Source organism: Eucyclogobius newberryi, unplaced genomic scaffold (assembly GCF_026437365.1).
Source record: "Eucyclogobius newberryi isolate DKJ021-1_F unplaced genomic scaffold, fEucNew1.0.hap1 SCAF_12, whole genome shotgun sequence".
Lineage (NCBI taxonomy): Eukaryota > Metazoa > Chordata > Actinopteri > Gobiiformes > Gobiidae > Eucyclogobius > Eucyclogobius newberryi.
In genome coordinates, this window is record NW_027315746.1 from 27,389,343 (window position 1) to 27,533,521 (window position 144,179).

The 144,179-nt window shown below is 42.3% G+C and overlaps 3 protein-coding genes and 1 pseudogene across 14 annotated transcripts in view; 3 read left to right on the top strand and 1 right to left on the bottom strand.

Moving 5' to 3' along the window:
- Nucleotides 1-20,182, bottom strand: part of rock1 (Rho-associated, coiled-coil containing protein kinase 1) — a 53,960-nt gene extending 33,778 nt beyond the window's left edge. For all 3 annotated transcript variants that reach the window (XM_072441752.1, XM_072441753.1, XM_072441751.1), the window contains exon 1: nt 19,326-20,182. In XM_072441752.1, the coding sequence (XP_072297853.1) occupies nt 19,326-19,418 (93 nt within the window). In that variant the 5' untranslated portion in view covers nt 19,419-20,182. The remainder of the gene's footprint in view (nt 1-19,325) is intronic.
- A 25,691-nt stretch (nt 20,183-45,873) lies between these two features.
- On the top strand, nt 45,874-77,956 carry LOC140356629 (la-related protein 4B-like). Of its 7 annotated transcripts, none has more exons than XM_072441755.1 (17): nt 45,874-46,250; nt 53,806-53,939; nt 62,770-62,911; nt 64,697-64,876; nt 65,233-65,311; nt 66,075-66,211; nt 66,712-66,815; nt 66,903-67,013; nt 67,084-67,137; nt 67,883-68,089; nt 69,005-69,102; nt 69,771-70,028; nt 70,211-70,256; nt 70,370-70,534; nt 71,363-71,541; nt 71,642-71,744; nt 72,854-77,956. In XM_072441755.1, the coding sequence occupies exons 2-17, from the start codon at nt 53,859-53,861 to the stop codon at nt 73,154-73,156; spliced, it is 2,247 nt and encodes a 748-aa protein (XP_072297856.1). In that variant the 5' UTR covers nt 45,874-46,250; nt 53,806-53,858; the 3' UTR covers nt 73,157-77,956. The 7 variants fall into 7 exon arrangements, with proteins under 7 accessions (XP_072297856.1, XP_072297857.1, XP_072297862.1 ...); XM_072441756.1 differs by having other exon boundaries at nt 45,874-46,234; XM_072441761.1 differs by having other exon boundaries at nt 45,875-46,403; nt 64,684-64,876.
- An 11,248-nt stretch (nt 77,957-89,204) lies between these two features.
- LOC140356634 (importin-7 pseudogene) lies at nt 89,205-92,428 on the top strand (annotated as a pseudogene).
- Nucleotides 92,429-119,710: 27,282 nt separating this feature from the next.
- Nucleotides 119,711-144,179, top strand: part of LOC140356635 (disco-interacting protein 2 homolog C) — a 179,185-nt gene continuing 154,716 nt past the window's right edge. For all 4 annotated transcript variants that reach the window (XM_072441766.1, XM_072441769.1, XM_072441768.1 and 1 more), the window contains exon 1: nt 119,711-119,929. In XM_072441766.1, coding sequence (XP_072297867.1) covers nt 119,851-119,929 — 79 coding nt within the window. In that variant the 5' untranslated portion in view covers nt 119,711-119,850. The remainder of the gene's footprint in view (nt 119,930-144,179) is intronic.

A 144,179-nucleotide genomic window follows, 5' to 3' on the forward strand; every position in this document is an offset into this window, starting at 1 on the left:
GCGTGAAATGTATTGGTCAGATCGCTTCCACAGGTCTCATCTAATCACATACAATTACAAACATACAATTAAAATACAGATATGCAAGTGTATAAAGGCAAGGCAAGGCAAGTTTATTTGTAGAGCACATTTCATACACAAGGCAATTCAAAGTGCTTCACACAGCAGGAAAAATGCATTCAAATCACAAAGAAATTACAGAAATACAACAAATTAACTAAATTAAAAATTATCAATCCAACTGATTTTCTAAACTAATAAAATCACAAACAAAAGAGAAGAGTGCAAAGAAAAAATCCTTTCAGTCATATGCGCAGCTAAACAAAACAGTTTTTAGCTTAGATTTGAACATTGTCAGAGTAGAAGCCTGTCTCACATCTTCAGGAAGACTGTTCCAGATTTTTGCTGCATAAAACTGAAACGCAGATTCCCCATGTTTTGTCCTGACTCTGGGCACCAGCAGGAGGCCGGTCCCTGAGGTCCTCAGAGTCCGAGATGGTTCATATGGCACTAACATATCCAAGATGTACTTTGGTGCTAGGCCATGGAGAGACTTGTACACAAGCAGAGCTGCTTTAAAGTCTATTCTCTGAGCCACAGGAGCCAGAGCAGAGACCTGAGAACAGGACTAATGTGATGGTACTTCCTGGTTCTGGTCAGGACCCGAGCAGCAGCGTTCTGGATGTACTGCAGCTGTTTTACAGCTCGTTTGGAGAGACCAGTGAGCAGGCCGTTACAGTAGTCTAATCTACTGGAGACAAACGCGTGGATAAGTCTCTCTAAATCTGGTTTTGACAGTATATTTTTGATTTTGGCAATGTTTTTTAGATGGTAAAAAGCTGCTGATGTTATTGATTTGACGTGGCTATTAAAGTTCAAGTCTGAGTCCATTATTACCCCCAGATTTCTAATTTGGTTTGTAGGTTTTAGAGCGAGACTCTGGAGGTGACCGCTAACACTTTCTCTTTGTTTCTGTGAGCCAAAAACGATTATTTCAGTCTTGTCTGAGTTCAGCTGGAGAAAGTTGTTTTGCATCCACAAACTGATCTGTTGAATGCAGTGACAGAGTGAATCTACTGGTCCATAGTCACCTGCCGATAGTGAAACATAGATCTGAGTGTCGTCTGCATAATTGTGATAGGACACATTTTCACTGCGTATCAACTGACCCAACAGCAACATGTAGAGGTTGAACAGAAGATAAAACAGCTGAAGAAGCAATATTTGTCTTCAAGCCACTGCGGTTATTAGCTTTTTTTAATGTAATTGTATTGTTAAATGTAGGTTCTTTGGATGAATTCCATTTTAAATATTCATGTTTTTCAGTGTCCTGTTCATGGGTGCCATTTTGAGCACGTTTTACAATTCAAAAGATATATTTTCTGTGAAATGTTAATTAGTAGGGCAACAGTGCCATTTTTGTTATCACTTTGAAAAGGCATGGAAAGATGGTCATACAAACAAACATTTAAAGTTCTTTTTTGTCAATAATATCTTAAAGAGCTTGCATTTTATCATTTCCTTCCCATTCATTAGGCAAAAATCTACTTCAAACTATCAAAATTGTCAATACATTGTTCTTTTGACAGTTATAGGTCCGTCTTTTTTTTTGTTTGAATATTTATGTATAGATAATGCATTTTTATGACTTAACTATTTGATGAAAAATAGCCCTAATATTGTGCATGCGGGGCTTTTGCTGCAGTTTACAAATATGCATTTCAAATTAAAATGTATGACGCAATTACAGAGTTAATTTTTGTTTTCTTTCCATCCTTAAATAAGTGATTCAAACGGTAAAATTATCCCACAACCGGATATTGTGTGACGCGCGGCGGGATCCCGGGTGACACTGGCAGGATTGAGTGTAATCTCCCATAATCCAGCGTGGCTAAACAAGCCTGGCACAGAGACACGCCATCACAACAAACTCCTGATCCTGTGATGAGCTGCTGTCAGACACATGTTGAGGGCAAGTATCTCCTGACTGTGACACAAGTCGCTTCGCTGACATTTCAATTACCTAAGGCCAAACTGTCAGAATAAACACGCCATTATTATGCAAATGGTCATTTAAAATCACATGCACTCTTAGAAACAAAGTAGGGAGCCGGTCTTTCTGGTTATCGTGGATGATCTTGTGCCGAGGCCTGACCAAACTCTTTCTGCGTTTCAAAGCAAAACAATGATGACACGCGGTGAATCAGCAGCTCAGCCGAGGTAGAAATCCTCTTAAGTCATGTGTGCTGCGCAGTGTAGGTCAACAGCACCGCCCCCTTCACTCAGCGACGCCCAGCCACAGGGACATGATCACGCTCAAATGTGTCAGGGCGCTGGAATCAGGGTTTCCAGAAGATTTCTATTAAAACTGCAGTGGCACAAGGGATCTCATGACATGTGTGAAGTTTAAAAAAAAAAAAAATCCACACATTTATAATAATTAAGAGGAGTATTGGAGTGGTCAAAAAACAAATGCAGCGATACCCAGATACTAATCAATACTAAAACTAGCAAAGTAAGTAGATACTAATTTTAATAAAAGAAAATAATCTCTGATTTCGTAAATTATTTTGTTTTTCTAATTATGTTCAGAAAATCATTGTGGTTTTGTGGTATATTAAGCATTTTCCTTACTATCAAAATTAAGTTTGATTTCTCAGTATTGTAACAACACTGGGGACAGCCATGTTTCGACTGGTTCACTTTGGAGCGGTTCAGGACGATCCACTGTCTTAAATACAAAGTGGGGCATGAGTGGGGTCTGGATCGCTTTCGGGTCCCGGAACGCTTCTGAGCGAGGTGATTGGACAAGAGAGATGACAACTTTATATGTTGAATGGACAGGTAGCAAAACAAAGCTAGTGCATCAGAGGTTTCCTTTTAATCAGAGCATGGCACTTGCTTCAAACCGAAAAATTCGAGCGTACCAATTTATTAAGAAAACATTTGTTATGTTTGGGGTTCAGACCTATGCCAGCCAGGACATGTGCATGGAAACGCATTATTCCAGAGGAAAAACAGAAATCTGCAGTGTAATCTCACCATTTGTGTTGCCAATGTTTGTATCTGTTGTTCAGTTGTGTCAGCAGACACACGCTCATTAACCTGTCTGCCATTGAATCAATGTAAACAAGCTTGGAAGTGTTGCAACGTTTGACAAGAGCTCACATTTGTACTGGTGATAAGAGACAACCCACAAGCAACCATCAAATACTAAAAGTAATTTGTACATCCCAGACAGTACCCCCAAGGGTATTCAAGGAGTGTTTTGGGGGTCTTGAGTTGGTTAAATTTGTATTTTTTGTATCTAGATGAATAATGCACATAACGCACAGCTTGCCTCTTTCTCAGCTGGATGTCAGCACAAAATAAAACTCATCTAATTAAAGCTGGGCAATTAAAGTAATTACCGTAAAAGAGGTCATCAGCCAATTATATGAGTAAAAGCATGTGGTTTGGAGCAGAGTTCAGACTTTGGAGGAAGCATTTGCATTATTTCTATGAAGAAAAAGATAATTGAATCAAAAGATTGTGTTCTTTTCAAGATTACCAATTTTATGCTAATTCCTCAACAAAAACACAAATACTGAGCTGTGTTTTGTTTCACTCAAATTTCACTAATTGTCAAAACTAAAATGTGCTTTGACACTCAAAGTTATGTTCGCTCCATTAAAAAAGCTGCACAGTGTAACTTTTCTGGCGGGTGGTTTCCATGGAGACAAACTACAATTCAGATGGGTCAAATGAATGCCATACTGTGAAACATTCCAGGCCAAACAACTACATGACTACTTGAGACGAGCAGGAAAAGTTACATTCACGACTTCCCAGCTAAAAGAAAACGGTAAAAAATGGTTGAGTCAATTATGAGTGGACAAAGTATGCAGGAAAAGACCCCCACGGGCCACACACTCTCCCGACTGCTCCAGGACCCTAATCACAAGGATCGAGTTCAGAAATGCACGTTTGCATAACTTCCTGCCGCAGAGAACTCTGGACGGCCGCAGTAACATTCCTCAACACGACTGTACACGTCAGAGGGCTATTTTAGGTATGCGGCCAAACAAGTTCTCAACAAAAAGTGAAGGGGAGGGAGAAGAATACCGTCCCGGCTTCAAGTGCAAAGTTCTCATATCGCGAGTGAGTAAGGAGACGCTGAAGAGGAGGGTGTGAAAGCTGCAGCGCTGGGCCAAGAGGGTCCACGCGAGAACAAATGAAGGAAAAAACAGAAACGTAGGAAGTCGGACATGTTCTGAGTGCTCTACATGGGCCACTAAAGGCTAAAGAAAATAAACTTGGCACAATAAGCAGCAAAATATGTCTTGCATGGAAATTTACACATTTCCTTTTAGGCATTTCACACCCAAAATTATACTTTTTAGAAAAGGGGGTGCAAAAACGTTATCCTCAGCAGCCAAAATGAATATGTTTTGCATGTAAAACGTTTGTCTGCACTAGATTATATTGTCTATTGACTATTTCGGGTTCCCTAGCGTCTCTTTTGTGCGAGATGAATGTGATTTTGATTTGTATTCCGTTTTTAATTCACAATCTTTTTTTTGTTGTAATCAAAGAATATCCTCTTGGAAATGAATTCACAATAGATGCGGCACCACTTTGCAAGATAGATTAGACCCCACAGAACCCACTTTGGGTCTAATTAGACTAATTCATCTGAGAATATGAGTCTAATTGTAATAAAACACAGCATTTTGAAGCTTAAAATAGAGAGAACACAACATGACTTGTCTACTGACATCTTCTTGCAACTTGTGTCAAATGCTTGCACTTCCTGCTAGATTGCCCCCTGGTGGCAATTTGTCAATAAAAAACTATAAATTAGACGCACCCTTATAATGACCGCAGGGTTGAAATTGTGGGGGAAAAGTAGCGGCTGAAAATCCAAAATGTACAGTAGATATTTGACAGATAAAGTATAAAAAAAATTACTTTGTATTTAAAATATTACAAGACAAACAATCATAAGCATTGCTCTTGGAGTAAGCTTTGATTGAATGTGATAGGAGCTTGTCAGTCTAATCAGAAGATGCAACGGACACCGACACTGCTGATAATCAAACAGAAAAAAGCTAATTATAATATGATCTGTATTGCATAGTAAATCACCACATTTATATTTAGACAAAGTATGTGAAGAGTCTTGGACAAAAAGCAGGATTCAAACCAACCTGTTTGTTGTGAGACGCCATGTCTTTGTGATAAAACACTTTGATGTAGCAGGACAGGAGCTTATGTTTTAAAATATGATGCATCTTGGGAAAAAGCTGAGTATTGTTCGAATTTGTGCTGACGCTGCTTCTGCCGCAGGCTTCCCATCTCAGGAATTAATGTAAAAAAACACCAGTCTTCTGCGACTCAAATGTGGCAATTATGCATATTAAAAGTGCGCGCAGGGTTGGTGGCTGATATTAAATACACCAATTACTTCTTCGTGCTTTAAGGCAGGGAAATGTGTCGACGGCAAATGCACAAAAGCTCTTTTCCAGACACTTAAATGTGAGTTAGAGTTTCCAGCCACATCACCCCGGTGCATGCCAGTGCCAGGCGTGTGGACGGCCCTACTCCACTTCCTCTTGTGCCACCTCTTCAAAGACAATATGCTTTCCACATGGGAGAGTTCAGCACAATCCACTGTGTGCAGTGCAAACAAAGGCAGTGTCCAAGAAACCTGCAGGGATCGGCCAAATGGGAATAACCACAATAAAGCAAAGAAGTCAATATAAAGCACACTAGTAAAAACGCTTGTCATCTGGATCATTAAAATATTCCTTAAATGTTTCATTAGACACAAGGTCATTCTTATTTTCTGACTATATATAGATTGCAGCATTAAAATCTATTTGAAAGTAGGTGGATAATATTGACAACTGAATATTTTGATATTTTTGGAGTATCCCGAAAACAAAATTCCAACTATATTATGTCAATCCAAAAGAAAAGTGTTGAAACATGTCTTTAAAATAGGGGTGCACCGATATATCGGCTCAGTATCAATGTCGGCTGATATTTATATCATTGGGTAATATCGGTTTGAGTCCAAAACCACCGATAGTCATGATGTTATTCCTTTGTAAAGAAAGAGTTCACTCTGCCGTCCCCTCAGAAACAGGAAGACAACAGCAGCTTAAGCGGCTGCTATATTCATAACAGAACAGACTGAAAACTTTAATCCAATCTTGATTCTGAGTCAAAAGACCCAGAAATGACAAAGTCAGACTTTGAAAATCTCTAGAAAAGTTTTAGACGAAACTCATCATTAAATATAAGCAACAAATTCACTTGTGACATGCGATAAACACTTTTTTCACAGAAATTATTTGACTAGTTTTCCTCCTAAACGATCAGTTTAGAAATGTTTCCTCCAAATAACTTTAGTGTGAGTTTTAAGAAGGAGAACAGCCCGAGTGTCTGATATAGACTATTTGAGCCACTCCCCTCAGGCAGGAGGCCACTCCCCTCAGGCAGGAGGCCACTCCCCAAAGGCAGGAGGCCACTCCCCTCAGGCAGGAGGCCACTCCCCTCAGGCAGGAGGCCACTCCCCTCAGGCAGGAGGCTACGGTCCATCCGGACCAGAACTTCCCGCCACAAGAACAGTTTCTTTCCCTCATGAACACTTGGACACATTGGACTCATGAACACCTGTCATTTTACCTATAATTTAATCACCCACTGCACTGTTCACTTTCTGCACTACATCTGTAAATTGTGTGTACATAGTAAGCCTATTCACATTTGCCCTATCAAACATGTTTTTTTTTCTCCAAAGAAGGTATTATGTGTTCTAACTGGTTATACACATTTTAAAATGGATCTGATCCATATTTTAGAATACAAATTTGTTTATAGCTAATATTTCTTTCATTCAAAAAAATAAATACAAGATTTTAAACCATACCGTCATTTAGAAACTATCGGCGTTATATCGGTTATTGTCCAAAGCTTTCCTAATAACATCTGTATCGGCCCAAAATTTCCATATCGATGCATCACTTCTTTAAACAAATTAGCAGAAATGTAATTATTGGACAAATCTGAAATGTAATAAAAATTAATATTAAAATTGCACAATGTTCTTGGAAGATCAGGATTTTGATTTGATCACAGTTCAAGCTGACCTCGTAGCTTTATATTGCCTTTGAGTGATAAAGCCATCGGAAAAATGAAAGAACGAACACACTTGAATGTGACTGGTTTAATCCACCTGTCACTCAGTCAAGAATAACTGTGGCTGACCAATAGGAGGAGGAGAAGGGACCATTTGTGTTTGAGCATAGAGGCAACATAAAATCACAACATAAAGATATTGTCAAAATAGCAGATTGTCGCAAGGAACAGATCATGGTTCCATTATTACTGTTATCATTATTACAGCCGTAATGCAACATATGAACCACCAAAGATCCACAGCAAGTCAAGAAGGAACTATAAAGACTATTTTTATTTTTGGGTAAATCACAGAAGAGAGAAACTAAAATAAAATCCTCAAAAACACCCAAATTATTGCATCTTAAGAATCATTTTTGTGCTTTCTCCCCAACTTCTCAGGCGCAAATCTCTTTCCCGGGAAATGCCACTTACCTAGAAGCCTAGCGCATCAGTGGAGTGGATAAAACGCAGTGACAGTGAGGCCAGAGGTGGCAGAGACGGGGCATTCCTTCTCCGCAAGAGGCCTCGTCCGGCCAGAATCAGTGTCACAAGCGATTCCACGCCAGCATTTCACAGTTAGTTATCCTCGCGGCGCGCTCACATGTTTGGTCCCACCGAGCATCCACCGTGACTTAAACGGCCTGGGATTTCTAGTGAATTAACTTCATATTCATTATCAACTGGGTTCATTTTCAGCCGATAATGACCGAGATCGCCAATTTGCACCGATGTTTTGGATTAGTTGAGACATTTTAGCCACTTCAGCTTCAGTAATGGAGGCAGACTGGGTCAAGTTCAGGGGTCAAAGTGCACAGCAGAATCACACTCCGAGATCATTTATGCTTGAGAACAGGTGAGTCGATGTTACTACGTGCATTTACATCATTAAGAACCCTTTTAAGTTAACTGTCAAATGGTTTGCCGTTAATAAATAAATATGTAAAAAATATGTATAATAATAACTGTCAGGCCCCAATTAAAATTTGTATGTTACATTTTTTTCAGTGTAAAATGGGCAAATCGACAGTTAAACCAAGAGTTTTCTGGGACAATGTCTGGACATTTCAGACAGAAACAATGACTAATAGTTTGTCAGAAATACTTTTCAACATAATCAACAATTGAACCAAAACTACCAACTAAAGTACTTTCCCAATGGAGAATACTGGTTCAAAGTACTGTCAAATTGTGATTGTGTTCACATTTTAGAACGTTGAACTTTATATTTGTTTGGGATTGGCTCCACAAACTTGTCGTATAAATCTTACGGCTTAAAGTCATTTCATCTGATCACAATCACGCTTTTGGGGCTGAATAATGGCACCACTTTCCCAGGCGGTTGTGAAAAAACACTTTCAGTTATGTGTATTTGTATCAAGTAGAAATTAGTGCGTGTTTCTGGTAAATGTGGATAGGCGCAGTCATTACAGAGATATGAACCATAAAACTGCAATCTGACAGTTTAACAGCAAATTCTACAATAGAATTCTGACCCGTCTCAGCTCATTGTAAAACTAGTGGAGTTTGAGAATGTCTGAATGTCACGTGAAGCCAGCCCATAAACTACATCGAGTACCTTCAGACATTTTCTAAAACTGCAGTGAGCTCTTAATCTAGTCTGTTGAAAAAGTTATTTTTTAACACCACTTATTGTATCAGAACACCAACTCCAGTTTCCATTCTAAACTGCTTTACTTTAACCATTTGTACAACCAGAACGCCACAATGTCTCTCAAAGTAAACACTGCTATGTGTAGGTTTTTAAGAATACAATGTTATTCCAAAGCGAGACAATCCATGTACCAACCTGGGATGTCAATCAATAATTGTGGTTATTTAGGTCACAATATAAATGTTTTAGTTCAATTAAAAGAAGAAGAAGCAGAATATAAGTCCTTTCTGCTCACCCTTTCCTCAGAGTAAATTTAAATTGTAAATCTAAATAGGTCACATGTTGAGGAGCGGTACCATGTTAAGAAAACGAGGAGGAAAGAAAATGTACGATTTTATTGTCGTTTTGGTCAAACTATCGAGAATAATGGGCATCCTTGTTCTAACGTAACAATCCTTTTAACCTGTTACCATCCACCTATTTTCGCCCTGTGCACAATGGTTGGACATACCCAAATGGCATTGCTTATTAAAAGAGGATCTTATGTTCCACATGCAAGTGTGATGCATCATTAGAAAGCTTAGGCCTTCTAGTTTCTGCAGATGTGCACATGAACACTGTCAGGGCTTCAGAACTTACACTACAGAGGCCCAAACATAAACAAAACATCCTTTTTTAGTCTCGCCTGAATATTGTTAATTTGTAATGGTCCTGAGCATGACATGCTTCATTGTGTGCATATGCTGTTCACTGTACATGATGTTTATCTTGTTGACAACAACTGTGTAAAGTTTCAGATCTCTAGGAACAGGCATTTTGGTGCTGTTGACCTTTTTGTATCAAAAAGTATATTCGGAACAAGTGATCCAAATATGTGCCAACTGTGCCAAACTGTTTTATTACAATTTTAGCTCCTCTATGATCATAAAACATACATTTTGATGTTTTGTAGGCCACTAATAGCAATTATAACTGCTAAAAAAAAATGTGAAAATGTGTAAATATGAGTTTACCCATGAATTTCCCATATAGAGGTTAAAAAAAATTGTTTTTTATAATATTTAGGCCCGAGCGCCACAAGCTGGCGAGAGGCCTATTAATCTCGTAAGGCCGTGCGAGGCACGGCTGCGAAAGTGCGCACATAGTGCGCACGAAATCGAGCGCGAAGCGCTCGCCCACTTCCAAACACTCACTAACGCACTCCTTCACTCATGCACGCCCCGTGCATACTAATTAGTAGTAGGAAAATGGAACATTACCGTTGTAAACGGGCGAAGCCCGTGCAAAAGTGCGCACTAAACGAGCACTTTACATTGAGATGACGACCGCGAAGCGGTCGTCATCTCCATATAAAGCACTCATTTGCGCTAAGTACCTCACGAATACGTTCCCCATCTCTTGCATGTTCCGTGCATATAAGCATGTAATGCAAAAAATGAACATTATTACTGTATAGAGGGCCAAAAACACAAAGTGGGCGGAGCAAGAATTTCAGAAATCTCCCAAATTTAACATTTCTGCCGTTTGCGCAGATAAAGTCCGAATTGCGTCAAATTAGAATCAGTTGTTAAACTCTTTGCCCTAAACCTACTTGAAGTGAAATAAATTAATTTGGAGCCACAGCGCCCCCTACAGATTTTATATGGAGGTTAAATATTTAGTTTTGCGAAATTATATGAAATTTGACACACAACTCAATTTTGGCATCCCCATCAAAAAAGTCAATGAGACCCATGTCATAATTGTTATGGCTTTGCCGTAACGATGACCGAAACCGTCCATGTTATTCCAATGGGGAAATCGCCAGAACATGTTTACACTTTAGACTTTCACAAACTCCTCTTAGGGCGTTAGACATATTAACCTGAAATTTGGTGAGACTCATCTTCAGGGGTGGACCATCAAAAGTTATCCACATTTTTATTCAAAGAGTCACGGTGTCTGTGCGGCAAAGCCGCACATTTTGCCAAGAATTCAAAATAAAATTGCTTTTTGATGGTAAAACAAAGGGGAGAAGATGTGACAGCGTCACAGATTCAGCAGTAGGCGTAATAAAAGGACAATTGGGGCGCGTTAGCGCCCCCTCCTCTTGCGGCGTGGCGGCGGCGTAGCGAGGGCCGATCATTGCCGCTTGCGGCTATATTTTAATTTTATTTTTGTGTTGGTATAATAATACATATATCTAACAAAATGCACGTCCAAAAGGCTAATAAAATCAGAAAACGTTATGCGCAAAATCCTACCGAGAAATCTGGCTCTTTACAGCCTTCCCGGACCCTTACGCACGAGAATACAGAAGATTCTGTGTCAATAAGCCCTTTGTCCCGCCCCTCTTTCTAAAGCTATTCTCATTGGCTAGAATAATATGTCAATCAAACTCAGCTACGTCATTCGCACGCGGCGCTATTTAGATGTAAACAGACTAATCCATGTGCGTCGCAAGCGGCGCATTGTTTTTTTGCGGAGGCTGTAGCAAACAAACCCGTGGACAGAAAAATTCGTGGATGGTCTCATTCTGTAGGTAACAGTCTGAAGAAAAGAAGGATATCCAACATTATTTTATAGGTCAAACAGGCCATTTGTTATGGACGGAGAAATGCGCCGGACAAGCGCATTCTCGTCCGGCGAGAAACGAAGAAAAGTTTGTTTACTTGACAATATCTCGAAATCGGATAACTTCAGGAAAAATACAAGTGGATATTGTTTTTCAATGATTCCTTACGGACAGACTGAGTACAAGGAGAACACGCTACAGATTCGAAATGCCTCAAATGATCCAATTTAAATACTTGCAATAGTATCTAGGGATGTCTATTGGTTCATTAGGTAAATCGATAATCGTGATTAATCAGGTTACAATATAATCATAAGAACCAATCGTGACAATTTTAGAACCAAAAATATGTATTTTAGTTCCATCTATCGTCCAAAAAAAAAGACAAAAAATGTGAATATCTGGCTGTTTTTGTCACATTTACTTTACTTTTCATGCATATTTCATACAGACAGCCACAAACTTGAGAAACAGTGACATGTTAGACCCTGGAAATGAAAGAAAATTTAAGATTTTGCTGTTGTTTGGTCAATAATTGAAACACTAATACGATAGTGACATTCCTGACTTAGTACGAGCTCGGTGTGGATGATTTTGACACTGCCCCACACTACACCGAGCAGCTTTAAGAGAGTCTGCCGGGCCGTTATCTGTGCACATGGCCCAGGTCTGCTGTGCTCTCGGCCTGTGCGGCTTTATCGGAGCGGGCCCACACCTGCAGGGGTGGCAAAGGTCACTCGCACAAGGCCGGCCTGTCACAGCTCTGACTCACGTCGCTCGCTGTAGACACACTTCACCAACCGCTTTTCATAAGCAACCAGTGATGTCATCCCAAACACTTGATGACAGATAGGTTGTTCCCATTCACTCTGATTAAAGAGTAGGCTGCATGTGAAGATTTACAGACGGTGCTTAAAAGCAAAAGTCATTTCTTAACTTGGGTTGTCACATCGATAGCCAGTTTATTTGACTCAATTTGATCTTGTATTGTGAGGGGAAACAGACAAGCTTTTGGATTTGGAAAGAACTGCACCAAACATTTGTGTTTTTTTGTTCTTTTTTTTTTACATATTGCCCACGCCATTTTTTTCAAAATAAGTCATGACAAAAGGCCAAGACAAAGTACTATCGCTTACGTTAGAGCTGGGTATGGGTGTGCGAAATAGACAAAAATGAATATCTTAATAATATTTGTGCATCAGGAATGTGCTACAATGTGCCTGTAAATGTCTTTGTTGAAGTTCAAGCTTAGCGCAAAACGTGACTGGGCCATAAAACTAATCGGACAAGTGCAGTAATATCAGTTCATACCATTGTTTGGAAGATAACACGTCTTGTTTCAAGTTCAGTTTTAATAGTTTTAACTGTAGACGATGTACTCAATATTCTTTGTATCTTCAAAACAACAATTACAGTAGTATCTTTAATTAAAATCTAACTTTAGATCTGGGCAACATGGGGTACAGTCATTGTGATTCACTATTTAATGCTCAAACACACACTTTTTTTCCAACATGCTTCTTTCTTTGCCCTGCGTGAGTGACACCTGGATTTAACCAATCACAGTGAATTTCAACATTTAGAAGAACCAGATGACTTTCTAAACTCTTAAAGACAATCGTTAATATCACAACCGTATACTTCTAAACAGTGATTCAAATGTTTTGCCCTATCGCACAACTCTTGCTTATGTCTTTTTGTTACTTCTGATTTAAAGCGAGCGTCCTGACTATAAACGGCAGCGTAGTCAGGCACCATCACCGAGCCCTTATATTACACTCTGTGGCATTCTGTTTGTCTAAATGAGTGTTTAGAAGGCAACAGCAGCACAATATGAGGAGGGGGCGGCCCATTCAGATAAGGCACCCTTCTTTCCAGGCAGGATCTATTTAGAGCTGGAGATAAGGAGCACAGAGCGAAACGCCAGGGAGACAGATAAATGTTATAGCACCCCACCAAACATGACGGACAGAAGCAGAGTACACGCTGCCCTGGTTAAGCATCCTTGTTCAGTAACAGATTTCAAAATGTGGCTGTTAATTACAGAAAAGATGCAACAAGTTAATCATTGCAACTAACCCATTGTTGAAAAAATCATCAAGTAATTTAGTAATTGGATAGCCGTTTAACTTGACATGAGCTGAGAAAATACGTTTTATGGCAGAAACTGAGCCGTAATTCCATTAAAATGACGTGGAATGTGTGTAAATTCAGTGTATTTGATGAAAACACTCTTTAGTCCATAAAATGTTCTCCGCCAGGATCCTCAAATGGACTCACTTCAGCTTCCTCTGGGTCAATCTTAGTAAAAAATCTTTTCATCACGTGACTTTTGCATTCTAAACAAATCATTAATCAAAAGAATAATTGCAAGACTAATTGATTAGCAAAATGATGGTTAGTAAATCAAATGAGATATTCTGCCACCCACTTAAATAGATTCTTTGTTCCATAAATCATACATGTGTTATTTTATCATGTTTTTGGGTTAACAGTCAACGAATACAATATTTTAAAAGTTGATTATTCTGATACATTTCACTTTATGGAGCTTTTATTCAACTGAGTCATTGGCAAGCTAGCTTGTTTATCTCCTCTTCGTAAATCCCGCCGCAGCCTGTAGATGGAGCTTTAACTCAATTCCTGATGTGGGAAATGTCTGACTGATATAAAGTCATGTATGTTTTTATTAGACACTAAGAAAAAGCTAAAGTGGTAGTTTCTTACCCAAAGATACAATTTTAATGTGCACGTTTGGAACTGCAGGCCCTTTGGATGTCGGGCGAATGCTTAACTCGCTGTGGAACCTATTCTAGCAAATTTGCAACAACTAAATAAAAATTTAAAATTAAAAATCAACGCTGGTGAAAGGAACTGCCTGTGTACTAACAAAGTACACTATCCATCATCTAAAAATGGTTGAATGTAGCCGTTTTAGATCTTTGATAACAACAGTCACAACAACAGTCACTTCAACTATTTAGGCACCCGTGGGAACCCCTTTAGGCCGCTTTGGGAAAACACAACAGCTCCACACAGCAGTGAAAAAAAGCACGGCGGGTTCAGGAGTCAGGTAGGGGTACGCCGGGGCAGTAAAAGGCGCGCATTGTGCATTCTGATGGAGCCGATTACTCATAGGCAAACATGTCGGGCCGCTTTCCCCAGTTAAACGTCCCGATTCAGAGCCCTGGAGAAACACGAGTCCTCAGTCCACATAATTTTGGTTTATGGGGAGAGAGAGTGTCCACACCCAGCTACCTCAGCGGCACTGCCTTGCCTGGTCCTGTTCCTCGCTCCCTCGCTCTGCTGCTTTTCTCTGTGTGGCCAGAGCGGCAGAGAGCAACAGAAGGAGACTTTTGACAGCTCATACTTTCTGCCTGGATAAATACTGTCAAGAATAAAAATAAAGGAATAATAAACAAACAAGGCTTGATTATGAAGTCACAAATTAATCGTGATTTTTTTTTTTTTTTACTATTGCTTATGTACTGTCATAATAAATATTGTATGTAATGTATAAAGATGGGAGATATATTGTAAAATGCATAATATCGCATTGTTTGGGAGATATGCAGGATTGAAATATCTAGTGTCATCTTTCAAACGAAGGCATAAAGTGATATTTCTGCCCTTTTTCAAGTTCATTATATGTTTATTTATGTTCCGTGCGATACAGTTGAGCGGATTCCTGATGCACAGTTAAAATATCTTTTGAATATTGCTAACAAGACAATGAGCCGTGGTTTAATAGCCTTTTAGATTATTAGACAAATGGGTTAGCTTCAGGTTTTAAGGTCCAGAATGAGTGTCCATATTAAAAGCTAGAAAAAAAACAATTCAATTAGATTACCTGCCCGCAAATCTCCAAATTCTCAGATGTATTATTTTCTATTCTATACAGCATATTTTGTATATTTTATAGTTGTACAAATTTAGAAATCTCCATTTGTCTTCTTTTTTTAATCAATTTGAATTTTCCTTCGATCAAGACATATATGTAAAAAGATATACTATAACAAGTTTCAGCAGTTGTACTTCCACCTTTGCAAAACGTTAGAAAAGATTTGACATTAAACCTATGATAGGGATGTCAAATCTGTTCAGTTAATCCATCATTTAGATTTTTCAGGTAAAATATAATCGTAAGACTTAGAAAATAATAACCGTTAGTCATACGAGGCAAAAATAAGTAATTTCAGTTCAATCGTTGCTCAAGCATAACAAGCTTAAAAGTAATGCGTTTTTTGTTGTTTTATGACAACATATATTAACTGTACTTTATCATTCAGAATGTTTGATTTCATAAAGCTGCTCAAAGACTTGAGAATGCTATTGGACAGTGTGAATACGAACGTACCGGTTCTCTTTAATCTTTTTTCATCACACAATAATCGTTTAAAAAAATGTATATCATGACAACCCTAGCCAAAAGTAGAACTCATTTATTCAACCAAATGACTATTCAAACCTGTTCATACTTATACAAGGCTATCAATTTCAGAAAAAAAAAACATTTAGCTGTATGTCAAGATCTTGAATAAAAAAGGAAAATGGGGCAAAGTCTCGGCCGGTCAAACGACACAAGAGGTTATTTGATTAGCGTGGAATTTTATTAAGATGTGGGTGGGGTTCGGGGTGGCAGTGCGTGCAGCGGGCAGCAGAAGGCCTCCATTCAGTGATCGGGAGAGCTGGCAGAGGCGGGGGGGCCGGAGGGGAACAACGCCCCACTGTGTCCCTGCTGGTAAAAAATGCAGCGTGTGAGCACTTTAAGGTGAGCTTAATTGGCCCCTTCTGCAACAGGACTGGAGAATAAGTTTCCATGTTATTTTTTGTATTTTTTCTTCTAAAGAGCCCACTACAGAAGGCTATAAACAAATGTGGCGAAGTCGAGAGGGTGGGTGGGGTTTAGGGACACGACCCTCTTTGCAGAAAACACACAGCATCACTGAAGCAAGAAGACAGGATTTATTTAAGACACGACAACATTCATTTCTCACAAAACGGATCGAAAAGGGAACTCTGTACTTGGTTAAATGTTGCGCAAAATCATTTTCGGCAGTAAAATATGAAGAAAATCTAGCAATATTTCAAAGTCTGCCTCAATTATTGAAAACAAAAAAGCAATGGTCACTTAAATGTTATAACTTGCAACAAACAAACAACAAAACTAAGGGTGGGTAATAGTGACAAAAATGAATAAAACATTAAGTATCCCGATAACAATAGTCACACAGTTTTATGTCAATCTAACTGTTAAAACGAATCAGTTGAAATGCAATTATCAGAAAAAAAGTGTGGAAATAAACATATACTTCAATTTCAGCTCTTTATGTTGCATTTTTACAATAAATAATGTACTTGATATTCAAATTTTGCATATCTACAAAACGACATTCACTGTATTACCTAAATTCGGATATATTGCCCACATCTACTGGACAAGTTCAGCAAACAAGGCATGAAATAACATTGAAGACATTAACGTCAAAGTAGATCAAGCCATATTTATGATGTATTTCAGCATTATCCAACCATTTTAATTGCATCTCATTTTGATCAGTTTCTTCGCATAAGCGCCATAAGTGCTCCCTGACATTAATAACGGGTGTAAGTTGTGAATATGCATCTAAAAGCCTCCACAGAGTGCCATTAGTCCAGCCACTTAGGCCAAGGGGATGACAATGACACAGCGAATGCACAGGAAGTGAGAGCCATTGTTATTATGTTTTATGAATGAGAACTTATTCCCTATGTGGACTACAATAACCCAAGACAGCAGGATGGGCTAATGTTCTTGCGAGAATACTTGAGTTAATTTAATTCAGTAAAAAAAAACTTAAGGCATCTGTATGAGAAACAAAACACACATTTATTTAAGTAACAAACAAAGCCAATGTTTTATCTTTAAGCTTACCACCAGCCTCACTTCTCAACACAAAATGCACCCAATTTTTAAGTAATTTCGAGTCTAGAAAAGCGCTAATATCTATAAATTATCAGTCACATCTAGGGGTAGGTCAAGTTATTAGCTCTTTTTACGCATGTTTAAACAATCTATACAGTTGCTATTAACATTTGTCTGTGTGTTTTAAAAATAGGGGGGAAAATGTCCGAACGATACGCCTAGAAAGTGAAGCTGCTCTGTGTGGATCACTTGTTGGGCTGATTCACTCCGATGACAAACCAAGTGCAAAGACACTGTGGATAAAGCTGGACTAGTGTCACCGAAGCCGATATAAACAAACAGCCACCCCACACACACACCACACGACCATCTCTGGCATCCTGCAGCCGCGAGTGAGTCAGTTCCTGGGATTGCCTGCTCTTAATTCTAACCCGAGTAGCACGTGGAAGGAAGGAAGTGCTCACCTGCATTTTCCCACGCATAAAAAGTCATTACAGAGTAGTCAGCCACCAACAGGAAGCGGCCATGGGGCAACTACAGCCGACAGGTGAACTCAGGGCGGGTTGCGACAGGCTCCCCGGCACGCACCTACACTTAAGACGGCGCAGACAAAACAACACAGAACGCCAAGCAAACAGGAAGTAGGGACGACAACGTGTACCGAGTCGGACTGACAGGTTAGAGTCAAAAAACGAACGCAGAGATGTCACTTTCTTTTGTCGTGGCATGTTACAAAGTCTCAATTCAACAACTTCAGCGACAAACAAAGACGATAAAATCAAAATGGAACAAGACAGTAACTACAATTTCATAAGAGTCATTCAATGCATTACGTTACGTGTGATGAAATTGCAAAGCGTTTGAACCTCATGACTGGTCACCAAAGGATGTATTGTTTATTATAATCATGACTAACCTTTATGTACATATCTTCTGACCAGCCAACACTAATTTCCTCACGTTTTATATGATCTAATCCACAAAAAACTGCAATGTTTCCTATAAAGTTATACTGAGACAGTTAGCGATCCATATATGAATCATTTTTAATACAATTTTTACAAAATAGCCGTCACTTATTCATTCTGCTGATCGAAAAAGCACCAATTACGGATTCAATATAATTATCTTATGATTGTGACGATACTACAAGCATCATTTGTTTTTGTTCAGTTTTGAATGGGGGCAAAAATTGAACAGAAGAAGTGATGTACTATTCACATAAAATAATGAGTCACCTATTGTTCATTTAGCTGCAGTAAGCAAAAAAAAGAAAAGCTTTAAAATTCCATAATGCTTCCTTTCAAAGCAAAAATGCAAGGCCAAAGGGTTATAATGGGGAGAGTCAAGTTTGACAGTCGAGTTGGACGGACTTGTTTAGCATTTTCAAGTTGAACCAGTGGACTGGCACAAATGTGTGCTCCAAATATAGCTACAAAAAACAATGACTCTGTAAATATTGTTTTTCAGGCTTCCTTTAACCAACCTGAACTTCAGGCTGATTCATATTGTAGCTCAATTATGCTAAGTTTTATCTTATGAAGCTCTAAATTGAAGCTCAGATTTTTTTAGATTTTAATCGCATGGGTTGAAAGATTATAATAAGGACTGAGAATAGCGGTTATTTTAGAAGCTGATTAATTAGTGATCATTAGCTTGAATTGTTTTCTATTGTAAATTCACATTCAGTAATACGTTTTCCAATTAGCAATCAGATTTTAATTTATTTTAGCACGCATTTCAGACTCTGTATAGCCAGGAAAATACGATTACGATTGTTTTAATAGTCAACTAATAACAGTATTTCAAATTCACAGTTGCTGTCCTGATTATACGGGTTAGGGAACTTTTCCACACATTTTGAGGGACACCCGTTTGAAAGCTAAAGCACAGCACATCTACACTTTCGATACACGCGTTGTTTGCATGTGATCCGAGCTATGTTTGTTATACATTTAAATTGAAATTAAACTCCGAAAACATCACAGAAAATATGGCATTTCACAGTCACGTCTTCAAGCGGTGGTCTGACCCCGAATGGCTGCGACGCTAGCAACTTTAGCCAGTTAGCAACCTGCAAAACTTACCAGAAGGCAATCCGTGTTGATTTCCGACTTCGGGTCCTGCAACATGGCATCGATTTTCTCAAACCGAGCCTCCAGCGGGTCCGCGGTGGTCATTTTTACAGCTCAAGTCAGTCCCCGATGCTCGATTGTACACAAAAACAGCAGCTCTGGCGAGGCTAGCTTAATTTAGCAGCCTGCGGAAGCTAACCAAAGGTGCCGTCTGCCTCCCAACTTTGCGCTTCAAAGAGAATACATTGTTCTCCTCGTGCGTTCGCCAACAATAAAACGTTTAAGATCGCGCTGGATGTGCAGAAGCCACATGATCGGGCGACAAAAAGATGTTTTGCCAATTGCGGTTGAGAACTTTCAGAGGCAAAAGATAAACGCGGCGACAGATTAGTCCGCAGGATGCCAAAGGATAAGGGCTTAAAATGTAGCCGCATCCAACAAAAGACAATTAAAATCTACAAAGAATGTCCACATGGTCAAGCGCGACAGCAGGAATATACAATCCAGGCCCGTTTCCAGATATGTCCCGAGAGTTTTGTTTTTTGTGTGTGAAGTAACGCGAGCGACTGTGACAGCTCAAAAGTAGAAGTGGCAGGAAAAAAACTTCTGCTTCTGACAAAATTGTGCTCAGTCTGAACGCGGCGTCGTTACAGCGTCAAAGTGCGGTCCGTGCGCGGCGTGCCGAGCCTTGTCATCGCCTCGCGAGCGTTTCCCCCGGCGAGATACTCTTCCACTTTGGGCCGAAAAGTGATTAATAAGACCCCGAGGGAGACTGGTGGTCTAAAGAGAGACGAGCAGCAGACGATGCCCGATTTTCTTTCCCCGCAGCCTGACCAACATGTCCGCCTTCCTGTTCAAACCCCACTTGAAAATGTCAAGCAGTGCGCATGCGCGGCTCCACGGGCGCGTTCGAAACTGTTTCTGGCGGAGCCTCTCAAACTTTGACTGGCGCGCGCCCCCCTTGGGACATTAAAAAGACATTCACAGACTCATTTATGCCGGTGAAGTTGTTACTTTTAATGGCGGTTTGGCAGCCAAAGGTGCATTTACCGCCACCTGCTGTAGTTGTACGTCTTCTGTGGTTGTACGTCTTCCGTAGTTGTTCGTCTTCTGGAGATTTACGTCTTGTGTAGTTGTACGTCTTCTGTGGTTGTAACAACTTGATTCTATTCTGCCTTATTACTCTGTCTGTTTAAAGTATTTTTCCACAACACACTAGATTGTAAATACAGGGAGAGAGAGAAAGAAAGAGTAAGAAAGAAGAAAATTATAAAAATGAATATTCACAGACTGATTTCTGCCGGTGCTGATTGTTGTGTTACTTTTAATGGTGGTTGGCAGCCAACTGAAAAGATGCATTTACCGCCACCTACTGTAGTTGTATGTCTTCAAAGTATGTGTTTCACGCTATACCGTAACAAAAAAGAGAGAGAAATGAAAACTTAACCAAAGAGAGAGAGATATTGTTGTTGTTGTTTTTGTTGTTGTGTTACTTTTAATGGCGGTTGGCAGCCAACAGAAAAGGTGCATTCACCGCCACCTACTGTAGTTGTACGTCTTCAAAGTATGTGTTTCACGCTATACCGTAACAAAAAAAGAGAGAGAAATGAAAACTTAACCAAAGAGAGAGAGATATTGTTGTTGTTGTTTTTGTTGTTGTTGTTGTGTTACTTTTAATGGCGGTTGGCAGCCAACAGAAAAGGTGCATTCACCGCCACCTACTGTAGTTGTACGTCTTCAAAGTATGTGTTTCACGCTATACCGTAACAAAAGGAGAGCGAGAAAGAGAGACAGAGCCAACTTAAAAAGAGCAAAGACTCGTACCTCGTACGTATCACTGTCTTCAAAGCCCATGTGTTCCAAGCAGAAAGGAAAGTTCTAAGGTTAGAATAAAAAGCGGAGAGAATATTGTCCACACATGGTCTGGAGAGACGGGAGATGGCGGAGGAGAGTGGATCGGTGGTCGAAGACGTTCTGGACGGCGTGGAGGAGCAGCCTTTTCTGCCTGCACGTGCCCGGAAACGTAAAAAGTCCCTTAGCTCGTCCGAGGGTTCTGGGAATGAGCAGCAGGATGAGGCTGAAGCTATTGATGTCCGGGGTGAGAGCAGAGACTGTAAGGTGATCATAAAGCTTGCACAGGATAGTGCATCCTTTAAGGAGTGGAATTCAGTGGCATTGTCAAAGAGCCTAACTGTAGCTGTGGGAGTGATCAAGAGTGCGAGTGTCCTTAGAGATGGCTCGCTGCTGGTCGTGTGCAAGGACGCGGCTCAGCAACGGAAGGCGATTGGAACTAAACGTCTGGGTGGAAAGGACATTCTTGTGTCTAATGCTGAAAGAAACACGGTCAGAGGAGTTATCGTAGGTGTCCCTACGGCGACGTCTGTGGATGAAGTTAAGGAGAATTTGTCGGGAGTTACGGTGGTGGACGCTAGGCGGTTGAAGGTGACCCGGTCTGGGGTGAGATGTGACAGCTTGTCAGTAATGGTAACACTTGAAGGGAGGTGCCTGCCTAGTAAGGTGTTCATTGGGTACATGTGCTATAGCGTCAGGCCATATGTTCCGCCGCCCCTGCGTTGCTTTAAGTGCCAGCGCTTTGGGCATATTGCAGCGGTCTGTAGAGGGAGGCAAAGGTGTGGTAAATGTGCAGGAGATCATGAGTATGGGAAGTGTGACGTGGGTGCAAAACTGAAGTGCTGTAACTGTGGGGAAGAACATAGCTCTGCCTACGGGGGATGCAGGTTTAGCAAAAGAGCTGCTGAGGTGCAGAAAATAAAGGTCTCTCAAGGTATATCCTATGCAGATGCAGTCAAGAAAGTTTCAAGTAACGAGTTTAGAGTAAATACAGAGGGGGGAGCCGGCGCTGCTCCCGGCCGGGGCGAGGTGGGAGGGGCCAGCGTGGCTCCCAAGAAGTGTGAAGGTTTCAAGAGTGGAGGTCCCAAGTGTGCAGGTTCCAGAATTAATGAGAATACCCTGGTTGTGGATAGAGAGGATTTTGTACTCTTTATGGTGGATGTTGTAAACTGTGCTGCTCAGACTCAAAGCAGAACTGAAAGGATCAGGATCATTGCTAAAGCTGCAGGGAGATTCCTTGGAACAAAGGAGCTTGATTGGGCAGATATAGAAAACAGGCTAAAGGCGCTAAATGGGAGTCGGAGTGATGGAGGTCTGCTTTTGGGGAGTCAGAGTGATCAGAGTGACGAGATGGGGGTGGGGGTGGTCTCCTGCCCTCGCCCAGTCTCGTAGATGCACGGCTACCAAGCAGCGACATCAGTGGAAATATTAAAGCCTATAGAATGAAGCCTAAAGAATAAAGCTGTACGGTGGAAGCACCGAACGTCAAAGAAGGAGAGGAAGATGAAGAAGAGTCTCCCTGGAATAAAGCCGGTTGTTGTTGTTGTTGTTGTTGTTGTTGTTTTATGGCGGTTGGCATCCAATTGTTGCATTACCGCCAGACTTTATTCCTCAGACTTTTCGTAGTCCTCAGACTGTCGTAGTCCGTAAAAGTACTCCTTCCATTGCTTTGGTGTTACAAAGCCCATGAAGTCATGACATGTCTTTGTGACTAGAATAGTTGTTGTTGTTGTTGGTGGTGGTGTTTTATGGCGGTTGGCATCAGAGTGTTGCATTACCGCCAGACTTTATTCCTCAGACGTTTCGTAGTCCTCAGACTCTGTCGTAGTCCGTAAAAGTACTCCTTCCATTGCTTTGGTGTTACAAAGCCCATTGGTCTCTGAAACAACAACAACTATTCTAGTCACAAAGACATATCATGACCTCATGGGTTTTGTAACACCAAAGCAATGGAAGGAGTACTTTTACGGACTACGACAGAGTCTGAGGACTGCGAAAAGTCTGAGGAATAAAGTCTGGCGGTAATGCAACAATTGGATGCCAGCCGCCATAAAACAACAACAACAACAACAAGGCTCTCTTTCTTTCTATATCTCTCTTTTTTATGCTATTGCGTACAACTACAACCGCGAACAACTACAGTCGGTGATGGTAAATGCACCTTTTCAGTTGGCTTCAACTGTCATTAAAAGTAACAGAAGAAGAAGACCGGGAGTGTAGCGTCCAGATGAATTGAGAAGGCCAAAACTGATGGTTCAATGAGTTTTTATTACTTCCATTCCGTGTCATTCAAACAATGTCAGAGCTAGGCAAGACCAAATAAAGAATAATAAGCATTTAGTCTTTATAATCATATTAGCATAACTGTTTTCCATACATTTGTAAAATAAACATTTAAAATTGTTCAATAATACAATCATTCATATTATAAACATTGTTCCCCTGACGACTGTCGCTTGATCTTTGGGTTTTTAAAACGTTCACCATGTTGTTGTTGTTGTTGTTGTTGTTGTTTTATGGCGGTTGGCATTACCGCCAGACTTTATTCCTCAGACTTTGTCGTAGTCCTCAGACTCTGTCGTAGTCCGTAAAAGTACTCCTTCCATTGCTTTGGTGTTACAAAGCCCATGAGGTCATGATATGTCTTTGTGACTAGAATAGTTGTTGTGTCAGAGACCAACCGGCTTTATTCCAGGGAGACTCTTCTTCATCTTCCTCTCCTTCTTTGACGTTCGGTGCTTCCACCGTACAGCTTTATTCTTCAGGCTTTGTTCACCATGTTTTTCGATGTTTTCACCGTTAGCCGTAGCTCACTTTACTTGTCTTTGATTCTTTTTTTCTTTGATTCTTTTCTTTGATCTTTCTTTGATTATTTGATTCTTTGAGTCTTTTCTTTGATTCTTTAGTACAGTGGTCCCCAAACTACTGCCCGCGGGCCACTTCCGGCCCGTTGGGCCTTTAAATCCGGCCCGCCAAGCTTGTCCAAGTTATATTATATATATATTTTTTGCCGCAGGCTTTATTAGACAGTAGATGGAATGAGAAAGAAAGGAAGGGGAATGATGAGAGAGAAAGGAGGACATGCAGCAAATGTCGGAGTCGGGATTCAAACTCACGATACTGTGACTGGCCGTTCATTTTACCTTTTGCCTGTAATGCCCACATTTCCCCAAGAGATGGCACTGTTCCCTCTAAGCTGCGCCTGCGCAGCTGCGCACTGCTTGCACATAGTGTACTGCTCGCACTTAGTGCACTTAGTGCACTACTCGCACTGCTCGCACTTAGTGCGCGCAGAAGAAAATCTATGGCGCGCAGAAAATAAAATTCACCACAAACGGCCACCGGGGCCAATCAAGCAGGAAGCGTAAATGTTTGACACACTGAAGAAGACTCTAGTGGACAGTAGAAGACTCTTGTGGACAGTAGAAGACTCTAGTGGACAGTAGAAGACTCTAGTGGACAGTAGAAGACTCTTGTGGATAGTAGAAGACTCTTGTGGACAGTAGAAGACTCTTGTGGACAGTAGAAGACTCTAGTGGACAGTAGAAGACTCTAGTGGACAGTATTAGACTCTAGTGGACAGTAGAAGACTCTAGTGGACAGTAGAAGACTCTAGTGGACAGTAGAAGACTCTTGTGGATAGTAGAAGACTCTTGTGGACAGTAGAAGACTCTTGTGGACAGTAGAAGACTCTAGTGGACAGTAGAAGACTCTTGTGGACAGTTGAAGACTCTAGTGGACAGTAGAAGACTCTAGTGGACAGTAGAAGACTCTTGTGGACAGTTGAAGACTCTAGTGGACAGTAGAAGACTTGTGGACAGTAGAAGACTCTAGTGGACAGTAGAAGACTCTAGTGGACAGTAGAAGACTCTTGTGGACAGTTGAAGACTCTAGTGGACAGTAGAAGACTCTAGTGGACAGTAGAAGACTCTAGTGGACAGTAGAAGACTCTTGTGGATAGTAGAAGACTCTTGTGGACAGTAGAAGACTCTTGTGGACAGTAGAAGACTCTAGTGGACAGTAGAAGACTCTAGTGGACAGTAGAAGACTCTAGTGGACAGTAGAAGACTCTTGTGTATAGTAGAAGACTCTTGTGGACAGTAGAAGACTCTTGTGAACAGTAGAAGACTCTAGTAGACAGTAGAAGACTCTAGTGGACAGTAGAAGACTCTTGTGGACAGTAGAAGACTCTAGTGGACAGTAGAAGACTCTAGTGGACAGTAGAAGACTCTTGTGGACAGTTGAAGACTCTAGTGGACAGTAGAAGACTTGTGGACAGTAGAAGACTCTAGTGGACAGTAGAAGACTCTAGTGGGCAGTAGAAGACTCTAGTGGACAGTAGAAGACTCTTGTGGACAGTAGAAGACTCTAGTGGACAGTAGAAGACTCTAGTGGACAGTAGAAGACTCTTGTGGACAGTTGAAGACTCTAGTGGACAGTAGAAGACTTGTGGACAGTAGAAGACTCTAGTGGACAGTAGAAGACTCTAGTGGACAGTAGAAGACTCTAGTGGACAGTAGAAGACTCTTGTGGACAGTAGAAGACTAGTGGACAGTAGAAGACTCTAGTGGACAGTAGAAGACTCTTGTGGACAGTTGAAGACTCTAGTGGACAGTAGAAGACTTGTGGACAGTAGAAGACTCTTGTGGACAGTAGAAGACTCTAGTGGACAGTAGAAGACTCTAGTGGACAGTAGAAGACTCTTGTGGACAGTTGAAGACTCTAGTGGACAGTAGAAGACTTGTGGACAGTAGAAGACTCTTGTGGACAGTAGAAGACTCTAGTGGACAGTAGAAGACTCTAGTGGACAGTAGAAGACTCTTGTGGACAGTAGAAGACTCTAGTGGACAGTAGAAGACTCTTGTGGACAGTTGAAGACTCTAGTGGACAGTAGAAGACTTGTGGACAGTAGAAGACTCTTGTGGACAGTAGAAGACTCTTGTGGACAGTAGAAGACTCTAGTGGACAGTAGAAGACTCTAGTGGACAGTAGAAGACTCTTGTGGACAGTAGAAGACAGTAGATAATTAATCATTATTTAATGCATTTGGAAAACAATTTGTACATTGAGCCTTGCATTTGTTGCTTTGTTACAAGTTACAGGTCAAATCTTGCGTGTAATTTATAGTAATTAATTAGTTCACACAAACACCATATTTTCCTGGCCCGGCCCCTCGGCCAAATTTTAGAACCCAATGTGGCCCTCAGGTCAAAAAGTTTGGGGACCACTGTTTTAGTAGATTTTTGTTTCACTGTAACGCTTGGTGACACAGGAAGTTACCAAATTAAAAGCGAAACCTTATTTATTTAACTTTACAGGGAGGGAGATGAGGGAACGAAGGGAACCAGGACAGAAGCATGTGCGGCGGGACCCAATAGATCCATGCGCGGGACAGAGGAGGGACAGGGGAGGGACAGAGGAAGGACAGAGAAGAGATAGAGGACGGACAGAGAAGAGACAGAGGAGGGACAGAGGAGGGTCAGAGGAGGGTCAGAGGAGGGTCAGAGGAGAGTCAGAGGAGGGACAGAGGACGCACAGAGGAGAGACAGAGGAGGGACAGAGGACGCACAGAGGAGAGACAGAGGAGGGACAGAGAAGAGACAGAGGAGAGTCAGAGGAGAGTCAGAGGAGAGACAGAGGAGAGTCAGAGGAGAGTCAGAGGAGAGTCAGAGGAGAGACAGAGGAGAGTCAGAGGAGAGTCAGAGGAGAGACAGAGGAGAGTCAGAGGAGAGTCAGAGGCAAATGTGTGTGATGGGCACAGATGCAGGCTCCTTTGCTGCTCTCATGTATTTGGAGATTAACCACATGTTGGTTCTCAGCGTTTTTCTGGTCAAAACACGTCTGTCACTCCTAATGTGCGCACATTTCTCTAAATGTTTCGCACGCCCCTTGGCACGGCTCTGCGCCCCCCAAAACGGGTGCGCCCCACACTTTGAGAAGCTCTGGTTTATGGGCAACATGTTTGAGGCGGCTGTTCTGAGGCGGCTGTTCTGAGGCGACTGCTCTGAGGCAGGCGGCTGCTGCTGGCCAAGCAGAGCGCCACCGCTGAGCTCAGCACTGCACTGATGAAATGGCAATTACAGGATTACACTGGGCTGGGCTCTTCATTTCCCCAGGGGCCACATGAGACAAGGCGGGGGCTGCAGAGGACACGCTGACCATCTGACGGTTAAAGCTGCAGCAGACACACACTCACAGAAAAAGGCTCATCTAAACAGACAGACTGACTTTGAAGCAACACAACATTATTTACATTGCTAGTAGAGCTATGCAAGTTAGACAACTGCAAATTATTGAATTTACATTGCAAATGTTAGGCTACATGTTCTATTCTTCATAGCAGCCAATTATTATCTTACATAAAGGTATCATTGTATGCTATTTGTTCAGGGAAAATGTACCTATGATACTGACACCCAAAAAGTATTGTTCGTTAATAAGAATCAGAATCAGAAAAGGTTTATTGTCATAGTCAGTGAACAGAATTCACAGGGGAGGAACTTGTGTTGGTGATTCGGTGCAACATACAACAATGAACAATAATGAATGATAATTATCATAACATATAATCTTTTCTAAAGGTGCACTGTTATGTTTTTGGTTGAGGGTCCACCACCCGCTTGTCTCCATGGAGATGTTATTGCTTTAGCTTGAATGTTTTCACAGTATTGCATTCAAAATATCTTTCTTGCATTAAATCGCTTGTGTTTCTATGCGTGGTCACCTCTCCACAGACACCTACATATTTTGGTCTGACCCTGTCCCATGTTTGGGGCTTAATGTATTTTAGGTCATTGAGAACACAATTAAAAAGTAATGATACAACATACCCTGCTGGGGTAACATAATCAAGGAAGCTATACAAACTTTAAGGCCTGCCACTGTGTTGAAAATGTTTATGCCTACTTCCATATTTTAATGTCATGAGGTCTTACATGCTATATATACCTGGTTGCCAAAGTTTAAATGTTATGTCAAACCTTCTCTTTTCTGGTTTAGCATTTATTTCAACGTTAACATTAATGGCCTACAAAATAATATACTATTGCAATTATAACAACATCAACCCATGGATTAACCCTGACATTAAGAAGTCTTAAAAAAGCATGTCAAAGTGCTTATTCACAGGGACGTGAACTGGAGGAACTGTGGCTGTCAATTGGTTCATGGTCACCATGTGTTTGGGACGGCCCTGTTATTCACAAGTATTGGATGGACGACGTGGACTGATTTGATCTTTTCACACGCTGGACTTGTTTTATTTGTTATTTCGGTGTTGTTCTTATAATAATATTCTAAATAAAGAAATACATGAAATAAAAACCTGCCATTAAAACTGCTGCTGAAGCCTGAAGGAGAAGAAAAGACCTTTCTGGTCAGGTAACAAGGAGGAGCAGAAGAATCTGTGGAGAAAGATCAGACAGGCAAAGGTTAGCTACAGGAGGAAGATGGAGTTCGGACCCAGTGAGCAAAAAACAGGTCCAAAGCTCTCCTTAACCATGAAAAAAGAGATATTGTAAAGAAATAACCCCAGGAGCTGTGTTGGATGTAAGTATATTTGATTTGAAGTAATTAGTTAGCTAAGTTGATATCACTTTTAGCAATTACAATGATTATAACAGACTGCAGTGTTTGAGTGGTCTCTGGCGCCATCGTCTGGATAACATGTGTCGCTGCATCAACATCAGACTCAAATTGGGGATCACACTCCCAAATGCAGCACTTCTCAAGGTAATGATGTGGTGACCCTAATGTGGTTTAAGGAAATTACAGTAGAAACGCCGTAGTAACCTATTCATTGGGTTAAGCTTTCTTTAGACTATAAGCAACAGTTTGGGAATTTTGTCTATGGGATTGTTAAGAGTTTCACGTCAAAGACGTTCCTCGATTCTGGGTCCAGGTCAGATTTTAGAGTCTAACGTTAAACAAAAGCTTTAGACCACAGACATGAGGGAAATCTTCTCATCCTCCAAGCGCAAAGACTGCAGAGAAGAGACCACACACTTTACAATAATACAAGCTTAAATTGAACTAAACTGGGTTCTAGAATCAGCAGCTTCCTGTCTAAAAGCAACTGTTATTATGTCATAGAACGTGGATCATTCTTTTTTACTGTAGCTAATCTGCAGTGGTTTCACCATCTAGGGATCCTGAGAGTGGGCGTACTGGCGCCGCTTATTTTGTGCCTGACCTGGGGCTGGCGGTCAAGAAGAGTTTGACAGATCGCCTTTCTGTTTTCACGTCGGAACTTATAGCGATACGGTTGGCATTGGAATGGGCGGAATCTGCTTTGCAGTGTTGCGGCATTGTGGTGGCCTCTGACAGCCTTTCTGCATTGCAAAGCATTAAATCTGGGAAATCGGATTGCAGACAGGATGTGTTGAATGGCATATTCTGTCTGCTGCTCTCCCTGTCCAGGAAGGATGTGAGGGTTTCCTTCATTTGGGTCCCTGCGCATGTGGGGGTGGATGGTAACGAAATGGCTGATGCACTGGCTAAGCGTTCCCTTAGGCGGCCATCAATTGATGTGGCGGTTGAGTTAAGCAAATCTGAAGTCAAGCCCGTTATCAAGAGTCATGTGGTCGGCCTTTGGCAGGAATTTTGGAGCCACTGTGTTACTGGACGGCATCTCTATCACATACAGGGTAGTGTGGGTCCTTGCGGGTCTATGGGCAGGAACGCGTGGGAGGAAAGGGCCTTCGCCCGCATGAGGATTGGCCATGCTGGACTCAATTGGTCACTGAGTAGGATAGGCAAACATCCGACCGGTCTGTGTGGTCGCTGTCGGGTGCCGGAGACTGTCGAGCATGTGCTGATTTGCTGTGAGGCTTATGATAGAGAAAGGGCCGGGTTGGCCTTGTGGTTTCGGAATAATGGGCGGGAGTTCAATCTGCGGAACGTTCTGGCGATCCAGTCACAGGGTTTGTGTCAGGCTGTGGTTGCTTACTTATGTAGCACAGGGCTGGGTGGACGTTTATAGAGGTGGGGGGTGTTGGAGACTGAGCCGAGGATGAGGAGCAAGAGGATGTTCTAACGCGCTTGGACTTCATGGGCCTAGTTGTTGTTGTTGTTGTTGTTGTTGTTGTTTTATGGCAGTTGGCATCCGAGTGTTGCATTACCGCCAGACTTTATTCCTCAGACGTTTCGTAGTCCTCAGACTCTGTCGTAGTCCGTAAAAGTACTCCTCCCATTGCTTTGGTGTTACAAAGCCCATGAGGTCATGATATGTCTTTGTGACTAGAATAGTCTCTGTTGTTGTTGTTGTTGTTGTTGTTTTATGGCGGTTGGCATCCGAGTGTTGCATTACCGCCAGACTTTATTCCTCAGACGTTTCGTAGTCCTCAGACTCTGTCGTAGTCCGTAAAAGTACTCCTCCCATCGCCCCGGCGCCACAAAGCCCATGAGGTCATGATGTGTCTTTGTGACCAGAATAGTTGTTGTGTCAGAGACCAACCGGCTTCACTCCAGGGAGACTCCTCCTCACCTTCCTCGCCCCCTTCGACGTTCGGTGCTTTGGAAGTACAAAGCCCATGAGATCATGGGACGTCTTTGTTGTTTTACAAAGCCCATGAGGTCATGGGACGTCTTTGTCGTTTTATCCTTTAGAAGTCCTTCTTCCATCACTTTGGCGTTTCTAGGCCCATGAAGTCCAAGCGCGTTAGAACATCCTCTTGCTCCTCATCCTCGGCTCAGTCTCCAACACCCCCCACCTCTATAAACGTTTACCCAGCCCTGTGCTACATAAGTAAGCAACCACAGCCTGACACAAACCCTGTGACTGGATTGCCAGAACGTTCCGCAGATTGAACTCCCGCCCATTATTCCGAAACCACAAGGCCAACCCGGCCCTTTCCCTATCATAAGCCTCACAGCAAATCAGCACATGCTCGACAGTCTCTGGCACCCGACAGTGACCACACAGACCGGTCGGATGTTTGCCTATCCTACTCAGTGACCAATTGAGTCCAGTATGGCCAATCCTCATGCGGGCGAAGGCCCTTTCCTCCCACGCGTTCCTGCCCATAGACCCGCAAGGACCCACACTACCCTGTATGTGATAGAGATGCCGTCCAGTAACACAGTGGCTCCAAAATTCCTGCCAAAGGCCGACCACATGACTCTTGATAACAGGCTTGATTTCAGATTTGCTTAACTCAACCGCCACATCAATTGATGGCCGCCGAAGGGAACGTTTAGCCAGTGCATCAGCCATTTCGTTACCATCCACCCCCACATGCGCAGGGACCCAAATGAAGGAAACCCTCACATCCTTCCTGGACAGGGAGAGCATCAGACAGAAGATGCCATTCAACACATCCTGTCTGCAATCCGATTTCCCAGATTTAATGCTTTGCAATGCAGAAAGGCTGTCAGAGGCCACCACAATGCCGCAACACTGCAAAGCAGATTCCGCCCATTCCAACGCCAACCGTATCGCTATAAGTTCCGACGTGAAAACAGAAAGGCGATCTGTCAACCTCTTCTTGACCGCTAGCCCCAGGTCAGGCACAAAATAAGCGGCGCCAGTACGCCCACTCTCAGGATCCCTAGACCCGTCGGTATAAATAAACACATCACCTGAGTGCTTATCGATGAGCGCTTGAACGGCAAACTGCGGTGCCCTCCCAGCGACTCCTCTAAGCTTGCCATGCAAGCTAAAATCAACAGGAGCCGGGACAAACTTCCACGGAGCTATAGCAGACAAAGCCACCGACGGGCTCACACGCAGATCACCAACCCCCGCAAGCCGCGCCTTCGCATTTCCTACCTGGCTGAAAATCATACCACCAGCCTCACTCTGCCCCCCATCAACCCTGAGAAAGTCCCTCACCGGGTGAGAGCTCGTATGACCTTGCACATTCACCCAGTAAGCCAACAGAAGTTCTAGCCTCCGGAGCCGTAACGGCAATTCCCCCAACTCAACCTGCAGCGCCGAGACAGGGGAGGTCCTAAAAGCCCTACAGCAGATGCGCAAGGCCTGGGCTTGCTCCACATCAAGCTTCTTTAAGTTAGTCTCAGCCGCAGACATGTAGGCTATACAGCCATAATCAATAGCCGCCCTCATGACGGCCCGATAAATACCCAGGAGCGACCTTCTGCTGGCCCCCCAGTCCTGGCCGGATAGACAACGAAGCAAGTTATTCACCCTTTTGCATTTACCACTGACCTCATCAATGTGCCGACGCCAACTAAGCCTCTCGTCAAAGGTGACCCCCAAGAACCTCACCTCCCTGACCTGTTCGAGCACCTGCCCATGCAGTCGAAGGGAGACGTCCCTATGTCCATTGAAGAAACAGATCACTTGAGACTTCCGTACGGACAGTTTAAACCCCCACTTCAGGGTCCACTGCTCCACCTGCTGTATTGCCCTTTGCAGTTTCGCCTCGTAAAACCGGAGATTCCTCCCTCTCACCCATAGAGCGCCATCGTCAGCATAAAGGCTCCTCCCAACAGACCCATCCACGTCGTCAAAGATGTCCTTAATCATAACATTGAACAAGATAGGGCTACACACACTCCCCTGCGGGATCCCATTCTCCACCCCATAGACCCCAGAGTAAGCAGCGCCCACTCTGGTTTGGATACGCCGGCCAGACAGAAAGCTCCGGACCCAGTTAAACAGTTTACCCTTCACACCACACTTCCGCAGCTTAATGAGGAGCCCATCCTTCCAAACCATATCGTACGCCTTCTCCACATCAAAGAGCACCGCAATAACCTTTTCTTTCTGAGCCCTGGCCAGCTGGATATCAGATTCCAAACACAACACGGAATCCATGGTGTTCCTGCCCCTACGGAAACCACTCTGGTGCGCGGGAAGCAAACCCTGACTCTCCAAGAAGTAATCCAACCGCTCGGTAACCATGCGCTCCATCGTTTTCCCGAGCTGCGACGTCAAGGCAATCGGCCTATAACTTGAAGGGTCAGACGCTGGCCTACCCGGCTTCAGAACCGGCACCACCGTAGACTGTTTCCACGCAGATGGAACACAACCTGAATCCCAAACACGGTTGAAAAGACCCAGGACTAGCCCAAGCGTGTCATCAGTCAAATGAGAGAGCATGTCATAGCACACCTCATCTTTACCCGGGGCTGTCTGTTTCGCCTTAGAAAGTGCTCTCCTTAGCTCAAACAAACTAAACGGAAGGTCAAGGTCATCTTGAGTCGAAGGCTGGTGCCCAATCAGCTCAGAATTCTGGGCCAAAGTACTCTCCCTGTAGTGCCTTTCCGCAGGTGAGAGATTGTCAGAGCTGTGCACCGACACAAAGGTGCTGGCCAACAGTTCAGCTTTGTCAACGTCGCTGACTGCTTCAACACCATTCAGTATTAGGACCGGGGTCCCACGACGGCGCTCAACCCCATGCATCCGCTTAATCATCCCCCAAACATCCCCGAGACGCGTTTCTCTCCCAATTTTGGAACAATACCGCCTCCAATAGGCACTCTTGGCCGTTCTCACAGTTTTCCGCACAACAGCGCGGGCCCTCTTGTAGTCAATGAGGGCACCCTCAGTGTGGGCAACCCTTAGCCGGCGAAACGCCAAAGTTGTTGTTGTTGTTGTTGTTGTTTTATGGCGGTTGGCATCCGAGTGTTGCATTACCGCCAGACTTTATTCCTCAGACGTTTCGTAGTCCTCAGACTCTGTCGTAGTCCGTAAAAGTACTCCTCCCATCGCTTTGGCGTTACAAAGCCCATGAGGTCATGATGTGTTTTTGTGACTAGAATAGTTGTTGTGTCAGAGACCAACCGGCTTTATTCCAGGGAGACTCTTCTTCACCTTCCTCGCCCTCTTTGACGTTCGGTGCTTTGGAAGTACAAAGCCCATGAGATCATGGGACGTCTTTGTTGTTTTACAAAGCCCATGAGGTCATGGGACGTCTTTGTCGTTTTATCCTTTAGAAGTCCTTCTTCCATCACTTTGGCGTTTCTAGGCCCATGAAGTCCAAGCGCGTTAGAACATCCTCTTGCTCCTCATCCTCGGCTCAGTCTCCAACACCCCCCACCTCTATAAACGTTTACCCAGCCCTGTGCTACATAAGTAAGCAACCACAGCCTGACACAAACCCTGTGACTGGATCGCCAGAACGTTCCGCAGATTGAACTCCCGCCCATTATTCCGAAACCACAAGGCCAACCCGGCCCTTTCCCTATCATAAGCCTCACAGCAAATCAGCACATGCTCGACAGTCTCTGGCACCCGACAGTGACCACACAGACCGGTCGGATGTTTGCCTATCCTACTTAGTGACCAATTGAGTCCAGTATGGCCAATCCTCATGCGGGCGAAGGCCCTTTCCTCCCACGCGTTCCTGCCCATAGACCCGCAAGGACCCACACTACCCTGTATGTGATAGAGATGCCGTCCAGTAACACAGTGGCTCCAAAATTCCTGCCAAAGGCCGACCACATGACTCTTGATAACAGGCTTGATTTCAGATTTGCTTAACTCAACCGCCACATCAATTGATGGCCGCCGAAGGGAACGTTTAGCCAGTGCATCAGCCATTTCGTTACCATCCACCCCCACATGCGCAGGGACCCAAATGAAGGAAACCCTCACATCCTTCCTGGACAGGGAGAGCATCAGACAGAAGATGCCATTCAACACATCCTGTCTGCAATCCGATTTCCCAGATTTAATGCTTTGCAATGCAGAAAGGCTGTCAGAGGCCACCACAATGCCGCAACACTGCAAAGCAGATTCCGCCCATTCCAACGCCAACCGTATCGCTATAAGTTCCGACGTGAAAACAGAAAGGCGATCTGTCAACCTCTTCAAAGTGATGGAAGAAGGACGTCTAAAGGATAAAATGACAAAGACGTCCCATGACCTCATGGGCTTTGTAAAACAACAAAGACGTCCCATGACCTCATGGGCTTTGTACTTCCAAAGCACCGAACGTCAAAGAGGGAGAGGAAGATGAAGAAGAGTCTCCCTGGAATAAAGCCGGTCACAAAGACATATCATGACCTCATGGGCTTTGTAACACCAAAGCAATGGAAGGAGTACTTTTACGGACTATGACAGTCTGAGGACTACGAAAAGTCTGAGGAATAAAGTCTGGCGGTAATGCAACAATTGGATGCCAACCGCCATAAAACAACAACAATAACAACAACTCGGATGCCAGCCGCCATAAAACAACAACAACAACAACAACAACAACAACAATCCTCACATCATATAAACAAACACTACACATGAGGAACTACTCCAGGCTTTTTTCACTTATTTTTATACAATGCTTCAAACTGGATTAATAGTGATGTTTTATCGACTGGGTGTCATTGAAAAAAGGCCAACTGCTGGATATAAGATGAGGATGGATGAGAACACTACAGTTTAACTGGCTTTAGGTCTGTAGGTCTACTTAAAATGTGGACAGTTTATCACACATACAGTAGCCTATACATCCTTTTATTCTCACCTGGGATCATCTGTATTTATGATTTAAAATCATAATACATTTTTGAAACAATGTGAACTGTAACTTGGTTATTACCCAAAGCTCAGAGCATAGGTGAGGGTAGAAAGACGAATCGAGTGTTTTGCCTTTCTGACTCAGCTCCTTCTTCACCACAGTCTGATACAGCGACCCCATCACTGCAGATGCTGCACTGATCCGCCTGCCAATCTCCCGCTCCATCCTTCCCACACTCTTCTGCAAAGAGCCCCACCACCTGGAGAGGGCAAGCCACTTCTCGTCTTGGATTTGGAAGTGCTGATTTAATCCCAGCTGCTTCATATTTGGTTGCAATCCATTCCAGTGTATATTGCATGTCCTGGATTCGTTGAAGCAATCAGGACAACATAATCTGCAAACAGCAGAGATGGGATCCTGTGGTTCCCAAACTGGACACCCTCCGACCAAATTCACAAATAATCAAACTTCTTTGCTTAAATGCGTAGCGTTTTTATTTTTTGCAGTAACAGCTAATAAAATGACCACACAGACCATTATCCTTTGCTCAGTGCAGAGAACATGAAGAAATGACTAAAGAAATAACTGTTATTAAGTACTTTTATACATCAATTCTGTGTAATATTTATTCACACCAAAGGCTAGTCAGGCCTTTTAAAGGAAAAAGTAGCACATCTACAATTATGTTAGACTCACTAAAATATTGCAGAAATATCATACATAAAATACGCAATTCCATCCATCCATCCAGTTTCTACCGCTTATTCCCTTTTGGGGTCGCCGGTGACTGGAGCCTATCCCAGTGACTTCGGGCCTTAGGCTGGGTACATCCTGGACAGTGGTCTCAAAATGATGAAATGTTTTACGTTAACCTTACACACTAACCTCGCTTCTAAAGTGATATTCAAAATTGGCCCTAACACTACCTAATCACTTTGCTCTAAACAAGTCAACAAATACTTTTTGAGTCTCATCCAGGAGTCATTCTCAATCTGCAGCTCTAGTCTGAGAACTCGGATATTTATGCTGCTTTGCCCTGACCACCGGGCAAAACCTTCTGATAATAACATGTTTTGTTTATCTATTATCTTTATGAATGATTATTAAAGATAAGTGATAGAGCTCCCTCTTTAGCTCACTTGTGAAAATACACTGTCAGAACAGGCACAACAACATTTTCTCTCATTTTTCGTGAGCCAAGGCCAAAGAACAATACATTTCCGTGGAGTGACGGGTTCATGCCTCATATAGACCTATCTATCGTTTGTACACCACAATGTCCAAAATAATTGAACAAATACTCCCAAATTTATCTCACAATGATCAGACAAGATTTATTAACAAATGACAAACACAAGACAACAACAACAAGAAAGCCAAACATAAAAAATTAGCCGAGGTTTCGAGGTTACATTACCTGGGAAGAATTACGTTCCCAGGTAACGTAATTCTTCAGCGTTCTTGTATACACAATAAGAATATTCTAATCACAGGTAGTCTAATTTGGCAAGCGTATCTTCCCATCAAATAATCAATATTTATATCCCATATCCCACCCACAACCACCCGGCCCACTACCACCCGACCCACAACCACCCGACCCACAACCACCCGGCCCACAACCACCCGACCCACAACCACCCGGCCCACAACCACCCGACCCACAACCACCCGACCCACAACCACCCGACCCACAACCACCTGGCCCACAACCACCCGACCCACAACCACCCGGCCCACAACCACCCGACCCACAACCACCCGACCCACACAACCAAATGAATGGGTTTCAGTCACGTGGCTTATTTGTTGTCACCACCATTTTGAAGCTGCTTGTCTTCGCTGTTAGGTAGAAGTAGAAAACTGCACATAAAATTGAAAATGAAAAGGGTCGATACTTCAAGAAGACTTATGAATTTTGACCCTTATCTACAGCGGCGAGTCGCTGACACTTAAAAGCAGTGACCACTTGCCACAATAAACTTTTGACGACGTTTAGATCCAAGCTTCCTCACGCCCTCTGCACCGGACAAGCTTTCAGAGCTTTCAAGAGAACTTTGTGTCTGATCCTAAAATATATTATCCAGACAGTTGGAAATTAGCCTTGTTAAAACTGTCTGCAAGTAGGCTAACATTTATTAGCATAGCCATTCCAGCTCTAGCCAGCTGCTAACGACTTAATGAACAAACAGCTCAGCCTCAGTCTGGAGTGATTTCTAAGTTTGCTGGTCCCTCCTGACCACAAAATACATTTCTGGACAAACTTTTGTCCTCAAGATGGCAGCAGCGAGTCTGTGATGTCACTTTGGACCCATGAATGGATATAAACAGATGAACCAGCTGAGGAAGCTCCATCAGAGGAGTCTGCACCAGGAGCAGAGTCACCTGCAGCCAAAGGGCCCAAAGGAGAGATGAGGCAGAGACACCAAACCTCCACCAGGGGCCCACAATTCAGGCCCCAGCAGCCAAAGCTTACCACTACTCCTGGTGCAGACGGCTCCTCTGAGGAAACACTGGAGATCCTAAAAGTGAGAAAAGGATCAAAATAAATAAGAACTAAATATATGAGCTTAGAACCAGACTAAAAAAAAAAAAATGAAAATAAAAGTAGGACATAAATACAAGCCTAAATGAAAATGAACATCATGCTCAAATGTCCACGTCAAGACACGGTCAAACGCCTTCTCCATATCCACAAAGCACATGTGGAAAACTCCCATGGGCCCTTGAGAACCCAATTTAGTGTATAGAACTGGTCTCGCTCATGACCTATGGTCAAGACCTATGATCAAGACCTATGGTCATGAGCTTTGGGTAATGACCGAAAGAACAAGATCGCGGATACAAGCGGTCGAAATGAGTTTCCTCCGCCGTGTGGCTGGGCGCTCCCTTAGAGATAGGGTGAGGAGCTCAGTCACACGGGGGTAGCTCGGAGTAGAGCCGCTGCTCCTCCACGTCGAGAGGATCCAGCTGAGGTGGCTCAGGCATCTGTTCCAGATGCCTCCTGGGCGCCACCTTGAGGAGGTGTTTTGGGCATGTCCCACCGGGAAGAGGCCCTGTGGAAGACCCAGGACACGCTGGAGAGACTATGTCTCTCGGCTGGCCTGGGAACACCTCGGGATCCCCCCGGAGGAGTTAGAGGAAGTGTCTGGGGAGAGGGAGGGACTGCTGCCCCTGCGACCAGGCCCCAGATAAGCGGAAGAAAATGGATGGGTGGATAGAACTGGTCCCGCACTGCTCCCCCTAAAGGTGGTTGACTATCAGTCATATTCTGTTCTTCAGTGCCCTGGAATTGACCCCTAGGGAGGCCGAGAAGTGTGGTCCTCTGTAGTCGGAATTCAGACACTCGCCGTCGAGGACCAACCCCAGGGCTGGCTCCAGGTTAGGGCCCTGGTAACGGCCTTGTCATAGAACTTGTCGTAAAGAACTTCTAATATTTAACATTGACATTTGAATATCTGAGTCCTTTTAAATTGGTTGGCACGGTGGGCAGCGTATAGCGCCGTTGCCCCCCCCCCTCCCCAGATTTGAATACTTTATTGAACGTGTGCATATGTTAAGATTGTGAGCCTGTTTTGAATAGTAACACAAATGGCAGAGCTATATTCAAATATGAATATAATATAATATACTGGTAAGTGTTGTGTGCTACCAAACTACAGCAACTATAGTTCACTCACATTGAGCTTGTTAGGATGATGTTATCTGGATAGCTCTGGAAGCCTATTGGAATCTTAAGGATGCATCTACACGGTTGGGACTGTGGCCTGCGGAGAAAATCAGCTGTTGAACTCTTCACTTTTGGCCTTATCAACGAGATCACACCTTGTATAAAACACTGTTTATCTGCATTGCTGTCATCTCCTCTGGAATGTGCAGATATTTCACTCTGTTTGCTGTAATTATTTTTTTTGTGCAATGAAAAATTGAGTCTTGTCTGTGGCAGCATATTTGCATATGCACTCACAATGGGACGCCAACATTAAACGAGTTTAAACGAGTTTATGGCCTATTTGTGCTAATATAGATATTAGTATGTTTTTGTAGGGACCAAGTGCATCCAAGGACATCCAAAAGAGCTTCAGAATCCACAGATTGTAAATCATCCAAGTTCTTTAAAAGGACATTTTCTCCTTGTGTGATACAAACAGCAACAGAAAATCCTTGAAGCTGCTGCATGTGGCTCCATAAAGAACATCCAAAAATGGAGTTGCAAGTGTCACTGGATACTGGCCAGCGTGTCTCAACCCTACTTCTAAAACACAATGAAAGACTTGATAAAGGGAACTTTCAGCTCAGTTTATTCACATCACAGTTCATCACATAACACACACATACAGGTTTTGAGTGACCAAAACAGGCAGAAGCAAAAAGCTTGTGTGCCTAATGTGCATCTATTTACATTATACATGTTACATCTTTAACCTTAACGTAGACATACTGTATTTATTTATTCATTTAGGAAACCTTCTTTAATGGCCTGAGACAATAGTTGTGTCATCTGCAAACATAATCAAGTTTAAACATTTTGAGCTATTACAAATATAATTTATAATTAAAGGTTTTGGACACAGAACCTTGTGTGTTATTGTCTTAAATTCTCACCTTGTATGGTTCAGTTGAGCACAGCTGCACCTGCAGATGTGCTGTGCCCTAACTCCAGCCCCGGGCAGCACAACCTTTGCCATGTTCATGTCATTTGAAACTACTCCATGAAGGGACTGATTACATTATGACCTAATGGGTTTAAAATCTGATCTATAATTTCTATAATAATTCTCATATCTATCTGATTTCATTGTTTTCTGTTTGCTAAAACCTTTCAGTTCAACACCTTGTTTAGCTCTGATAGAAATCATTCCAGAATTCTTTTAGGAAGTCTCGCAAAACACCAACTCTTCCATCTCCATTTGGCAAACGCATGTTGGTTACCAAAGATGACAGAATATATAGGATTGTGAAAGTGCTTATTTCCAAAAAATAAGGATTAGAAAAAGTAATCAGGACATCAGCAATGTTTCAGTTTCAGTGCAGAGAAGCAGACTCTCCACCTGAGGATAAGTTATATCATCTTGTCTCTCATGAGGGAGTGTCTCAGTGTCTGGTGCAGAATGTCCTCTGATGTGTCCGGCTCGTAGCTTCCACTTAATGATCTGTGACATTACCTCCTGCTGGTCCGTCCCATGTAACTGTGTCACGCAGTTCAAAGTCATCAACGGCAGAAGCTCCAGCATCAATTTCACTACAGCTTGAAGAATCTTGAGTGTCTGTGAGATCCACCACACTGGCCTATCAGCTTCTGCTTCTTCGTTTGGGTCCTGTCCACTCGTGTGCTGCATGAGTAAAGTCAAAGAAGTTTAACTTTGCTATTTATACTAGTTACACTCAATGCAAGTTGAGTAAAGAAAGGTCTTCAGTCATAACATTTACATGTTCCATTGTTTTGTCTGCAGTAATAAATAAAGACCTTGACCTGCTTGTACCTTTTTTCATCATCAGTAAGGATCATCCAGCCTGATCATCTGATTTTGTCCCATTTTACCTTTTTATTGCTCTTTGTCCACTTAGTTGTGGTTTGTTTTGAAGAGTAGAGCCCTGCATCATCATCTTTAGACAGTTGACATCTTCCTGACACACACATATATATGTATATGTATATATATATATATATATATATATATATATATATATATATATATATATATATATATATATATATATATCTGTATAAGTAAGTGTCGTAATTAACACTTAAAAGGAAAATTATAAGAATATGTTCTAGTACATTTTAGTTTCTATTCATTTTAACGAGGCATATATAATGAAATTTACTTAATATACTGAATAATAAAAACATACATTTTGATGTTTTAAGCACTATTTGGACAGGATTAGTTTTACAGAGAAACCTCAGGTAAATAGTAAATCATCCTTGTCTGTCAAAATGTAAATATATTTTTAAAATTCCCTGAATTTTACAATTAAAAACAAACCTAAAATAGAAGCAACGTTAGCAACATGATGAACTACCGGTAAAGGGTCATTGTCATATTTTAGGGGGTTTAACAGTCTGCCATTTGCGCAATAAAGTCTGTAAAAACAAATAAATAAAAATGCTTATCCTGGCCGATTGCACACAAATATTACATTGTTTGTTGGGTATTTTCAATTTTACAGACATCCCTGGGTACAACTAATCCTGCCTGGAAAAATTTGGACCACACCACAGGAACTAACGGTTATTTCATTATTGTGTATTTGCCAACGAGTGATACAAGCCAATCCATTAACACCAACTTCTTAACAATAAGCAAGTCATAGTTGTAGAAGCTTGTTGTTTAGTAAGCTAGTGTTAATGACACCATGTTGTCACACAGACGAACACCTTAGGTCAGGGGTGATTCAACTTTTTTCACCGAAAGCTGCATTTTGAAGTGAATTGTTCAAAATGTTGATGGATGTACAGTAGTTTGGATGAGCCACCACACCTTTAATAAGGTTTGGAACTTTAATTGTAGGTCTTTATTACATCAAATATTGTAATTTGACTCATAATAGCATTTTTTCCCCCGATTTTACTTTTTTCCAGGCCAATTTTGCAGCAAGCCTGAGGGCCAACAAAAATTGGTCCGAGGGCCGCATTCAGCCCCCCCACCATAGTTTGGACACCTCTACCTACATTTATATTATAGCCATTTGAGTATGGAATAAGCAATCTTTATTTGTGATTGTGAGGTTCATATCAGTTGAAGGCTGGCGAATCAAATACAAAGTCCTATTTTGTCCATTTCGGGGGAATTAATCAATTAAATCGTGGAAACAAACTGGCAAATTTGTGGTAACAAACCCACAAATCGTGAGGACAAAATGAGCTAATTCATGGATAAGAAATAGTAATATGAAGCCACAAATAAGACTGATTTCTGAGCACGACTTCAGGCTCCGTGGTGTGTGCATTGTGCCCATGATGCGCCTTATCTGTTGTGGTCCGCTGATGTAGAAGCAGCCAATCCCAGGACCACGCCCACCCCCACAGGTCACGAGTGGATCCGCGTGCGCACCCTGTTCTTTTGAGCCAATCGGGAGCCCCGCTGTGAGCTCGAGGGCGGGGGAGGAGGCAGCGCGAGCGCTCTGTGACAGCTCTCGATTCAGTACTGCACCGAAGACAGAGAAAAGACACGAGGTCTCACTCCATGTGAAATTTGCTAAATATTAACGAACCTAACTTGAGTAAAGACCCCACACTGACTCTCATTCAATAAATGTTGTCCAAAAAAATGTACAGAAAATTATAAACATATGAATTGTTTTCGACCAATTTAGCTTTTATCATGTACGGTAACCTGGAATGTAATGACACTAACTGGCCCTAAATGTTCAAACCACTTTTAATTTCAACAAAGCACTTTTGCATATAAAATCATATTAATAAAAATATGTATATATATTAATATTACATTTAAAGGTGAGCTATGTAACTTTTCTAGTGGAGGGACTGTCCGCCAACTGTAAATATTTGGGTTTCAGCTTTGTGTTTATCTGTGAGGACTTTTGCTCATTAGAATTATATAATATTTTGCTTTCAATTGTTAATTTCTATAGCAACTGTACCAGCTTTTCATGTGTCTGAAACTCAAGGATATCTGACAATCGCCCAAAATATAGATATGTCTTCTCGTTACACAGCAACATCACCCGTCTCACAAGAAAATAATGAGTGATCAGACCAGAATTAGTCTGTTTCTAATCTGTCATTTGGACAGAAGAAATCATCAACTCATATATTCTCTAACCAAATATCACCATGTATGAATCAGAAAATAATTAAATTATTAAATTAAAAACAGTGATAGAGTAGAAATATAGAAAATAAAACATGCAAAGATTATATTATATTATGTTTTGACTATCATGCTAAAAGTCAGTCCTGAGCAGAGGCTTGTAGTCCACAAAGGGACCTCAGATGAACCTCATAAAGACCTCACATGAACCTCAGAGGGGCCCCAGAGGGAACTCAGAGGGACCTCAGAGGGACCTCATTCTACTCAGAAGATGGAGGAGACTTGAACGTTCTCCTCATAATCTGGATGTTGTATTTGAGAGACTTATAGACCTTTTCAAAGTTTAAAAACAAATACACATTAAATTCTGGAATGGACAGCAAATTTGATGAAGAAATTAGGATAAATTAACCACATTGTACACAGAATATAAAAAATAAACGGCTTTAGCTCCCTTATTTTCCACTTTTACTCCTTTAATTTAATCCACCTTCATTTCGCTCTGGTCCAGCTCGTTGTGGACCAACGAGCTGGACCAGAGCGTGTCCAGTTTTTTGTGTTTTTTTATTTTTTTCCTCCTCTGTTGTTGTTGTTGTTGTTTGTGTCGTCATTGCTTTGTTGTTTTTGTTCTATGCTCTAATAAAAAAATTAAATAGCAAAAAATTAAATCAAGGGGTTTAGCAAATGAAAACCAGTCCGATACACGTGATAATTACAGTGAAATTTATAGTTGTGATTATTTTATAGGAGATTCTAATAAACACGTAGCATAAAGGCCAAATCTGTATTTCTAGGCTTACTGAGCTCCATAGCATTAGCATTGAGACACATTTAACTACCTTAATAAACATAGCCCTGTAACATGTTTGTCTCCATGGAGATGGTGTGGTTTAATGCTTTACAGAGGAACATTATTGGCAAAGCAATATATCTTCATTGAGACTTGAAAGTGGCGTAACTAGAAAAGTTATAAAGTGCACATTTAAGCCTGCAGAATATTCATTTATTTATTCTAACAGACACAAGTAATAATAATCTTTATTTACAAATCATCTGAAAAAAATAAAAAATAATATACAGCAAAACAGAGAACAAAATATGACGAAAAAGGGAGAAAGAAAGTATTGGAAAAGTATTTAACTGAAAAGGGGCCAGGGTATATGTGTAAAATAGAAACAAATAAATTATCCTGACAATAACACAGCAATATACAGACAATATTAATAAACAACAATAATAAATAAATACATATACATGTAGTGGTGGGGTGTAGTATTCAGCAGATTATTCAAATAATGTATAATGTATTACAAGCTTTTTTAACTTATAAAATATAACTTCTTCATATAATTGAAATTCCAAGAAGCATCATAACTGTACTTCAAAATCAGAAAGGCACAATCAAAATCCCAACTTATTACAAGCCTACAGAGTATTTCATGAGTATATGTGCTTTTATTACAAGCCTACAGAGTATTTCATGAGTACAATATGTGTTTTTATTACAAGCCAACAGAGTATTTAATGAGTACAATGTGTTTTTATTACAAGCCTACAGAGTATTTCATGAGTATAATATGTGTTTTTATTACAAACCTTACAGAGTATTTCATGAGTATAATATGTGTTTTTATTACAAGCCAACAGAGTATTTAATGAGTACAATGTGTTTTTATTACAAGCCTACAGAGTATTTCATGAGTATAATATGTGTTTTTATTACAAACCTTACAGAGTATTTCATGAGTATAATATGTGTTTTTATTACAAACCTTACAGAGTATTTCATGAGTACAATATGTGTTTTTATTACAAGCCAACAGAGTATTTAATGAGTACAATGTGTTTTTATTACAAGCCTACAGAGTATTTAATGAGTACAATGTGTTTTTATTACAAGCCTACAGAGTATTTCATGAGTATAATATGTGTTTTTATTACAAACCTTACAGAGTATTTCATGAGTATAATATGTGTTTTTATTACAAACCTTACAGAGTATTTCATGAGTACAATATGTGTTTTTATTACAAGCCAACAGAGTATTTAATGAGTACAATGTGTTTTTATTACAAGCCTACAGAGTATTTCATGAGTACAATATGTGTTTTTATTACAAGCCTACAGAGTATTTCATGAGTATAATATGCGTTTTTATTACAAACCTTACAGAGTATTTCATGAGTATAATATGTGTTTTTATTACAAGCCTACAGAGTATTTCATGAGTATATGTGCTTTTATTACAAGCCTACAGAGTATTTAATGAGTATATGTGCTTTTATTACAAGCCTACAGAGTATTTAATGAGTACAATGTGTTTTTATTACAAGCCTACAGAGTATTTCATGAGTATAATATGTGTTTTTATTACAAACCTTACAGAGTATTTCATGAGTATAATATGTGTTTTTATTACAAGCCTACAGAGTATTTCATGAGTATAACATGTGTTGTTTTTTGTGTGTGAGTGAGCCCTCCTCTCTAGAGCCGATCTGTGTCCTGCACTCGAAAGGGAAAGGAAACACTTCTCCATTTCCTAAATCCCCTCCCGCTCTGCCTTTAGCTCTAACCTACCGTCTGTTTGCTCGACCTAAAGGCTTCGAGACGCTCTTCTCCTCTCAATTCAACCTTTCCTGGTTGATTGTTGGACTCCCCCTTCCCTTCAGACCCCACTTCGCCGCCGCTACCTTCATCATCTCCTCGCCAAATACCAACCGCCAGATTTAGCGAGCCCAAAGTTGACAGGCGGCGAAGCTAACACAAAACTAGCCCCGGATTTCACACACTTCGCTGGGGCGTCATCTCGTCTACTCGCCCCCGGCTTCCTGTGGATACCTCCCCGCGAAGCTGACGAGCGTCTGCGGTGGGCTTTATCGCTGGTAAGCCGGTCGTTCCCTGGCAGGCGTGCTCGATTTAGCATGCTAGCTAATACCCTGCGCATTTAGCCTGGAAGCCAACACAAGGCCGCAGTCCAGCCCCAAAAGCATCTGCCGCTGAGACTATTTGCATCGCCGCGCAGTGATAGTTGACAGGTGAGTGGCAAATACGTCTAATTCCCCTCGGCTAACGTCGCAGGGGCGCCGTAGCTTCTCGCCAGCGGGTCGCGTTGTCAGTGTTGTGTTTGTTAGCTTCGGTGCTAATCACATTTTAGCCCGTTTCTAGACGATGGGGGTTGGGGGAATCCGCGAAATCACGCCGGAGGTCGCCATCTTTCATTGGATGCGGCTGCGAAAGGGAAGCTCGCCGCTAAGCTAAGCACGGCTGCGGCTCCCGGTGCCCGCAGAGCTCGCGCGGCGGTGGTTGTTGTGAGTGTTTTACGCCGCCGGTGGCCGGTTTTGCCTGAGGGTTTAGCGATATGCGAGGCTCGCGGTACGATATTATCACGATGTTCATTTCGCGATTCGATGTTTATTGCGATATCGAGACGGGGCTAACGTAGTTGTTGGAATGACGCTTTTTTCTTTTTAAAATGCCTTGACAAGCCTTCGATGTGAACCACCATAGTTGTATTACAAGGAATTAAGATGTTAAACTGCTTTTTTCTGATTTTAATATTGATAATATGGGTAGTTGATGCGTGTTTCCTTTTTAGTTTACATTTATTTACATGAACAACTAGACAATATAGCAGCAGGTGGTGATTCAACTATTTTGACAGCCCACTATATTATTATTAGTGATTTATTTGTGATGATACAATTTCACAATGTTTCGGTTATTGTTGCATCCCTAGTGGTTTTGTGTGTAAGGATAATAAGGTGTTACTGCTAAAAAAGACTGGGTTGTTGTGTAGAGATGTCAAGATTAACCTGTTAATCGATAATCGTGATTATTCAGCTCACAATGTAATCGTAAGAAATATAAACTAACAATTGAGACAATTTTAGAAGCAACGTTATGTCATTTCTATTCAATCTGGACCCCAAAATAGACAGGCAAATGTTAAGTGACTTATGTGGCAGTTTATATCACAATAACTTTATAAAGCTGTTCATAAAGCTGGTTAAGTATTAATGGAACAGCGATGTGTTCGAATGAAAGAAAATTAAGGAGTTTGCCTTTATATTTTGTCAAGTTCCATTAATCGTGAATAATCGTAAAATTGTAATTTTCTTCTCACATGAATTTTGACAGTAAATTTTGATATCATGACTATTGTTTTCAAAGAACGCCTACGCTCTATTTACTACTATTATTGTTTTACTATTATTATTGTTCATTGATAGGCCCTTGTCACATTAACGGGAGAAAATTATTTTTTTGGGATTTCACAATTTGTAACTTTGGTGGCATTTATTTAAATTTTTAGTTGTAGGCTACAATTATTTCTGAAAGGGTGGTGTTGACATAATAATAGTCTGCTTTGTAATTACTTCATGTATCAAATTCACAATTTTATTATGTGACTGCATTTATTTAGGTAATAGAATGCCCACTGTAAACAAAAAATACTATGGTGTTATTGAAATATTGCAATAGGATTTTTTGAAAAATGATGCAGCCCTAGTATTAAATTATGTTTGATACAGTTTTGTCAATTTTACCGGCACTTTATTATACACATTTACAGAAAAATTCTAAAGTTATCTTGTTGTCTTACTATACGGAACTCCTATTGACTGTACATCACGTGAAAAGCAACATGCTAGCTGCACACATCTGCAATGTTTTTTGAGTTGAACGCTGTACTTTTGGCATTGTCTTGTGGTGAAATTTTGTGAACAACTTTACACCTCACACCTTTCGCTTTGATCAATTTTTCGCAACTTATTGATTCTGCAAGACTGTGCTGTTTCCTCTGACCTCAGTTATCTTTTGTGAACAGCTGCATGTAAATTAAGAAGTTATCATATGCTCTGAGTTATATGGAGCCATAAAGTATATTTTTGTTCAAAGTCCATATATTGAAGTCAGTTTAAGCTTATACAACATAAAATAACTTTACACGTAGCAACACACCCAGTCCTCCAAACTGGACCGGTGGCGGATCAGGCACTGGGCACAAGTGGAAGCCTTTTGTGTTCTGGTCAGAATGGAGAATGGGAGTTTCGGTGTGGGGAGGAGGAGTGCCACTGTGCGCTCGAGCCCGAGTCTTGGCACGGGCCTGGCATGTGAGCTGCTGCTGCCACCGTTGTCGCCGCGGCGCTCAGAGCATGTGTCACAGGCTAATTTCACCTGCACTGCGTCTGCGTGAGGGCTCCAGTCATGGGATGTTTGTGAAGCGAGCTGTGGCAGTGCTTCTCAACTGGTGTGTCACAGGCTTTTGCCAAAAATACTGATGAAACGTGAAGTTTACAAGTTAGCCGGGCTTTCACCAGCGAGTCCAGATGGTGGGCTGCCGGTGCTAGAATGTGAAGATGTGACTCTCCCAAATGGCAGAAACCGCTTTTTATTTTATTTTTTACAATTTGATGTGTTTTGGTTCTGTTTTATTTTTTAGAAATAGCCAAAAGGAAAAAAAAGACAAATGTTAGACTAGGGCTGGGCTTTTCACACCCCACCCACGCCTCCTATTGGTCAGGCTTTGAGTGAGTGACAGCTGGATTTAACCAATTACAGGGAAGTGTGAACTTTCAGAATAAGTAAGTACAGTTATTGACCTCTGACTAGTCAAACAATTATTTCTATTGAACCATAAATGAAATGCGCCGGTTAATCAGGGGGAAGTTGTCGGTGTTTATATATATATAATGAAAATGAAAATTCTCCAAGCGGAATGAGCCTCACATGAGTGTTATTTGTGTTGCCAGCATCAAAAATAATAATGTGTTTAAACCTGTGCTGTGTCCTCTCTGATCTGAATGGTCACTACCTAAAGCCCAGCTCCTGCACCAATCATGAATCAGAACTAGTCTGGCCTCTGCAGCTCAGTGAGACTGGGATTCTGGAGAAGAAGCTGAACATGAGTCGTAGCCTGTCCACAAACTGAGGAGGACAAACACTCGGATGTGTCCTCTTTAAGAAAGTTAAGGCTCTGGCAACACACTTTTATTTGTGATCGTTTTTGTCTGTTTTTTAACCTGTATGAGCACGGACTAAATACAGTTCCCGAAGGAAATCCGCAACAAATTCTCTCGTGAGTCATGACCCACGTTGAACACAATTTATTGTAAGACATTTTTGTTGTTGTACTAAATGATTAGTATGGACATGTTTATTCCCCATAACTTTGCTGTGTGTCTGGTCAGCACACGTGGGGCTGAAGAGGAGCGACTGAACTGTCGCTGCTGCCTCTGGCGACAAGGGAGAGCAGTGCACAGTCCGATGAGAGACGGGACAGGATTCTGATGTTCAAATGAAAATAATGTGTTCAAACTGTTTGTATGCTTATTGCACAACACTCTGCTCCTGCTGCTTTTCTGGTACCTAGACTTTGATCGCGGTTTATTGATCCACAATGGAAATTACTTATAAAAAAGACAAAAGTTTTTATAAAATTCTAAATTGGATCTATTTGCCTGCGGCACGGTTAGGGTCAGAGCAGTACAGGTCACTTTTGACAATGGAAACACTTTCAGGTCTTAACGATCCACTTCATGTGAACTCATGGAAAAGGGGTGTAAGAAATGTTAATTACATGATCGGTTTGTCTCCGTTTGCTACGTCAACTAAACAGTTCTTTACGCTGTGAAGTTTTCTAACGAGGCCTAACGAAGTCTTTTATCACAATGTAAATAAGAACATTTACGATGATGATATAATTGCCGCTAGACAACTTCAAAATCTGCAGTTTATTGGTGCACATTCAAAAAAGGAACACTTTCTTTTCAATTTAACAACAAGCTCTTTCTGTCGTACATTAAAGCTGTCATTTTATAACAATAGTGCATACGTTTATCAGCCACAATTTATAAGTCTATACTGCAACCTCCACCTGTTTTAAGTTCTCTAATGTAACTGTGGCCTGTCTGGTAGATTCATCTTTCATAAAGGCTGGACCTGCATTTCCTTATGTTCTGGAATTTCTATTGTCTTTATCGTTTGGAATTTTTGAAAAAAGTTTTTCATAAAAGGATTGAAATACTGATTGAAGTTGGTCTTGTTTAGTTAAGATGACATAATTCTGCCTATCCCGTATTTTTAAAAAATGTTTTTTTCAGCTTGTTGTTTTGATGGTAATTTAGAATATTTTGATCCACTCTCGTTATATCTTTGTTTGGTAAAGAGCATTTTCCTAACTATTTCATGTAAAGTCAGATCCTTAATTTCTCCACTCATCTTCTATATTTCTTGTTACATTTAAAGGACACCACTTTTTGGCATGGTTTTCTTCCAGCAATTTTAATATTTCAGACTACTTGGCTTTTTCACCCTTTGTTTCTTTTTTTGGAGGCTATAGCTATAAGTTGTCCTCTCAAGACTGCTTTGGAAGCATCCCAAAGGATGGGCGGAGAAATTTCCCAAGCATCAGTTTCCTCCAGACAAGTCTTAATATTGTTGGACAGTTTTTCCTTTAAAAAGGGCCTTTAATCAGGCTCACATTGAACTTCCACAGTGTGCTTTTCATCTTTCCTCCAAATCTACAGAAATGTAGACCGGAGCATGATCACTTCTGTCTACTGTGCCTACATCTGCCTCAGTGATTTTACATCCGTCTTTATTGAGAACAAAAAGGTTATCTATTCTTAAATAGATTGTATGTGGGTTAGAAAAATGGGTATACTGACGTGCTCTTGGGTTCAATTTCCTCCAGGTTTCAATCAATCCTATATTCTTCTATATTTCTTATTAGAAATTATTATAGATATTAGAGTTGTGTTAAAAAAAAAAAAATCAGTATTGAATTTTTGATAACTCTTGAATGTTTTTAATCTCTGGAGACAACAAACAAAATTTGGGCTGCAACAATTACTCAAGTAAATAGAGTAATTTGATTACAAAAAACATTTTATTGCCTCGATTTGTTTAATGTTCTTAAAAACATGAGAATCTTCAACGCTTTTGGCGCTTTTGTTTCACACAGACCTAGGGTCAAACGATGATTTTTAAAGCAGAGTTTTGCAGCGGCGGTGAACGGTGCGTTAGCTCAAAGCACCACCATAACCCGGAAGTCTCAGTCCTTATTAACGTGGGGAAAGACTGTGGTGCTCCTTTAACTGACTGAATAAAAGGATCTCCACGCGGTGACTGTAAACGGGGAAAGTGGTGAATTAAAGTTATCAGAGGAGTCCGCTCGCTCTGGATTGGGCTGAAAACGGCTTGAGTCGCGATGTAGAGATGACAAGCTGCACAGAACAGTCATCACAGCAGCGACAGACAAACTCCTCACTGCACAAAGCGGAGCCATCGTTCTTTGGTTTGATCAAGAACTACAATAAAAGACAATCCTCGCAAAGTCCGGGCTGGTTGGCGTCCATATCTAGCATGTTCAGAGCAGATGGGGGCTGCCTCGTGTTTGCACTTAGCGTCGCAGTGAAAACTTTCAGATTACTTGTTAAATTGTGAAAAGCCTGTTGTCCGTCTCCCATGTCGTGAGGCTGGTACAAAGTGATTTGGCTGAAATATCGTCCCTCTAAAGTGTAAGGGAAGCCTAAAACCAACACATTTTGGTTTGTTTTGTGAGTCAACCTGCTTTTCTCCTCTCCTAAACTTATTGCAGCTTCTTCAATGTGATATTTTAATGTCATACCGCTACCAAAAAAAAATTGCGGTATCACCAGTATGATCTGGTCCAACCCTAGTCGAGTGGTTGTCAGTCACTAAATAAGCCCTGTTTTTGCTTTTGGCCTGTGGGCCTTATTTGATGGGACAGTACAGCGTGAAATGGGGATAAACCTACAGTAAAATTGTCGGGTGCTGGATTCGAACTCGCAATGCTGTGGCACACAAGTCCTGGTTTTTCAGTTTCCTAACTCTCCTGTTAAAAATGCATTATAGCCAATGCATGGAAAGGTACCAGCCTTTAGAATGCTGGCTTTCTGTTTATAAGCACTGAAAGACTGTACTGAGATGCATGCCATAAATAAGTAGATGGATTCTCCTGCATTTGAGAGCAAAGTTAGTGTAGACTAAATAAGGCCAAATAGCATGCCGGACAAATTGACTAAATGTGATTGACCACCTTTAATCCATCTAAATTCACACGTGCACATTGTCTCATTAATAAATTGTCTGAAGAACAAGCGGCCTCGCTACATCAGACTATAACACATTTAATCTTATGGAATGTTGTTGGTTTGGCCGTGTTAAGTTACTGTCCAAAACACGAGGAAGCGTTTTCTTTTGGCAGAGCTTGTTTTGCCCGTGTAGAAGCTGCAGCTTGTCCTATTTTTACACCCTTCCCTAAACTCTCTATAGAAATACAGCGCGCCTTAACAAACCCTATGTGTATATGTACGTACTATCAGGTCATGTATCATCTGGAGGCCGCTCTCGTGCCTCGGCCCTGCCTTATGTAACACAGGCTGCTTTGTGTTCAGCTGTTAATGATGGGATTGTGAAAGCTGTGGTCTGTATTTATAATGTTGTTAACCTCAATGTGGCTCAAGGCTCAGATGGGCAATAAATCACACACATATTCAAGGCGTGCGTTCTTCTTGCTGTCATTTTGATTACTGGTTGTAAAACTAACAAACGAGGTGATTGAAGCGAAAATTGAAATTTCAAAAGCGGAAATAAAAACTGACTAAACGGCAACTATTTGGACAACATTTAACTGCCATTATAGCATTATATCAATATTGTAATAAGTCTAGATGAGTGAAGCTCTGTGCATGGATCACAACTGGTGTCAAAGGTCACCAGCTTTGGGCCTTTCTCTCTGTGTGAAAACACAGAAGCTCTGGCCACAGACGAGCACACAATTGTTTGTTGTTTGCAGATTATCAAAGCTAGGCTAACGCGGATGGTTGTTGGGGCTAGGCTAACGCGGATGGTTGTTGGGGCTAGGCTAACGCGGATGGTTGTTGGGGCTAGGCTAACGCGGATGGTTGTTGGGGCTAGGCTAACGCGGATGGTTGTTGGGGCTAGGCTAACGCGGATGGTTGTTGGGGCTAGGCTAACGCGGATGGTTGTTGGGGCTAGGCTAACGCGTAACTTAGAATTCTTTGCCAGTACCATTGGCATGTGGGACCTAAAGAGTCTAATGGTTACAACACTTTGTTCTCTTGAGGTGCTATTTTAGTTTAGTTTTAATGCCTTGGATTGTAAACGCATGATTTTAAGAATTAAGCAACATGTCATGGCCTTCACAAATATCTTTTCTATCCATCAATTAGATGACATTAGAAATTAATCATATTAAATACCTAATATCATTAGATATTTTTCTAGTGTTCAGCTATATTTGGTGCGCTAAAGCAGTGCATTACGATACCAACGCTAACCTTAGACTGTTAGACTGAAATTACATTGTCTCAGGTGTCAGCCTTGAATCTAAATGCTATCCCTGATGTTGAAAGTCACGTGTCTTTTGTTTGTTCCTTCTCTCCATAGCTTACCTGGTGACACTGCGACTTCTCCCTGAGGAGCCAAGAAGTAGACGGCTCATGACTTCTGACCAGGACACGAAAGTTGTCGCTGAACCCCAGGTGCAGCACGTGCAAGAGGCAAAAGAGAACGCTCATTTGGTAAGTTTTAGCTTTGTCTTTTTTTTTGGTCATAGTTTACAGAGTAGCTGCTTGTTGTTTCTAATTTAGCCACAACACAACAGTGGCATTGATATGTTGGAGTGACCTTTGCTTCAGTATGTCTCTATATTAAAGTTTGTAGTTAAATAGAAGTAATGTGTAATTAATTAATATAGCTTATAAGTATAGTTTTTACTTGTAATGCATTGGGATTTTTCCCATCTCCAACTGGAAAAAAATCTGGTAATTCCCACTTGAACTCTGCGATGGTTGAGATCCCACTTTAAACTGTGACATTTTACTTTAAGCACTAGTAATCTCCATAAAAAATTGGACCTGGGTTGATAACCACAGTAGTAACATTTGATTAAGATATTCATTTTTGTCAATATTGCACACCCCTAGTTGTTCACCTAAGTGAGCATCAGATGACTGTATCCTACTGTAGTAAAAATGTCACACTTAATAAATTCTATTTAAATATATATTTGAAAAAACAACCATAACGCAAGCACGTACATTAACGCAAGCACGTACATTAACGCAAGCACGTACATTAACGCAAGCACGTACATTAACGCAAGCACGTACATTAACGCAAGCACGTACATTAACGCAAGCACGTACATTAACGCAAGCACGTACATTAATTTGCAGGTTGACAAATAATTATTCTTAGGGGCCTAAAATTTGGGAAGTTGTGTAGAACTACCAATATATATATATATATTTTTTACCTAACTTTGAAAACATTTGTTTGCCTTTCTCCTAACTTGTGTAATCCAGCACACGTACAACAACAACATTTGTGAGTCCGTTTACTCTTACGTTCTATGGCAACAGTGGCCTGAGCAAGCATCTCCACAGCTGTGCTCCTTTTGACACCTCTTGATTTCCCACACTGATTGTGTTTAACCAGAGAAACAAGAGGCTGAGGCTGCTTGTAACTGAAGAGTTCTGACCTGTTTTTATTACCCTCTTTTCATCTCAAAGTCACGGCACTATTGAGTTTAGGCTCATTCTTTATGTCGCAAATATTCAACCTGCCCATGTTCCCGGCTAAGAGTTCTCATAAATCCTGGATGCTACAGTAAAAAGTGATGGTATTTAATAAAACACAAGCCAATACAACAGATTTAATTTATAAAATACAAATACTAGGTCTCAAAGTGTGTATGACAGGTTTTTACGATTTTCTACATTTGACTGATACCTGTTGTACATATCAATTATAGTTTTACTCATCGAGTAGGTATTTGTGTAGAAAACATTGAAAGATCTGTACAAAGGAAGTGATATCACACTAGGAATACTCGTTCCTGTCAAATTTTATGCATCATTTACACAAAGAGACAACTTTTTTGACTCTCTAAACACGAATTCAGGTCATGAAGTCAAGGTGCTCTCATATATTTTTATTTGTCAAATTAAAACAATTTTGACATTAGGTGAGTGTTTACTGGGTTATTTCCTAGTGTGATGTCATCAATTACAAACTGGAAGTTAAAATTATAGATATTAAAAATGGGATACCATTTTCATAATTTTTAGCAAAATTCTAAATGCATATATTTTAAAAATAGTTCAATGAGTAGTCCAACCTGTATAGGCATTAAGCTATGGCTATTTCCTTAGTGCCAGATTTGACATAGGGTCATAGCCTCTGGGCAACATTGGTGCACAATGCACTACACCTTTTAACACAGTTGCCCCAAATAGCCACAACAGGATCTGTTACAATAATGACTATAACAAAAACTTCTAGAGCCCTAGAGAGACCTTCTAGAGATTTGTGTGAAAAGTACTTAACCAGCACTAAACCAAATATGACTAATCCAAGACCAAACAAATGCCAGGATTAAACTGGTAGAATTAAACCAAGTCTAAATAAGTAGACAAGAGAAAATATATTTTGTAATATTTGGAAAATTTAGATCTGTAGAGCCGGGTTTGGCCCACAGGCCGTAAGTTGAAAAGGCCTGTTTTAAGCCATCAGTACTCACACATTGCAATGACTTTAAAGGTGCACAGTGTAACATGTATCTATGACGGATGACCTGCTTGTCTCCTTTGAGCATTGTAACTGAAGGAATGCAGGACAGATAAGTTAAATGCCATACTGTTGAACATTCCAGGAGAAGCATTGAAATCTTTATAGAAATAAAGTGGTTTAGCTGTGTTTAAAACTAAATAAAGAGAAAGAAAATAGACTTATCATTTACAGGCTTTGACATACTTCTGATTTGAAGTCTCTTTGCATCTCGAGTTCATCGCTCCCTATTTTGACAACGTTTGTCCAAACTCGATTAACCACATTTTATTAGCATATCTTTAGTGGTGAATCATGCACAGCTTAAGTGCAGTGTGTGTGATGACCTCGGATGACGCTGTTTGATGGATGACGACAGGCACAAACTGGCAGACGCAGTGTCCTGGCACAGCCTCTATAAATATCTCCTAAAGTGGCAACAACGGGGATCAGACGGCCCTCTTGCTCTAAATAATTGTCGCCATTAGTAAGGCCGGTTAGCAAACACTGTTTTACATGCCACGCCCCACATATACGCAACACAGTATAAGAGAACATTGGACGATACCAGATGATAATCTAGTTTAGTTGTATTAACATCACAATGGGACAGGCAATGATGATGATGTAGAAGACGCAACATGCAAAGTGAGTTCTTGGCACACTAGACACTGCTCACTTTAGGCAGTCAGATTTGAGCTGAGAAACCAGATGTTTGTCCTGGTGCAATATCTGAACGAGAGAAGGGACTAAGTGGACAGGGCTGACAGTTCAATCATCTCTAAACTCATGGTTCAAAATTGGTCACAGCACCATGAGCGTATCCTCTGTGGGAGGAGGCCTGGTGTGGCAGAGCTGATATTTGAATGTCATGCGACCTGAAATTTTATTGTGTGCACATTTAATCATTTATAATTGAATTAAAATCAAAGGCTTCCCGCGATTTTCGCGCTATAGAGTGCTCTTTTTATTAAATTTACAAAGACAAAAGAAATTGTACATATTTACCCTGCACCTTTCAATAAGCCGCAGGTGCTCATGTTGTAACATGAGATATTTACACAGAAAGATGGGACACGGTAGTGATGTAACAGTTGTCTTTTGAACTCACTCAACTTTGGTCTCAAGGGTCTGCAGCGCAGTGAATGAGTGATTATAATAAAACGCATATCATTTTGAAGCTTAACATACAGAAAACACATCTGATCTGTCCCATATGTCCTTGATTACTCTGTGTGAGCTGATTTACCTGTGTCTGTGTTTTCACATCTGGTTCACCTGCTCCTGAGCTTGTGCTTAACGAGTGATTGTTACGTTGTAACATGAGATATTTACACAGAAATATGGTCTAGAGTAGAGATGCACGGATTGTCCGTGGGTCAGGTCCAGCCAAGAAAGTCACATTTCAATATGGCAGGTTTTAAACTGCAGATATCGCATGTCTGCGCTCCACATGTGTCTTTGCTTTTAGCTGCGTGTAGATTCACTTCCCCATTTGACTCGTATCTGTTAATGTCAGTCTGAGTGTAATAAAACAGTGTTTTGACGCTTAACATACAGAGAACCAGTCTGAATGTCCCCTGAACAGTGCTTCTACCAACATCTTCTTCTACAGTGTGTCAAACACTTCCTGCTAGAGTGCCCCCCAGTGGCTGTTAGCCAGTAAAAATCTAGAAATATAGTTGCACCAGTGTGTGTTCCATATGTTTTTCTTTGCTCAGTTAATGTTTTATTACAGTGATAAACCATTAAACTTGTATATAAGGCATAGTTAGAAATGCTAAAGATTCACTTGATTAAGTTGCCTATTTGAGATGAATGGGACTCTGGCCTACACGTTGTGGCTGTGGTTAGTGTATTCACTTTCCAGCAACAACAACAAGGCAAAGCAAACCGCAAAAGTGAAAGTAGAACTAATACTGTATTCTATCCAACTCTCTTGTCTCGCTGTAATCTCGCACAAGTCTCCTCTGTTCATTTGCATGTGTGTGTGTGTGCATGCACTCGATGACTGCCCCTTGCTCCTGCAGAGATCCAGTGTGCGAACAGTGAACAGCTAGAGTCCATAACTATTCAATGAAGTTGCGGCATAACATGTGTTATAAAACAATAGACACAAGCGCAGGCTCAGTTTACGGACCATTTGAAGCGCATCTAAACTCTCTAGAGGCATGGGACAGTGCCCCAAAATGGCCATTTTACCATAGATGCCACTATCTGGGACCGAAGCTGATCATTGACACTATGAATGCAACTGAAACATTGGCACCTTTAAATAAACCCCTTAGACAACCTCTGTGCTTTTTTTTGTTGTCAGTTGGTAACTTTACATTTGATACGAATTTAGAGGTATCATCATATGCAAACCTTCAATAAATGAATTTTAACATTACCTTTAACCCTACTACACATGTCCGAATCTCTGCTTGCCACGCTTTCTGGGACTCTGATCTCCCAATTGAAAAACCTCTTCAAAAAGTCTCAGTTTAGCCCCTGTTTCCTTTTTCAACAAGCCCTGAAGGGAAAAAGGAAGTGAAGTCTATCTAAAATTAGCGCCTTGTGTTAATTTTCCAATGTTAAGTCCACCTGCTTTGAGATTGGAAAGGTAGATTGTGGTATCGACGAGGAGAGTTGAAGCACTGCAGTGGGAAATGCTCCAGGCTATTTAACTGTCGGCACAACCAAAGGCTTGAGTTAAGATTTACTCTTTGCCAGAGCTTCTCAACATGTGGTGCGTGCTCACTGGGGGTGGGGGGTGGCGAGAAATGCATTACATAATTATATATTACAGGCGATGGATGTGTTTTCAGCAACAAAGCACCAGCACGGGGTTAATCTCTACAGAAAGCAGTGGAGGACAAGTTTGTCTCTCGCACACGTTTACCTCAGGTTTAGGATGAGCCACAACTTTGACTCTTGTCTCTCTATGCGCCGCTCTGTGTTTTTCTTTTGGGCTCGTCTCCTCCCTTTCTGAGTCTAACTCCCCAAACTGACTCATTTGGCGTTATAAAGCCTGTCATATATTGCGTGTGCCCCCCATTCCACTTTGATCCCACAAGCTTTCCATGGTAAATGTGAAACATGAGCAGGTAAGTTAATGTACCGCTGATGATCTTACTACAGTTGGCCATGTCTCACTTCGAGTCCAACATGTTCCCTCTTAAGGTGCTCGTGCAGTGATTGATAATCGATTAGTTGCTGCAGCCCAAGTGATATGGCAATATTGCCAATATCATTTTTCTGACATACATTATAAGTATTTTGTCATTTATATAGACTTTAGCCATTTTTTACAGGAGGGTTGCTTGGTAACTGTTGTGGAATTAACTCTGTCATATCTCTTGTCCATGTCCAACCAGAAAGTACAATTATTAACTTCAGCAACATTGTAAAAATAAGGGAACTTGACTATGCTTTAGTGAGATGATTTTTAAACTTTTCCAAGTGAATGCGCGTTTTGATGCTGCTTCTCTGCAGTTCCGGGAAGGACTCCTGCTGCCAAAGTCCAGTTCCTCCACATATACCTAAAACACCTACTCATTCTCAAAAGATTAAAAAAGTGGGGAAAGTGTCACCTTAGTGCACCTAAGAAGCATTTTCAAAGCTAACAGTGTTTCTTTTTCAAATTGTGTCCTTATTCACAGCAATCACATCTGAAATACTTTTTACTTGTTTTCAATGCATATAATTATTCTGAATTGTGAAAACGTGAAACACAAAGGTTAAGGTGTTCAAATGTAGTTAAAATGACTCAATAGTGCATAATGTAAGAGTTAACTAAATCAATTCCTTGTTAGCTGTAGAGGAGGGATGTCCAAACTACGGCCCAGGGGCCAAATGCGGCCCTCAGAAGGCAGCTGGAGGGCCAATAAAAATTGGTCCAAGTTGGTCCAAACAACTAAAAGTAGTACTTTTTACTGTAAAATTTGACAAATTCAAGCATTTTGATGTCATAACAACCTGTTATTAATGTTACAAGTATTATTAAAGGTGTGGAGGCTCATAAAAAATATGTGAAATGCAAAATTTTGAAGGATTCACTTTCAAATTCAACATTGTCGGGTTGTTTGTTGCCCTCTGCTCCATACAAGTTGCAAAATGCTGCCCTCGGTGAAAAACGTTTGGACACCCCTGCTGTAGAGCAAATATGCCATTATTCAAATTCCTTCCTTCTTTCCTTCCTCCTTTCTTTCCTTCCTTGCTTTCCGTCCGTCCGTCCTTCCTTCCTTCCTCCCTCAATAAGTTACTTCCTGTTTCTCTCTAACCTTTGTGTCTTTGGTCGAGCGAGAGCAACATTTTAAACATTTATTCAAAGGTCAGGCTTGTTCCAGAAGGGGCTCTTCCGTGCGGTGATGTTAGAAGCTACGGTTGCCATGGCAACAGGGCAGACAGCGATAAGCATTTTATGACAAAAGCCGGTCGGTGGCAGTGACCGTCAGTGTGACCAGACACATGTTTTACGGCTGTTAGTGATGGTGGAGAAGGATCACATCGCTCTGTGACTGCGTAGTAAAGCTATCAGGTCTAAGCTCGCCATAAACTGCAATGAAGCTTACCAAAACAGGATTCAGAGGAAATCATTCATAAAACAATTCCGAGGTTTAGCAACTGGCAAAGATGCATGTCCGTACAGCAGTGTGAATTCAGTTGTTTTTAAAGGTAACACGATTTCTGGAGTGTTGACTTCAATAAATTACCCGAGGGTGGTAGGAGAAAGGTCTGAACAGTGAATTATTCATAGTGTGCACTCCTATCTGAAAATAATGTATTTAATGTGCATTGAAATGGGTTTGCCGGCATTGTGTTGGGTTAGGTGTTCAAGTTTGTTTGTGCTTGTGATTGTTGCCTTTTTTGGGGACTTGTTCATAAGAAAACGGATAAAAGAGTAGATTTTCTGATATGCTATATTGCAAAGCTACTCAACAACATGTTCTAACACTGGCTTTGTATCAACAATCATAGTATAACAACTGTTATTTTAGATTTTCAGACCAAATACTGTTCTACAAAATTGACAATCCAGTACTGAACGAGAATTAAACTAGAACTAGACTTGGTCTGAACCGGGGCCAAACCGGGGCCAAACCGGGGCCAAACCGGGGCCAAAGAGGGGCCAAAGAGGGGCCAAAGAGGGGCCAAAGAGGGGCCAAAGAGGGGCCAAAGAGGGGCCAAAGAGGGGCCAAAGAGGGGCCAAACTAGGAAATATATTGTTTAGTATATTTCCTTGTGAATAAGTCTCTTCATTTTATGGTTGTTGCCCAAAGATGGAGATTACTTTTTTTGTGGTGGTACATGGTTTGCATTTAAATCTTTGGTAAAATATTAATTTTGTTCCGGATCAGTTGTATTTGAAAGGCATTACTTAAAAAAAAAAAACGTTTTCATTTCTTGATATACAGGATGCATATAGAGGGACAGCCATTTAATATCCAGTCTGTATTGGTCCAGTGACTCAAACTGAAGCTTTGACGAGCAGAGAGGAGGCTGCAGCCTATCCGCCTCTGCCACGTCTGAAGAGTGCTGTTCATTCATGACTGAATCAGACTCTGGGCGCTGAGGCAGACGCTCCCATTTGATGGAGCAGATGTTGATGGGCACGTCAGTCTGTGGACTGGAAACACTGTAGATGAAGCCAGTTTGAATGTGTCTTCGATGGATTGGACAGTTGTACCTGCAGTGTCTGAGAGCTTTTGGTCGGCTGTGAATGGGGATACGAATGAAACGGTTGCTCTGACGACGGGTTACAGTCTGTTTACATGTGAGGCGTGTGTGTATCACTACTGCATCCAACCTGTGAGTATCTTAGCTGTGTAAATCTCTGGAGGGGTTTGGTGGTTAATTTTAACGTGTTGAATTTGAAAAAACAGACATCTGTCTTGAATGTTGTGTCTATGGCCTCTTCTTTCAGTTTTCACTTATATTTTTGTAATACATCAACAATATACAGAAACATCTGCTTTATACTATTGTATAGAACCACAACACATAGTACGTTTTTAATGACTTTTCATTTATTTATGTATTTTATACATTTATTATGAAATGTTTTCACATTGTAATTAATAATAAAAACAAACCTAGTACTTTAAAATTGATGCAGACAAACAAAACCTGCCCCACTCTTCTGTTACTGCTCCCTCACCCTCCCTCACCCTCCCTCACCCTCCCTCACCCTCCCTCACCCTCCCTCACCCTCCCTCACCCTCCCTCACCCTCCCTCACCCTCCCTCACCCTCCCTCACCCTCCCTCACCCTCCCTCACCCTCCCTCACCCTCCCTCACCCTCCCTCATCCTCCCTCACCCTCCCTCATCCTCCCTCACCCTCCCTCACCCTCCCTCATCCTCCCTCACCCTCCCTCACCCTCCCTCACCCTCCCTCATCCTCCCTCACCCTCCCTCATCCTCCCTCACCCTCCCTCACCCTCCCTCACCCACCCGTTGAGATCCTCTGCCAAAGACGTCTTTTTTATGTCAATAATGTCAGAAATGTCTCAGAATGGGACCTTTCTCGCCAAACTGAAATTAGTCACATTATGACACTGGACAGCTCCAAGGACAAGGCTGCAGTGTGACAGTTATCATTCGTTTCTTTTCACAACTTCTTTTCCTGCAAGTACCACTTCCTTTAACACCGTTTCCCCACAGGAATATCATGTCTCCTATTGAAACACTATTCAAACAGTATTCTCCAGTGTGCATTCAAGGACATACTTGTGTGAAACAAAATGTATGTATAAATGTGCTTATGTCCTCCCCCTCATTCTTTCCTCAGTTTTAATCTTGTACTTGTCTCTGTGCAGGAATCCGCCAAGGTTTCAGACCTCAACCCCAATGCCAAAGCATGGGCCAACCACATGTTTAGCCTGGAGCCCAGTGGCAGCGCAGACAGCACACAGCCATGGACGGACGGCTGCGAGAGCCCAGCCGACACCGGACCAGAGGGTAAATACTTCCATAATCGTCCTGATAACTGTCAAACTACTTTTATTGACATCAGATTTATAACATTTACATTAGACAATTCCTGACCTAATATAAACTAGAGTATTTTTGATATTCCTTTTAAAACCTTATTGCATTGTTATTTATTTATTTATTTTTTAATGGAGCGCTGCCTTGTGGGAAGTGGCGGTATTACAATGTTGCCACAAACGCCCTAAAAATGTATCTCATCCCTGTATCAATCTGCTATAGTTTTGTAATTTTATTGTTTGGTTACACCCTTTGTACATTTTTGCAACTATTCAAATAATTCAGACTCCGGGTCAAAAAGGTCACACAGCCTTTTTTCTGCCTCTTCCTACTGCGACATGTCACTGTAAATGGGCAGAATCTATTTGTTCAGCTGTTTTGAACCAGTAGTCAATGGACCTGTTTCTGTTATTAAGCAAGTAAAAAAAAGGTTAAAAAAGGTCAAATAAGAATCTGCGCATGTTGTAGTTTATTATTAAATACCTGGGGGAAAAAACATCTTCTGCAACTCACTGTCCACTGCGCGATCTTTACACATTTAGAGATTTTCACGCAACTTGGCAAACACCTTTTATAATAGGAGCAAAAGTAGTGACTAATACTGTTGCTAGAGCCAATTGTGATCAAATAATTGCCGAAGTAATTTGGCGTAAAGAAAATTGTGATTTAAAAATGTTTGCAACTCACTCCACCCTACAATCAGATTCTGAATTTAGACAGCTATAAAACCGGTTCAAGATGCACTGTCTTTGTCATTTTCAGACACCTCTTCAATCATTCATTGTTAATTTTCTGTAATCAGCTATGAACATCCTCTCTACAATCACCCTTCCTTTTATGATCACGTCGTTATCACTCGATTTTTAATGTGTGGAGCTCGGAGGGACGTGGTGCAACTGAAATAACTTATTGATTGGCCTGACTCAGAGTGACTGTCAGGACATTTATTGTAGCAATCTGCTGCTCTATTTAAAACCTGAGGAACTTGACTTCAGCTGATTCACCTCTTACGTTTACTCTGACTGCTTGTTTAGTGTTTAGTTTCTTTTGGAATAAAGGAGACGTTTTATGCTTTTTTTTTACGGGTGCTTCGTATTGAACTGCAACATAAGTAGAGAGTCCTTTTACATTTTGTTTGTCGTAATCCACTTTATTGATCCAAAATGGCTAAGTAATAGAAACGGGTCCATTGACTTCCTGTTCAAAATGGCAGAACGGATGAGCCCCGCCTCTTCAGTGTCATTTCGCCGTAACAAGAAGCAGATTGTCATTTTCAGATTTGTGTTTTTGAAAAGTGGCTACATGACATTTTAGAGTCTTTTTCTAATGATCGCGACAGAGTACAAGAAGGGGAAACAGGAATTATTTATGATTTGCAGGATTTAATCAAAATACAACTTTGGGTAAACTTATGACGAGCAAACACCAACTTTAATGATCTTTTAACACTGTTACAATGATTATACATATTATGTCCCCTTTAATTCACCAAAAAAAAAGAGACTTTATTTAATGATGTAAGTTCAATTTTGACCCTAATGAAAAGAACAACCAGCTGCAATCTACTTTAGTTTTGTAAATATGTTGGACTTTATCGCCATTACGAAATAAATCTTGAATTAATAGATCAATACAATGGGGGAGAGAGTTGACACTATGTTTGTGATGCAGAAGAGCAACAGAAATGCATACAATTTCATAATTTTCTAATAACCATATTCAAAAATGTGTTGATGATTGAGTTTTCCCTCGCAGATTCTCATGTCCCGACTGTTCCAGGGTATGAAGCCATTGAGGAGAAGGCCTATAAGGAGCCCCTGGTGACAGAGCCAGATGAGCCCCCTCCAGTGGCAGTGATGCTGGCCGACCCGGCTCCTGTCGACTCCTCCGAACCCTACACCGAATTCAGTGACCCCGGGCAAACTGTGCCCCCAGGTAACACGACTGCGCTCGCACGTCCACTCACTCTCAGCACGTTACGTTTAGTCGTTTACAATTGCAGACCTCCTATAAAGATCACAATCGTCTTAATTTGGCATTTTATTATTATTTTACTATAACTAAGGCTGGAAGATTTAACATAAAATGAGTCATTCAATGACATTACATTTTTATTTCCAAAAACAATCTAATGTCTGATCTTCAGTTCCAAACCACATGCTTTTAAAGTCAAGTCGAAAGTCTGGGAAAGCAGTTTTAGTATGTTCTTGAACTCTGTAGGTCCAGTAAACAAATTGTTATGTGTGTGTGTGTCGTAACGTAGCTTGTCGTTGCAAACCCTTTGTGCACAGTCACCGACACGCAGCCCGAGTCTCCTCAGGATGGACTGAGGGAGCACCTGAAGAAGACACTGGAGTTCTGTCTCTCCCGGTGAGTTTGCTCTGTGAAACCAGCTTTCTTTTCTCAACTACACATTTGTTCATCCAGCATTAACAACGTCACTGAAAAAAATTAAATCAGTACATTACATTCATTACAGTCGAACTAATTGATCCAAGTGTGTACCAACTTTCTACATACAAGAAAAAATATAGTGCTTTTTTGTTATTTAGTAATCGGTTATCACACTGTAGTTTTAGATTTAGTTCATTGTAAGCCGCAATATTGGTCTAAAATGACACAATGGGAACTGTTTCATTGTCTCCCTGTTTAAAGCACCAGAACAGGACTGGTCTCCTCATAGTGACACGACATTTCTGACTATTTGCGTATGATCTGCAGTCTGAATTTGTTAAATAATCGCAGAGCTGTGGGCCGAAGATAAGGACGTATGCAAAATGAATGGTCTGAGCACTCAAACCTCAAAAGTAGGAGAATACAAGATGAATCAATCAAAATACAACTCTGATTAAACCAATGAGGAAAATCATTATAACTACCAACTAATAACATCATAATACCGTGTTTTCTGCACAATAAAAGCCTTTCATTTTCTCATAAATCAACAGTATGCCTTATAATCCAGTGCCCCTATATATGGATGGGGGGAAAAAAGATCAAAAATAGACCATTCATTAACAGTGTGCCTTATAGTGCGGGAAGTACGGTACTAATATGTCAAATAGCATTGTAGGTTGTGTACAAATGCACTTTTCCAACTTTTCTCCTAACCTAACTGCGCTTCTGTTTCCAGGGAGAATCTGGCCAGTGATATGTACCTCATCTCGCAGATGGACAGTGACCAGTACGTGCCAATCATGACCGTGGCCAACCTGGACCACGTCAAGAAGCTCAGCACCGACGTGGAGCTCATCGTCGACATTTTACGCTGTAATTCACCGTTTTATTATTTCTGCCCTTCTCTCTCAAACTAAAAGCAAAGTGGAACAGCTTGTACTCGGAGGTAAAGTTATGGCAGAAGTGAAAAATTACCTCCAAAAGATTTATTATAACAGAAATGGGAGAGCGTTCTTCATTGTAAATACGTTTGTTTCCATTTGCTGAATTTATTCAAGCTCTGCACAATTTAACCAAAGTGACAAAAGTGAAGCTTAATTGGAGTGACAGATTCTCCTCTGCATGTATTTTAATGTCTACTACCAGGAAATGTGACTTGTAATGGTCGCATTTCGTAAAGATCTGGGTCTGTGTAAGTGATGGATGAGTGTTGTTTATGTGTTGTGTATGTTTATTAAGTTTATGTGCTTTACATATGTAAGTGTTTTACATCTGAGAAAGCATGTACATATAATTAGACCATAGGTGAACTTAATAAAGAGTTTAATTTGTTTACCCTTGATATTGAACATGTGTGTTTTATGGTTCCACAGCTTTGCCATTGGTCCAGGTGGATGAGAAGGGGGAAAAGGTGCGGCCCAATCAGAACCGCTGCATCGTGATCCTCAGAGAAGTCCCACAGAGCACACCTATAGAGGTACGGGCTTCCAAACAGTTGACTTTCTCCAAAATAAATGAAGGAAATTACCTTTTCATTGTTTTAAAATGTTTTGTTTTTCTGTAGGAGGTTGAGGCTCTGTTCAAAGGGGATAACCTACCGAAGTTCATAAACTGTGAATTTGCCTACAATGACAACTGGTTCATCACGTTTGAATCAGAAGCAGATGCACAGCAGGTAATACATGTTCTGATCAGACCTCATGAACCTAACTAACCACAACTGATGGGCTGTTTCTCTGCTTTAGGCATATCAGTATCTCCGTGAGGAGGTGAAGACCTTCCAGGGAAAGCCTATTAAGGTACTTCTCGTACAAAGCGCAGTAGTGGGCTGGGACTTGTGGCACCTGTTCATTTTACCCATTAAATCAAAAAAAAAAAAAAAGCCATGTGGCACAGCACGACTTTATAAGTACCAAAGTAACCATCATTTTGTGCAATGGTTGCCACAGAGCTGGTTAGCCTGGGTCCATTGGGAAAATGAAAGAGATTTTGACTTTCGGACAGAATCAAAGTTCACCTTCTTTTGAGCTTCAATTACCACATTTAGTGAAGCATTAACCTCATCAAGTGTTCTTTTCTTAGCAAGTTGAATTTTATAAAACCGGTTATGGTTTACATCTGGTTTTTTCATAACATTGTTTCCTCATCAAAAACATACCCGGAGTTGTATTTGACTTCTTTCACACTAGTTTGATGAATCCTGTTTAGTGGATCCGAATTGATGAATGTGACGTCACAGGCAGAGCTCCGTGATCTCCTGTGCTGTTTTTATATTTGAAAGTCCATACATCATCGCCTGACTCGTTCAGAGCATTTCAGCCATTCATTACCTCTGCCTACATCAGCATGTCGGGGCGAGAAAGCTAGGTTTCTTTTAGCTTCTCTTTCTGATTCCCGGTGTGCTTTGTGTGGACTTATGTAAATTGTTAAAGTAAAGGTACTCGACAGCATGTTAAGACAGTAACAGTAGAAATGATTTTGTGTTGTGTTGGAAATGGCCTTGTAACCCCAAAGCATGTTTCATTTTCTTGTTTTTCCTTTCAGGCTAGGATAAAGGCGAAGGCAATCGCTATAAACACTTTCATGCCAAAGAACGGTTATCGGCCGGTGGAGGTGAACCCGTACGCCCAGCGCCAGTACACGTCCTACTACATCCCCCCAGTGTACAGCCCGCAGCAGCAGTACCCCCTGTACAGCCTCATCACTCCACCAGCCTGGTCCACCACGCACAGCTTCATCGACCCAGCGCTGGTAAGACATGTCTGCCCTCTAGATATCTAGTTATGAAGTGTTTTTATCCTTCGCACACTAGGGAAGTTGTTCGCAGTAGCGTGACGGCAACAGCCTCTGAAAGTTATGGAAAGCTAAATGCGGAGAATAATTAAGACGCTAGGAATGTGTTAGGACAGTGATGAATATGTTTGGAACGCTGCAAAGAGCGATGTCGCGATACACGATATTAGTGTTACGATTTATTGTGAGATAAAACAACACAATTTGACAATTATTTACAAATATTGAGACTGTGTCCAAACAGCATTGTCACGTCTTAATTTTTTAACATGTTATTGTTCCTCAAGTTTGTGAACTGCTGTACGAAACGGAACTTTCTGAAAAATGGTTAAATATGACAAAAGGAGCCAGATAAAAAAAAAAAAAATTAAATGACATTTAAGTCTATTTTTTGGACTATAGATTGAATTAAAAATACTTGTATTACTAATATTTTGCTGTTAAAATATACCTGAATAATCACGATTATCGATTAACCTAATAATCTTGACATCCCTAGCTGCAAACGGTTTTACATTGTTTTGTTGTTTACATTTTAATAGCACAATATGGGTTGTAAAAGAAGTTCGAGTTTTTTTTAAGTCAAATTGACACCTGTTGTAGGCTGTCATTTATTTGAATTTGGAAAAGTCATCAAGCACAGTCAAGTTTAAACTGTAAATTGACACATGCACGATCTTAGTCACCTCGATTCACTCGGAGCTCTTAAATCACTTTGTTTACGTCATCTCGTGATAATCGATGAATCTCCTCTGCTTTCAAAGCCCACACACCTTCAGACTCATTCACTGCACAGCGACTCAGCTTTAGTGCTCACAGCATTAATGTGATGTATCGATTTGAATGAAATGTCTCGTTCTGCTCTAATTGCAGGTTGCACCTTTTCAACACAACCAGTTCCTTAACAGTTTCAACGGCTTCAAACCAGCCACGACTCAGCTCACTGTCAGACACTACTCTCCCAGAAACAGGTCTGAGCTCCACTTCACCTTTTATTTGTTTGTGCAGCATTCCAATGCAAACGAGATTTATTTAATTTGTAAGCGTAACATATAAAACACATCTAGTTGCTTTTTTTTACTTGCCTTGCACTGTTCAACCAATGTATTGTCAGTAATGAAACTGTAGACCGAGCGACCATTTCAAAAGTAAGTATTACAAAATTATTAAATGTAAGTACCAAATGTAAGGCCTGAAAAGCATTATACGTATTACATTTCAAGTATAATGTTCTTACATTTTCTTGGTCCTTGTTTTACTTGTAATGGTAAAATATGTAAGTTGGATGTTAGATTTTGCAATTGTAACTAAGCCTAAACGTCCCATAAATTGTAAATTGGTATTAACATACAGTAGTTACTGACTTCATCAGTGTATATGTTTTGTATCCAACACATCTTTATCTGTAGTAGTGTTGGTTTTTTGATAGCGATTGTCTAAAAAAAAAAAATCTAAAAAAGGCCTTACATTTCACCAAACCTGGAACTACCCTGTATAAATTTGTTAGCTTTAGTTAACAATATGGGATGCTCAGAATGTCTGTCGAGTGGATCACCGGACCTCTTGACATCCATTCTTACCAAAATAATCTTTTCACCTTCTTTATAGATTTAATCTGACAGACACTGCTTTTGTCCAGGAATCCCAGTAAGTCTCACTTGCGGCCGGCAGTGCCCACAGTGGACCGTAGCCCTGGACTTCTGGACAGCCCGGGCCTGTTCCCCACTTTCTCCACCGAGAGGCTGAACGGGGTCCGCAGCAGCCCGCCCACAAGGCTCCCCAACACCCAGAGCAGGAGCCGGCCGCCCTCCACCACCCCCTTCCCCCGCAGAGACACCGTGGGCACAGGGCGGGTGTCCGAGCCCTCCACCAACGACTTCGGAATGGGAAGAGGAAGGTACGTACGAAGAATCACAGGGGCAACACAATTTAAAAACACAAAAAAGGCACAATAAAAAAAAAAGTCTTGGTCAGAAAGGAAGTAACTGCCAATAAAGTTCTTGGAGATTGGACACTAACTAAATCCCCTTGTCCAAACGCCAAGACTGATTGTAAATTGAAGTGTTCTCTTTCTTAAAGGAAAAATGTTTCTGCTTCTAGGAAAAAGAGGGACGAGAAGTTTACTGTGAGTATATATTTTTGTTTAGTTACAACTTGATTTTCGTTTGGTCAAATTTAAATTGAGGGAACTTGCATCAGATGTTTTAAACTGCATGTTTTTTGTTTTGTTTCTTGCAGAGAGTGACGCCCCAGTCACCACCCCCCAAACCCCCATCTCCAAGGCTCGAGTTGGGCTTGTCCAGTTTCCCTCCTCTTCCTGGAGCAGCTGGTCAGCTCAAAACAGAAGATGTGTTCGAAAACCGACTGGCCAGCAGCGTTGTCATCGGCAACACTAAGGAACGGGTACGGAATCGCAGCAACTTTCACATTAAAGGGGTCATATTAGGGGTGTTTGTGGTTAACTAACCAAAAATGTTCCGTTACCTGGCGTGTTTACATCATTGCTCCACCAGAGGGCGCTCACTTGCTCTTATTCCACTATGACGTCTAGTGAAAAAAAGTTTGCTCTAACTCCAAAATAGAAGATTTATCTCAAATGCTGAGCAAACCTGAGTGACACTGCAATATTTATGGACTATGTTAATCATAACTCTAACCCTTTATATGTTTATATCATTTGGATCTCACATTAGTGACTGGATTATTCATGTTTTGCTTCAAATGGAAAATTGTCAATCTTTTACCTGTTCAAGATAAGGTTAAGAGTGCATTATGTATCAGAACTGACCACTACGCTAAACCGTGTTCAGCTTTTATTCAGTCGTGCAGTTCAAAGGCCTGTCTCTGCCTTTTCTCTCACAATGCTCTGTGGGCTAATTATAACTCTCCATCTTGCAATTTTGAACAGAAAGTCAATGGACCCAAGTCTATTTATAAGGCATTTTAGATCTACTGCAACAGAATGTAAAATTGTGATCTGATTTTTCTTTAATACTAAATTAGAGGGATATTATACGCCTTCTTTAAAGATTTAATTCCCCTTTTTGTATGTTGTAATCAGTAAATTGGTGTTGGTCTTGTATAGATCCCTATAGTATGTCTGCAAGTCCTAAATTAAAGAAAGTCCGGAAACAGGGCTCAAATTAAATGAAGAGAGCGCAGGTACAATTACTAGAAATCTGGCACAACATATTATTGACCAACCTAACTTTCTGTTCTGTTTTGTTTCAGAATGTAAACGCAGACTTGAGCTCTGGAGCCATTTCTCCTTCAGGCCCCAAAGAGTCACAGCCATCGTCCACTTCCCCCAAACCCAACAGCCTCCAGCCATCAGCTGTCACCACGACAACCACACAGACTGCCATCGCCTCTGGAACGCCGCTCACCCCCACCGCGGTCACCTCCACATCGTAAGGCCCCCTCACCACACCTGGACTAAATGTGTCTGGCACTCTTTGTCTAATGTGTGTGTGTGTGTGTGTGTGTGTGTGTGTGTGTGTTTTCTTTCAGCGAGGTGAAGGCGGCAGAGGTGAAGGAGACGCCTTCAGTGGAGCGAGTTCCTGGGACACTATCTACTGCCAGTAAATCTGTGCAGGTCAATGGAGCTGCCACAGTTAGTACTCACTTTCACTGTTTATTACCTGAAGTATTTTTTGGAGGGTGAAGAACAGAAATATATTTCAATTGGATTTCAGAGATGTGAGTTTGTTTGTTGAAGTTACTAGTTGGTGAAGTAATGCCTCAGAATAGAGAGCCTGGGACAGGACAATGCAAAATATATTATTAATATGTGGCTACAAGATAATGGCACGGTCCCTCAAGTTATTATCATTGTAAATGATCACATATGCGCGGCTCACAAACTGTCTGTTGCTGGCCGGTCTGGGATTTAAAGAGGGGGTATTACACTTCTCTGGGGTATTGATTTAAAGTTAATTAACTTCAGAGCGCAGCACAAGTGGTAATGATAACAGTAAGAAACACAAGAGAGCATTCTAAAAGTACAGCTATTATAATTAAGGTTGTCCTGATCAAGCCTAGCACAGGATCTGGAGATGGGCCCCAGAGCGCCCGGTGGCTAATGCAGAGGATACATTCCCCTATGAACTATAACGTATGCCTTAACCGTAGCAGCTCACCACAGCCAAAGAAATTCTGTCCAACATAACTCTCTGGACTTCTCTTATTGGAAGGTCATTCTTTTAGAGTCTCTGATTTAATGAGTCCACAACCGAACAAACTTTAGTTGAAGACCCAGTCCTCTGTTAAGTGGTCTAAACAAACAAAGCACACTTTCTCCCATGTTGGCCTGTAATAACTCTGTAGCTGTGAACTGCTGCCTGCGGCACTACCTGCAGGGAGGGGCCATGTAGCGCCGCAGAGACTTCCTGGTTGCGTGAACTTGTGGGCTGAGCCTTGTAATATAAACCTTGAAGCAGATTTGAATAGTTTTCTAACAATGCCCCGGAGAGATTACTCAAAGAAGCATGAATTACAAGTAAAGCACTTCAGACGTGTGTTTGATGCAGGGGTAACATTAGAACATCATTATTTTATCCTTTGGCCACATGTAAATGTGTTGTGTACCCATATCCAAAACCAGATATCATTTAAGTATTGGCACCAAATTTGTTTTGGGTACACAGCCCTAGTATTTGTACATACTTTTGTATATAAAACTTTAGTATGTGATGGCACTTATGAAGTATTTGTCTTTTCCAGGAGTTGCGAAAGCCATCATACGCCGAGATCTGTCAGAGAATCAAAGACTCGGCGTCCTCTTCACAGGCCCCCTCTAAGGAGCCCAAAGCCAGTGGTGATGACCGCATGTATCCTGAGGCCCCCCACCCCGCAGCAGGCGACGCCCCTCACAGCACCTCCACAGGCGCTAACAAGCCCCCCAGAGAAACACCGGGAAGAACGCAGCGGGACGCTCCTCGCCGACGCTGGGCCTCACCACCTCCTCTTCCAGGGAAAAGCAACATCAAAGACCCCCACCACACGCCGCCCAAGTCCCCCCAATAAAGCCCCGCCCCCTTGCACCCACCCGAAACACGTCAGGGCTGTCTATCACAGAATCAGCATTAAAAATCATCAGAGGAGGCGCCTTCTTCTGATCAGGGCTCGCAGACAAAAGCACTTTACCGTGCACGTACAGCACCAGTTCATTTGTTTTAGTCTAATTTATTTACAATTTTATTTCCTTTTTTGTTCATTTAATTTGGTGTTGAGTTTCGACAAACAATTGGTTGATACTGGCCTTGCGGGAGTTGCAGCATTGTCGTGCAGCTTTATGTAGCTAATATTATCAGCAAATATTAACATCTCATCCTTCCCGTTTACAATATGATTTTTGAATCTTTTTATTTTTCTATTAGCAACTGTTTACTTCAGTTTTGAGCTTGCCTAATCCTGCTGTGGTTTTTATTGGTTGCGAACTACTGCTTTCTACATCGCACAACCGTAAAATCAAATCTAAAAGTTTTAAAACGCCACATTTGTTTCAATCTACTGGCTTTGGATTTTTGAGATATTTACAACTCCTTAAAAAACTGTGGATCAAATATGTTGACGCACAATTGTCAAACTGTGGGTGACACTAGGTTGGATTTGGTAAAGTTGACCGCCGTCCTTTGACTGTGTACATAAGGACGACGGGATATTTAGACACGGGCAGGTGCTTCAAAAATGATTCCTTAGTTTTCTCCAAAGCTCCTAATCTATATTTCAAAAAGGGAAGTACATTTGTCGAAATAACCGTGAAGCAAACGAGCAGTTGGGAAGTCAAATCTGCTGTAAGGACCTTTGAGAGGAGAATTCTGCGAGGGTTTAGGTTTGAGTACTAATGTGTGGGTTCTTTGGAAGTTGAATGGACTGGTTTAGTTGAAGGCTTGTTGTGTAAGGGCTTGAGTGACGTGGAACAAGTTGACGGCGGGTTTAAAAAAAAAAGAAAAAGAAAAATGCAAACAAAAAATCTTGAGTGAAATGCAAGACTTCTTCGTTGTCTCTTCCCGAGTGTTCGCCACCACGACCACATGCTTCCCACTCGCGTCGGCACAGTTTGTCCTCCGTTTTAACGAGCAAACCGGGATGAGATTAACCAAAGCACATCAAGGCCCCGCCCCAAAAGCAACTCTCATATCTGTCCATAGCAACCACTCGGGCAGAAAGCGAGTTTTGAGAAAGAATAATCCTCTTCAAAAGAAAAAAAAAAACACCCGAAATATTTATAAATGCTATAAGTAACCTTTTAATTAATATAGTGAAATAAATAAGATGTAAATAATGGTCTTCTCCACCTATTTATATACCTAGTTATTTTGGATATATCTATACCTAAAATTCTTTAGCACTATCTTTTTTGTTACTAACACATTTTGCATTTATAAATTGATTTTGAGTAAAAAAGTGAGAGCTTGGAGTAGATCTGTTGCTCCTCCACAAGATCAAGAGCTAGTTCAATCATAATGTTGTGTTTGTTCATTTGGGAGTGAACCAGAGATGTCTAGTCATGTCTAGATTTCTGAAACCTTTCCGATTCCAGCATCCGTTTAAGGAATGCTTTAGGACGCTTCCTGAGACGAGCTAGGCCTACATGCATTGTGGGTAATGTGACATGGCCGGAGCTAATATGTGCTTCTAGTCCTTCGTGTGCTGGGGTTAATCCACCGGAGATGCAAACCTCCTTTTTGTCTCAAACCACTGCTGTATTCATTTTCAAAAGCCTTGTGGGACCTTCTTCGTCCTGCCAAAGTCTTCCTGAATCTACAAACAGAAAAGCATTCTGGGTAATCCCATTTAAGAAACACAGGAGCCAATGTGCTGAAGGGAAATGATCGGAGAAACTCCTGCTCATAGCTTTTGATTTGGAAGCATCATCTTTTCGTTTGAAGGACTGAAATGCACTTGGATGGCTCGATTAGCGATTTCCTTTTTTTCTCATTGGTGGAAATGGTGAAAGAGGCAAACCATATCTGCTTATATTTATAAACTAATGCTGTTTATTCCATGAGAAATATCATTTTGTTTGGAGAAAATACATAGAGATGCCTCTATATTTACGCTAAATGTAAAGAAATGTCCATCCAGTGTTTGAGAAACTTGAATTTTATTTAAACTTGAAAAATGACTTTGCCTTAACTTTTTATACAAGACGAGTATAGAGTTTATTTCTTTTGAGAAAATCCCTTGAGTGTGGAGAATACCCACAGAGTTCAAATCTAGAAGCATTTTCATTTCTTTCCCTTAATTTTGTACAAAAAAAATTTAATTATTTTGTTTTCTTTTGCGGGAAAGAATATTGTAAATGCAAAACTAGTCAATACTGTATTAAATCTGTGCACTTTGAAGTGTGTGCTTTGCCTGTACAGTTGTAAATAATCAGAAAATATAAGAGGTACCTTAAAATGATTATAAAAATATATTGATCTTGTTGAATTATTAATGTCGAGCTAGATGTGGGATATAAAAAACTTATTGTTGTGCTTTTCGGAGACATTTTCTTCAAGGGTTTTTGTTCTTTTCGTTTGCGAATGTTTCAATTTCTGATTGTATGTCGTTTTCTGTCTCATTCCATGATTTGTACCTGTCCAGGTGCAGGTGTGACTTAAGCCCCGCTCCCTTACTGCCTTTAGTTCACAGCTTGTGGTACTGACAAAGTGTCCACGGATGTCCAAGCATTTCAGGCGAACCAGGGATGGGCTGACGGCAATGGTTGAATTGTGAGAAACGGAAAGACATGGGTAAATGTACAGATATTTTAGATGAACCATAAAATGACTGAGGTTTTGTGGCTATAATGTGGGTTTTTAATTACGTATCGAAGTACTATATAGAAAGGGCACGATCGAATTGCTGAGTAAATATTTGTACATGTAGCTGTGTTTTAAACTGGGACTGGAGTAAACAAAGTGGACAAAGAAGTTAAGATAAGTTGCATTATAATGGCAGATCAGTTTTTAAAATGACCCTTTACACAATCAACAATGCTTAAGAGAAGTAAGCATTTTATTCGGTTAAAAAGAGGCTGAATTTGGAGTCTATAATATTCTATGGTTTTCCTTTGTCCTACTAAGCCACATTCATTAGCTACATAATGTCTCCTTTTTCTAAACTGAACCAAATTGCTTCCAACATTTTCCCTAATCTTTACCAAATCGAAACATAACCACTTTGAAGTCATATTTAACCTCCCTGCCATATTTGCGTGACACTTGTGTTTATTCCAGTTGCAGTTCAAGCCATAAGTCTGGGAACATGACCTGAGGTGGTCTGTAACGCGCTGACGTCTGATGGGACACTTGTTCTCTGGTGCTTGGCAACGATCTGATGCGTTTTCCGTCTCCAGCTCATCACGTGACCAAAAAAACAACACCTAAATGTTTAAATGAGCTAATGCAATACCAACACAGCTCATGCCTTCCAGAGCCTTTACAATTTGACAAACAATGCCTTCTATCTTTCAGTAAACCAGGCAGACTTCCTGTTTTAGTTTGGGTGTGCTGGTCTTGTTGCTTAAATACTGAATGACATTGTTTTCGGTGAAAAAGAAGCTGTTTAAATTTGGTACTCAGAATTTTGAAAATAATTTTAGTGCGATTTGCCCAGTACAAAAATCTATGCATGAAACAACTTTTTGGGTGAAGCTGGCATGAAGACTGAATCATACTGGTCACGTGATGGAAACAAAACTATAAAAAGCACATAAAAAACACAGAAAACGCATTAGATCTACTGCTCTTTTGTCTAACGATGGGAATTGGATTTTTGTGCGTTGTCGACACACTATGATTTAGAAGAAGTGAAACCCGCACAAACCCGTTCAAATCGGCCGAAAATCTTTAGAGCTGCACATCTTTCATTTTGAGTCGTTCATAGTTTCCCTTTTGATGTCTGTCAGCTTTCACGAGAAATCAATGTACAAATGTTTATTTGGGGGGCTGTTATTTTGTGTGTTTTTTTGTTTATGTTACGTGATAATGGAAGGGAGAACGGAGCCTGGGAAAGTAGAGGCTCTTGGAGATTCGTGGCACATAGCGCTAACCTAGCTAACATCACACGGACAAAACTTCAAAATCTACCAAAAACTGTGCCATTTTCCATCTTGTCATCTTTTACATTCATTACGGAGGAACTTGAAACGAAACTTAGCGGGAAGAGACATTTGAGCGTCGTTTCGCGCCGCTTGAGACCCGATTCGACGAACCACGCGGACAAACAAAACTGTGCATGGGTGGGGATTTCCCGCCATTTTCTGACTCTTCCGCCGTGGATCTTGAACAATCACAGGTCATTGCATTTTCCCGCCAAAACGAACGCTAACTTTCCGATTGGACTTCTCGGGAAGCCATTGTTTCTGCTTCCGGTTTTGACAGTGCCATTTTGAAGTTCCTTGTATAAAAATGGACCGCGGCTGCTTCTGTCTTTTTTTTTTTTTTTTTTCTTTTTTTTTTTCTTTCGAAACAATGATACTACCGAATGCAACTGACTGGACTCTTAATCAACTCACTGTGGTTCTAACACTCGTTAACGGCTGTGGACAATCGAGAACTCCGCCCGCATGGAGTTCGCTAACTTTGGACGATTTGGCCGACACGTCAGGCGGAGGTTTGCGTTCAAAGAGGGCTTCTCGGACTACTATTTGTGTTTGGTTACCTTTTCGTTGGTTTACTTTCGGGGCTATTCTTCCACGGAGACTGGAATCAAGCATTCATGTCGGCTCTAGATCATTTAAGTTACTCTTGTGTCATGATGTAAAACTGTCTAATTTGGAGAAAAAAATGTAGCTTACTGAAAAATAAAGATTTAGGCACTGATGAGGAACAATGTGTCTGTTCTTTTTGTGAAATGTTGGGAAGAAGTCAACACTGCCACAGGAAACTGGGAAAGTGGGTATTGCAATGTTTGTTTTTTAGAATTTTAAATACAAATCTTATCAAGTCATAATGATTTGATAGCTAATTACTTATTCACTAACTTAACTACCAAAACATTAGACGTTAATTTATTAACTTCTGGCGCCGCTGCCTTTGTCAATCTGCCAACTACGTCAATTGTTGTGTGTGTCTTAAAAAAAATATAATTTATTCAAAAATATCTTATATTCTTATTGGTGTGAATGTGTAAAATAATAATATACGTCCATATATATATCTATAAATAGATATAGATGTATACTTGGCGCTGCGTGGTCTGCTGCCTGGCGCAGCCTGCGTCACTTCTACCCGTGAGGCGGTTTGAAAGAAAAGCAATGGGGTTTTTTAGCCAATCAAATCGATCAAAAGTGACTACGTCACTATTGCTTTCTAGGAAATAGCGACTGATGGGCGCAATCTCGAGCGCCCTTTTGAACGTAGAAGTTACGCCATGGAGCTACGCTTTTTACGCTAGAGACAGAGGCATGAGCGCGCGCATACGCGGAAGTGCCACACACAACGTCTTTTCCATGTTTACGTCTTAAAACTGCATCTACAGACGTCTGTGTACAAAAGATACGTCCAAAATGACTCAGAATGAGCTGCTCAACTGTTTGCTGGATTTATTCGTGTTGAAAGTGGCTGATTTCGTATCAATCCGAGCCGAGACATGTGATCTGCCATACTCCGTGCTCCTTTACCATGACGACACATACGCAGTTTTTTTTTAGTTTATTACTTGCATAAGGTTAACGCTAAGCATTAGGTATCGCTTAACTTCTATTGATAAAAATATGCTTTGCTTATCAGAAAATCTATGAAAGAAAGCCATAAACGACAACTTTACATACAGCAATAATGTCTGTGATGATTAAATATAAAAATGTAAATGTTACACATGTAGTTCAGGTAAACTAATGCCACTTAGAAACTGTTTTATGCCAACAATTGTTTGTGTTTTTATTTCCTCTTAAAGCAGGGCCGGCCCAGCCTATAAGCGAACTAAGCAGCCGCGTAGGGCCCCGAGGCGTTAATAGGGCCCCCAATCTGGCAACCCGTTTTATGCGAAGTGCAAGCGCAGCATGCACCACTAGTGTAGTAGCGCTGCTGGCGCGGCAGCGGTAACATAACGCACAAACCGCATTTATTTGTAATGACAATCTGGCAACCAAGACACCAAACCTGCGCTGATTGGTCAACTTCATTGTGCGCGAGCAGAACGAGAGCAAAACATAAACACAACACAACGTGGTCCTCATGTCCAGAGGAATATATCCCCCCGATGCCGAAAAACGAAAGAAGAAACTTCATGACGATGTAAAGAAACTGCAAACTCAACAACACTCTCCAGGTATTGAACTTCTCTTACAAAGAGACGGTTAATGCTGCTGTTTGAAACAACACGAGTCTGTCACGTTAGTTCGCTCAGGCTGGAGGCGACGAGAGCTCTGCACCGTGCATAATATGTCTGAATGAAAGATAATAAGCTTAACATTTACACCAGCCCGGTAGTGTTAGCTGCAGGTGAGGCCGGTGAGGGGCGTCTATGGCCCGGGTCACAAAGAGGCGGAGATCCGGTCCGGACGAGCGCCGTCTCGTCCAGAACCTCTGACGTGAGACTTTGGAGTGAACAGTGTGCGGCCCCTGTCCCGGGCCCCTGTCCCGGGCCCCTGTCCCGGGCCCCTGTCCCTGTCCCTGTCCCAGGCCCCTGTCCCGGGCCCCTGTGCAGCCTCAGTCAGAGATGAGCGGTTTGAGTTTGCGTCCCTCTCTCTCACATCACCATGTGTGAGATCAATCGTGACTCGTGATGTCTGTTTTACTTTGACTTCTTAAAGTGGAATGAGAGGAACGTAAAGGTTTATGCACGTAAGGTCCATCAGCCAATCACATCGCAGCATTGTTTCATGTCCAGTGTGTGATGTTCAGATCAGAACAAACATTTATATTGTAATTCACTTTTAATAGAGCAATAAAACATTTCAATTTATTTAAAAAGCATCATTAAACTATTTGTTATAAATTATAATTAATTGTCAGTGAAAAATAACCAGACATATTATGATTACGTCTGTTATAGAATAATACTATATATTTTCATACAAAAGTGGCAAAGCTGCAGAAACGCAGTCTCTTCACTAAAGCGAGGTTTGGACCTTCACTTCTCGTTCTGTTCATTCTCTGGGAATAACATGTTTGCACTGTGTAGTTTTATCAGTGTTAATTGTTAATCAAGCAATGCTTATGCCATTTGTTTAATTTAATATAACTTGTTTTGTCACTTTAGCAAGAAGGAACAGTTGGGGGCTGTAAAAGATAAATTAGTAAGGATAACTATTAATTTTACATTTTCAGTTAAAATGAATCAATTTGATCATAATTATTTTTCATAGCCAATATTGTATTGAGTAATTAAGTACACTAATGTATTAATAACTGGCTTTAATCATTTTCTCCTGGCACAGTTTCATCACATCATCATTTTATAGCATTACAACCTCAACATTTTACTCTTACTTTAGCCGGCTGGACCACATTAAAATGCAGCAGAAGACCCAAAAAAGGTCTGAAAATCTCTGGGGGAGGGCCCCCAGACCCCCCCCCTGTTCATTCATTTAAACTGCTAATGTGGCTGTCGACCCTTAACGCCCACAAATACGCCCAAAAACATATCTGGGACGTGTGTTATTTGTACAGGGAGTAGAGGTGATGTCAGCGGAATACCAAGTTGCATTGTGGGATTTAAGTTATCAATATTTGAGTTTGTGAGGTGTTGAGAATAAACTAACTGGCAAACGGATGCCCTGGAGTTTTGGTGCGCTTTGTTAGCGTTGATGAAAGTTCCCATATGTGAATTGTTTACTGACAATGGCAATAAAACTGATTCTGATGACGTGGTGAGGGGCCCCCAAAATTTTTTTCACTTAGGGCCCCCTGAAGGCTTGGGCCGGCCCTGTCTTAAAGGCGGTATGGACGATTTTTCGTCGATTTGAGAACGCAGGCGGAAGTGCGCATGCACACTCCCCCGTGCGGACTGATACAACACACACGTGCGTTTGTTTATTAGCGCAACGGAGCGCATCGCATTGCTCGTCTCCCGTAGATTTCTGTCCACTTCTGCGTCAGCTCGAACTGTCTTTCTCCGTCTTCATTTTGCCCTGTACACTGAGGGAACTATATTATGATAGATCCATGCGCTTAGGCACGCGGAAACGTGGGGACGAGCCTGACGCGGCTGCAGGTGAGCGATAGGTGCGTTTTATGATTGATACGTGGCAGGACAAATGATTTATCCACACCACGAGGAAATATGATAAAAAATTTGCTGAAAAAAATCTTCCATACCACCTTTAAGTAGTAATTGTTACTCTGCACTATGAGTGACGGTATCACTGAGAGTTTTGATTTGCTCTTTTCAATCTGATATTTTATAAAGTGTAAAATGTAATTTTATGTCAAATGTATTTTCTCACAAATGGAATCTGCCTCTAAGTCATTGCATTATCATTAACAAAAGTGGAAATAACGTGTGTTTACTTAATTAATTCAATTGTAAATGTGTATTTAAAATATGCATCCATGCAGTCAATGTTAAAGATTTCAATTTTGGACATTTAAGAAAAACAAAAAAAATATTTATTTAGTTATTGATTAGAATAAATTTCCTTTTTTTTCTAGTGAATTTTATGCATCTGTTTTGTTTGCTCAAAGCTGAAAAAAAAAACTTTCTACTTTTTTCCAGTTTAAAAATGCATGGAGTTGAAAGTACAGACTTGAATTAAAAAAAACGTTACATAAATTTGCAAAAGAGGGGACAAGGGTAATTAAACACTTTTAATTGATTTGCTTTTCAACCAAATGCATTTCTAAATCCAGGCAATACGTCTGGAGTTTTCAACTAAAAATACTTTTAAAAAATAATAATGATTTAAGCACAAAAGCAACTCTGAGATAAAACTAGTAAAGAAACAAATCAAAATCTACCAATAAAATAACTGAAATTAATTGTGCTTTAAAATAAATTAAGTTGAAATATGTTGAACAAAAACCTGAAATAAAAAGGGAATTGAATGCATCAGGAAACAACAACAAATATATATATTTTTAAATGTATTTATTATACTATAAATATAAATTCGAACTGGTTTAAAAAAATCTGGTAAAATGATACAATCTGGAGAATAATCACATTTCAACTTTGTTTAGTCCTTGAAAGTTCAATTTGGTGTTTACTTCGGATCACGACCTGGAGAAGTCTGACGTGAGTTGCCCTGGTCGATCCTTCTGTTCTGGAGCGAAGTCTCCAGAAAGTCTTGAAGTCTGAAGAGCCGGTGCGTCTTCTGTCACGGCTTTAATCCTGGCTAAATATTCCTCTTTTAACGGCAGCAGGAGCTTCCAGAACTGGCCTTGAATCAGTTCCGCCAGAGCGACCTCCAGGAATACAAAGGGCAGCGTGGCCGTGGCGTCTCTCTGCGGCTCCATGTTCAGCATCTGCGTCAGCCACGTCCAGCCGCTGCTCAGACCGTGAGCCGTGGGGCCACCGGAGCGGAATAACGGCCGCGTAGAGCCGGATCATCCCCGACATGCGCTTCAGAATACAGTCGTCTGCGGGTTGAGCGTGAAGTAGGGGCACAGCCGGTGGAGGTGAGCCAGGAAAAGCTCTCCGAAGGCCGGGTGCTTCTCCCAGATCCCCGAAGCCACCGCTGCGATCGCTTCGGAGTGATCTGCCACCTCCTCCTCGCCTTGGCTCCTTCTGCCACAGTCGTGTTCACGACGCTCGGGAAATCGCCCTCTGTGTTTTCCATGACCTAGGACACGTGTGAGCAGAGCTCAATTCCACTCAGACCGAGCACGGCCAGGCTCTGGACCAGGCTGTCCAAGTTCTTCTCCTGGAGGGAGTTGAGGGTCTTGAGGTGGCTCTGTAGCGGCTCTCGGTTCATCAGGTCCCGGACGCTCTGCAGCTCCATCGGCTCCTGGAAGCGCTGCAGTTGGAAGCGGATTATAAAGTGAGCTTGCATCTTGGCACATCAACACAATCAGAGGCCAGAATGACGACTCGTGAAGCGCAGGCTTTATACTCAAGATGACGTCACGACGCAACAATTCAAATGTAAACAACGCGAATCATGTCCTGGAGCGACGTCGCCCCACGAGGCCGCGGGAAACGTGACCATGACGTCAATTGTGCACGACTGAACTTATTTATCGTTGAGTCATGTCCTTTTACAAAACATTAGCCTCCTAGCATAATGGCCAAGTTAATTTTCATAACGTTCAGGTTGAAAATGTTTGCGTTTTTACTGTCATGGTGAGTTAGTGTTAGAATTGTGAGTATGTATAGTTTAAAACATCATTATAACTGAAATAAATGACTTGGGCCGTTTTACACTTGAGTTCTGTTGATTTATTATGTATATATAATGTAATGTCCTTTGTTGACACTGTCTAATAGATTACCAAACATTGAGTTGGAGTAACTCATTTTATAAAATCAAACATTTAGTTTTGAAATTTACAGTTTTTTGTATTCATGCTTTACAAGTGATTCATATATGGATATTCTTTTTGGAGTGTAGATTAAGTTCATATTGATTATCAAATACTTTGAAAGTCATAACATCCCTTGCATGCATGCATGCCTTTGCATGGTTCCTTTACTTGATATTGGACGAAAAGGGTTGAATCAAAATCATAATTCAATAATCTGAATCAACTTTCACAGACAAATTGAAGATACAAACCTATTATTTCAAAAAGACGGGAAAGATTATTTTTTTACCGGGACTACAATGTGTTTAAATGGAGCAGCCCAAATCAAGCAGCAAACACAGCATCCACAGGCTCTCTTCCTCATCTCTGGTGACTTTAACCACGCTTCTCCCTCTTCTGTTCTACCAACATACACCCAGTATGTTACCTGCCCCACCAGAAACAATAGAACATTGGACTTGTTTTTTGCCAACACCAAAGAGGCTTATTCTTCTTCCCCCCTCCCTCCCCTGGGCAGCTCGGACCACAACCTTGTACATCTGAGGCCTGTGTATGAACCCATCGTGCGCAGGCAGCCTGTGGTGTCCCGTGTGGTGAGGATGTGGTCTGCTGAGAGCGAGGAGGCTCTGAGGGACTGCTTCAGCACCACTGTCTGGACTGAGCTTTATGACCCACATGGGGAGGACATCAACACCATCAGTGTGCATCACGGACTACATCAACTTCTGTTTTGAGAACATTGTTCCCTCCTGGACGGTGCGGTGTTTCCCAAACAACAAGCCATGGATTAACCGTGAACTGAAGGCTCTGCTGAAGGAGAAGAAGAGAGCCTTCAGGTCAGGGAACAAGGAGGAGCTAAGGACTGTGCAGAAGGAGCTGAGGAGGAAGATCAGGCAGGCTGAGGCCGGCTACAAGAGGAGGATGGAGGAGCAGCTGCAGCAGAAGAACATTCAGGGAGTGTGGAGGAGCCTGAAAACCATCTTGGGCTTCAAAATCCCCCCTGCCCAGACAGAGGGGGATCTACAGTGTGTGAATGATTTAAATGCTCACTTCTTGAGATTTGATCGGTCACCCGCCCCTCCCCCTGCACAGCTGCATGCGCCCTCTTCCACAGCTGGACAATGCCCTGCATCTGTTCCTCTTCACTTCTCTGCCCCGGACCATCAGCTCCCCACTTCGCCTGGACTCACCCATCCCCCCAGCACACGGTCCCCCTGCCAACCACTGACTGTCACAGCAGCACAGGTGAGGAGTGAGCTGAAGAGGATTAAAGTGAGGAAGGCAGCAGGACCTGACGGCATCAGCCCCAGGCTCCTTAAATCCTGTGCAGATGAACTGTGTGGAGTTGTGGAGCATGTCTTCAACATGAGCCTGAAGCTGAGGGTGGTACCACAGGTCTGGAAGACCTCCTGTCTGGTACCTGTGCCCAAGACACCGAGCGCCAAAGACTTCAACTGTTTCAGGCCGGTGGCTCTCACGTCCCTGGAAAAGCCTGGCAGCTCTGTGAGAATCCTGTTCTTCGATCTTTCCAGCGCCTTCAACACCATCCAGCCGCTGCTCCTGAGGGACAAGCTGGAGACGGCTGGTGTGGAGTATGACCTGCAGAGTGGATCCTGGACTACCTCACGGACCGACCCCAGTTTGTGAGAGCACGGGACTGTGTGTCTGACACTCGGACCTGCAGTGTGGGGGCGCCCCAGGGCACTGTCCTCGCGCCCTTTCTCTTCACCCTTTACACTGCAGACTTCAGACACGACACGGACAGCTGTGTCCTGCAGAAGTTCTCTGACGACTCTGCCATCATCGGACTCATCACGGACGACGATGACGCGGAGTACAGAGGACTGGAGCAGGACTTTGTGGACTGGTGTCAGCGGAACCACCTCCTCGTCAACGCAGGGAAGACCAAGGAGATGGTGCTGGATTTCCGCAGACGCCACCCCACTGCCCCCTCACCAGTGAACATCCAGGGACGGGACATTGAGAGAGTGGACTCATACAAGTACCTGGGTGTTCATCTGAACCACAAACTGGACTGGACTCATAACACAGACGCACTGTACAGGAAGAGCCAGAGTCGGCTCTACCTCCTGAGGAGACTCAGGTCTTTTGGAGTGACAGGGCCACTCCTGAAGACCTTCTACGACTCTGTGGTGGCATCAGCCCTCCTGTACGGTGTGGCCTGCTGGAGCAGCAGCATCACAGAGAGAGAGAGGAGGAGACTGGACAAAGTCATCAAGAAGTCCAGCTCCGTCCTGGGCTGTGCTCTGGACTTGGTGCAGGAGGTGGGGGACAGGAGGGTCCTGGCTAGATTCACATCTATGCTGGACCATGAGTGTCACCCTCTGCAGGACACTCTGTCCACTCTGGAGAGCAGCTTCAGTGAGAGACTGATCCACCCTCGCTGTGTGAAGGAGACGTTTCACAGGTCTTTCCTTCCTGCTGCTGTCAGACTTTATAACAAACACTGTTAGTTCTGAACACTCGCAATACTGACCTAACCTAATACTGATGTGCAATTCTGTCATATGTGCAATTACTGTGAAATTCATGTGCAATCCATGTGCCGCCGTGACACATATTCATGTGCAATTACTGTCGTGATCACATGCAATGGTATTTATGTATTTATGTATTTATTTATTTATTTATTTTTATCTTTATTATATTTCCCCTCCATCCCTTGTTGGGTAATGGGAGGTTTTGTCTATGGGAGTTTTTGTTTATAGGAGATCTTCTACTGAAAGTGTTTTTCAAACTTCCTATAAGTGATCTGTTCTTCTGTATCTACCTGCGTTGCATCAATGAAAATCCCCATGTGGGACAATAAAGGCATATCTTATCTTATCTTATCAAGGGATTTGTGGGTTCTTTTTTTGCTTTAAAATCTTTCTGATTGGCCAAGGATGAGACCAAAGACCCCGACAGACACAACAGGATCTGGAAAATAAAATTGGACAAACAACTAAATTTGGCCAAGAAAAAAACATACGCCGTTAATGCTAGAATACTGGTGAAACACTAAAGGAAAGTCAAGGATGGTTGTGTTCGAGGTCGTATCCAAATGAATGTGGATCTGCCAAATTTTGGAAAGAAATCACTTTTCAAACAGCAAACATTATTATCCCTCTGTAGAGTCTTCGGGATCATATTGTTCTGTCTGCGCCTAAGGTTGAACTGAAGGTGGTTCCTGCTGTCTGCTCATTTTCTGGTTGTGTTTTCAAGTTACCTAACCAGGTCCAAGATTTTTTGCCTCAACAACAAATCAAAAGACGACACACATTCAAAAGTATTCTGTAAGTCTACTTTAATCATATTTATTAAAGAGGCAGATTGATTTGCTGCATTCTTGACGTCTACACACACACACCCATTATACCACTTTGCCTTTCTTTCCTGTGGCAACTGCCAATCTGTGGCCTATGATGACGTGGCCACATGCAACTGCTCCCATGAGTGTCCCGAACCAGGCCCTGAACCACCGGGCTCATTCTTACCATGCGTATCACAGCCAGAACAACCCTTCCAGGAACTTCCCGTGGAGACCAACGGCATCCCCGTCCAGGCCGCCCCCCTCGAGGCCTTTCTGAACTAGGCTTGTGAGAACCAGGTGCCTATTGAGGCCTTTTTTTTTTTAAATAATTTTTTTTCAAAGATTAAACATCATCACAAACTTTACAGAACTAGACCAGAGAGGAGAAAATAAAGGGAGGGATGGCAATGTCAAAAATAGTCTGCAGTTCATTGTTCATTTCAGTCCAACAACAGGCTAAAAACAAGGCTCAGTTTTATTAAATACAATATCTTTGTGACTATCTTTACAAATTTGTAAGTTAATTTATTCCTTCTGCAACAATGTGATGTGTCTAACACCAGGGGGCACACATGAGCCTGGCCCAGACATTATTCACCTCAAATCCCACATTAAAACCATCACTTTTGAAAACATCTGTCAGGATAGTAAGGATGAGTAACTTTGGTTTTTCAACTTTCTCCTACCTGTATTTTTGTTCTGAGCAAGTCTAACAACAAATGAATGTTGTTTGGATCGACCTCTGTAGGTTAAATACAAAATAACAACAAAGATTATGAGAAGTAATATCACAGAGAGATCACCCAAACACTTCTATTGCATCTTTCTACCAAACTTGCATATATAAAATAATTACTCTGTGAAAATGAAAGATAACCGTGCAAACCGTGGCTAGAATCCCATTGATGATACGTGGAGAATTTGTTAATTAATCATTTGCAGTCGGCTGCACAAAGATCAAAAATGCAAAAAGATGTTTATTATCGACCGAGTTATTTTTCTTAAAAATAATTTGGGCAGACGAGTGTTTTAATATTGTTTTGATTAGATTTAAAAAAAAAAAACAACGCCACTAAAAAATAATTTAACTTAAAGGACTCAGTGGGATAAGTTACATCATTTATTTTTGGTTCACAGAGGTTTAACTGGTGTGGCGCCCTGCATCGCATCGGCACTAAAATACATTTTAAAGTACTTTTAAAGTACTAATAATGCATAGATATGCGGGACATTGAAGAATACATTTACCTGGCCCTTACGAGACAACCCTCGCGACAAACAGGAAGGCGAAAATGGCAGACAAGGAATGCAAGAGCTACAAGGGAGATTTTATAGTACAGATGTGCGCCATCTGCCGGCATGATGGGCCCACTGCTACATAATTTAGAAAGATACTTTGCTGTTTACAGAATATAGCCATACTTTACGCATTTGACAATGGAATCAGCTGCATTTAAATCCCCATAGTAACTTAGCATAACAAGGTCATAAAGATGGTGATGTCATCATGAGTAGAGTTGCATCTGAAGGGGTCATTCTTACATTCCAGGCGTGGAAGAAGAAGGTAATACTTTGGATGCGGTAATGCAACAATTGGATGCCAACCGCCATAAAACAACAAAAACAACAACAACAACAAAACAACTACGACAAAGTCTGAGGAATAAAGTCTGGCGGTAATGCAACACTTGGATGCCAACCGCCATAAAACAACAACAACAACAACAACAACAACAACAACAACCAACCGCCATAAAACAACAACAACATTCTTACATTCCAGTCACAGGGTTTGGGAAGCACCAAAGAAGAAGAAGAAGAGTAAAGTCTAAATAATAAAGTCTTTATTCTGTGGAATAGTCTGAGGAAGTCGTGGCGGTAATGTAACAGTTGGATACCAGCCACCATAAAACACCAAAAAAGAAGAAGTCACGGTTTGTATAAGGCTGTAGTTGCTTACTTATACAACACAGGGTTGGGTAAAAGTTTATAGAGTTGGGGTTTGTTCCACTGCTGTGGTGGGTGTCTGGAGTGCCGAAGAGAAGGAAGAAGAAGAAGAAGAAGAAGAAGAAGAAGAAGAAGAAGAAGAAGAAGAAGAAGAAGAAGAAGAAGAGGATCTCATGTGCTTGAAATTCGTGGGTTTGGAACTCATGTGCTTTGAACTTATGGGCTTTGAACTGAAGAATGAAGTCTAAAGGATAAAGTCTAAAACGTACAACTACAGTAGGTGGCGGTAATGTAACACTTGGATATCAACCGCCATAAAACTCCAAAGAAGAAGTAGTCTGGCGCTAATGTAACACTTGGATACCAGTCACCATAAAACACCATAGGAGAAGAAGAAGGGGTCTTTGGAGAGCTGTGCGTCCATGTGCGCAGTGACTGGGAATTGACCCCTGAAAAACTAAATCCGAGTCATAAACAGAGTTTTCGTGATGGATTCTGACGCTTTGGTTGAGGCCCTTCGAGGCACCATGGACCCTAATCTGCGGGAGGCCGCGGAGAGGCAGCTGAACGAGGGTCACGCCCAGATAAACTTTGTGTCTGCTCTGCTGCAAGTCACCATGGCTGAACAGCTGGATTTGCCTGTCAGACAAGCAGGTGTTATTTACCTTAAGAACATGATCACTCAACACTGGGGCGATGGTGATGACTCGGTCACAGAGGCACCGGCCAAGAACATCCCTGAAGTGGACAGGGAGTTTATCCGGGCAAACATAGTGGAAGCCATCATCCAGTCTCCTGAGCGTATCAGAGTTCAGTTGACAACATGCGTTCACCATATGATCAAGAGCGATTATCCTGTCAAGTGGAAGGCCTTCGTGGACAAAATTGCTTACTATCTACAATCAGACAAAAGTGAAGCCTGGCTTGGCATCTTGCTTTGTCTCTACCAGCTTGTCAAAAATTATGAATACAAAAAACCAAAGGAGCGTCAGCCTTTGATTGGCCCCATGGATGTCTTCATGCCCATGCTCAAAGACCGTTTCATCCAGCTTCTCCCAGATCCAGGCAGCGAGTCAGTCCTGATCCAGAAACAAATCCTCAAAATCCTCTACGCCCTCATCCAGCACAACCTTCCCCTTGAGCTCATCAACCGATGCAATCTTAAAGAATGGATGGGAATCTTCAGGGCAATAGTGGACAGAGACGTACCTCCAGAGACCATGCAGATCGAGGAGAATGAACGCCCTGAGCTGCCGTGGTGGAAGTGTAAGAAGTGGACCCTTCACATCTTGGCTCGACTGTTTGAAAGATATGGCAGTCCAGGCAACACAACCAAACAGTACACAGAATTTGCAGAATTTTTCCTCAAAGAGTATGCAGTAACAGCACAACAGGTACTCATGAAAGTGTTATACCAGTACAAGACACAATATGTGACTCCTCGCGTACTTCAGCAGACACTCAACTTTATCAACCAGGGCATTGCACACGCACTGACGTGGAAGAATCTCAAGCCACACATTCAGATTATCATTCAGGATGTAGTTTTCCCTCTCATGTGTTACACAGACAGTGATGAGGAGCTTTGGCAGGACAATCCGTATGAGTATATCCGAAAGAAATTTAATGTTTTTGAGGACTTCATTTGCCCCACAACAGCAGCACAAATACTGCTGTTCACTGCGTGTATGAAGAGGAAAGAGGTGCTACCAAAGACCATGGGCTTCTGCAATCAGATTCTTACAGACCCCGCATCAGACCCCAGGAAAAAAGATGGAGCCCTCCACATGATCGGATCACTAGCTGAGATCCTACTCAAGAAAAAGATTTACAAGGACCGGATGGAGTTTATGCTACAGAATCATGTCTTCCCCCTTTTCCGCAGTGAATTGGGGTACATGAGGGCCAGAGCATGCTGGTTACTGCATTACTTCTGTGAGGTGAAGTTCAAAAGTGACAAGAACCTGCAGACGGCTCTTGAGCTCACTAGACTTTGCCTCATCAATGACAATGAGATGCCAGTGAATGTGGAGGCCGCTATTGCTTTGCAGGTTCTCATCAGCAACCAAGAAAAAGCCAAAGAATATATTACTCCGTTCATCCGGCCTGTGATGCAGGCGCTTCTGCACATTGTCCGAGAAACTGAGAACGACGATCTCACCGACGTCATACAGAAGATGATCCGTGAATACAGTGAGGAAGTTACACCCATAGCAGTAGAAATGATGCAACATCTGGCAATGACATTCCACCAGGTGATTCAGACAGGGCCTGAAGAAGAGGACGATGACAAGGCAGTGTCTGCCATGGGCATCCTCAACACCATTGACACATTGTTAAGTGTTGTGAAGGACCACAAAGAGATCACACAACAGTTGGAAGGCATTTGTCTGCAGGTTATTAGAACTGTGCTGCAACAGCATGTACTGGATTTTTATGAGGAGATCTTGTCCCTCGCTCACAGCCTGACGCACCAGCAGGTGTCGCCACAGATGTGGCAGCTGCTTCCACTGGTCTACGAAGTCTTCCAGCAGGATGGGTTTGATTATTTCACAGACATGATGCCACTCCTTCACAACTATGTCACAGTAGATACTGACACACTTCTCTCTGATACCAAATACCTGGAGATTATCTTTAGCATGTGTAAGAAGATCTTAGCAGGGGACCCCGGAGAGGACCCAGAATGTCATGCTGCTAAACTATTGGAAGTTATTATTCTTCAGTGCAAGGGTCGTGGGATTGACCAGGTGGTGTCCCTCTTTGTGGCTCTTGCAATGGAGCGTTTGACGAGGGAGGAGAAGACCAGTGAGCTGAGGACCATGTGTCTGCAGGTCGTCATCGCTGCATTGTACTACAGTCCTCCTCTTCTCTTCAACACTCTGGAGAATCTCGGCTTCCCCAACAACACTGAACCCATCACTAACTTCATATCACAGTGGCTCAAAGACATTGACTGCTTCCTTGGACTACATGACAGAAAAATGGCAATTCTGGGTCTCTGCGCTTTGATGGACCTCGAGCACAGGCCTCAGGCGATCAACCAAGTGGCCAGTCAGCTCCTGCCAGCTGCCATCAGGCTCTTCAGCGGCCTCAAGAGGGCGTATGCGTGTCGGGCTGAGAATGAGAACGACGATGACGATGACGAAGATGGGGATGAAGATGATGAAACTGAACTGAGCAGTGATGAGGACGATATTGATGAAGAGGGGCAGGAGTATCTTGAGATGTTGGCGAAGCAGGCGGGAGAGGATGGAGACAATGAAGACTGGGAGGGGGATGATGCGGAGGAGACGGCACTCGAGGAATACACTACATTGGTTGACGACGAAGACAATTTCGTAGATGAGTATCAAATCTTCAAAGCCATATTACAAAACATTGAGCTCCGTCACCAGGCGTGGTACCAGGTGCTGATGCAAGCTCTGGATAAAGAGCAGGGCAAACAGCTTCAGGACATTGGCTCACTCGCAGATCAGAGACGTGCAGCACACGAATCCAAAATGATTGAGAAACACGGAGGATACAAGTTCACAGCACCAGTGGTACCACCAACATTCAACTTTGGCAGCGCTGCTCCGGGAAATAATTGAGTCTCCGTTCTACTTTTAATTACTCTGTGACTGATTGTAGTGAAGTGAACGGTCACTCCTGTCTTGTTGTCAATCCAACAAGACAGGAGTGACCGTTCACTTCACTACAATCAGTAAGTAAGGACTCTGCCCAGGACTCTTCTTCTGCAAAGAGGTTTGCGCAGGTCTCCATGGAAACACACTGTAGTCCAGGTAAAAAAAAAATATCTTTCCGGTCTTTTTGAAAATACAGGTTTGTATCTTCAATTTGTCTGTGAAAGTTAATTCAGATTATTGAAATATGATTTGTTTCACCCTTTTACCCATGTTTTGGGTAAAAGGGTGTGTCTCAATAAAGTTGTTCTGACCCTTAAATCCCTTTCATCTGAGCCCTTATAAGTTGTTGTTTTTTTAAGACGACTGAACCAGACCAAATTGACCAAAACATTAAATGTGAATAAGTCATTCGCAATAAAATCAATATGACTTAGCAAGATTTTTATTTAAAATTGTGAAAAAAAAATCTTTTCCCAGTTTCTAGTGACAGTATTGACTTTCATCCCAACGTTTCACAAAAAGAACCGAGACACATTGTTCCTCATCGGTGCCTAAATCTTTATTTTGCAGTAAGCTAAAATATTTTCTCTAAATTTGACGGTTTTACATCATGTCACAAGAGTAACTTAAATGATCTAGAGCCGACATAAACGCTTGATTCCAATCTCAAAGGTAACAAAACACACGCCTGACATGTTGGCCAAATCATCCAAAGTTAGCGAACTGCATGCGGAGTCTGCGCCACTAGGAACTCTATCCCAGGACCTTCTTGCTGTGACGCAAGCGCAGTAACGTTGCACAGTCAATATCAGTATCTCATACTTCTCATCGATAAATAAAATACTCTGCAATATAAACTAAAAAGCAAACAAACAAGAGATATCACTCCCCCCACCCCCACTTGAAAAAAATATGATAAAAATAATAAGTCCATCCTACAAACCCCACAATGCAACAGCGGTGTCGTGTGACTGAGTTGTAGCTCAAGTGATCATTTCCACCTGTAGTTCCAGTCACAGGAGGAACATGCAAAAGCTACAAAGAAAGGCCCTGCCTCACCCGGGAATCGATCCCAGGACCTTCTTGCTGTGAAACAAGAGCACTAATTGCTGCACATTCAGGATCTCAAACCGTTCATTGCCTCTCATCTATGAATTAGATACACTGCAAAAGAAACTCAAAGAAATATTAAATATCACCCCCCACCCACTTCGTGTGACTGAATTGTAGCTCAAGTGTTAATTTCCACCTGTAGTTCCTGACACAGGAAGAAGATGCAAACACTACAATGAAAGGCCCTGCACCACATGAGATTTGATTTGCAGGTCCGTGTGTGCGGGTGTGTGTGTGTGTGTGTGTGTGCGGGTGTGTGTGTGTGTGTGCGTGTGTGTGTGCGTGCGTGTGTGTTCGTGCGTGTGTGCGTGCGCGTGTGTGTGTGTGCGTGCGTGTGTGTGTGTGCATGTGTGTGTGTGCGTGTGTGTGTGTGTGTGTGTGTGCGTGCGTGCGTGTGTGCGTATGTGTGTGTGTGTCGTGCGTGTGTTCGTGCGTGCGTGTGTGCGTGCGCGTGTGCGTGTGTGCGTGCGTGTGTGTGCGTGCGTGTGTGTGTGTGCGTGTGTGTGAGAGCATGTCCTCTCTCTGGAGGTGAGTGGAGAGTGAGAAAGAGAGTTCTGAGCGGCGTCAGGTGGATGTAGTCTCTTATCACAGACCTACGCGAAGACCTGGCCAGAACCCATATACGGGGTGCACCCAGGAGAAGTGCAGCTGGATTTACGTGTGCCCACCACTACTACTTACACCTGCACAATCTTCACTCTCTTTCCCCCATGGTCACTGAGTCACGTCTCGTCTTTCTGTTTTCACTCTCACGTGGAGCAGGCAGTGGGCAGTGGGCTGAGCAGACTTGGAAATAACAAGCGCAGCTCAGACTGACAACACAGCCTTGTCCTGTTGATGTAAAGCTAAAAGATTATGTTTAGAAGATTATTAGAAGACAGTTAGCCTCATATTCATGGAGACAGACACAAAAGAGTGAATGAATGAAAGTGCAAGCAGACATCAGTGCAGCCGATACATGCACAGCAGTGCGAGCGCGAAGTCAAGGTCATTCATCTGAAACTTAACACAAACGTTATAGATTTTCCTACAACAATACAACATAAAACATACGTTTAAAGCTGTCCAGAAATAAAATGCAGTATAAGACTTATTTGAAATCCACAGCAGAGCAGAAGGAAGGAGAGAGAAGATGTGACACATTCTGGGGGGAATAAAAATTATAAAATACATAAAATAAAAACAACACCATGCAACCAAGAGAATGGGCAATGGCCTGGCAAAATAGTACAAGTAAAATACACCAGAATACAGATGTCATCTCTACCTAAAGGCAATTACAATAGGAGGAATCAAATGATAAAAATGATAAGATTTCAATGATCTAAAGTAATGAAAATAATATTAATATTGAATACAAAAAAAGTAGTACTATTGATTTTATTATCTTCCAGTAGGTTCTATTTATGCATGATTTGCATATGTCGCTTATAATGATAAAATTAGTGAACATATACATTGGGTTATAATTCACATTAACTCTCAAACTACAGAACCTTTCACCAGTAGCACTTGGACAATACAATTTTGGACATCGATTAGTTAGAATATAGAAAAATATCAGGCCTTTGTGTGCCACAGTTTATTAAAAATACTCACACTTGAGTTCCCCGAGAGCTCTTAGAATTCACCAGAATGATGATCACCCGAATTGTGTCTGCTCTTTGAAGATTCTCCCTGAATCGGAAGCCCACAAATTAAATACGTTTATCGGCCTGTATCAGTATCAGTATCTCGTGCCACTTGTTGTCTCTCATCTATAAATAAAATACTCTGCAACAGAAACTCGGAGAAACATTAGATATTCCGCTCTCCCCCACTTTCCTGTCCGGTTTTCACCAGAAAGTAAAAAAAAATCATCCAGTTTCAAACGTAATTGTGAAAACATAAAACAGAATATTTATCACAAAATGTAAAATATTCCAAACCCATTTTAAAATCTAAAATATTTGCATGGTTTATAAGAATTGCCCCCAAACTGTGGATATATTTATGTGTGAAAATGTTAAACTTTGCTCCAATCTTGTTAGGTTCAAGTCTGTAAATTAAAATAAAAAAAACATTTCACTAAACTGCTCAAACAAGGACATTTGATTTGTCTGTGATTGAAAAGGATGAACTGACAACGAGTGCCTAAAAGGATTACTCACATTGACTCACGTTGAGGAGGTGGTCTGGCAGCCAACTGCAAAGGTATTCATTACACTTTATTCTTTAGACTTTATTCTTTAGATTTTATTCTCACCGCTGGTATCCAAGTGTTACATTACTGCCAGACTTTATTCTTTAGATTTTATTCTTTAGACTTTATTCTTTTGACTTTATTCTTTAGACTTTATTCTTTAGACTTCATTTAGACCGCCTATACTTCAGACTTTATTCTTCAGACTTTATTCTTCAAAGAAGCACAGGAGGCCATATGTGTCAGGCCATATGTTCCACCGCCCCGGCGTTGCTTTAAGTGCCAGCGCTTTGGGAGAGACTGGAGATGGCGGAGGAGAGTGGATCGGTGGTCGAAGACGTTCTGGACGGCGTGGAGGAGCAGCCTTTTCTGGCTGCACGTGCCCGGAAACTTAAAAAGTCCCTTAGCTCGTCCGAGGGTTCTGGGAATGAGCAGCAGGATGAGGCTGAAGCTACTGATATCCGGGGTGAGAGCAGAGACTGTAAGGTGATCATAAAGCTTGCACAGGATAGTGCATCCTTTAAGGAGTGGAATTCAGTGGCATTGTCAAAGAGCCTAACTGTAGCTGTGGGAGTGATCAAGAGTGCGAGTGTCCTTAGAGATGGCTCGCTGCTGGTCGTGTGCAAGGACGCGGCTCAGCAACGGAAGGCGATTGGAACTAAACGTCTGGGTGGAAAGGACATTCTTGTGTCTAATGCTGAAAGAAACACGGTCAGAGGAGTTATCGTAGGTGTCCCTACGGCGACGTCTGTGGATGAAGTTAAGGAGAATTTGACTGGAGCTACGGTGGTGGACGCTAGGCGGTTGAAGGTGACCCGGTCTGGGGTAAGATGTGACAGCTTGTCGGTAATGGTAACACTTGAAGGGAGGTGCCTGCCTAGTAAGGTGTTCATTGGGTTCATGTGCCATGACGTTAGGCCATATGTTCCACCGCCCCTGCGTTGCTTTAAGTGCCAGCGCTTTGGGCATATTGCAGCGGTCTGTAGAGGGAGGCAAAGATGTGGTAAATGTGCAGGAGATCACGAGTATGGGAAGTGTGACGTGGGAGCAAAACTGAAGTGCTGTAACTGTGGGGAAGAACATAGCTCTGCCTATGGGGGATGCAGGTTTAGCAAAAGAGCTGCTGAGGTGCATAAAATAAAGGTCTCTCAAGGTATATCCTATGCAGATGCAGTCAAGAAAGTTTCAAGTAACGAGTTTAGAGTAAATACAGAGAGAGGAGCCAGCGCTGCTCCCAGCCAGGGCGAAATGAGAAAGGCCAGCGTGGCTCCCAAGAAGTGTGAAGGTTTCAAGAGTGGAGGTCCCAAGTGTGCAGGTTCCAGAATTAATGAGAATACCCTGGTTGTGGATAGAGAGGATTTTGTACTCTTTATGGTGGATGTTGTAAACTGTGCTGCTCAGACTCAAAGCAGAACTGAAAGGATCAGGATCATTGCTAAAGCTGCAGGGAGATTCCTTGGAACAAAGGAGCTTGATTGGGCAGGTATAGAAAACAGGCTAAAGGCGCTAAATGGGAGTTGGAGTGATGGGGGTCTGCTTTTGGGGAGTCAGAGTGATCAGAGTGACGAGATGGGGGTGGGGGTGGTCTCCTGTCCTCGTCCAGTCTCGTAGACGCACGGCTACCAAGCAGCGACATCAGTGGAAATATTGAAGCCTATAGAATGAAGCCTAAAGAATAAAGCTGTACGGTGGAAGCACCGAACGTCAAAGAAGGAGAGGAAGATGAAGAAGAGTCTCCCTGGAATAAAGCCGGTCGGTCTCTGAAACAACAACAACTATTCTAGTCACAAAGACATATCATGACCTCATGGGCTTTGTAACACCAAAGCAATGGAAGGAGTTCTTTTACGGACTACGACAGTCTGAGGACTACGAAAAGTCTGAGGAATAAAGTCTGGCGGTAATGCAACAATTGGATGCCAACCGCCATAAAACAACAACAACAACATTGGGGAGTCAGAGTGATCAGAGTGACGAGATGGGGGTGGGGGTGGTCTCCTGTCCTCGCCCAGTCTTGTAGATGTACGGCTACCAAGCAGCGACATCAGTGGAAGTATCAAAGCCTAAAGAATGAAGCCTAAAGAATAAAGCTGTACGGAGGAAGCACCAGACGTCAAAGAAGGAGAGGAAGATGAAGAAGAGTCCCTGGAATAAAGCCGGTCGGACTCTGAAATTGTATAAATGCAGGTCCGTTAACGCGCGCTGGGATGTTTGGGGTATACGCTCCAGAGTCCCTGGCCAGCCTGGTGAAGACGAAGAAAAAGAAGAGTCGGGTCTGCGCTGTGGGCGGTCTGGAGAGACAGGAGATGGCGGAGGAGAGTGGATCGATGGTCGAAGGCCTTCTGGACGGCGTGGAGGAGCAGCCTTTTCTGGCTGCTGGTGCCCGGAAACGTAAAAAGTCCCATAGCTCGTCCGAGGGTTCTGGGAATGAGCGGCAGGATGAGGCTGAAGCTATTGATATCCGGGGTGAGAGCAGAGACTGTAAGGTGATCATAAAGCTTGCACAGGATAGTGCATCCTTTAAGGAGTGGAATTCAGTGGCATTGACAAAGAGCCTAACTGTAGCTGTGGGAGTGATCAAGAGTGCGAGTGTCCTTAGAGATGGCTCGCTGCTGGTTGTGTGCAAGGACGCAGCTCAGCAAAGGAAGGCGATTGGAACTAAACGTCTGGGTGGAAAGGACATTCTTGTGTCTGATGCTGAAAGAAACATGGTCAGAGGAGTTATCGAAGGTGTCCCTACGGCGACGTCTGTGGATGAAGTTAAGGAGAATTTGACTGGAGCTACGGTGGTGGACGCTAAGCGGTTGAAGGTGACCCGGTCTGGGGTAAGATGTGACAGCTTGTCGGTAATGGTAACACTTGAAGGGAGGTGCCTGCCTAGTAAGGTGTTCATTGGGTTCATGTGCCATGACGTTAGGCCATATGTTCCACCGCCCCTGCGTTGCTTTAAGTGCCAGCGCTTTGGGCATATTGCAGCGGTCTGTAGAGGGAAGCAAAGATGTGGTAATTGTGCAGGAGATCTCGAGTATGGGAAGTGTGACGCGGGAGCAAAACTGAAGTGCTGTAACTGTGGGGAAGAACATAGCTCTGCCTACGGGGGATGCAGGTTTAGCAAAAGAGCTGCTCAGGTGCAGAATGTTAAGGTCTCTCAAGGTATTTTCTATGCGGATGCAGTCAAGAAAGTTTCTGGTAACGAGTTTAGAGTAAATACAGAGAGAGGAGCCAGTGCTGCTCCCAGCCAGAGCGAAGTGAGGGAAGCCAGCGTTGCTCCCAAGAAGTGTGAAGGTTTCAAGTGTGGAGGTCCCAAGTGTGCAGGTTCCAGAATTAATGAGAATACCCTGGTTGTGGATAGAGAGGATTTTGTACTCTTTATGGTGGATGTTATAAACTGTGCTGCTCAGACTCAAAGCAGGACTGAAAGGATCAGGATCATTGCTAAAGCTGCAGGGAGATTCCTTGGAACAAAAGAGCTCGATTGGGCAGATATAGAAAACAGGCTAAAGGTGCTGAGTGTGAGTCGGAGTGATGGGGGTCTGCTTTTGGGGAGTCAGAGTGATCAGAGTGACGAGATGGGGGTGGGGGTGGTCTCCTGTCCTCGCCCAGTCTCGTAGATGCACGGCTACCAAGCAGCGACATCAGTGGAAGTATCAAAGCCGAAAGAATGAAGCCTAAAGAATAAAGCTGTACGGTGGAAGCACCGGACGTCAAAGAAGGAGAGGAAGATGAAGAAGAGTCTCCCTGGAATAAAGCCGGTCGGACTCTGAAACAACAACAACTATTGTTGTTGTTGTTGTTGTTGTTTTATGGCGGTTGACATCCGAGTGTTGCATTACCGCCAGACTTTATTCCTTAGACTTTGTCGTAGTCCTAAAAGTTCTTCTTCCAGTGCCTTGACTTCCAGTGCTTTGTCCTCAGACTATTCTACGACAAGTCACAAAGACATATCACGACCTCAAGGGGCTTTGTAACACCAAAGCAATGGAAGGAGTACTTTTACGGACTACGACAGAGTTGTTGTTGTTGATGTTGTTGTTGTTGTTGTTTTATGGCGGTTGGCATCCAAGTGTTGCATTACCGCCAGACTTTATTCCTCAGACTTTTCGTAGTCCTCAGACTCTGTTGTTGTTGTTGTTGTTGTTGTTTTATGGCAGTTGGCATCCAATTGTTGCATTACCGCCAGACTTTATTCCTCAGACTTTTCGCAGTCCTCAGACTCTGTCGTAGTCCGTAAAAGTACTCCTTCCATTGCTTTGGTGTTACAAAGCCCATGAGGTCATGATATGTCTTTGTGACTAGAATAGTTGTTGTTGTTTCAGAGACCAACCGGCTTTATTCCAGGGAGACTCTTGTTCATCTTCTTCTCCTTCTTTGACGTTCGGTGCTTCCATCGTACAGCTTTATTCTTTAGGCTTCATTCTATAGGCTTTAATATTTCCACTGATGTCGCTGCTTGGTAGCCGTGCGTCTACGAGACTGGACGAGGACACGAGACCACCCCCATCTCGTCACTCTGATCACTCTGACTCCCCACAAGCAGACCCCCATCACTCCGACTCCCATTTAGCGCCTTTAGCCTGTTTTCTATATCTGCCCAATCAAGCTCCTTTGTTCCAAGGAATCTCCCTGCAGCTTTAGCAATGATCCTGATCCTTTCAGTTCTGCTTTGAGTCTGAGCAGCACAGTTTACAACATCCACCATAAAGAGTACAAAATCCTCTCTATCCACAACCAGGGTATTCTCATTAATTCTGGAACCAGCACACTTGAGACCTCCACTCTTGAAACCTTCACACTTCTTGGGAGCCACGCTGGCCTTTCTCATTTCGCCCTGGCTGGGAGCAGCGCTGGCTCCTCTCTCTGTATTTACTCTAAACTCGTTACTTGAAACTTTCTTGACTGCATCTGCATAGGAAATACCTTGAGAGACCTTTATTTTCTGCACCTCAGCAGCTCTTTTGCTAAACTTGCATCCCCCGTAGGCAGAGCTATGTTCTTCCCCACAGTTACAGCACTTCAGTTTTGCACCCACGTCACACTTCCCATACTCATGATCTCCTGCACATTTACCACACCTTTGCCTCCCTCTACAGACCGCTGCAATATGCCCAAAGCGCTGGCACTTAAAGCAACGCAGGGGCGGCGGAACATATGGCCTGACGCTATAGCACATGTACCCAATGAACACCTTACTAGGCAGGCACCTCCCTTCAAGTGTTACCATTACTGACAAGCTGTCACATCTCACCCCAGACCGGGTCACCTTCAACCGCCTAGCGTCCACCACCGTAGCTCCAGTCAAATTCTCCTTAACTTCATCCACAGACGTCGCCGTGGGGACACCTACGATAACTCCTCTGACCGTGTTTCTTTCAGCATCAGACACAAGAATGTCCTTTCCACCAAGACTTTTAGTTCCAATCGCCTTCCGTTGCTGAGCCGCGTCCTTGCACACGACCAGCAGCGAGCCATCTCTAAGGACACTCGCACTCTTGATCACTCCCACAGCTACAGTTAGGCTCTTTGACAATGCCACTGAATTCCACTCCTTAAAGGATGCACTATCCTGTGCAAGCTTTATGATCACCTTACAGTCTCTGCTCTCACCCCGGATATCAATAGCTTCAGCCCCATCCTGCTGCTCATTCCCAGAACCCTGAGACATCTCATGACCTCTTGGGCTTTGTCAAAGCACTGGAAGAAGAACTTTTAGGACTGCGACAAAGTCTAAGGATTACAGTCTGGCGGTAATGCAACACTCGGATACCAACTGCCATAAAACAACAACAACAACAACAACAACAACAACAACTTATTGCAGCGGTCTGCAGAGGGAAGCAAAGATGTGGTAAATGTGCAGGAGATCACGAGTATGGGAAGTGTGACGAAGGAGCAAAACTGAAGTGTTGTTGTTGTTGTTGTTGTTTTATGGCGGTTGGCATCCGAGTGTTGCATTACCGCCAGACTTTATTCCTCAGACTTTTCGTGCTTTAACTGTGGGGAAGAACATAGCTCTGCCTACGGGTGATGCAAGTTTAGCAAAAGAGCTGCTGAGGTGCAGAAAATTAAGGTCTCAAGGTATTTCCTATGCGGATGCAGTCAAGAAAGTTTCAAGTAACGAGAGGTTAAAGTCAATACAGAGAGAGGAGCCAGCGCTGCTCACAGCCAGAGCGAAGAGAGGGAAGGTTAAAATGTGGAGGTTCCAGAATGAATGAGAATACCCTGGTTGTGGATAGAGGATTTTGTGCTCTTTATGGTGGATGTTATATACTGTGCTGCTCAAACTCAAAAGAGAACTGAAAGGATCAGGATCATTGCTAAAGCTGCAGGGAGATTCCTTGGAACAAAAGACCTTGAATGGGCAGAAAAAGAAAACCGGCTAAAAGAGCTAAATGGGAGTCAGAGTGATGGGGGTCTACTTTTGGGGAATCAGAGTGATCAGAGTGAAGAACTGGAGGTGGGGGCGGTCTCCTGTCCTCGCCCAGTCTCGTAGATGTTGTTGTTGTTGTTGTTGTTGTTGTTGTTTTATGGCGGTTGGCATCCAATTGTTGCATTACCGCCAGACTTTATTCCTCAGACTTTTATCCAAGTGTTGCATTACCACTAGACTTTATTCCTTAGTCTCGTAGATGCACGGCTACCACGCAAAGGAGCTAAATGGGAGTCAGAGTGATGGGGGTCTGCTTGTGGGGAGTCAGAGTGATCAGAGTGACGAGATGGGGGTGGGGGTGGTCTCCTGTCCTCGCCCAGTCTCGTAGACGCACGGCTACCAAGCGGCGACATCAGTGGACATATTAAAGCCTATAGAATGAAGCCTGAAGAATAAAGCTGTACGGTGGAAGCACCGAACGTCAAAGAAGGAGAGGAAGATGAAGAAGAGTCTTCCTGGAATAAAGCCGGTTGGTCTCTGAAATGCAACATTTGGATGTCAACCGCCATAAAACAACAACAACAACAACAACAACAACAACAACAACTATTCTAGTCACAAAGACATATCATGACCTCATGGGCTTTGTAACACCAAAGCAATGGAAGGAGTACTTTTACGGACTACGACAGAGTCTGAGGACTACGACAAAGTCTGAGGAATAAAGTCTGGCGGTAATGCAACACTTGGATGCCAACCGCCATAAAACAACAACAACAACAACAACAACAACAACAAAATGAAGTCTGAAGAATAAAGTCTGCCCCACCAGAGACAATAGAACATTGGACTTGTTTGCACATTCACACATGAATATGTGTCACAACGGCACATGGATTGCACATGAATTTCACAGTAATTGCACAAATGACGGAATTGCACATGGTTAGGTCAGTATTGCGAGTGTTCAGGACTAACAGTGTTTGTTATAAAGTCTGACAGCAGCAGGAAGGAAAGACCTGCGAAATCTTTCCTTCACACAGCGAGGATGGATCAGTCTCGATATCCTGCAGGGTGGTGGCACTCATGGTCAAGCATAGATGTGAATCTAGCCAGGACCCTTCTGTCCCCCACCTCCTGCACCGAGTCCAGAGCGCACTTCTTGATGACTTTGTCCAGCCTTCTCCTCTCCCTCTCTGTGATGCTGCTGCTCCAGCAGGCCACACCGTACAGGAGGGCTGATGCCACCACAGAGTCATAGAAGGTCTTCAGGAGTGGCCCTGTCACTCCAAAAGACCTGAGTCTCCTCAGGAGGTAGAGCCGACTCTGGCTCTTCCTGTACAGTGCGTCTGTGTTATGAGTCCAGTCCAGTTTGTGGTTCAGATGAACACCCAGGTACTTGTATGAGTCCACTCTCTCAATGTCCCGTCCCTGGATGTTCTTGGGCACAGGTACCAGACAGGAGGTCTTCCAGACCTGTGGTACCACCCTCAGCTTCAGGCTCATGTTGAAGACTCCATAACTCCACACAGTTCATCTGCGCAGGACTTAAGGAGCCTGGGGCTGATGCCGTCAGGTCCTGCTGCCTTCCTCACTTTAATCCTCTTCAGCTCACTCCTCGCCTGTGCTGCTGTGACAGTCAGTGGTTGGCAGGGGGACTGTGTGCTGGGGGGATGGGTGAGTCCAGGCGAAGTGGGGAGCCGATGGTCCGGGGCGGAGAGGTGAAGAGGAACGGATGCAGGGCATTGTTCGGCTGTGGAAGAGGGAGCATGCAGCTGTGCAGGGGGAGGGGCGGGTGACCGATCAAATCTCAAGAAAGTGAGCATTTAAATCATTCACCCACTGTAGATCCCCCTCTGTCTGGGCAGGGGGGATTTTGAAGCCCGAGATGGTTTTCAGGCTTCTGCACGCTCCCTGAATGTTCTTCTGCTGCAGCTGCTCCTCCATCCTCCTCTTGTAGCCGGCCTCAGCCTGCCTGATCTTCCTCCTCAGCCCCTTCTGCACAGTCCTCAGCTCTTCCTTGTTCCCTGACCTGAAGGCTCTCTTCTTCTCCTTCAGCAGAGCCTTCAGTTCACGGTTAATCCATGGCTTGTTGTTTGGGAAACACCGCACCGTCCAGGAGGGAACAATGTTCTCAAAACAGAAGTTGATGTAGTCCGTGATGCACTCTGTGATGGTGTTGATGTCCTCCCCATGGCCGTAAAGCTCAGTTGGATACCACAATTCCTCCGGCCCCGCCCCCCGGCTCCGGCCCCGCCCCCCGGCCGGCGCCGTACCGCGTTTACACAAAGGAGGAACTCATGAAACTGCGGAGAACAGTCGTCTTACCCGGAGATCGTCACGTTATCCCGTCGCAATACTGACCTAACCTAATACTGATGTGCAATTCTGTCATATGTGCAATTGCTGTTGGAATTCATGTGCAATTCATGTGCAATTACTGTGAAATTCATGTGCAATCTATGTGCTGTCGTGACACATATTCATGTGCAATTACTGTCGGGATCACATGCAATGGTATTTATTTATTTGTCTATGGGAGTTTTTATTTATAGGAGATCTTCTACTGAAAGTGTTTTTCAGACTTCCTATAAGTGATCTGTTCTTCTGTATCTACCTCTGTATCTACCTGCGTTGCACCAATGAAATTTCCCCATGTGGGACAATAAAGGAATATCTTATCTTATCTTATGACCTCATGGGCTTTGTAACACCAAAGCAATGGAAGGAGTACTTTTACGGACTACGACAGAGTCTGAGGACAAAGCACTGGAAGTCAAGGCACTGGAAGAAGAACTTTTAGGACTACGACAAAGTCTAAGGAATAAAGTCTGGCGGTAATGCAACACTCGGATGTCAACCGCCATAAAACAACAACAACAACAACAACAACAACAACAACAACAACAACAACAACAACAACAACAACTTAAGACTTTATTCCTCAGACCTCCCCCCTTCCAAACACAGAATTCTTTCATTCTTCTTCTTTGGTGTTTTTTGGCTGGTATCCAAGTGTTACATTATCGCCAGACTTTATTCTTTAGACTTTATTCTTTAGATTTCATTCTCAGTTCAAAGCCCACGAGTTCAAAGCACATGAGTTCCAAGCCCTTGTGGTACGAGTCAGAGAGTGACTGCGTAATGCATGGCCATATCCTGTACAGTTGCCATGTCGGTGATGTCACCAACATCTGCCACTCTAAGAGAAAGTCGCAACTTTACGACACTCGTGGGCTTTGAACTCCAGTGCTTCTGAAGAATTAAGTCTAAAGAATAAAGTCTAAAGAATAGACTCTAAAGACCTACAACTACAGTGGGTAGCGGTAATGTTTATTCTTGGATACCAACCGCCATAAAAACCAAAGAAGAAGACAAATCCCACTAAAACAACAATACCGGGGAATACAGAATGCAATGCCAAGAGTCAACGGTGAAAAAAAAATCTAAAGAATAAAGTAGTTGGCGGTAAATGCACCTTTGCAGTTGGCTGCCAGCTGCCAACTGCAAACAACAACAACAACAAAAGCAACAACAACAACAACAACAACAACATCTTCTCATTTGGTTAGCAAACAGTGAGCCACGTTTCAAGGTGAGTAATCCTTTTAGGCACTCGTTTTCAGTTTATCCTTTTCAATCACCGACCAATCAAACATCCTTGTTAGACCAGTTTAGTGAAATTCTTGTAGATTTGAGATATTTTTTTAATTTTATTTTAATTTACAGTTTTGAACCTAACAAGTACGAGATGGGTTAGACCCTAACCCTAACCCATATATACACAGTTTGGGGGCAATTCTTATAAACCATGCAAATATTTTAGATCTTGGAATATTTGACATTTTGTGATAAATAATCCATTTTATGTTTTTACAGTTTTCCACATATTACAACAATGGAGTCAGGAAGCACGTTGGACTTCTGTCTGGAGGACTTAATAAGTGATTTTGAAGGAGTTGAGCAGTTTGACGACCTCACATACCTCGATCTGGTAAGGCCTGTGACTCCATCTTCTCCGGCACCGGTTGAACAAGCTGAACCATCATTGGACCTTCTGGAATTGGAGGATCTTTTAGGCACGATGGAAGAAACCCCTCCACCCATGCCATATGAGCCTTCATTAGAGAAAGATATCACGTTTGAAACTCTGGATGAATTTTTTGACTTTTTGGTGAAAACCGGACAGGAAAGTGGGGGAGAGCGGGATATCTAATGTTTCTCTGAGTTTCTGTTGCAGAGTATTTTATTTATAGATGAGAGACAACAAGTGGCATGAGATACTGATACTGATACAGGCCGATAGACGTATTTAATTTGTGGGCTTCCGATTCAGGGAGAATCTTCAAAGAGCAGACACAATTCTGGTGATCATCATTCTGGTGAATTCTAAAGCTACGTACACACCGCGGCGGCCAGAAGTTGAACGCCTGTACATTTGAAGACAAATGCCCCGGACGCGCGTTCTCAATGCACTGGACTACGTCCGTAAAATACACTCAGCAGCAGATGCGTGTCCTAGTCATCCTGCGCTCATGCGCAGTGGACGAGTTGTGCTGTGTTGCTTTTCTCGTGGTGTAAATGGAGTTTAATGGCGGACCATGGCTTTGGTTTATTAACTTTACAAAGTCCAAAAGCGGAGGCGATGGGCCCCGGGGCCCGTCTGGGACCCGCATATACTTCAGAGGTGAGCAGAGTTTAGTCAATATCATTATTTGCTCCACAAGCTGCGTCTTAAGGATTTTTTTTTATCTTGCGGGATTTGTTTTGTGTCTTTTTCCGGGTCGTGCGTAGCACGTCACTGGAGCGTCATCTCTGATTGGCTGCTGCGGCGCATCTGCTGCAGAAAGTTGAACAAAGCTGAACATGTCGCGCCGGCCGCTTTGGGCGCCTCATACGCGCACTCAAAGCGTTGAGAGCGTACGAAAACGCGTTTACATAGACTTTGAATGTGAACTGGACGCTGCGGACGCCGCGGTCTGTAAGCGGCTTTAGAGCTCTTGGGCAAATCAAGTGTGAGTATTTTTAATAAACAACTGTGGCACACAAAGGCCTGATATTTTTCTATATTGTAACTAACCAATGTCCAAAATTGTATTGTCCAAGTGCTACTGGTGAAAGGTTCTGTAGTTTGAGAGTTAATGTGAATTTTAACCCAATGTATATGTTCACTAATTTTATCATTATAAGCGACATATGCAAATCATGCATAAATAGAACCTACTGGAAGATAATAAAATCAATAGTGCTACTTTTTTGTATTCAATATTAATATTGTTATCAATACTTTAGATTATTGATATCTAATCATTTTTATCATTTGATTCCTCCTATTGTAATTGCCTTTAGGTAGAGATGACATCTGTATTCTGGTGTATTTTACTTGTACTATTTTGCCAGGCCATTGCCCATTTTCTTGGTTGCATAGTTGTTTTATTTGATGTATTTTACAATTTTTATTCTAATGCCCTCACACTTCTCGCTGCCGTGCATGTATCGGCTGCACCGATGTCTGCTTGTACTTTCATTCATTTACTCTTTTGTGTCTGTCTCCATGAATATGAGGCTGATTGTCTTCTAATAAACATATTTTTTTAGCTTTACATCAACAGGACAAGGCTGTGTTGTCAGTCTGAGCTGCGCTTGTTATTTCCAAGTCTGCTCAGCCCACTGCCCACTGCCTGCTCCACGTGAGAGTGAAAACAGAAAGACGAGACGTGACTCAGTGACCATGGGGGAAAGAGAGTGAAGATTGTGCAGGTGTAAGTAGTAGTGGTGGGCACACGTAAATCCAGCTGCACTTCTCCTGGGTGCACCCCGTATATGGGTTCTGGCCAGGTCTTCGCGTAGGTCTGTGATAAGAGACTACATCCACCTGACGCCGCTCAGAACTCTCTTTCTCACTCTCCACTCACCTCCAGAGAGAGGACATGCTCTCACACACACGCACACACACACACGCACGCACACACACGCACGCACACACGCACACGCACACGCACACACACACACGCACGCACACACACGCACGCACACACACACACACCTTCCTCAAGGACAGTCAGTTACACACAACCAACCCACCCAGACATTGGGCTCTGTACGTTAGACTTATTATTTTTGTCTATTTAGCAGAATATTTTATCTATAGATGAGAGGCAATGAGCGGTACGAGATTCTGAATGTGCAGCGATTAGTGCTCTTTCTTCACATCCAGAGGGTCTTGGGATCGATTCTCGAATGGCGCAGGGCTTTTCTTTGTAGTGTTTACATGTTCTTCCTGTGACCTGAACTACAGGTGGAAACCAACCCTCCCAGTCATATTGGGATACCTAATATGTCTCTGAGTTTATTTTGCTAAATATTTTATTAAGAAGCAATATGTGGCAGGGATACTGATACTGACTGTGCAGCAGTTAGCACTCTTGCTTTACAGCAAGGAGGTCCTGGGATCGATTCCCTGGTGGCGCAGGGACTTTGTGTAGAGTTTGCATCGTCTTCCTGTGTCAGGAACAAAAATTACAACTGCAATTTGGGGTGTGTTGGAGGGCCTTTATTATTTTTTTCATGTTTTCTGGAGTTTCTTTTGCAGAGTATTTTTATTTAGATGAGAGGCAAAAAGCTGCACGAGATATTGATTGTTCAGTGATATATGCTCTTGCTTCACACCCAGAAGGTCTTGGAATCAATTCACAGCACACAAAATCACTTTTTCTTTGGTTGGGGGTGGGGGGTGATATCTAATATTTCTTTGAGTTTCTTTTGCAGAGTTTTATTTATAGATGAGAGGCAATAAGAGGTACGAGATACTGATTGACTGTGAGGCGGTTACTGCGCTTGCGTCACAACAAGTGTGTGTAGTGTGGGAACTTTCTGTGTAGAGGGCAATCTTCCTGTGTAGGACCTACAAATCTTAAGCTAAAACCTACAATCACACAAATCTAATATTTCTTTGAGTGTATTTTCCAGAGTATTTATGAGAGGCAATGAGCGGTGTGAGATACTGAATGTGCAGCGATTATTGCTCTTGCTTCACGGCAAGAAGATCCTGTGATCGATTCTCGGGTGATGTAGGACCTTTGTAGCGTTTGTATTTTCTTCTTGTGACTGGAACTACAGGCTGAAATTAGCACTTGAGTTACAACCCACAGGAACACAAAATCACAATTGCATATTAGGTGTGTAGAAGGGACCTTATAGGGACCTTATTTTTTTTTTTCATGTTTTCTTAAGTTTCTTTTGCAGAGTATTTTCTTTATAGATGAGAGGTAATGAGAGATACGACATACTGATATTTACTGTGCAGCGATTACTGCGCTTGCGTCACAGCAAGAAGGTCAAGAAGGTTCTTTCTGTGTCAGGAACTACAGGTACAATTTGTTTGAGCGGTAGGGGGGTGATATCTAATATTTTTCAGATTTTCTTTTGCAGAGTATTTTTATATCGATGAGAAGCAATGGGCTGCACGAGATACTAATTGTGCAGCGATTAGCTCTCTGGCTCGTCTCCTATCTGCCTCAACAGGTCAGCTCTCCACACCTGGACAGCTCTAGCTACATTCAACCCAGTTCCATTGCCAGATCGTTCTTGCGTTATGCCTGACTTTCCAGCATTTTTAACTGGACTGATTACCTGTTGCCGACCTCGCCTGTCCCTGACCTGCCTGCCTCGTCTCTGCCCCGGATATTACCTCTGCCTTCTGTCTTCGACCACGTTTTCACCTTTCCCTCCTGGTTAAGATAAGATAAGATAAGATAATCCTTTATTGTCCACACATGGGGAAATTTCATTGATACAACGCAGGTAGATACAGAGGAAAAGGACAGATAACAGATTATAGGAAGTTTAAAAAACACTCTTAATAGAAGAACTCTTATAAACAAAACTCCTGAGGTGACTTGATTGACGTTCCCATGGGGTGGTGTGTGGCAAGAAGAAGTCGCGGACACGCACTCTGTACCTTCAAAGTTAGTTTATTACAGAAATCGCAGCGTCAGATTACAGGACAGAAAAACAGCTCCGGGTCTCCAGCTGATCAGAAGAACCCCGTCTCTGGGCGTACCTCGCCTTTTATATGTCTACTTACACAAAGACCTCTAAATAATCACTTGACAGCTATGATATCATCCATGTACAAACGGTTTAGCCAATAAGAGAACAAGATGTAAAGAATATCCATATTTGGGTAGAACCAGGGGAAAAGTTACAGAAATGAGCTCATAAGAAAACACAGATGTATATGAAGCATCTCAAGGCCTCGCTTGGTCTGTTCTCGGCAGTTATCGTAAATTAACAAGGCGCCACTTGTCATCTTGTTAGACTTTAGTAATGCGGAAAGTTAGTTTAACAAACCGAGGGGGAAACCCAGATAAACAAAATGTCCTAGGTCAGATACTTCACTCCTATAGACAAAACCTCCCATTTCCCAACAAGGGATGGAGGGGAAAGACGATGGTTTCCCCCTCAGTTTCATGAGTTCCTCCTTTGTATAAACGCGCACCGGCGCCGTTCCGTACGGCGGCGGTCGCAGGGGGGCCGGGGGGGCTAGCTCGGAGCTAGCGCACATCACGAGGACACGACGAAAAACACTCAATAATCCAGCCGAACAAAGTAGAACAAGTTGAATTAAAGCGATTCCAGCGCGTGTCCCGATCGTACAACTAAAGTAGAAAAAATATTTACAAAATACAAAAGATGAAGCACAATAAGTGTGAAAAAAGTGTGAAAAAAGAGCGGAGCGTTGCACCGGGCTGCCAGCTGGACCAGCGCCTTTGTGACGTTAGACACCTGCTCGGCTCTGTGGCTAAACCGCTCACCACTGGACCTGCCGACCTGCTAAGTAAACCAATCGTGGCTGGCTATGCCATCAGTCAGCGACTCTTGATTCACTCCTGCTCGGATCTCGCAGAAGAATACTGTGAATCAACACTTTTCACCCTGTCTCTGTATAAACCTTTAAAGACTGCTATGATAAATCAAAGTAATTACTGAGTGATAGTCTGTCTGCCTGTGCTGCTTTTGGGTCCTCGCCATGCCCATGACAATTTTTTTTTAATTGATGAAAGGCAATGAGCTGCACAAGATACTGATCGTGCAGCCATTAGTGCTCTTGCTTCACAGCATGAAGTTCCTGGAATGGATTCCTTGGTGGCATAAGACCTTTCTTAGCAGCATTTGCAGGAACTACAGGTGGAAATTAGCACGCTACAATTCAGTCACATAAAATCACAATTTGTTGGGGTGAGGTTGATATCTAATATTTCTCTGAGTTTCTTTTGCTGGGTATTTTATTTATAGTTGAGAGGCAATGAGCTAGGCAAGGCAAGTTTTATTTGTAGAGCACAGTTCATACACAAGGCAATTCAAAGTTTTTTACACAACAGGAAAAAAATGCATTAAAATCACAAAGAAATCACAAAACCGTTTAAGAGATAAAAGAGGAGTGCAAAGAAAGAAAATCCTTTCAGTCACATGCACAGCTAAACAAAACTGTTTTGAGCTTAGATTTGAACATTGTCAGAGTAGAACCTGTCTCACATCTTCAGGAAGACTGTTCCAGATTTTAGCTGCATAAAACTGAAACACTTACACCCCATGTTTAGTCCTGACTCTGGGCACCAGCAGGAGGCCGGTCCATGTTTAGTCCTGACTCTGGCACCAGCAGGAGGCCGGTCCATGTTTAGTCCTGACTCTGGCACCAGCAGGAGGCCGGTCCATGTTTAGTCCTGACTCTGGCACCAGCAGGAGGCCGGTCCATGTTTAGTCCTGACTCCGGCACCAGCAGGAGGCCGGTCCATGTTTAGTCCTGACTCCGGCACCAGCAGGAGGCCGGTCCATGTTTAGTCCTGACTCTGGCACCAGCAGGAGGCCGGTCCATGTTTAGTCCTGACTCTGGCACCAGCAGGAGGCCGGTCCATGTTTAGTCCTGACTCTGGCACCAGCAGGAGGCCGGTCCATGTTTAGTCCTGACTCTGGCACCAGCAGGAGGCCGGTCCATGTTTAGTCCTGACTCCGGCACCAGCAGGAGGCCGGTCCATGTTTAGTCCTGACTCTGGCACCAGCAGGAGGCCGGTCCATGTTTAGTCCTGACTCTGGCACCAGCAGGAGGCCGGTCCATGTTTAGTCCTGACTCTGGCACCAGCAGGAGGCCGGTCCATGTTTAGTCCTGACTCTGGCACCAGCAGGAGGCCGGTCCATGTTTAGTCCTGACTCCGGCACCAGCAGGAGGCCGGTCCATGTTTAGTCCTGACTCTGGCACCAGCAGGAGGCCGGTCCATGTTTAGTCCTGACTCTGGCACCAGCAGGAGGCCGGTCCATGTTTAGTCCTGACTCTGGCACCAGCAGGAGGCCGGTCCATGTTTAGTCCTGACTCTGGCACCAGCAGGAGGCCGGTCCATGTTTAGTCCTGACTCTGGCACCAGCAGGAGGCCGGTCCATGTTTAGTCCTGGCTCTGGCACCAGCAGGAGGCCGGTCCATGTTTAGTCCTGACTCTGGGCACCAGCAGGAGGCCGGTCCATGTTTAGCCCTGACTCTGGGCACCAGCAGGAGGCCGGTCCATGTTTAGTCCTGACTCTGGCACCAGCAGGAGGCCGGTCCATGTTTAGTCCTGACTCCGGCACCAGCAGGAGGCCGGTCCATGTTTAGTCCTGACTCCGGCACCAGCAGGAGGCCGGTCCATGTTTAGTCCTGACTCTGGCACCAGCAGGAGGCCGGTCCATGTTTAGTCCTGACTCTGGCACCAGCAGGAGGCCGGTCCATGTTTAGTCCTGACTCTGGCACCAGCAGGAGGCCGGTCCATGTTTAGTCCTGGCTCTGGCACCAGCAGGAGGCCGGTCCATGTTTAGTCCTGACTCTGGGCACCAGCAGGAGGCCGGTCCATGTTTAGCCCTGACTCTGGGCACCAGCAGGAGGCCGGTCCATGTTTAGTCCTGACTCTGGCACCAGCAGGAGGCCGGTCCATGTTTAGTCCTGACTCCGGCACCAGCAGGAGGCCGGTCCATGTTTAGTCCTGACTCCGGCACCAGCAGGAGGCCGGTCCATGTTTAGTTCTGACTCTGGCACCAGCAGGAGGCCGGTCCATGTTTAGTCCTGACTCTGGCACCAGCAGGAGGCTGGTCCATGTTTAGTCCTGACTCTGGCACCAGCAGGAGGCCAGTCCATGTTTAGTCCTGACTCTGGCACCAGCAGGAGGCCGGTCCATGTTTAGTCCTGACTCTGGCACCAGCAGGAGGCCGGTCCATGTTTAGTCCTGACTCTGGCACCAGCAGGAGGCCGGTCCATGTTTAGTCCTGACTCTGGCACCAGCAGGAGGCCGGTCCATGTTTAGTCCTGACTCTGGCACCAGCAGGAGGCCGGTCCATGTTTAGTCCTGACTCCGGCACCAGCAGGAGGCCGGTCCATGTTTAGTCCTGACTCTGGCACCAGCAGGAGGCCGGTCCATGTTTAGTCCTGACTCCGGCACCAGCAGGAGGCCGGTCCATGTTTAGTCCTGACTCTGGGCACCAGCAGGAGGCCGGTCCATGTTTAGTCCTGACTCTGGCACCAGCAGGAGGCCTGTCCCTGAGGTCCTGTCTTCCAGATAGGACCTTAACCAGCTATAACCTACGGTCACTCAAAATCACACTTCTGTTTTGTGCTGTGTTGGAAGGACGTATTCTCTTTGTTTTATTCTTTCTAGTGGGGGTAGGGTGGTCATATCTATTTTTCTCAGTTTCTTTTGCAGAGTAGTTTATTTATGGATTAAAAGCAATGATAGATACTGACTTTGCAGCTGTCGGCGTGTATCAGCGTGTATCAGCGTGTATCAGCGTGTATCAGCGTGTATCAGCGTGTATCAGCGTGTATCAGCGTGTATCTGCGTGTATCTGCGTGTATCAGCGTGTATCAGCGTGTATCTGCGTGTATCAGCGTGTATCAGCGTGTATCAGCGTGTATCAGCGTGTATCTGCGTGTATCAGCGTGTATCAGCGTGTATCAGCGTGTATCAGCGTGTATCAGCGTGTATCAGCGTGTATCTGCGTGTATCAGCGTGTATCAGCGTGTATCAGCGTGTATCAGCGTGTATCAGCGTGTATCAGCGTGTATCTGCGTGTATCAGCGTGTATCAGCGTGTATCAGCGTGTATCAGCGTGTATCTGCGTGTATCAGCGTGTATCAGCGTGTATCTGCGTGTATCAGCGTGTATCAGCGTGTATCAGCGTGTATCAGCGTGTATCAGCGTGTATCAGCGTGTATCAGCGTGTACCTGCGTGTATCAGCGTGTATCAGCGTGTATCTGCGTGTATCAGCGTGTATCAGCGTGTATCAGCGTGTATCAGCGTGTATCAGCGTGTATCTGCGTGTATCTGCGTGTATCAGCGTGTATCAGCGTGTATCAGCGTGTATCAGCGTGTATCAGCGTGTATCAGCGTGTATCAGCGTGTATCAGCGTGTATCAGCGTGTATCAGCGTGTATCTGCGTGTATCAGCGTGTATCAGCGTGTATCAGCGTGTATCAGCGTGTATCAGCGTGTATCTGCGTGTATCTGCGTGTATCAGCGTGTATCAGCGTGTATCAGCGTGTATCAGCGTGTATCAGCGTGTATCAGCGTGTATCAGCGTGTATCTGCGTGTATCAGCGTGTATCAGCGTGTATCAGCGTGTATCAGCGTGTATCAGCGTGTATCAGCGTGTATCAGCGTGTATCAGCGTGTACCTGCGTGTACCAGCGTGTACCAGCGTGTATCTGCGTGTATCAGCGTGTATCAGCGTGTATCAGCGTGTATCAGCGTGTATCAGCGTGTATCAGCGTGTATCAGCGTGTATCAGCGTGTATCAGCGTGTATCAGCGTGTATCTGCGTGTATCAGCGTGTATCAGCGTGTATCAGCGTGTATCAGCGTGTATCTGCGTGTATCAGCGTGTATCAGCGTGTATCAGCGTGTATCAGCGTGTATCTGCGTGTATCAGCGTGTATCAGCGTGTATCAGCGTGTATCAGCGTGTATCAGCGTGTATCAGCGTGTATCAGCGTGTATCTGCGTGTATCAGCGTGTATCAGCGTGTATCAGCGTGTATCAGCGTGTATCAGCGTGTATCTGCGTGTATCTGCGTGTATCAGCGTGTATCAGCGTGTATCAGCGTGTATCAGCGTGTATCTGCGTGTATCAGCGTGTATCAGCGTGTATCTGCGTGTATCAGCGTGTATCAGCGTGTATCAGCGTGTATCAGCGTGTACCTGCGTGTATCAGCGTGTATCAGCGTGTATCTGCGTGTATCAGCGTGTATCAGCGTGTATCAGCGTGTATCAGCGTGTATCAGCGTGTATCAGCGTGTATCAGCGTGTATCTGCGTGTATCAGCGTGTATCAGCGTGTATCAGCGTGTATCAGCGTGTATCAGCGTGTATCAGCGTGTATCTGCGTGTATCAGCGTGTATCAGCGTGTATCAGCGTGTATCTGCGTGTATCTGCGTGTATCAGCGTGTATCAGCGTGTATCAGCGTGTATCAGCGTGTATCTGCGTGTATCTGCGTGTATCAGCGTGTATCAGCGTGTATCAGCGTGTATCAGCGTGTATCTGCGTGTATCAGCGTGTATCAGCGTGTATCAGCGTGTATCAGCGTGTATCAGCGTGTATCAGCGTGTATCTGCGTGTATCTGCGTGTATCAGCGTGTACCAGCGTGTACCAGCGTGTACCAGCGTGTATCAGCGTGTATCAGCGTGTATCAGCGTGTATCTGCGTGTATCAGCGTGTATCAGCGTGTATCAGCGTGTATCAGCGTGTATCAGCGTGTATCAGCGTGTATCAGCGTGTATCAGCGTGTATCTGCGTGTATCAGCGTGTATCAGCGTGTATCAGCGTGTATCTGCGTGTATCTGCGTGTATCAGCGTGTATCAGCGTGTATCAGCGTGTATCAGCGTGTATCAGCGTGTATCAGCGTGTATCTGCGTGTATCAGCGTGTATCAGCGTGTATCAGCGTGTATCAGCGTGTATCAGCGTGTATCAGCGTGTATCAGCGTGTATCAGCGTGTATCAGCGTGTATCAGCGTGTATCAGCGTGTATCAGCGTGTATCAGCGTGTATCAGCGTGTATCAGCGTGTATCAGCGTGTATCTGCGTGTATCTGCGTGTATCAGCGTGTATCAGCGTGTATCAGCGTGTATCAGCGTGTATCTGCGTGTATCAGCGTGTATCAGCGTGTATCAGCGTGTATCAGCGTGTATCAGCGTGTATCAGCGTGTATCAGCGTGTATCAGCGTGTATCAGCGTGTATCAGCGTGTATCAGCGTGTATCAGCGTGTATCAGCGTGTATCAGCGTGTATCAGCGTGTATCAGCGTGTATCAGCGTGTATCTGCGTGTATCAGCGTGTATCAGCGTGTATCAGCGTGTATCTGCGTGTATCAGCGTGTATCAGCGTGTATCAGCGTGTATCAGCGTGTATCAGCGTGTATCAGCGTGTATCAGCGTGTATCAGCGTGTATCAGCGTGTATCAGCGTGTATCAGCGTGTATCAGCGTGTATCTGCGTGTATCAGCGTGTATCAGCGTGTATCAGCGTGTATCAGCGTGTATCAGCGTGTATCAGCGTGTATCAGCGTGTATCTGCGTGTATCAGCGTGTATCAGCGTGTACCAGCGTGTACCAGCGTGTACCAGCGTGTATCAGCGTGTATCAGCGTGTATCAGCGTGTATCTGCGTGTATCAGCGTGTATCAGCGTGTATCAGCGTGTATCAGCGTGTATCAGCGTGTATCAGCGTGTATCAGCGTGTATCTGCGTGTATCAGCGTGTATCAGCGTGTATCAGCGTGTATCTGCGTGTATCTGCGTGTATCAGCGTGTATCAGCGTGTATCAGCGTGTATCAGCGTGTATCAGCGTGTATCTGCGTGTATCAGCGTGTATCAGCGTGTATCAGCGTGTATCAGCGTGTATCAGCGTGTATCAGCGTGTATCAGCGTGTATCAGCGTGTATCAGCGTGTATCAGCGTGTATCAGCGTGTATCAGCGTGTATCAGCGTGTATCTGCGTGTATCAGCGTGTATCAGCGTGTATCAGCGTGTATCAGCGTGTATCAGCGTGTATCAGCGTGTATCAGCGTGTATCAGCGTGTATCAGCGTGTATCAGCGTGTATCAGCGTGTATCTGCGTGTATCAGCGTGTATCAGCGTGTATCAGCGTGTATCAGCGTGTATCAGCGTGTATCAGCGTGTATCAGCGTGTATCAGCGTGTATCAGCGTGTATCTGCGTGTATCAGCGTGTATCAGCGTGTATCAGCGTGTATCAGCGTGTATCAGCGTGTATCAGCGTGTATCAGCGTGTATCTGCGTGTATCAGCGTGTATCAGCGTGTATCAGCGTGTATCTGCGTGTATCAGCGTGTACCGGGCCACAGACATTGTCTGACTTCATCGCCACCACAGACATTGTTGATTCGGCCCTCAGAGGCTACTGTTGTTGTGATTTTGGGCCTTACAAAAATAAATTGATTTGATTTGATTTGATTCCCGGGTGGCCCGCGCGGGGCCTTTCTTTGTAGATGAGAGGCAACAAGCATGAGATACTGATACTGACTATCTCAAGTTTGTAAGTATAAGAAGTAAGTATATAACTCTCTCTTTTTTGGAAATGAACGAATACACAGCCTAGAGTCTCACAACCAACCCAAAATGACAGACGCAGACGCAGACGCACATCTTCCCCCTTTATTTGGTCTTATTAAAACATATACATTTAAAGCTGGGATATACAACTTTGAAAATGTTGTAATTGTAATTGTAAATTAGTACATTTTGTGTTTTCCCTCAAATAATAGATTGTAAAAGCAGCACTTTGTGACCAAGACGAATCTGCTGCATGCTGCCTGCATCTCATTAAGTATGAGCTTGAGAATATTTCGAGCCAAACCTATTTCTGGTTTTGCGGCGTGAAATCAAGTACCCCTGCTTTTGTACTGCTTTATTTATTGATCTAACATAAACGAGACCATTTAACAGAAGAAAAAAAATCTAATTTGTGAGTTCCACTTCGAACCACATTAAAAAAAAAAACGAACTGTTGTTGTTGTTGTTTTATGGCGGTTGGCATCCAAGTCTTGCATTGCCGCCAGACTTTACTCTTTAGACTTCATTTTCCAGAGTCCGACCGGCTTCATTCCAGGGTTGACACTTCTTTATCTTCCTCTCCTTTGATGTTTGGTGCTTCCAAAACTGGCTGTGGATCTCTCCATTAAAGGCACAAGCTGCTGATCTTTTGGATGATTCTAAATCCCTTTATGCTTCATGTAGTGTACGTGTTTAGCCACCAGAGAGCAGTGTAACACAGACTTGTCATTTGACAAAACTGGTTTCAAATGAATTAAACAGACAACAGGGCTTATTTGAAAATTAATATTACGAATTATGTCATTATAAATAGAAACATCTTTTTCAACATTTGACTTGACAACTGCTTATTTTTGTCTCTTATGTGCTTCTTTCTGTTGATTGGGTAAAAGCACGAAACGCACCCTTGAAATTGAAAAATGCCAGAGTGGGTGAAGTCACTCAAATAAACAGTTCCGTTTGTTTTCCATCTGTTTCCGGTGACTATTACCAGCAGTCACATTCAAACCTGATGGAAAACAGCCGACAGGAAAACATCCTTTCACAATAAAAGCATTCAAAAATACCTGTTAAACTGAGACCTCATCAAGTTCTATTCCTCTCTGATTCTCCAACAGACAACCTGGCACTTTAGGCCATGTGTAAAGGAAAGTCAAATTGGGACCTTTGCCATAACAGAACATGTTTCATACTTTTAATGGTGAAGAGTCCTCAAAATATTGCCTGTAACAAAACGCTGAAATTTATGAATATGGATAGGCAACATGATTTGTGTCATGATATATAACAGATGAGTTGACGGTTTGTGGTCCAAATTATTTTAGTTAGCAAAACACCATCCTGGGCATTATTATTTCAATTATTCAATCAAAATGTATTTATAAAACATTTTTGCATACAAAAAAAATGCCATTAACCATTAAAAACAATCCCAACACCCAAACCTCCTGACCACATGCACAGTCTGACCTACTTCCACACACATACATCCAGACACTCATAATAAACATGAGGATGAGTACAGAGGATACAATTGAGAAAGCACCAAAGAGCTAGAGAGTCGCCTGCAGCCACAGGACACCAGCACGGCCCAGGGGAGAGACGAGGCAGAGTCTTGGCCACTTATCTGAGGGTTGATGGTTCAAATCTCGCCCCTGACATAAACATATTTGGTAGAGCGGTCAGATTCCAGCTCCCTCAGGTGAATATTGCCGTGGTGTCTTTGGGCAAGACATTTAACCAGACTCCCCACAGATGCCGACAGCTGCAGAAGATATTGAACACTGCGGATCCTACATGGGATCAAAGGATCAAGGAAAGATTAATGAGTCAAAAGTAAAACCTAGAATGTTAAATAGTTTATAGGACTGCATATGTAATTCTTATTGTACATACGAATAAAATAATAGGTTTTGATCCAAAGCTAAGCTATAAAGGTGGGTCTTGACTTGAGGCTGCTTTAAAAATAAATTAAAAAATAAGTCACTCCGGCTTCTTCTAGATCTTATTGTGAAAATCCGTGCTTCCTGTTCGCGCTGCGCTGCGCTCTTGCCGCGCGGTGACAGCGCTGACAGTTGGAGCAGCGCGGCTCCACTCTCAGTCCGACTCCTCTCTGGATATTTGGGATTAAGCGGAGCCCTGAGGAGTGAAAACCCCGGAGAAGGAGGCGCTTTTACCGGCGGAATGGCGGACCGGGACACGGCGCCTCTTCCCGCGGAGGTCCGGGCTCGACTGGCCGAGCTGGAGCTGGAGTTATCCGAAGGTGAGTGCACGCTGGGCGGCTGCGGGCTCTCCGCTGTGGAGGCGAACTTCGTGTGGTTTTGAAACGAGAGCCACGGGGAGATGTGGCGTGCTCTGTGCGCGGTCTGTGCTGTGTTTGGGTCTCTGTGTTTGGGTCTTCTCTGTGTTTGGGTCTTCTCTGTGTTTGGGTCTTCTCTGTGTTTGGGTCTTCTCTGTGTTTGGGTCTTCTCTGTGTTTGGGTCTTCTCTGTGTTTGGGTCTTCTCTGTGTTTGGGTCTTCTCTGTGTTTGGGTCTTCTCTGTGTTTGGGTCTTCTCTGTGTTTGGGTCTTCTCTGTGTTTGGGTCTTCTCTGTGTTTGGGTCTTCTCTGTGTTTGGGTCTTCTCTGTGTTTGGGTCTTCTCTGTGTTTGGGTCTTCTCTGTGTTTGGGTCTTCTCTGTGTTTGGGTCTTCTCTGTGTTTGGGTCTTCTCTGTATTTGGGTCTTCTCTGTATTTGGGTCTTCTCTGTGTTTGGGTCTTCTCTGTCTGCTCTGTTTGGTCTCCAGACTCGAATGCACTGACAGCTGTGGATGAATGTAGAGGAGATGTTTGAGTAAAGTCACGAACAAGATGGGACTGGACAGAGCCACAGTGTGTGCTGCTGCTGGAGCTGGAGCTGGAGCTGGAGACTTGCAAGAGTCACTTTTTCTGGAATATACAAGATTTAAACACACTTGGCCCACAACAAATCTTCACAAAGAATAAAGCTTTTAGGCTAAGTTCATCTGGACCATGGAGCAAAGCACTGAACCAGAACTAAACCTGGGATAGACTCCTTCACACTTGATCACAGACCTTTTAAGGTCTGTGATCAAGTGTGAAGGAGTCTATCCCAGGTAATAAGTAAACCAGGACTAAACCAAGACTAAACCAAGGCTAAACCAAGACTAAACCAAGACTAAACCAGGACTAAACCAGGACTAAACCAGGACTAAACCAGGACTAAACCAGGACTAAACCAGGACTAAACCAGGACTAAACCAGGAACCAGGACTAAACCAGGAACCAAGACTAAACCAGGACTAAACCAGGACTAAACCAGGACTAAACCAGGACTAAACCAGGAACCAGGACTAAACCAGGACTAAACCAGGACTAAACCAGGACTAAACCAGGACTAAACCAGGACTAAACCAGGAACCAAGACTAAACCAAGACTAAACCAGGACTAAACCAGGACTAAACCAGGACTAAACCAGGACTAAACCAGGAACCAGGACTAAACCAGGACTAAACCAGGACTAAACCAGGACTAAACCAGGACTAAACCAGGACTAAACCAGGAACCAGGACTAAACCAGGAACCAGGACTAAACCAGGAACCAAGACTAAACCAGGACTAAACCAGGACTAAACCAGGACTAAACCAGGACTAAACCAGGACTAAACCAGGACTAAACCGGCTTGGATGCCAACAGGGTAAAGGTGTGTATAGTCTGGCTCTTACTGTGCAGTTGTGTCGCAAGACTTGGAGCAGGAGCCTCACTGTTGTGGCCCCAGTCTGTTTGTGTCTGCCCTGCTGCTCAGGCTGATGCTGGGACTCTGAGACATGTCATTCCATTGTGTATATTTGACTTTATTATAAACTCAGGAGGACTTTTTGGGGAAGACGTTCCTTTTGACACGGCCTATAACTTAAACCAGTCTGTGCATTTCAGAACGTGGATGTAGAAGTGTTCATTCTAAAGAGTTCTACATATTAACCCGCTGACTGCTGCATTAAAGCTGAATTTGCTGAGACGAAAAGGTAAAAAAGAATCATGTATAATTATTTTCTGATACGACAGACATCTTGAATATAACGTGTCAGTACAATTTGGTATTCTAAATAATCCAAACAACATTTTAGTCAACTTTTAACAGCGGTTTTAAGGGACATACATGTATCAGAAGGGCATATATTGGGCCCTAGTGATAATCTACAAGGTTAAAACTGGATTTTTAGTATTTTTCAGCAAACCATACATAAATTACTTGTGATTTTTTTTTGTTGAGACATTTAATTTTAGTATTAATTGAGATTCGTTTTACATCTCTACAACTTCGCACAAGACATATTCAATTGTAAATCTAAACCAAAAGCTTTATATCTCGGTTTGAGCCCAGTTTATTTCTTATGTCAACTTGATTTGGACCTGTTTTTGCCCCGGTTCAGCCCTGGTCTTGTCCAAGTTCAGTTACTGGTTTAGTTCCAGTTTGAGTGTAGCATTTGTGCGAGTGGGAACGCACCCTGACTCAACGTGGAAACCACAACTGAACCACAACTGAACCACAACTGAACCACAACTGACCCACAACTGACCCACAACTGAACCCAGAGTGGTCCTGATACGAGACCTGGACCACACCCACTGACACAGAACAACAGGTGCACCTTTACACACTTTTTATAATTATTATTTCACATTTAAATAAGTAATAGACTCTGTGCGTATACGTTAAATAAAGCAGGACAAGGACAGAGTTTCCATGAATTATATTATACAGAGAAATGTACATGTACACTCAAAAATATACAGTTTTGCCCTGATGTTTACAGTGAACCACTTATAATTACACAAAGAGGACACTTGTATATGTTTTATACATTTATTGATAATTGAGTAGAGATTGACATAATGGTTCCCACATGTCCAGGTAATCTGCTTCATCATGTGTGAATCTAGCTGCTGTTTTTTCAAATTATATAATTGATAGTCATAAAGCAAAATATGTTTTTGTTCTTTGTGGCATTTTGACCCTAAGAATACATGTCTTTGATGTTATTGGAATGTTTAAACTTGGATATGATGTGGTTTCTTAGTTGTCTATTAGTTTAGTTTAGTCCATTTATTATTTTGAATTGGCACAGCTTTCTCTTAACATATATAAAGGGTTTCTTTGCATTTTCCCATAATATTGTTCCATGATATATTATTTTCTGGTAAACTAAGCCGGGACTAAGCCGGGACTAAGCCGGGACTAAGCCGGGACTAAGCCGGGACTAAGCCGGGACTAAGCCGGGACTAAGCCGGGACTAAGCCGGGACTAAGCCGGGACTAAGCCGGGACAGAACCAGGAGTAAACCGGGGCAGAGACGGACGGGGCAGAGACGGACGGGGCAGAGACGGACGGGGCAGAGACGGACGGGGCAGAGACGGACGGGGCAGAGACGGACGGGGCAGAGACGGGGCAGAGACGGGGCAAAGACGGGACAGAGACAGACGTAAACCAGGAGTTCCAAACAGGCACTGAACCAGGACTCTTTTATGTCCAAATCCTCTTGTATTTTTCATCTCTATCTTATTTTAGTGGAAAGCCCCATCCTAGATCCTGCGTGCTGATTGGCTGCCACTGGTCACATGACACTCCACATAAAGCTGCGTTTATAATACTCTACTCAATGATGGTGATAAAGACTATTGATTTCCACATTGGCCGTCCACTTGTCTCCCAACTTAAACTATATAACTCTGGAGTTTAATTACAAATGTACTCGAGGTATAGTACCACAACGTTTAGGCTACTGCTTCTAAATATAACTAGATCATACAGTATAGTCACAGGTGGGTAGTACTAGTTACATTTACTTGATGGTCAAGGTCAAGTTTATTTATAAATCACATTTACAAAACTGCCATTACTTCTCCAAAGTGCTGTACAAATTGTGACATAATAATAGTAATAAAATGCATTGTAGAAATATAGATATAAATAAAAATGGGGAAAAAAGGGAATAATAATAATAATAAAAAGATGTTCAACTCATCTTCAATTAAAAGCCAATGTGTAATTTCCCCCCCAATTTTTGAAATTTACACCAACAAAACAAAACAAGAAACATGACCAGAGAGCAAGACATAAAAAATGAAATAAAATAATAATAATAATCAGCAATTTTTTTTGTGATGGCTATTTTTCCTCCGCCAAAAGTATGTTCCAAATGGATCTTTTTATTATGTCAGAAGTTGCTTTTCTAATGCTGAGAGGTCGAGGATTCCACAGTTCGGGAGCAGCTCTGGAGAAAGCTCTGTCACCGTCTGAGCTCGGACCTTGACCAGAGGACATTCATGCTCTGGGTGTGCAAGGACAGTATTTCAGCTATTAAGGTGGCACCAAACCATGAATAGATTTAAAATACAAGCAACACAATGTTAAAGTCAATTCTAAAAACGACAGGTAGACAGTGTAACGAAGCCAGTGCAGGAGTGATGTGCTCATATTTACTGTACCTGGTCCTGAAAGCATTTTGGACCATCTGTAAGCGCTGGATGGAGGACTGGTTTGACGCTATACTTTCACTTGAGGAATATTGTTTATGATTGTTCATTGTCCCTAATCAAATAAATAAATACATTTAAATGACAAAAACGTTATGTTGGCAATATGAAATTATTTGAAATTTGAAATTTATAACAAAAGTAGATCTAAGTAGATCAAAATTTACATTTTGCTCATTCTAAATTGCAATATCTAAAACTAGAGCTGGGTTGAAATAATCGATTTTCCGATTTTTAATTGATTTGCATATTAATGACCGATTATCGATTCGTACGTCCAAAGATTGATTTTTTTAATTTATTTTTTTTAATTAAAATTATTTTCTACATTTCCCTCAGTGAACTTCAATCTACCTTCAAGAAATATAATTCAGGACTCCTGGATTATCTTTCTTGAAGGTAGATTGACCCTTAACCTTTTCATCAGTCTTCCATCAGTAACTACCAATACTTGTAAGATTTGCTGTTTAATATTGATATAATACTAGTTTTAATATGTTGCTTCTCTACACTGTCATGAAGTGAAGGAAACGGTTCAAATACATTTTTCATTTTTAATAACATTAACCCCCGGATCGAATCGAAATCGGATCGAATCGGAAACGAAATCGGAGTGAATCGGATGGGATCTGAGAAATCGTAAAAAAACGATTTTGAAACGTAAAAATCGGAATCGAATCGATTCTTGAAATTTGAATCGAAACCCAGCTCTATCTAAAACGGCTCAGTAATAGAAACGGGTTCATTGACTTCCTGTTCAAAACTGCACAACTGATAAGCCATTGAGTCATTTGCCGAATTTGAGTCAATCATGCAAGTTCACTACCTGCACCTTTTCATTTGACTGCCAACCACCATAAAAAGCAACACAACTACACTGAACAACGATGCCAAAGGCGAAGAAGACGCCCGTTAGGATGTTTGAGGCATACGCTCCAGGGTCCCTGGCCAGCCTGGCGAAGACGAAGAAAAAGAAGAGTCGGGTCTGCACTGTGGGCGGTCTGGAGAGACAGGAGATGGCGGAGGAGAGTGGATCGATGGTCGGTGGCGTTCTGGACGGCGTGGAGGAGCAGCCTTTTCTGGCTGCTGGCATTTATAAAGAGCCTAAATGTAGCTGTGGGAGTGATCAAGCGTGCAAGTGTCCTTAAGGATGGCTCGCTGCAGGACGTGGCTCAGCAAAGGAAGGCGATTGGAACTAAATGTCTGGGCGGAAAGGACATTCTTGTGTCTGATGCTGAAAGAAGAACGGTCAGAGGAGTTATCGTAGGCGTCCCTACGACGACGTATGGGGATGAAGTAAAGGGGAATTTGACTGGAGCTAAGGTGGTGGACGCTAGGCGGTTGAAGGTGACCCGGTTTGGGGTGAGATGTGACAGCCTGTCAGTATTGGTAACACTTGAAGGGAGGTGCCTGCCTAGTAGGGTGTTCATTGGGTACATGTGCTATAGCGTCAGGCCATATGTTCCACCGCCCCTGCGTTGCTTTAAGTGCCAGTGCTTTGGGCATATTGCAGCGGTCTGTAGAGGGAGGCAAAGATGTGGTAAATGTGCAGGAGATCACGAGTATGGGAAGTGTGACGAAGGAGCAAGACTGAAGTGCTGTAACTGTGGGGAAGAACATAGCTCTGCCTACGGGGGATGCAAGTTTAGCAAAAGAGCTGCTGAGGTGCAGAAAATTTAAGTCTCTCAAGGTATATCCTATGCAGATGCAGTCAAGAAAGTGTCAAGTAACGAGTTTAGAGTAAATACAGAGAGAGGAGCCAGCGCTGCTCCCAGCCAGAGCGAAGAGAGGGAAGCCAGCGTAGCTCCCAAGAAGTGTGAAGGTCCCAAGTGTGAAGGTCCCAAGTGTGAAGGTCCCAAGTGTGAAGGTCCCAAGTGTGAAGGTCCCAAGTGTGAAGGTCCCAAGTGTGGAGGTCCCAAGTGTGGAGGTCCCAAGTGTGGAGGTCCCAAGTGTGGAGGTCCCAAGTGTGGAGGTCCCAAGTGTGGAGGTCCCAAGTGTGGAGGTCCCAAGTGTGGAGGTCCCAAGTGTGGAGGTCCCAAGTGTGGAGGTCCCAAGTCTGGAGGTCCCAAGTCTGGAGGTCCCAAGTCTGGAGGTCCCAAGTGAATTATTGAGAATACCCTGGTTGTGGATAGAGAGGATTTTGTGCTCTTTATGGTGGACGTTCTAAACTGTGCTGCTCAGACTCAAAGCAGAACTGAAAGGATCAAGATCGTTGCTGCAGGAAGATTCCTTGGAACAAAAGACCTTGATTGGGCAGATATAGAAAACTGGAAGGTGGGGGCGGTCTCCTGTCCTCGCCCAGTCTAGTAGATGCACGGCTGCCAAGCAACGACATCAGTGGAAATATCAAAGCCTAAAGAATCAAGCCCTAAAGAATAAAGCTGTACGGAGGAAGCACCGAACATCAAAGAAGGAGAGGAAGATGAACAAGAGTCAGTCCTGGAATGAAGCCGGTCGGACGCCATACCGCCATAAAACAACAACAACAATCATGCTAGTTGTTAGCTTTACTATATTTTAATTAATTAATTAGAAATGTTTAAAATGCCCTTTGTCAGTTGTAGCTTTATTTTGCCAGTCATTTAAGTTGAATAGAGTTTTTTTTTTTTTTTTAAATAAAATAACATACAATATCATAACACATCAAATTACACTAAAATCAGTTGCCTCAATGTTTCTCTGCACTGATCTGTTTCTTTTGGTTTAATAATGATAAATGTTATATTTTCGTGAAATTTGAGCTCAAATTTAACTTAATGTACATATGTTTGACAATAAAAGCTATGCATAGCATGTATTCGACATTTTTTAACCCAACACTTTTACGGTTTATTGATGTTCTGTGAAGTATACTGAAAAGCGTTACATAAAGAAAATTATTATTATTGACATGATCCGGGTCCGTGTTTTTTGAATAATCAGTTTGAGAAGTGGGTGGGGCTTGGGGGTAGGTGAAAGCACTCAAATGCAGGACAATACAGGTTTTTCTCAAACATGCTTAAATCAATCAATCAAAATACACTAACTAACTAATGATTAGGAAACACCATTCAAAACATTTATTATAACATAATATGTCCCCTTTTTTTGAAGTAGAAGTCAAATTATCTGACCGCTACTTATACTAGATTCTACTCGTATTTAAAAGGTATCCAGTTCCCTCCTCCTGTGTATTACGGTGCTACTTTCCAGGCATTGTTATGGAAATCGCTGCATCTGTATTGCAGGGAGCTCACTTGTGTTGATCCCACAGCTGGGTTTCGGATTTCAGGTTCGGGACGCGGAGTTTCCCAGCCTTCCCCTGCACCTCCGCCTTGTATGGAGAAAGAGAGGGGCTGAGAAAAAGGGTGGAGGAGAGGGAGAAAGAGGGAGGAAGCGATTTTACCAGATGACCGCAAACGTACACACCGCTCGCTGTTCTACTCCTTCAGATGGGTTCAAACCAGGTACAGAAAAGTACAGGCGAGGCTTATAATCCAAACTATTATCTGCAGTTTTATACATGGAAAATTCATTCGTGGTTTGGTTTCAACTGCCAAACGTAATAGTCAAAAAATACATGGATACACTTTACATTCACTATGGGCAATAGAGGTTAAAAATCCTGTTTTCACCACCCCCTAGCCCAGTCCAAAATTCCTGCTCACATCACAGTACTTAGCTGTGAGTATTTAACTCTTAAGTGACACATATAGGATTCTAAAATGTTAAAAAAAATTAAAACATATAAATGACAATCTGTTGCATGTTACGGTGAAATGTTGCTGTGAAGAGGCGGGGCTTAGCAGTCCTGCAGTTTTGAACAGGAAGTCGATATTATTCTGCCGTTTTGGATCAATATTGCGGTTTTATAATACAAAAAATGTGAAATGTCAATCTACTTATGTTATAGTTAAATACTAATTCAATTTCAATTCAATTTTTTACCTGATAAATGACAATTTGATATGCTGGTACAATTGTATACATTTCATTGTAAAGAGCTATGTTCGATTGAAGTTATATTACCAGTACTCTTTCTCATTTTCATAGAGGAAACAACACAATTGTGAGTAGACTGAAATATAAATCAATAAACGAATACAAGAATTAAAGTGGAACAATTTGGGAAAAATATCAAATTGTGATTAGATTGCAGTTTGTTGTTTTTAATTATTTTTTAATGATGTTCAATTTTTAGAAGAATTGTGTCAAAAAGTATCAAACTGTATTTCAGATCAGATTCTTACACATCCAAACGACATGGTTTGCAGTTTTTACGCAGAATAAGACAAGATATGATGTTGTTTGAGGTGGAAATGATGAAGCTTTTGCGATTTGCTAATTCAACTTTCGATTCAGTTGTGATGCATCTCACAGCACTAACAGAACATGTTTCTTGAAGTCAAAACGACAGGGTCAGCCGTTTTATACAAAAACGTTATTATTTATAAGAGAGGATATTATTTTGTTGTTCTCAGAGAAAAGTACTTTATGTGACTTAAATAAATCCTTTGCGATTTGCTCCTTTCTACCATTCAATATGCGATTGCGGTCTGTCTTCTGTAACGTTTCCTATACGTCTTCTTCTCCTCTGTGACTGAAATCGGGGTCACATGCCCGGCTGCAATATTTACTTGACTCAAAGACGTGTAACCCCCCCTCACACACATTTATATACACCCTCAGATATAGCACCATAGCACTCCTGACCCAGATCCAACATTTACATGCCTTAGCATTAACCCCTCCCCCAAAACTGTACGCAGAGATCAGAGAGTCCCATGAGCTAATGTGCTAATCTGAGTTTTAAAAAAAATCTGATTTATGTATTTAATCAGTTTGTTTGTTGTTATTGTGTATTGCCACAACGTTATTGCTATTTATGCCATAGTAAGTATTCCGAACAATATTCTTTCTTTGATTTGGCTAAAGTTCCACAAATTGCGTCCGTACTGTGATTGTCATGTGACTGAAACATAACCAAACTAATAAACTAATAATAACGATTAAAAAAAACTGTAGTTTAAACAAGAAAAGTTCATTTACTGAGCACAATTTGAGCAAGAAAAGATGCATTAAAATCACAATGCAAACAGAGAAAAACATGAATAATCATGAAATCCACTTTGAAGAGAAGAGTGCAAATAAAATCCTTTCAGACACTGTTGATTGCTTGGATTTGAACATCGTCATTAAGGCTGCAACAGACTTTAAATTTTGCTATTCCATTAATGTAGCAAATAGCAATTCCTCTAACAATTCATTAGCAAATTAATGTTTTTTTACTTACTTACTTACTGAATTGGACCCAGATGAAGCTAAAGTGAGGCTGTTTGAGGACATCCTAATGGAGTAATACAGACAAAATACAGTTTTCATAATCGTTTCCTGACTCGTCTGTCTGAGTCATAAAACTTCTCTTCTTCTGGAGTCTGTCTATAGCAATTCTTCAATTACTACTACTTGTTTCAGTTCTACTTGTCATTATAAAGGCAAACAAAAAGCAGCTTTTTATGTGAAATGACTATTGAAAAGAAGTGTAGACCAATGGCAACTGGATAATAACGCCCATAGTTTTACAAAAGCCATGTCCAATAAGATTAACAACTTACCAACAATAATAAAAGCAAACATTTCAACACTATTTGTGCAGTATTTGGACAAAAAAAATGGTCTGTTTTTCACTGTCAAATATAAAATTGTCCTCCAAGATAATTTGCCTTCAGAGCGTTTCACCCTCTGTTGACGTGAGGTTTATTTGGTTGTTTTCTCGCTGCAGTGTTCCTCCGATGGCCTGTCCTTACCCAACCTGGTTTAGTATTAAGCTCCTCCCCTCACCCTCCCCTCCTCTCCCCCTCCATCGCTGCATCACCCTGAACGACCCACACTAGCCCGTCTACTACTACATTCTCTTGTATGGATTTCATGTACTGTATTTAACTTGGATAAGAGATAATGACTCCCCATTGTGGGACATATAAAGCTTCTCTTATCTTATTCCATTCTTAGTATTTGGTTTAATGTTTGTTTGTTTTAAAGCATTTTTTGTAATTTCTGTACTTTTTTTAGGGAAAAAATGTCCCCCCCAAAAAATGGCCTAAACACAAGTGGTAGTGGTGGTGGAGGAGATGAACAGGCTGATGGTTCTGCTGCTGCGGTGGAGATGGGATGGTGGAGGGTTCATTGATAGTTGTAGCAGAAATGGCAATATATATATATATATATATATATATATATATATATATATATATATATATATATATATATATATATATATATATATATATATATATATATATATATATATATATATATATATATATATATATATATATATATATATATATATATATATATATATATATATAGAAAGGTGTCTTAAAGGTCCGACGCGGCTCGTCTTGCTTCCGTAAGATTTTAGCTAAGAAGGAGCTAACCACCAGAGTGAGATGATTGGACAAAAGAGAACACAGACTCGGGTCAAAACAAGACTGAAACGAGCAGATATAAGCAGAGAATAATAATCACTCACCATACACTGTCTTCATATTGTGATAAACCTCTGCATTTCCAATGATGGCAACTTGTATGTTGAACTTGCATGGTTAGCAAAACAAAGCAAGCGCATGTTAGCATTAGCTATTTCCTGTTTATCTATCCTGTCAAGACCATTAATAGATTAATAGTAATAGACTACTATTCATTATATCAGGATTATTTAGGTCATAAGAACTAAAAACTAATAATAGGGACTCTTTTAGAATTAAATTTATGTAACGTCAATTCAGTCAAATTATACAAAATAGTAAACTTAAAGGTAAAAGTACATTTAACGTTAACTTTGCATCTGCATTCAGACATTTTGATTTCATAAACTGTTTCCTATACATACTTTTGGAACAGTAATATGTATAAGAATAAAAGAAAATTATGGATTTCACTTTCGATTTAATAAATAATCGTAGCATTTAATCAAATTGTGACAAACCATCTAACATAATCCAAACCCAATGCATTACTTAAAATGGGGCATATAAGAAATAAATGCAGAAAAAGCTGACGGTAAACAGGAAGTAGTTTCTTGTTTACTCACGTCTCACATCACCAAAAACTTGGAATTAATGAGCGTCTTTTTGTAAATTGAGATAAAAGAATTTTAAAAAAGTACAATTCAAGTGGTATGTATATGTTATGTATAAAGAAAACATTTGTTATGTTTGTATGATGTCAGCGGCTCACGTTCCCAGAGGAGAACTGTGCCAAAGTGGGCCAGGGCCGGTCCAAAGCCTGTATCACTGTGGTCTTGATTGAACTGTGCACTGTGCTTGTTGATAAGGACGGTGATTATTGACAAGGACAGGTCACTATGGAAACCTGCACTTCCTGTTGTCAGCCGTGACCAGGGTGGTACGGGTTGCTAGGTGACGGCAGGAGGCGTGGCTCGACCTTTGGACTCTGCAGGTTTATAGTGGCTAGAGACAGTATAGTTGCTTGATTATCCGTGACTTAAAGGTTCTATCTGATCAATCTAGCTTCTGTTATTTATATACTGTTAACACACTGTAGGTTTCCTTGTATTTGCTGACCTAGTAGTGTTGGTTGAGACTCACATTCTGGAATTTGAGGATAAAGATGTGTAACTGTTTTTGTATCATGTGAATTGTAGTTGCAGAGATGTTGACCATAAACCATGACAAAACATCTGTGTTTTGACTCTAAATACCTCCAGGCTTTTATTGTTTTCAATGGTTCAATAGTTTTAATAAAGTTTTTGTTTGGAATTTCTCATGCTCTCAGTTTGAGTTTAACATTTCGGCTAAGTCTTTTATCTTTTAGTCGATCGGTGGCGTCTTGGTTGACCCTAATTACTATATTTTTTGGGAGTATTCCGAGAACTATATTCATGACAATATGTCCTTCCAAGAGAAATGTGCTAAAACATGTCATTAAATGTATTAGTTGAGGCTGAAGTATCAAATAAATTAGAAAACACTGTACAATTACCCACAAAAGTTCTTTTTCAGGGGATTTTTTGGTTGCAGATTTGTTAAAGGCGCAATGGACAATTTTTCGGCGATTTGAGAACGCAGGCGGAAGTGCGCATGCGCACTCCCCCGTGCGGACTGATACAACACACACGTGCGTTTGTTTATTAGCGCAACGGAGCGCATCGCATCTCTCGTCTCCCGTAGATTTCTGTCCACTTCTGCGTCAGCTCGAACTGTCTTTCTCCGTCTTCATTTTGCCCCGTACACTGAGGGAACTATATTATGATAGATCCATGCGCTTAGGCACGCGGAAACGTGGGGACGAACCGCACGCGGCTGCAGGTGAGCGGTAGGTGCGTTTTATGATTGATACGTGGCAGGACAAATGATTTATCCACGCCACGAGGAAATATGATAAAAAATTTGCTGAAAAAAATCATCCATTCCATCTTTTGAATTGATAAGCAATATACCAGTACCTGATTTAATATTCAAATATAACATTTCGTCAGTACAGCATTCACAACTAATATCAGCATTTCAATAATATGCCCACTTCTAAATGAGATTCTAAAACAGTTTGCATACAAAAGAGAAAAGAGAAGGCATGGAGTGAGTTAGCTGGAGGTTAGAGAATTAACTCTACATTTTTTCTGCCTTTTTACATACAAAAACACAATTTACTAGTACTTTTCTTGCCTTGGCCTTGAGTGAGTACACTTTGGGTCAAATACAGTCGGATCCTCGAGATTTTGCTAAAGCCACGCCCCCTTTTAGTCAACTAATGGATGCACAAGGCTTGTTTTTAGTCAACTACCGCCCTAATTGCACTTACCTGAAACTTTTGCGTGTCCTCCTGGGCCTACAGGGACACTCCACATGTCAATCACACAATATTGCGTGTAAACAACGAATATGGATGTGGTCCTTGACAGCTCCACTCTGCACCGCGACACAGGGACAAGGTTTCATTATGGTTTCATCACACTGACATTTTAATTTTACCCGGGCTAACAGAGCTTGACTCAGTTGTAAAGTTGATCAGTAGTGTCTCTTTATCTTATCTTATCTTATCTTTAATTTGTATACTTGTCATTGAGCAGATTGAGCAAAACATTATAACCAGACAGCTAACAGGTAGTTATTATCACATTCAGCTATACGGCAAGAATACTTAGCAAGAAAACAAGTAAGCTTTTGAAATCACAACATGACTTCAAATATGTGGATATGTAGTGTCTCGCCCTAGGACACAATGACACGCTGTTCTAGAGGTAGACAATATATCAAAATGTAGGTAATATTGTGTCCGTTATATGGGACATTTTAATCAGATTTCATGTATAGTCAAAAATGCTACAAAAGGAGTTGATTAAAGGGTCTGTCCCTGTTTTTTTTTGCACGTAAGATGTTGTAAAAGCCTCTAAATGGTTGAAAATGAGACCACGGCGCTTTCTCTGCAACTAATAATGAAGCATTTTATTCTCAAAGAAACAGGAAGTACACTGTTAGCATGCTATTGTTAGCTTTACTCACAGCGGTGAATATGTAGGTTGCTCAGAATGCATTAGGCAAGCGAGCGATACATGTGGAGCTGTAATCTCTCAAATGATGGGATAAGGTGATATTTCTGCCATTTTGTTAATCATTTTACAGCTATTTCACAATTAAGCCTCAACTAATACATTTCAACGCATATATCAGGATACGAGGGTTGTCAAAAGTATCGAAAATCACATACTAATCAAAACTAAAACTAGTATCAAAACAAGATACTCAGTTGAGCAATTACTGATCCCCTGAACAGGACAAAATCTGACCGTCAATATTGTCTTCATGAATCTCTATCCTTTCTATCCCAACAAAACCAAAGCACTTAACATCTCTCTCTCTTTCTCTCTCTCTCTCTCCCTCGCTCTCTTTCGCTCTTTCTCCAAACCAAACTTCATTCTCTTCTTAATCCTCCCTCTCTATTGTCGATCAGCGCCCGCTCGTCGCTCCAATTCGTCACACGAGAACGAAGAGCCACAAGCGTACGATGCAACAGATTGTGTTGTCCTGCCTGTATGAAGCCTGCTGCTGCAGCCGCCTGCACGCTCCTGGAAGAGGTGATGTCATTGAGTTGAGAGGGGAGGGGGGGGCGGGTGCGAGTATGATTTTCTTTTCTTTTTTTGGGACTTGCAAACAGGTTGCATCATCAGAACGCTCCAGCAGTCCGCGTTTGAAGTAAAGACTCGGAGGGAAAAGTAGTCGCCTTGAAATGAGTTTGTGTTTGCAAGTGAAGCGTTTGGTCAGTAGATCTTACGAGACTGCGGGATCATCTTTTGGGAATGTGTTTTGAATGAAATATTTGTGCTACACCTGTGGTAGAGTTGTTGAATGACTACTACGGGTATATGGGTTTTTAAACTACCCTTATTGCATTTTGTCCTGATTTCCCCCCCCCATCTGATGTTTTCTCCTATGTAATTGATTGCATGAATAAATGTATAGATGCTTTATGATAAATACATCTTTATTAGCTTTAATAAAACATGGACAAATGGTTTATTAAGAATGATTTAGGCCTAGTATTAACTAACTTGCTTTATTAAGGCTAATAAAAGCATGGTTATTATAAAGTGTTTCCCATTAATTTATTAGTTTTGTATCATTTAAAGCTGCACTTAAAAGATTGTCTCCATTGAAATTGTATTGCTTTGCCTGCAATTTTCCACAGTAAGGCATTATATCTATCTCTATGGAGAGAAGCAAATGGTGGCATCAGGTCAGCTTACAGGTCAGGTTTGTGGAGAGGCAAACCTACCCACAATAACGCATGGTTTTCAATGTATGTATTTTTAAGCACTCTGTATTTGTATAAATGCTAGAAGTTCATGGCCATACTGTGATGAAACCTTCCTGGAAACGCTATAACATCTCCATGGAGACAAAACTCCTAAAAGTACCTCTTTAAATAGTCAACTCGAGATTAAAGTTGCAGTGTAGTGATTTTTTTCATCGAATGTTTGCTGTCCATGTTTGATTCTGGTTTAGTTTTAGTTTAGTTATGTACCATCCTGGTTCTAGTTTGGTTTGTTGTCCTATGAAGTAACCATATAGTCTTAACCGTGACTTAAAATTGTGCTTGTACTTTGGTCGAGACGCTCACTGACAAACCTTATCACCAGCGGTTCCATCCTTACCAACCTCATTTCATATTGTGTGTGTGTGTGTGCGTGTGCGTGTGCGTGTGCGTGTGCGTGTGCGTGTGCGTGTGTGTGTGTGTGCGTGTGCGTGTGTGTGTGTGTCCTTGGGCAAAACACTTCACCCCTCTTTGTCTGTGCAAATGTGGCAATGTGCTCTTGTTTTGAGGTCTAAACCAAATGCCGTTACACCTGTTCAATCAAGGACTACTTAAAGATCTTGTTGTAAATCCTAATTTAACGAGTTTGTTCAGAGTCCTTATCGTTGTCCCGTGCCCTTTTATCTTCGCGCAGTGAAAGCAGGTGTCCGGGTTGGTACAGGAGGGAAGGCACCGCTCCCTCTGCTCCTGCTGCTGCTGTATTGTCCATAGTAAACCTGGCTCTTTGTACACACTCTCGCGGTTTTGGCTGTAGGGCTGTTTGTTCAACTCACACACCTGCTCAACTTACACAGCAGAAGATACAATATTATGGACTGCATGTGGCTTAAAGGGTCTACAATATGCTGATTTAGTTGTTGTTGAGATTTTACCCATGTTGCTTATCAAAAACGCTCCCGGAGTTCAACCATTCCTGTTCGAGTTGTGTGGTATTGTTTGTCTTGTCTTCCTCACCAGACCTCAAGATGCTCGGTGCAGCCTTGTGATGTCATTGGGTTCAGGAAGTGCTCCTCTGTTTTCAAATTCCATACTATTTTAGCGGTTGCATTCAGATCTAGTTCCCAGAATGATGATCTGCAGAATGATCTCTGATTGATTGCATTTTTTTTTCTTTTACTTTCTCTGAGAACACATGGATAATTGCTCCGCTATATGGAGTGAACAAATTGAACGCTTCATAGTGCATTCACGTAAAAATATATGAATTAAGTATTTGCCATTATAGGGCTCCTTTAATCAGTCAACCCAATATATTAGGTATATTTTGGATTTACTTTACAAACAGAATTGTAGGTTTTATTATTACGATTTTATACAAACTGTAATTGTTGTGTAACTTTCTCTTGTTGCACAAGTTTCAACCTGTATAGCGCAACTTTAAAAAGAAGTGATCAATATTCTTTACTCGCAGTTAAGCCGGTATATTTAAACAAGCTGTAATATAATGTGTATCATTGAATAAAAAATAGTTTTGCCACAGGACAAGTATATTTCAAAAGCAGCTCTAGGATAAGTGTTTTAACCCCTACGAACCAGGAAGTGCGCTGTTGGCTTGCTAATTGTTGTTAGCATGTTACCATAATTGCAAAACTTCGCTCTGGCCTCTGAAAGTTGTGAAACATGCATCTAAACTCGTCGCGATCAATAACTACAATGGTGTGCCAAATATTGAAATAGCGATCTATCGTGAAACTAAATTTTGGTGATAAGGTATCGATATTGTGGCCTGCAGTATCAAAATATCGCCATGAATAATTTTTGATATTATATCCTGAATTATTTTGTGACTACAATTTTGTATCGCTTGTCAAAAGAAAGGAAACAATTTGACATTTGGACTGTTTTGATGATTACAATAGGTGTATTTCATTTTGAGTTTGTGCAGGTCTTGGTTTAACAAAGGAAAAAAGTTGTTAAAATGTATTGGGTTCTTTAAAAATGCTGATTTATTGTAGCATATCATGAGCAATATATCAATTATTGCAAAATCGTGACATCATTGTATCGTGTAATTTGCATTGCATCGAATCTTGAGGGACCCTGTGTTTCCCAGCCCTAAACTACAATATTTGAGGAACACCTTTGGACAGCTGCAAAATGGTTGTGTTTTTCACGTTTTTTAGGCGGTCAGAAAGCAGGTACAGGACTTCTAAGTCTGGAGCTTACTCAGCTGCTCAAGTTTAACACTTGAGCAGCTTGTGACCAAATAAAGGTAACTACAACATGACTAGAATCACACCAGTCCAAGTTGACATAGAAAATCTGTTTGTTCAAGGCTAATCCAGGAGCACCTTTGTTGGCGTTGGGCGAGTTACGGCTGTATTCTGGCTGTGATCCAGGGGTGAGGGAGGGCGAGCGAGGGAGGAAAAGAGTGTGGTGGAGCGCTCATTGGAGCAGATGCTCTGGTTTACATATGAACTGTATGGAAATCAGGCTGCAATATGGGACAATACTGCTCTGTGTGGCCTGAGGGTGTGTGCAGTGGGCAAGACCCATTGTTGCCGTAGGAGTATTGGACAATGTGCGTTTTTGTGTTCAAAGTTTGTTTTTGCCTTTTTCTCAATCCTACGTTAGGGAACAACAAAATGCAGGCTCAACGACTCCTTTTACTAAAATGTAGTTGACTTTTGTTGTTAAAGGGCAAAAAATTGTGCTTAATTTTCACAATTTTAACAATTTTGGTCAAGTTGGGATGGTCAGACAATACCTATTTGGCTGGCGGTCATGACCGATATTTGCCGATGCCGATATTTAGAGGACCTCAAACCAATGTTAAGTTCAAGTACAGATCGCAAATAAACGTTTCACTTTTGTAAAATAACAACCATTTGTATTTAACTGGGATATAAATGCATCTGTTTCCTGATTGACATATTGTTTTGCCTAAGTTCTCTTCTGTTTCCATTTTTACTCATAAGTCAGTCTAAAATAATATCTGCGCCAAATCTCTGCAAGTTCTTTTGGAAAATATCGGCCAACATGATAAATTCAGAGCGGCCAATACTGGGACTGGTATATTGCTCAACTGTAAACAATGGCCAAAGCTCATCTAATTTACACAATAGATATCATTTGACGACATAAAATGTATGACAACACATTTATTTAGTTCGAGTCGTACAGTCAAGCGAGCATCTGAAATACGATCATTCAAATCTCATAGATACTTTACGGACAGTGACAGTGATTAGGAGCGATTAGCCGGGAGGAGAGCGCCGGCCAAAATCTGCTCCACAAACCCAGATCTGCTTTCGGATTGGACGGATTCCCAGTGGATTAATGGGCCCGGTGACACAACAGCGGCTGCGTCTGATTGGATAAGACGTCAAAACAAACAAGAGCGCTCCAGGTGAAAGTAGACACAAGACGGATGTACCTCGAAATCTACGCCGTTTTTGTTACTTCAGTAAAGGTACATATTTGCGCACAGCAGCGATAAGTAAGTAGACATATTCTTTAAAAAGTGAATAAATGACAAGTTTAAATGACTATATTCGATTAACAAAGATGTATTTATTCCAGTGCAGTTTTAGCTTTGTAGTGTAGTCAGTCTGAGCATCATAATGAACAGACGGGGTGTGGTAAACATATGGACTTTCAAATCACAATGGAGCACTTCCTGGATTACCACGTGATGATGTCATTCCGTGAGACCAAGCGTTTGAAACTAGACAGAGAAATCGCTAATGCGCTAATGAAACAAAACACAACTCCAGGTATGTTTTTGACAAGGAAACAAGTCAAAACATTAAAAAGAACTCAACAGGTCAGTTCATCCTGATACTGGCCCTTTAACCTTGATCCTGTTGGCTTATTTGAGTAGCAGGTGTTTTGTGGTGAATGTGCGGATGCAGGAGCAGACAGGGAAGGGACAGGTTAATCCTCTGCTCAGGACATCCGGGATTGAGCTCAGACGCCATAGGCAATGTGTGTGTGTGTGTGTGTGTGTGTGTGTTTGTGTGTTTGTAAGCCCACACTCTCACTCATGTTACAATATGTCAGCAGTACAAGAGCTGTGATGTGACAAAAAGGTTAGTCAAAGTCCTGCTGGATAGGGCTATGATCATATGGCGGTTTAATCCCTCGAGTAGGGGAACTTATTTTTTGTTTGGCACTAGAGCTGCAAGATAAATCGCAATCGACTCAAACGTAATTTGAATTGAAAAGGTTGCAATTCTTGAAGGACCATAATTTCCTTCATAAATATCAAGGTCTTATTCTGCATTAAAAAAGCTGCTTACCGTTGTTCTGCCTGTACAGCATGTGCTGAATGTTCTTTTTTCATTTCTCCTGGACACGTTTCAATGCACATTTTGAACAGAATCCTATTATTAAAACGTAAATCCCAAATCTAATTGTAATCGCAAAACATTTCAGAAACATTCGGCCCTTCTAGTCACTATGGGTGAAAATGGCCTATAGCCTCACCCCCTTTTTGTCCCAACGCAGTTCTGGCACGGCACGGTTCAAACCTGCTCCAAAGCCCTAAACCTAACCTAACCCTAATCCTTACCCTACCCTAATTGTAAAGAAATATAGCATAAAAAATACAAATTTGCTCTGCAGATCTGCGCTAGCCACAATGTTTTGGTGTATTAATTGTTTTAAAATATGGGATGACTTTAATATAGTAAGTGATGTTAACGCTGGACAGGGATCTAGCCAATGCACATCTTACATTGTGAGGAGAACGGGTGCAGAAAATTCAACTTGTGGGACTGAATGTGTTAGCACCCAAAATAAATTAGGCTTGTAAATGTCAAGCCCTGGTAATATTTAATGCAATCATACAAAGGTTGTACATTAAATCATTTGCAACTGACTTTAAAAAAAGAATGGTTGTGTTTGTAAGCTTTGGTCATTTCATATGAATGACTTTTGAGCTGTTAGTAGTCGACTAAAGGAATTATGTTATTTATTTATTTGTTTATGTATAACCTGTGCATTCAGTAATCAACTAAAAGGGGCCGGTGTGCTGTGCTGCCAAAGTCTGTGAAAATTATTAGGATCTACAAACATCTTAGTACACAGAGAAGCACTCAAGAAGCATCAAGTTAAAAGGCAGATTAAACTGTCCTGTCGCCTCCTAAACTCACTCCATGCTTTCTCCTCTCTGTCCTGTCCCATATCAATCCTAATAATAACAATAATACAATCATGAGTCAGCCAAGTAAGCGACTAAAGGACTGCAGACAAATAGACATTTTCTTCCTAGAATATTCTTTAATGAAGCTGAAGTTTATTAGATGAAACTTTTTTCTTAAGTAGGTTTCAGGTGCAGTTTGACCCGACATTCGGCCTAGTTTTGTGTCATGCAGCCATTTTATTTTCATGATGAAGTTACAATAACATGAAACAGCCAATCCATCGCACTCCCCCCCGGCTCTGCTCCTCATTAGAAGTAACTGGGCCATGTTGCATAAGTCCAATGGCACGTCTGGTATACGTTTAGCTCAAGTCACGGCGTACTTTCATCCTAAGCCTGGACAGTATGAGCACAATGGTGTGGAGACGTTAGGGGGACGAGAACAGAGCGAGAACCTCCTGTTTCTCCGTGTAACGTGACACTCCGTGGTAATATGGCATAAACGTCCCACTGTAGATTGTACAATGAGTGGAAGGGGGATATTTGAGATCTTAAATGAGAGACTGAAGGCTGTGGTTTCCATCTTGGGGAAGCATTAGTCAGGCCTCTGCTAATGGGTTTAATTCATTCACTAGTGTTGTACTTCAAAATAAGCAGATTTTTACTTTACTTTTACTTTATTTTTACATTTTCTTTTCTTTTTAAATAGAAAATAATAAGTAATAAGGACCAATTGTGCGTTTGTCTACGATATAGTAGTAATTTATGACACCCGTGGATCGTTATGTTATGTTTTGGACAATTTAAATCGCAATATGAATCTAGAATGATTTAATAAAAGAAAGAAAAGAAAACAAGTTTACTTCCAGGTTGCTGATTTGCACCGGCCTGTCTTTGGAGAGCTGCAGTTCACGACAGCGAGCAGAGGATTTTTTTCTCCATTTGCGCCAAATAGCTACACGACACTGCCGAACCCTATGTACTGTATGTCATCGTTCAAGAAAATCAAATCGCAGAATAAAGTCCAGGCAGTGGGCGCGTATCGGTGGGGAATCACTCTAAATACAACTGCCATTGTTTAATTGAGAAGAGGAAACAATTAGAATATCGTTAAAAGCTCCTTAAAATTGAGTTTACAGTTTTTGTTTTGCTTTTCGATATCAATTCAAACTTTGATTTCTATACTCATTTTAGTATCTGTGGATTTTATACTTTTGACAACGCTAGTGTGTCTTCTACAATATTTTTCAGTTTACACTTGCAGAATGCACGTTTAACTTGTTTGCAAGTTAAACGCGATCACGTGATCATAGATCACAATAACAACACAATTCAGGATTTTTACTATTTCTACTTCAATATTTGCTGGTCACATAATCGGTTTGGTAATCTAAACGGTGGTAAGGAGTGCGATAAAGATTTCTGTTCAAATGTATTTTCTGTATTTCTGAAGTACTGTGACGATTGGGAAGTCACAGTTTCTTCTGTAGGGCAGAAGAAACTGTGGGCTTCTGTAAATCTAGAAAATCTAAATTAGTTAGTTGATTAATCTGTCAATGCTGTTGACATTACGTTTCTAGCATTATTAGAGTTTAGTGAGATTATTTTGCCTTCTGCACGTAAATGTACTTTTTTTTTGCATGAAATACTGTGAGCAGGCTTTTAGATAGAGACCCATCTTCCCGTATTTTTGACGGGGTATTTTAAAATGTGGACGGGCATTTTCGAGTGCAGGGACGGCCACTTTATTGATAAATCTTAGAAAAAAGGGAATATTATCATTAAATCGGGCCGGGAAGCATTTGACAATAGTCCGCCATTACAGTTTACTGTTTAGAAGTGAAAATTTGCACGCTGACTGGTCGACAAAATGTGTGTGCTTGGCTCTGATTGGCTGCCGAGCCATGGTCCGGAGAATGCCGATGCTACTTGTCGTCTTAGTGCTGATCACAGAGATGGTTCATATTTTTGGACCTTTTGCCAGCCACATTTTGAACAGATGACCTTTAGAACCTTTACCAAATGTTATAGAACAGTTAATTCCTATCCTCTGGCACGTCTGTCCTTGTAGGGAGGGGAGTATAGTCTTCTTGTAGATGCCACACTTGTGTTATTGTGTTGCTCTCTTGCGTCCTGGCAACAGCGACACATGCAGCCCGACAGTGGCTCAGCACTGACCCAGATCCACAGCCAGGCCCGGTCCCCGGAGGGCACACAGCCACGCCAGCCTGGCCCAACCTGAGCCAGCCTGGGCCAGCCGGGGACAATGGGAGCCTCTTAGACCGGCCAGCGTGTCCAGTATGTCCAGTGTGACCAACGCACTCGGGGTATTCCAGTGTGGGCATGGTCCTGGAGGCTGCTCAGATGTGAGTGATGGGCAAAGACGATCTCAAAACAATGGAGTCTCAGTTTAATCTGGTTAGACTATAGGCACATTAAATCACCCAGGTTTGCTCATTTTGTTACAGTTACTGGAAAGCTATGAGGCAGATATGTGCGATATTGATATTATTGAAACATACATCATCAGACATACCCCTACATCAGTTGTATTAAAACATGACTTGATGTACTGGTCAAACTCTGTCAAAGTAAAAACTTAACACAGACAAAAACAAGACTAAATTAGACTGAAGAAGGAAAGTCACGGATAAAAATCAATATTGTTCAACATTTTCATTTTAAAAACTACATTTTCTGTCAAGGACCCTGGAAGTTATTGTAATATATTAAGTACTGTGATATCGATACTTCTGTCATATTGTGCAGCCCTAATGTTAATGTTCTTTTTAGGAGGTTAACCAGGTTTGTCAAAAATATATGATGAACGTGATACTAAAACTAGTAGACAGTATTGATAAAATGAATAAATCACATAAATGGGAGACTTTCTGAATATTTTAGAATGGCATTGATCTAAATCAGAACGAGTATAAAATTACATGATAATGTTTTTAAAAACTACTTTTATTTTGTGTTAAAAATGACAATTTTCTTATAACATCAATTGTCTTATAACATATCTCGTGGAGCAAACTTCGGCCGTAGATTCAAAGCCTGGACCTTTATGCTGTGAGGTAGAAGTACTAGTATCTCAGCCACTCTGTGATGATCAACTCGGTCAGTTTGTAGTTTTAAGTACAGGCGGCATATGTGACGGCAACAGGAAGCAGCAGGAAGTTCAGATGAACGCACTGCCCTGGTCCAACTCCACTCGTGCCATCTGCTCTTCAACGTGCACTCCATTCTATTATCATACCTTTGAAATAACACATGGGATGAACTCATTGTCCAGCAGAGACCCAAAGGTACGAGTGAGACAACAACAAAAGTCTTATGTTCAAACATGAAAGGAAAATGTGCTTCTAATGAACATGACTTAGAGTGAAATATTTAGAGAAAAACATTCCGCTGCAAAGGAAAATTAAATATTGAAGCTGAAATGTCTGGATCTAATCCCTATTGCACTGGAGTCTGGTATCTCAGCTGTATAAAGTAGTTTTCAATCAAACTGCATAACCCAGGGGGATAATAATATTATTGTATTTATATCTATTATTGTCATGGTTTATGTAAATGTAGTATGTTTATGAGGTATCTAAAGATAACGGCCCCCAAGAGTACTTACTTACATTTGGTGGTATTACAGTTACTTTCCTTAATCCAAAGGAATGCATGGTAGTATTTGATCATGTAATTTAGGCTTGAAACTACATGGTATTAATAAAAAAAAAACAAAGCTCTTGAGTGCATGTGAAACGTTAAAACTTTCTTAATCAGTGATAATAAAATGCTCAACAAACATTAAATAAACACAAGTTGTTTGAATCCTATGTTGTTGATGTTTTCACACTATAATACAGTATAATTCAACTATTCAGAATACAGTACTCTTATCGCACCATGTAACAGAATGCAGAATACATTTGAATGCAGGTATTCAGTATTCTGTTACTAATACATAGATTTTTCGCAACACTTGACACTGACCAATAGAAAGAGTGGGTGGGAATAAGATGAATGAATGAATCACTTTGGTCTTCCAAATCAGATCATTATTATCTATTTTCAAAGGA

What these genes read in the sequence shown, in the direction of transcription:
- LOC140356629 (XM_072441755.1), top strand. Translation starts at nt 53,859, where the DNA reads ATGACTTCTGACCAGGACACGAAAGTTGTCGCTGAACCCCAGGTGCAG. An exon ending in CTGGAGTTCTGTCTCTCCCG is followed by an intron (nt 65,312 to 66,074) that starts GTGAGTTTGCTC and finishes TTCTGTTTCCAG; the next exon opens with GGAGAATCTGGCCAGTGATA. An exon ending in CACAGAGCACACCTATAGAG is followed by an intron (nt 66,816 to 66,902) that starts GTACGGGCTTCC and finishes GTTTTTCTGTAG; the next exon opens with GAGGTTGAGGCTCTGTTCAA.